The following is a 144,179-nucleotide window of genomic DNA, read 5'->3' on the forward strand; positions in this document are numbered from 1 at the left end:
AGCACTGTAGAGAGCATCCTGACTGGCTGCATCACCGCCTGGTACGGCAATAGCACCGCCCACAACCGCAAAGACCTGCAAAGGGTGGTGCGAACTGCCAGGAACATCATCGGAGGTGAGCTTCCCTCCCTCCAGGATATCTATAACAGGCGGTGTGTGAAAAAAGCTCGGAGGATCATCAGAGACTCCAGCCACCCGAGTCATGTGCTGCTCTCACTGCTACCATCAGGCAGGCGGTATCGTAGCATCAGGACCTGCACCAGCCGACTACATGACAGTTTCTTCCCCCAAGCAATCAGACTTTTGAACACTTGATCTCTCATGATCAACAATCAGCACTGCACTTTATTAATCATCATCTTGTACCACACACTGGACTGTCAATATATTCTCCCCAATTCAACGACTGACTGTATATATATTTTCATATACCCTTACCCATATTTTGTTTTTATTGTATGTGTATTCTATATTGTGTGTATTGTTTACTGTACATTGTATATTGTGTTGTGTAAGTATGTGTACATTTGTTATGTAAATTGTGTTGTGTAAATATGTTGTTTATTGTAATTGGTACTGCTATGTTATTCGGAACTGCACACAAGACTTTCACCTACTGTTGCACTTGTGTACACAGTAGTGTGACAATACATTTCTATGATTTGATTTGATTGCGGTCGTAGGCTTTCTTTTGTCATGAGAGAAAGCCACTTCAGCCGCCCCCCGCGCCTCGCCTCTTTCCCATGGGATTGAGGCAGGAGGCGCGTGCGATGGAGGTGATTTGGGGACAATGACGGGCTGTGTTCGCCGGGTAAATCCCTGCGAACCACCCGCCTCCCCGGCACGCATGCTGGCATCCATCCGAGCTCGGGATGAGCGATTTCTCTCCAATGGGTTATGTTCTCAGTGCGAGAACATAGCCATAACAGCATTGCGGTCATAGGCTTTCTTTTGTCATGAGAGAAAGCCACTTCAGCCGCCCCCTGCACCTCGCCTCCTTCCCACGGGATTGAGGCAGGCGCTGCGGGCAATGGAGGCGATTTGGGGAAAATGACGGGCTGTGTTCGCCGGGTAAATCCCCGCGAACCACCCGCCTCCCCGGCACGCTTGCTGGCTCCCATCTGAGCTCGGGATTAGACGCCTGCAAACGGACCTCCTCCTCCAGTCACGAACCCGACCCCTGCCGGGTGCGGAACAAGGTAAGTGCTTTGAGTTTGTTCTCAGCACCAAAGCCTCGGGACGCACCCTTGTCTCCCGACGCCACACTACCTGCTTCGCCCCTTTGCGAAGCCCCCGCCGGGTATGTCCAAAATACTCGTCCCCTTGGTACCCCCAGCACGGAGTTTGGAGGCGTGGCTTTCACTGCCCAACCCGGCACGCTGGCTGTACCAGACCATTCGAATCGGTTACACATCGGTTTTCCAGGCCCCGCCCCACCCTTCGCGGGCGCCCGTTTCCGCAGTAGATGAAAAACATGCCAAATCCCTGTGCAAAGACGTGATAGGGCCTGTCCCCCCAACCGAAATGGAGAAGGGTCTCTACAGCCCTTACTTCATTGTACAAGAAAGGCGGCGGCTTACGACCAATCTTGGACTTGCGAGTTTTTAAACCGAGCACTGCTCAAACTCCCGTTCAAAATGCTTACGCAAAAGTGTATCTTAACATGCGTCCGGCACCTAGATTGGTTCGCAGCGGTAGACCTGAAGGACGCGTACATCCACGTCTCAATTCTACCGCAACACCAACCCTTCCTACGGTTCGCGTTCGACGGCCAGGCGTGGCCAAGTCCTCCCCTTCAGCATGTCTCTGTCCCCTCGCGTCTTCACGAAAGTCGCAGAGGCAGCCATTGCCCCACTCCGAGAAGCTCCGAGTTACTATGCGCTCACAGAGACCAGGTGCTTAAACACCTCAGCCGCTTGGGGCTTCAGGTCAACCGAGTGAGCAAGCTCACTCCGGTTCAGAGCATCTCCTTTCTCGGCATGGAGTTAGACTCAGTCTCAATGTCTGCACGTCTCACCAACAAGCGTGCACGGTCGGTGCTGAAATGCCTCGTAAAGTTCAAGCCAGGCACAAAGGTCCCTCTAAAACTCTTCCAGAGGCTCCTGGGGCATATAGCATCCTCCGGCGCAGTCACGCCGCTGGGGTTGATGCATATGATACCGCTTCAGCACTGGCTTCAGACTCGAGTCCCGAGACGAGCATGGCGCCACGGCACGCACCGTGTGATAATCACCCCCGCATGCCGCCAAACACTCAAACCCTGGACAGACCTCTGCTTTCTACGGGCAGAAGTGCCCCTGCAGCAGGTGTCCCGACGTGTCATGGTCACTACCGACGCCTCCAAATCGGGTTGGTGCGCCGTTTGCAATGGGCACGCAGCTGCGGGCCTTTGGAGAGGGGCCCCGCTGCGCTGGCATATCAATTGCCTAGAGTTGTTGACTGTTTTCTTTGCCCTGCGACAGTTTCTCCCGTTAATTCTTTGACAAACATGTCCTAATTAGGTCAGACAGCACCACTGCGGTAGCGTACATAAATCGCCATGGCGGCGTACGCTCCCACCACATGTCACGACTTGCCCATCGCCTCCTCCTTTGGAGCCAGCAGCGACTCTGGTCGCTGCGTGTCACTCACATCCCCGGCAAACTCAATGTGGTAGCGGACGCGCTGTCACGACAACGCTTGCCCAGTGGAGAGTGGAGGCTTCACCCCCAGTCAGTCCAGCTGATTTGGGAACGATTCAGCAAGGCCCAGGTAGACCTGCTTGCCTCCCGAGAGACCTCCCACTGCCCGCTCTGGTATGGCTGAACAGAGACTCCCCTCGGGGCAGACGTGCTGGCACACAGCTGGCCCATGGGGCTGCGTAAGTACGCATTTCCACCAGTGAGCCTTCTTGCACAGGTGCTGTGCAAGGTCAGGGAGGACAAGAAGCAAGTCACACTAGTGGCTCCATACTGGACCACTGGGGCCTGGTTCTCGGACCTCGTACTCCTCGCGACAGCCCCTCCCTGGCGAATTCAGGCAGGGCACGCTCTGGCATCCGCATCCAGACCTCTGGAAACTCCACGTCTGGTCCCTGGACGGGACGCGGAAGATCTAGCTGGCCTACCAACTACTGTCGTAGACACGCTCAACCAAGCCAGAGCCCCTTCCACCAGGCAGCTCTACACCCTGATGTGGCGCTTGTTCGCAAATTGGTGTTCTTCCCGGGCTGAAGACACACAGAGGTGCCCAGTTAATGTTGGAGGGGAGGCTGTCCCCATCCACCTTGAAGGTGTATGTTGCTGCTATCGCGGCCCACCACGACGCAGTAGACAGCAAGTCCCTTGGTTAGCATGACTTAATCATCAGGTTCCTAAGAGGTGCCCGGATGTTAAATCCCTCCCGGCCAAGCCTGTTCCCCTCCTGGGACCTCTCGGTAATCCTCACGGGCTTCCAGAGACCTCCCTTCGAGCCACTAGAATCAGTTGGACTCAGGGCCCTCTCTCTTAGGACTGCCCTGCTGATCGTGCTCGCCTCCATCAGAGGGCCAGGGACCTGCAAGCGTTCTCTGTCAGCGACACTTGCCTGGAGTTTGGTCCGGCAGACACTCATGTGATCCTAAGACCACGACCGGGCTACGTGCACAAGGTTCCTACCACTCCCTTTAGAGACCAGGTAGTGAACCTGCAAGCGCTGTCCCGGGAGGAGGCAGACCCAGCCCCGTCATTGCTGTGTCCGGTACATGCTTTGCGTACCTCTTTGGACCGCACGCAGAGCTTTAGACACTCTGAGCAGCTCTTTGTATGCTTTGGGGGACAGTGGAAAGGAAACCCTGTCTCCAAACAGAGGCCGTCCCACTAGGTAGTAGATGCCATTTCATTGGCTTATCATACTCAGGCCGTGCCCCCCCCCCTTGCGGGTCAGAGCTCACTCGACAAGGAGTGTTGCGTCCTCGTGGGCACAGGCCAGGGGTACCTCTGGCAGACATTTGTAGAGCAGCGGGTTGGGCGACACCCAACACCTTACGAGATACTAAATCTCAGGGTTGAGTCAGTTTCATCCCGTGTTTTCTCAGGTCCGAGCCAGTAGAACTCGGTAACACGCTGATGGGCTGGCCAGGTGAATCGCTTGCATATAGCGCCCTTTCCCTCGCTTGAGGTAAAACTGTGCGTCTTTTTTCCCAGGAGATTCCACTCAACTCGAATCCCTGGTTGTTTCCTCCCTAGCCCTCATGGGTCCGCAGTTCGGCAGAGGAACTTGCCGACCCAATCCACTGCGGGTACTCAAATCTACCCTGTACTGGAATAGGTGCTCCACAGGGTGAGGACTCCTATGCGGACTCCCCCTGTGTGTATTTTCCATGATATGGTCCCCTTACGAGTGGACCGTGTTTTCCTTGGTTAAGTTTCGGCTGCCCACCGGTCGCCGTGTGTAGCAACTCCCCCCTCGCTGAGGCTGGATCTACCACCTACATGTGATGTATTCACCACCTTACCTCCCCAGCTGGGTAGGGGTGGTCTCCGCAGTGTCTTTTCCCCTGAAAGAATAGGAAATTGGGTAAGACCCCCTTCCCTCAGTGCATGTAAGGGCCCCGGCTGTCTATTGCTCTATGCGAGAAACATAGAGAGAAAAGAGACCCAGCCAGGCTTGGCCCATTCCCAGGTTGGCAAGCGTTGCCTTGTTCCCCTTTCAGGGTAACTAAAAGGATTCCGACGACTTTTGTGGGGCATTGGGGAAGGGTACGTGTAGTCTGATACAGCTGGTCATCTGGCACGTAAAAAAACACCTGCCCGCTCCTGTGTCAGACCACGTACACGGCTCAGCGCATGGCGTGATTTAAATTGGAACCCTAGTGTCGCTTCTCTGACACAACGTGGAGAGAGCGACAGAAGGGGAACGTCTAGGTTATGAATGTAACCTCCATTCCCCGATGGAGGGAACGAGACGTTGTGTCCTTCCCGGCCACGTCACTGAGCCGAGCCGCTGCAGTGGCCGGACCATTTCCGGCTCCTCAGAAAAATCCTGAATGAAATCTAGTATTTGCCTCGCCTTTGTACCCATATTTTCGGGGGCTGGGTATGCAAATACTAGCTGCCAACTTCTCATTGGCCTTTTTTCATAGATCAGAGGTATATTCGGTGCTCAAGAGAGACCCCTAGTGTCGCTTCTCCGACACAACGTCTCGTTCCCTCCATTGGGGAACGGAGGTTACATTCGTAACCTAGACGTTTTACTATTGACAACTAACCGTAGATATTATAAATATAATAAGTAAGCATGTTAAGACACAACCTGCTTTGCAGTGTTGATTCCATACACCACAGCAGGAACGTGGAGATCCCAGTCATTATGGTTGTCATTCACATACTTCCTGAGAGTATGCTTGATTTTCTGATTGTTTCTTTCATCCTGTACATATCAATGCATTTATAAAGTTGACGAATAACCACAAGACAACAATAGATCTTACAGAACAGATATCCAAAGAGTTACCTGTCCGTTGGTCTGGGGATGGTAAGCACTGGAGAGAGCATGTTTGATTTTCAGCATACTGAAAATGCTGTTGTTGAGCTGTAGAGGGATTATCAGTTAAATTTGCAAGACTGGAGTAATTGTAGACAACAACACATATGTTGAGACTAGAGTAGGGGGAGAAAACATAATGAAACATTTAAAAAACTCACCTTGTTGACAAACTCCTTCCATTGGTCTGTAATGATTTTCCTAACCATGCCGAACAAGTACAACTTTGTGGTTATTATTGCAGACACCTCAGCTGCTGTCTTAGATTGCTTTGGTTCTGCAATCACCCACTTGGTGTACAGGTCTGTCATGGTAAGGACATGTTGTTGCGTGCTGTTTCTGGCAGTGGTCCAATCAAATCCAAACCAAGCACTTCCCAAGATTATTTTACCTGCATGGCACAAAATTAGCATCAGCCAAATGCTGGGAAAACTGTCCACAAGCTTGAGACTAGCTTGTCAGTCTCATCAGTATGCAAAATTATTGTAAGCAGTACCTTAATGGAATGCAAGACTGGCACAACAGTCTTGATGGGGTCATTCAACTGGCAGCAGTGACAAGATCTGACCTAAAAAGCAAAAACATTTTTTTTAACAAAATCTCTAGAAAAATATCCAGTTGATACAAGTTTGTGATGACAATAAACATAACTTCTAAATCAAGGAGGTATCGAACAATCAGAGGTGGCAAAAATAGACACATTCTTAAGTATAGATACTTGTAAAGAAAAAAACTGGAAAAAGTAGAAGTAAAAGAAAAAGAAGAAAGTAAAAGTAAAGTACCACCAATGTAGTACATTACCCATTCTTTCACATCCTGGATAATTGAAGGCCAATAGTAGCCAGCAATAACTCTGTTTTGAATGCCTCTGACACCACTGTGATTGTCAGTCCCAGGGTTATTGTGGCACTCCATAAGAACAGACCTCTTCTCTTCCTCTGACAGGACAACTAGCCGCATGTACTGCCTATTGGGACCGATGTAGAAGAGCCTGTCCTCTGTTTTTATAATACCCATTTATTAATATCCAGATACGTGAGCTGAACAAGTACAGTTAATGTAGCTTAATATATTAGCTGAATAAGATATTTTAAACACAATTTGTGAATTAAGCACATGACCCTGGTTGTTCCAGACAGTCAGTTCTCTTTTTCATTTTTAAAATCTCTAGGTACTTATAGTTACCTTTGATAGTAAAATTTGTAGACGCCCGTTTCACCTTCCGATGCTCTATGGGATTGTCAGGAATTTCTCCTTTTGAGAGAAATTCTTGAATTTGCACATAAAACACAAAATAATCCATATTTAAATCAGTCAATCTCCACCGTGACTCTATAAATCAAGCACATGTGCAGTACAAATCGTGACAGTAAAGTCGTCCCTGTAGAGCAGACTGTCGTAAAAACGTTGGCGATGACAGGAAGTGACATCAAATATGAGTTTTCGCACATGCGCAGTACCAATCGTGTTTCCGGTACGGATCGAGTAGTGACAGGTATAGCTGCAGCCAGGAGAAAACGGCCGCGTGGATCTTCTTCTTCTTCTTTAGGTTTTATGGCGGGTTGCGAACCAACTTTATAGGTGCATACCGCCACCTTCTGTGATGGAGTGTGAAGATGATGAAATCTACATTTCTCCCTAGTCCCTATATCCTGTATTTTAATCCACTGCTCCTAATTCTGAATTCTTAACTTCCCAAGGTGTGTAATTCTTCCTTAAGATTCCTCCTATCTCTTTCATAAGCAGGACATACAATCAACACATGCTCTACTGTCTCCTCTATTGCACAAACCTCACGTAAACCTGTATTGTTTCCCTATGATGTGTAATGTATAGTTAACATTTGAATGTCCTGTTCTTAGATGTGTGAATATAACTTGTTCCAATCTACTTATGTATGAATGACTGTACTTTTTAATGTTCCTTTGTACCTTATGATAATGTCTTCCTGTTTGACATGAATCCCAATAAGTCTGCCATTTCCTATTACATGTTTCCGATACCAAATGTTTCTCTTCTGAACTGCTTAGTGAAATATTTATACTTGGTTCATCCATCCTTAACGATTCTTTAGCCATTTTGTCTGCTTCTTCACTGCATTTGAATTCCCACATGTGCTGGAACCCACATGAAATGAATTATTATTCCTATCTGGTTTAGACTGTATAATGTAGTCATGATTTCTATTAAAATGTCACTTCTATTTGTTTGATTTGATTGTAAACTCATAAGAACCGACACTGAGTCAGAACATATTATTACTTTATCTGCTCTTACTTCATAAATCCACCCTAGTGCCATTAAGATTGCTGTCATCTCTGCAGTGTATACAGATGTACCATCTGTTATTCTTCCAATCTTCTCTACTTCAAACTCTGGGACATAAAAAGCTGCCCCTGTCCTTCCGGTTTGTTGGTTCTTTGAGCCATCTTTTAAGAAATTAATAATGCATACTTTTGATATATTCTTTAACATATGTTTTTGTATAAACTCCATCCCTTTTTTCCTTAATTCTTTCATGTAGCTTTAAATCAATTTCAGGTTGTGTGAATAACCAAGGTGGTATCGGAGGTATTGCAACTATTGGAGCAAATTACTTTGTATCTAGACCATTTTCATTAGCCCATTTCTTTATTTTCGATGCAAAGCCTTTACCTGGTGTATTTATTGTTCCCTTTACAAAAAGCTTCATTTTGATGCTGCGCTGCTAAGCGCTACGGGGAACAACTCTAGCTGTGAACCGAGCTTAAATAGTGTGTGTAACACGTCAATGAACATTGACTGGAATTTATAGCCTCGGCTGATGTAATCATTAGATGCACCTGTAGCCAGGCTATAAATGGATACGTCACCAGGTGTCGTCAGAAACTCTTTTTTCAGAGCGATTCTGATCTGTGTGTTTCACAAACCCTGTCAAAACTTTCTTTCCTCTGTTAGAAGTTAGAATCAGTTAGGCAGTGTGCAGTGAACGTTGTTCTCTTTTCTCTTCTGTTTAGAAAATATTATATATATATATTTCTAAAAAAGAAAGAAAAAAAAGAGAGAATGACTGAAAGCCGCAAACGGTGCATTTTCCCATCTTCTCGCTCTATAGCTGAAGACGACACACATCAGTTTTTGCTGTTTGTTTGGGGGTAAGAGCACGCTGCTCTCGCGTTGCAGCAGGGAGGGTGCGAGCACTGCGATTTGCTTTAACAGGCAGAATGCTTCGTGCTCGCCTCGCTTGCTTCTGGGAGTCAGCACTCACGAAAAAAAAAAAAAGATCGTTCGTGGGGCTCTTGCATGGATTTGGATGAGGAGCAAGAGACGGGTTGTTCCCTTTCTCTCACTTTCTCCCCAAACCCAGCTGGTCCTTCAAATGATCTCGAAGCGCGTTCCGACGCTTCTTCGGATCATGAGGTGGATCGCGATTCTCTTCCCGCCTCCGAGCTTTCCGTCCGCGATAGAAAATCTACGGAGGCATTGCTCGATGTTGTTACTCGTGCGGTTGCCAGATTGGACTGGCCACGCGAAAAAGAGACCCCCAAACGCTCCAAATTAGGGGATAGATTTTATCTTCCAGTCTAAGAAAGGGAACGCCTCATGGGTCCCTTCCCTTCTTTGATAACCTCCATGAAGAGCTTTTTCGCTCATGGAGAACCACTAAAAAAATATATATATTTTTTCTTCCTGTGTTCACATACCCTCGACGTCATTATATTCGACTATCGTGTGTGCTGAGGCACGGGGGTATTCAGTGATGCCGCCGGTCGAAGAGACGCTTGCGGGCTATCTCTCGTCGGGCTCAGCATCGTCACTTAAGAAGCCTTCTCTCCCCTCAAAGCCTTGTAGGACAACCTCCACTTTAGTGGGAAGGGCTTATCAAGCAGCAGGTCAGGCTGGTGCTGCTCTGCACACTATGCTGTTTTACAGGCGTACCAGGCTGACCTCCTGGACGACCTGAGTGTGGGTTCTGCGCTTGACGAGCAAGCCTCAGACCTGCCTCGGTCCTGACTGAAGGGAGGCTCAAAAGCAAAGCGTGGCGAGTCGTGCTCCTCCTCCCAGGGATTGGGGACAGTCTCGCCGCCCTCGCCAGCCCCCGACGCAAGACCCAAGAGAAAACCATGATGGTCTTGCACCTAGATTACGGGGTAGCTCCCCTCGGGACGGGGCACGTGCTTCACTTCACCCCTCCTGGTACCCCCTCGAAGCCCCTCCATTCCCGCCACCTCTTGGTGTTTCGGGTTGCAGAGGCTTCCGTCAAAATTGGGTGTTTTCGCTGTTCCTGCATTTTATTCAGGACGCGAAACACCCGACAACCCCTCAACAGGAAGTGTTAAAATATAATACCCATCTCAGAGATCCTGGCAGCGTGGAAACTTCTGCCGGATATATTCTTTTCTGTGGGTCTTATAAGGGCATCAGGATTTAATTCACTCGCCACTTTTCCGTGTTTCAACGGCGTGTTCTCACTACCGTAAACCGGATTTCTTTTTATGTAAAAACAAAAAACTCAATCTCCTGGTTAAAGGGGCCATGGTATGTGTTCCCCTTCCAGAGAGAGAGTTAGGTTATTACACTAAATACTTCCCGTTTCCCATGGAGGGTGAGGGGTGGCGTCTGGCTTAGATCTTAAAGCTTGAACTACCCGTGGGTGTTCAAGTCCAAGATGATGCCTGTCATGACGATCGTGTCTCAAGCCCTACAACTCGTTTGGCTGGTCACCATCGATCTTATGACGCACTTCTATACTTCATTTAGAAGATCTGCCACAACATGGAAAGTTCCTGAGGTTCGCTTCCGGGGGCGAAGTCTTCCAGGGTCAGGTTCTTTCACTCAGCCTAGCCCTTTTTACCCGCACATTCACAATGCATGATGTAGTGCTGGCTCCTTGCGACTCCTGGGCATCTGCATTCTGAATTATGTAGACGACTGGCTGATCCTAGCGCAGTTCCAGGAACTGGCAGTTCAGCACAGGGACATCGTCTTAGCTCATCTGTTTCTCTGGGGTTGAGGCTCAATGCCAAGAAAAGCGTCCTCTCTCCCACTCAGAACACTGTCTATCGGGTCATCGTATGGAGTTCAATCACAATGTGGGCACAACTGTCTCCCACTAGGATTGAGTCCATTCAGATCACCCTGAGCAAAGTCAGGCTAGGTCAAGGTTGCACTGTTATCAGTATCAACGATTTCCAGGTCTCAGGGCAACCGCTTCCACGGTGATCCCTCTGGACCTTCTGCTCATGAGACCGTTTTTGTTGTGACCAAAATTTCTTCCAAGGGCCAAAACCCCTAGGCTAAATAAGGTGACGCGCCTCAGGCTTCGTTCCCTTTCTATGTGGTTCAGACCCCGGTTTTCTGCCTTGGGTCCCACTCTAAGTATCCTGATGATTTCATCGGCACCCATATTCACATAAGCCAGAAGGTGAAACCGGGGCATCGAGGAGGAAAACTTTGTCCTTGTCTCTGATGCCTGACAGGTTGAGCCATAAGTGTCTCTCCGTGCTGACCAAAGCATCCATAGACCGGCCAATGGTGCAAGCCGTCTGTTTGGTAGCGCGGAGAGACCGATCCGTGGCTCGATGAAGCTCTGAGAAAGCCTCTTCGTCGACCGTGTTGCCCGCACTCAGGTCCTTCAACAGGTCAACCTGGTACACCTGTAACACTGCAATAGTGTGCAGGGCAGTACCAGCCTGTCCTTTTGCCTGATAAGCTTTCCCCACAAGCGTAGAGGTGGTCCTGCACGGCTTTGTGGGGATAGTGGGTCTCTTTAGTGATGATGCCGAACCAGACGAGATAACCCACAATTGTCTCTTCTACCGGTGGCATCACGGAATACTCCATGCCTCAGCACCCACGATAGTCAAATATGTCAATGTCAATGGCAAGAAGACACGGGAAGTATAAGGTTTCCTCCATGAACGAGAAAGCTCATCATGGAGGTCATCAAAGAAAGGAAGGGACTGATGTGGCGTTCCCTTCCCTTGGCCACCAGACAGAAATCTGTCCTCCAGTTTGTAGCACTTGGGGGTCTCTTGTTCACGTGGCCAGTCTAATTGAAGCCTGGCCAGCGCCTGAGTAACCACCTCAAGTAATTCCTCAGCCGCTTTATCATGCGAGGAATGCTCAGAGGTGGGTAGCTCGAAGTCCACAGACTCAAGAGATTCAAGGTCCCCTTCATGAACCGAAGAGGTGCCAGAGCATGCTTCAGGATCATGAGAAGGACCGGGTGGATCTAGGGAGAGAGCGAGCGATAGGGACAGACCCGTTTCTCGCTCATCAGCCAGATCCATATGATAGCCCCATGATGGAAGAGTGGGCGCTGACTCTCGGAAGTAAGCAAGACGAGTGCAAAGCATTTTGACTGAGAACAGATCGCAATGCTCGCACCCGCCCCAACACAAGAGCAGCACGCTCTTCCCCCAAACACACAATACAAAACTGGTGTTTTGCTTTGTTTATCAGTCATTCTTTTTTTTTTAAGAGAAAGGTTTCTGCACACTGCCTAACAAATTCTAACTCCTAACAGAGGAAAGTAGAAAGTTCTGACAGGTCAAGAAGCACAACACACACAGAGTGATCTGAAGACAAAAGATCTGATGATGCACCTATGGCGCATCTATTTATAGCCTCTGTACCGGCGCATCCTGATGATTTCACCGGCACCCATATTCACAGCTGGTCACTCCTAAAGACGTTCCCAAAGCCCTAAATCAGCGCAGCAGCAAAGTGCAGCTTTTTGATAGGTAACATTGGAGTGAGTAAGCCATTTGGTGTTTCTCATTTGAATGGATTGACTTGCTGTACTTACTCTGAAGCTGGGCGCTTTCACTTGCTTTCACTTGCTTTCATAGCACACATCGTTTCAAAGCAGCTTTACAGAAGATCATGCGTTAACAGAAGATAAAACTGTAATATCTATAATGTCTTAGAGTCATCATTGTGTAGTTTATATAGCGCTTTTTTTAACCTTAATGGTTTTCAAAGCGCTTTACACTTTACACAAATACGATTGTGAATTCTGTTTAAAAATATGTAATTAAATAATAATTGTATTTATAACCCCAGTAGGCAAGCAGAAGGCGACTGTGGCAAGGAACACGTAAAATTCATAACAAACTCTTGTACTGTATAAGTCTCAGCATTTACTGGTCTCAGTCTCGACTCAGACAGACTTGGCCCTTTCCGGTCTTGATCTTGACTCATACAAAACGCTCTTCTGGTCTCAGTCTTGACTCGTTCTCGAGCCTCTTCTTGTCTTGGTCTTGACTCAACCTAGACCAAGCTATGGAGTATCGGAGAACGGCTGGTAAGTGTTTTTTCTCTCTCTCTCTCTCTCCTCTCTCTCTTCCACTGCCACTCCGTGTTGGCCTTTCCCTCTCTTTTTAAAATGTTTTGTTAATTTGGCATGATCGCCGTTACGGTGTGTAGGTGCCACCCTTTTTTTTGTTTCCTTCCCCTTGTCCCCTCCCTCATCTAGGTAGACAGGGATGACCTGCCGCCAGTCAGAAATTCAAAATTCCTACAGCAATTTCAGTTTCAAGCTATTTCTATATTTCTCCAGTTTTTACAGTCTGTTGATTACAAGACCAAATTGTTCACTTTGACAATTCCTACAGACTCCCAAGATGATTGGCTCATGCCTAAATTGAACTGTTCACTTTATGAGCTCCTACGATCACTAGATGACCAATTTTTTTAACAATTCCTACAGATTTCAAAGAAGCTATAAATTAACAGTGATGCGCTGTAAATTGTGACTACATTACATAAATGTACTGGTCTGCTGTTAAGTTTCGGTCAACAAATTAGGATCTTTGTGACAGAGTTATGGTGTTACAAATATATTGTGTCCACAGATACAGTTCTGATGATTTCTGTTGGAAAAAAATAATACTGCATGATATTAACAATGCACTATCACTTTTAATTTTAACATTTTTAAAGAAAGAAAAATCTAGAAATGATATTAACAATGCACTATCACTTTTTATTTTAAAATTTTTAAAGAAAGAAAAATCTAGAAATAATTAATGTAATAAGCCACACCCACAGAGGATACTGAGGACCAGTTGGTCTCAATATAAACATTGATTTCAGTTTTTAACATTTGTTGGAATTCAGGATTTTGCAAAATGGATACATTAAAGCACCAACTATATGATTTATTTTTATTTGTATGTGGCAGCATCTCTAAACTCGTGAGGGTGTGAAGATGTTTCCAATTGAGCAATCAATATAAAAAAATAATGACTCTTTATCTTTAGTCTGTTTGAGACATTTAAATTGTAGATGCTTACTTAACAATGTAATGACTCCCCTATTCTTACTTGAGCCAGCACTAAAGAAAACATGTCCACCCCATATCTTCTAAAAATGTTCAGCTTCCCATGGGGAAAGATGCATTTCTTGAAGAAACACTATATCATATTTCTTACGTTTAAGAAAAGAAATAATATTTCTTTGTGGTTCCTCAACCCATTCACATTCCACATGGAGAGAGACAATCCACTCATATTAACATTTAACATTTTGATATATTAGAAAAAAAAAGATTGCGTGTCAAGGTATAAAAGTGAGTGAACCATAGTGGCTGAGACTGTTTTTCTGTGGTGCGACTACAAGAGGTTCTCGACAGACACTGAGTTCTCGCAAAAATTGTTTAATTAGGATAGCTGAAATACTGAGCGCTGGAACGTACTCCAGAGAAAGATTTTGAGCAAACCGTAATTAGCAACCCTTAACTGATCTTGGGTTAAGAAATCAGATCTGTTGGAGAACCCTGACCTCGACTGCTATCCGCCCAGAAGACAAGCACCACAAGCAGCTTCTCCCAACTCGGACAGAGAAGGAGACCTGAATGAACTTTTTTTTTCCTGAGACCTGAGATCGCACAAGCAGTGAAAGCAAGTTACATTGAATGGAGCGGGCGATTGACCTCCACCCAGGCACATGCTGTACACGCAGAGGAACAGCTGCTGACAAAGAAAGACAAAGTCAAGGCGAAGGGAGAGAGAGATCTTCAGCTGGCGACTACGATCTAATGTCAGTACATCGAAACCACAGCAGAAGTGGGCCTACAGAAAGAAGAAAGTCTACAGAAACCAGCAGAAGTGGAATTGCGGCTTGTGTGAGACTGTCAGGAGAAGAAAAGGGCAGACAGAGGAGGATAGGAGAGCAGCGAAGGTGGGGGCCGGACACAGGGTGATCAGCGAGCTGCTACAGAACAGGGAAGTGAACATTTTAATCACACACACATACAACACGCACACATACACTGATTACATACTGCTCTCTGCAATGAAGACGATGCTTGCAAATCTTTCAGTGTGACTGATGAAGTTTTATGTGATAATGTTTCGGATGAATGTTTGAGAATGTACTGATGAAGTTTTATGTGATAATGTTTCGGATGAATGTTTGAGAATGTTCAGGGTTTTTACAAATGCCTAGATATCAAATGTTAGATAATGGGACATTAGTAAACTTTTTGGTAGATTCTGGGGCTGGCCATACTACGATACGTCTATGTGACTTGCCATGTGTCCCAGAATTGACAGGTTCAGTGCATAAAGAGCACTTTGGCCTAGGGCCATTTGATTTCTGAAAAATTCACAGTGCCCTTAGAATATGAGTCAAAGGAGAAGGGGAGAACATTTAAATATGCGTTTTTGTGTTCACCAGCTTTTAATGGCCAGAGATTTAATGTGTGAATTAAATTTGACCCTTACTTCCTTTGGAATTAGCATTGAGGAAGAACCATATATATGTTGTTCTAAATTTGAACCGCAGTGGGCTTTTGAATGGTGTGTGAAAAATGATGATTGGGAAAAAATTATCTTGAAATTGGCAAAAGATCGAACAATGTCATTTAACAGAAAATATGATGCCTGACAAGTTGCATTGCATGTCACATGTCGTAATTGAACGTGAACCATAATCTGAGGAGGGGTGGTTTAACTGGGCAGAAAATGTGTGCGTGTGCTCTCAGCTTGCCTGACAGAAAAACAAATGTAGTTCTATTTTGATAGCAGGGAACACTGAGGCACCCTAATCAGCGATCAATGCCAAGGAGCAGCTGTGTGCAGATTTGGGCCCCTTTGTGAGAGAATGCATAAAAGCAACAGATTAGTACAGGAGTGAAACACAGCAGAAGTGTAGGAACATTTATATCAAAATTTGATTTTGAGATTGAAGTTCAGATGGTTGATGAGACAGTAAATCCATCTGTGACAAACGTGTACATTCCACAAAAGATGTGCCAAAACCAATTACGAAAAAACAATTTTTGTCATTTTTAGGAATGTGTGCTTATTGTCGTACAATTTATTCCTAATTATGCCATTCTTGAACAGCCTTTGTGAGCCCTGATGACAGGGAAAGGGCTGAGGTCATGTGACAAGCTTGTTTGGACAAGCGAAGCTGAAGAGGCATTTGCAAACATGGCTCTGGCTCCCACTTTGGGCCTGCCAGATGTAAACAAACCATTTGTTCAGATGGTTAATGAGAAAAATGGGTTTATAACTTCTGTTGTTTTGCAGACTCATGGAGACAGACTGCGACCTGTGGCATATTTTTCAACCAAACTTTATGCAGTAGCAGCAGGGCAACCACACTATTTGAGGTCTGTGGCAGCTGCTGAACTGGCAGTACTGGCATCCAGGGAATTGTGGCGTATTCTGATTTAACTTTGATGGTTCCACACGCAGTTTCCATGATTTTGCAAGAGCAGAGAACGTCACATTTATCTACAGCCCGATGGCTGAGGTACCACACAATTTTATTGGAAATGCCAAACATAACTGTTAAAAGATGCACAACTGTGAATCCCTGCCACTCTTCTCCCCACAGAGGAGGATGGCGAGGGACCTCACTGTTGTCTGTCAGCGCTTCAACAGGTGTGCACACCACATCCAGATCTATTAGACATGCCATTAGACAAGTGTGACAATATCCTCTTTGTGGATGGGTGGGCTTCCAAAGATCCACAAACAGGAAAGAATAAAGGTTGGTTACGCGATAACCACTGAATTTGAGGTTGTGACATCTGGCAAAGTGCCATCAAATTATTCAGCTCAGGCAGCTGAACTGGTTGCTTTAACAGAAGCATGTAAACTTAGGGCAGACAAATGTGTGACAATTTACACAGATTCGCGTTATGCCTTTGGGGTAACACACGATTTTGGTGCTCTATGGAAGTACAGAAAATTTTTGAAGTCAGATGGTTGTCCAATATAAAATGCATCTCTTGTGTCTGAGCTTTTGGAGGCCATTCTTTTACCAGACAAGGTCGCGATTTGCAAGTGCGCAGCGCACACTAATGATAACAGTTCAGTCTCAACAGGAAACGCATGAGCAGACGCGGCAGCAAAGGCAGAGGCAGCGATGGAGACAAAAGAGACTACGTGTGCTTTGATATCTGACAATAACCTCAACGTTTGTTCTTGTTTACAGAGCATGCAAACTTTTTCCACAGGCAAGGAGAAAACCCGATGGAAGGCAGCTGGCTGTAGCTCTAAGGAGAATGTGTGGATGAGCTGTGATGGCATGCTTTGTTTACCCAGACACTTCTTTCCCCATTATGGAAAGTTGATGGGTTAGACCATGTATCAAAAGAGGGGATGGTTGCGCAAATGAAAGAATTGTGGTTTGCTGAATCTTTTTGCAAAAGATGTGTCATTTGTAACACACATAACGTGGCAAGAGGGATAAAAACACCTATAGTATCTCAACCACCACCAGGGGGGCCTTTTGAGTATCTGATGATGGATTTCATCGAGTTAACCCCGTGTGGGAAACAGAAATACTGCCTGGTGATGGTTGACATGTGGTCCAAATGGGTTGAGGCCTTCCCAACCTCAAAACAAGACTCGGCAGCAGTAGCGAAGTCTCTTTTAACCGAGATTGTTCCGAGATGGGGAATTCCAAGGAAAATCAGCTCGGACAATGGGACACACTTTGCCAATGAAGCAATAAAGCAGGTGGGTTAGTTTTTGGGAATTGACATGAGAACACACTGCAGTTATTGAGAGGGAGAATCAAACAATCAAGAAAAATTGGCTAAGTGCTGTGAGGAAACTGGGCTCACATGGGTTAAAGCACTCCCAATTGTGTTGATGTACACCAGAATGAGAAAAAGAGTCAAAACAATTTAAGTCCATTTGAAATACTCTTTGGTAGACCACCATTCATGAGAATAGAAAGGGGTAGACAAGGGCTGCCATCAACAGATCTGTGTGAGAATGACATGTTGAATTATTGCAAAGAAATGTCTTCTCTGTTGTCCAATGTTTGTGTTCAGGTGAAAAGCTGCATAAGATCAGGCCTGGTGATTTTGTTGTGATTCGTGACCTGAGGAGAAAGAGCTGGAAGGCGAAAGGTTGGCTGGCACCATTCCAAGTGCTACTAATGACTCACACGTCAGTGAAGGTCGTAGAGAGAGCTACGTGGGTTCATGCCAACCATTGCAGGAAAATTCCACGCACATCGCAGGAGAATCAGGAACAGGAAGAGATTGTTCCGAGTGAATGTCAATGATCAAGTTTGAACACCAAGTACCACTATCAGTGGAAGAGCAAGGCCAACCACAGAGAATAACATGGCCTGTGTGCAGAGTGGACCCCAATCAACGTGAAGGACAGAACAGCGGACAACTGCACAGCCGTCATCAATGACAAAGAAGTCAACTTCACATGCCCATTCAGCAAGCCACATGAAACTTCACCTGCAGCAGTGTGGATGTGTGGCAACAAGGCATTTCATCGGATGCCAAAGAAATAGTCAGGGTGTTATTATCCAGCTTTGATGAATGTGGGTACATCTGTGTATTTGCCAAACAAGGCACCTGGGGTGGTCATTGTTCTTAGGGGTGGGTACAACGGTAACAATTAATAAGATAAATGGGATAGCATGGACAGTATTAGCAATAGCTAATAGCACAGAAAATGCTTTAACAATGATGAAATGAAATAGTTAAGAGATTCAAAACAGGTTGGTTCTTAATATGTTAACTGCAGAGAAAGGGGGATTTTGCAAAATGTTGGGAATGTCTTGTTGTTTCAATATTCCAGATTACAGCGACAACATCACGAATGTAATTGAACACATGAGAAAAGCCGTACAGGAGCCAGAACATATTGAAAGTACATGGGTTACTTGGTTTATGAATCTCTGGGGAGGATGGGGGTATTGGCTGATTCAAACTGTGTTACCAATTGCGGTGGTAAGACTGTTGATATTGTTATGTTTACCATGCATCATAACGTGTGTTTCCAGCTCAGTACAGAGACTGGTTAAAGCAGGGGTGTCTGTTCAAATGGTAAAAATTACAGTATATCCAGAGGATGATGAAAACAAATATGATGATACAAGTAGCAAGAGCTACTGTGAAATGTGTTAAAATGAGGTATGTCTTTTCTTTCTGAGAATGTTTTGATATGTAAAGAGGGTTATAAGCAGCTATCATCCGTGTTACGAGATGGCGTACAAGGAGAAGGTTTGAAATGAGGGATTTTATTCTACTTTTATTCTTTGTATTTTTATAGCCTGCTGACATAAACAAAATGTTAAATTGATGTGTTTTTCCTACTTAATCTGTACACTATCCCTTGTTTATACTGAGGTGACTGAGGGTCTGATTTTATGTCAGATGTGCAGTAACAGGGTTTACTCATTTAGCCCGGCTTCAGATAAAGTCTTTACTTGCTTGCTAATACTTAGGGGACTATCCCCACAAAAAACAGCCTAAGCTTTTTATTTTTCCAAATGTTATTTCACAAATGTTTAAGAGAGTGATCATTCATGCGAAAATCAGAGATGAAGAGTGTAAGTGTGATGATATGACTTAAAATTTGTCTTATTGTTTATTATTGTGATTGAGTAATCTGAATGATAAAAAGCGGGGAATTGTTGTAGAAATGTTGATACTCTTTGAACAGTAATAGTCATTGCAAGGGAATGCCTCTGTGTCTGAGGGATGCAGAGGGGAGGATCTGCTTTTGTTGAGAAACCTTGGGATAAAAGAGTATAAAATACAAGTCAGCCCTCCCCTCTGGGTCCCACTCACGGCACAGATCAACTCCTGTGTAATGACTGGGTCCTTCTTGCAAGAATAAATAATTTTAAAAGACTGTTTGAGTCAGAGTGTCTCTTACGCAGTGATAATGGTTGGTAGATAATTTAAATTTTTTTGCCACAACACTTCTGAGACAGCCCCTCCTTGGTTTTGTATTGATCAGGAAGTTCTTGCCCCTATCTCGCCATTGCCAAGCCTTTCTATCAAACTAACTGGAGAAGTTAAGTTACACCCTGTTATCTCACATTTGCACTCTGTATGGACAAAAGTGTCCAGAATGTTTAATTCAGACATTTATTTAAATGTTTCTTCAAGCATATGGCTGAACCCAAAATTATGTTTTAATAAGTCCCCTTTCTGCTGGACAGAGTGGATTGTGAGGGAGATTAATGTGCTCGGTGACCTATATGAGAGCGTAGTGTGAAAATATGGTTCAACATTTTAGGATTCCCATGTCAATTCTTTAGATATTTATAACTGTGTCACCAGCTCTGTTCTATTTTTGGGAGTAGCATACACCCCCCTAAAGAGGCAGACACTCTGGAAGTGGTGATTTCTGCCTTTGGAAAAGGTCATGAGGCATCAGTGTATTACTCCCTGCTAATTCAGAGTCTGGGGTTGTAGATTCAACATCTCTCAAGAGATTTTGGGAGAAAAACTTGGTATTGAAGGAGGGAGCGTTGGCTAAGATTCTAAAGAATAAAGTCTACATCTAGATATGGAAGGGCAATATAAGATTTTACATAGATTCTATTGGAACTAGTGTTGTCAAAAAAAGTCGGTACTCAAACAAAAACAATTTATGATACCAGAATTTCTAGGGGTACCGGAGTACCGATTACCGGGTCTACCCGGTTCCCAATCAGAGTCGGGAACTTTCTAACACTCACAACAAGCAAAAGATGACGACAAGCAAAGTAGCTGCTGCTGCGGAGTCTCAACTTAATCTTGTCGAAAAGAAAAATGGAAAAAGCCAGGTTTGGAAATTCTTTGGATTTTAGGCTGATGAAAAGCGAAACATCATAGATCAGATTTCTAAATGCTGCTTTCACAATTTTCTGACGAAAGGAGGAAACACATCAAACTTAATAAAGCACCTGAAAGACATACACCCGTATTAATTCAAGCAACCAAAGCAGGTTGGTTTAAAAGCATATTATAATTTGCATTAGGGCTGAAATGTTTAGTCGACATTATCGACAACGTCGAAAATAAAAAATTGTCGAGAACATTTTTCGTAGTCTAATAGTCATTTGATCTCATTTAATAAAGAATAAAGAATTACACAGATCAGTCCAAATGCACTCTAAACTTTCACAGTTTATTTTATGTAGATCCCAAAGTATTAGGGAATTATAAAAAAAATTAAAAATACATTCAGAAGCACTCTCATTGTGGAATAAGCGGAGCCGGTGCTCTTTAAAGAAAACATGCGTTACATCTTAAATGCAGTTATATTTAATGCGTTATTGCTTTATTAAAGTTCAAATAATACAGAAGCAGATCATGTTAATAACTTTAAACTCAGAAACGTCTAGGTTACGTATGTAACCTCCGTTCCCCGATGGAGGGAACGTGACATTGTGTCAGACAAGCGACACTAGGGGTCTCTCTTGAGCGCCGATATTCACCTCTGAAATATGAAAAAAGGCCAATGAGAGTTGGCAACCAGTATTTGCATGTCCCGCCCCCGGACATACGGGTATTTAAGCGGCGCAAATACGGGAGTTCATTCAGGATTTTTCTGAGGAGCCGGAAATGGTCCGGCCACAACAGGGGCTCGGCTCAGCGACGTGGCAGGGGAGACACAACGTCTCGTTCCCTCCATCGGGGAATGGAGGTTACATACGTAACCTAGACGTTCCCCTTCTGTCACTCTCTCCACGTTGTGTCAGAGAAGCGACACTAGGGGTCCACTTAAAAAGAGCCATGCGCTGAGCCGTGTACGTGATCTGCTGATACAGGAGCGAGCAGGTATTCCTACCCTTCCCCAATGCCCCATTTAAGCCATCAGGATTCCTTATTGTTACCCTGGAGGGGGGAACAAGGTGATGGCCGCCAACATGGGAACGGGCCAGCCTGGCTGGGCCTCTTTTCTCTCTATGTTTCTCGCATAGAGCAACTACGGCCGGGGCCCTTACATGCATTGAGGGAAGGGGGTCTTAGCCCTTATTCAGGGCGGAGAATACCCTGCGGAGGCCACGCCTACCTGAGAGGGGAGGCAAGTTTAAGTGGCAAAACCATCAGAAGCCTGCTTAGGGCCTATGTAGAAAAGTTGGTGCGGTGGGGGATCCAGCCTCATAGAGGGGGGAACATACAGCACGGCAACCGAGGCAGCCATGACTGCCTAAGGGAAACACGGGAGTCCGCTCGCCAGAGGGGACAGAACCATGGTGTTACACACAGGGGGAGTCCGAAGGAGGCCTTACCTGTGGAGCACCTATACCAGTACAGGGTAGCTTGTGGTACCCGTAGTGGCTTGGGTCAGCGAGTTCCTCCACTGAACTGCGACCCACAAGGGCTAGGGAGGAATCAACCAGTGTCCCAAACCTGAGATCTCCTGGGAATGAAGGCGCACTGTTTCCCCTGGTTAGGGGGAAGGGCGCTAGGTGCAAGCGATTCACCCGGTCAGATCATGGGTGTGCCACCGAGTTCTACGGGCTCGGTACCTGAGAAAACACGGGACGATACTGACTCAACTCGAAGATTGTAGAATCTCGCAAAAGTGTTAGGTGTTGCCCAGCCCGCTGCTCTACAAATGTCTGCTAGGGCAGTGCCCCTAGCCGGTGCCCATGAGGACGCAACACTCCTGGTGGAGTGAGCTCGGACCCGCAAGGGGGGGGCACGGCCTGGGTGTGATAAGCCAGGGAAATGGCGTCGACAACCCAGTGGGCGAGTCTCTGCTTGGAGACAGTGTTCCCTTTCTGCTGTCCCCCAAAGCAGACGAAGAGCTGCTCAGAGCGTCTGGTGCTCTGTGTGCGGTCCAGATAAATACGTAAAGCACGTACTGGTCACAGCAGTGAAAGGGCTGGGTCTGCCTCCTCCCGGGGCAGCGCTTGCAGGTTCACCACCTGATCCCTGAAGGGCATGGTAGGAACCTTGGGCACATAGCCCGGTCGCGGTCTTAGGATCACGAAAGTATCTGCCGGACCGAACTCCAGGCAAGCGTCGCTAACAGAGAACGCATGCAGGTCCCCGACCCTCTTGATGGAAGCGAGCGCGATCAGCAGGGCAGTCTTGAGAGAGAGGGCCCTGAGTCCAACTGAGTCAAGCGGCTCGAAGGGGGGTCTCTGGAGTCCCGTAAGGACGACCGAGAGATCCCAGGAGGTGAACAGGTTAGGCCGGGAGGGAGTTATCCTCCGGACACCTTTTAGGAACCTGACGATTAAGTCGTGCTTACCAAGAGACTTGCCGTCTACCGTGTAGTGGTGGGCCGCGATAGCGGCGACATACACCTTGAGGGTGGAGGGAGACAGCCTCCTCTCCAGCCTCTCCTGAAGAAACACGAGCACTGACCTAACTGCGCACTTCTGCGGGTCTTCGGCTCGGGAAGAACACCAGTCCGCGAACAGACGCCACTTTAGAGCGTAGAGATGCCTGGTAGAGGGGGCTCTGGCTTGATTGATTGTATCTATGACAGTCGGTTAGATCTTCCGCATCCCGTCCAAGGGCCAGACGTGGAGGTTCCAGAGGTCTGGGTGCGGGTGCGGGTGCCAGAGCGTGCCCCTCCCTGAGAAAGAAGGTCCTTCCTCAGGGGAATTCGCCAGGGAGGGGCTGTCGTGAGGAGCGTGAGGTCCGAAAACCAAGTCCGGGTGGGCCAGTAAGGGGCTACCAGAATGACTTGCTCCTCGTCCTCCCTGACCTTGCATAGCACCTGTGCAAGAAGGCTCACTGGGGGAAATGCATACTTGCGCAGCCCCACCGGCCAGCTGTGTGCCAACGCGTCTGCCCCGAGGGGAGCCTCTGTCCGGGCATACCAGTGGGAGGTTTCTTGGGACGCAAACAGGTCTACCTGAGCCTTGCCGAACCGGTCCCAAATCAGCTGGACCGACTGGGGGTGGAGCCTCCACTCTCCGCCAGGCAAGCTTTGTCTTGACAGCGCGTCCGCTATCACATTGAGGTTGCCGGGGATGTGAGTGGCGCGCAGTGACTTGAGTCGCTGCTGACTCCAAAGGAGGAGACAACGGGTGAGCTGTGACATGTGGAGGTAGCGTACTCCGCCATGGAGGTTTATGTAGGCTACGACCGTGGTGCTGTCTGTCCTGACTAGGATGTGTTTGTTCCGAATTAACGGGATAAACTTCTGCAGGGCCAGAAAAACAGCCAGAAGCTCTAGGCAGTTGATGTGCTAGCGCAGTTGGCCTCAGTTCCACCGGCCTGCGGCTGCGCGCCCATTGCATACGGCGCCCCAACCCAATTTGTAGGCGTCGGTTGTGACCAGAACGCGTCGGCACACCTGCTGCAAGGGTACTCCTGCCCTTAGAAAGCAGAGGTCTGTCCAGGGTTTGAAGGTTTGGCGGCAGGCAGAGGTAACTTTTACGTTGTGCGTGCCGTGGCGCCATGCTCGTCTTGGGACTCGAGTCCGGAGCCAGTGCTGAAGTGGTCTCATATGCATCAACCCCAGCAATAGAATAGAAGGGAGGCGATTTGTTCGTGCAGGGAATGGACATGTTGGCCGTGTACTGCGTAAAAATTTACGCCCACGAAGGGGGCGGAGACCTGGCAAACTGAATTGCGTAACCGAGTCGAATGGTCCGGTGCAGCCAGCGTGACGGGTTGGGCAGAGAAAGCCACGCCTCTAAACTCCGTGCTAGGGGCACCAAAGGGACGAGTTTTTTGGACGTACCCGGCGGGGCTTCGCAGCGGTGCGGAACAGGTAACGCGGCATCGAGAGGCAATGTGGAGTCCCGAGGCTCTGGTGCTGAGAATAAACTCAAAGCACTTACCTTGCTCCGCCCATCTGGCAGGGGGTGGGTTCGTGACTGAGGAGGAGGTCTTATGCTGGCGTCCTCTGGACTCGTCTGAACCAACCGGCCGGGGAACAGTCGTGGCGCTGAAGGCGGGGACACCGCGTCCATGGAGCCGGATCTGTTGAGGCCTGAAAGCAGAGTGCCGTGAGAACAGCATTTGCGGGCCATGTGCCCCAGAGACAAAGGAAATAGCTCTTTTATTGAGAATTTGGGTACCGCAGCCCTTGTTAGGGGGTGCGGCAAATAAAAAAACAAAGGATTCTCCTCCCGGCCCTCCACCGGGGAAGGATGGAGCGGTCTTACCACCTACGGAGCTAATGTCTTGGGCTCTGGGTGCGTTGTCTCAGGAGCGCCTGGGAGCCTTCCGGGTCCTTGAGGGGGTCCGTGAGACAGGGGCGTGCGCTTCCCGCGGTTTGCTCGACGCTGGGGCTGAGAGCTGGGCCCGGGTTGAGGCGGAGCAGGAGCTTGCCTTCTGGCCGTGGGAGGACGCCCTCGGCGAGCAGACGGGGCATGGGCCATGGCGGCAGGCTTGCGGCGAGGCATGATGTGAGAGATGGCCTCCGTCTGCTTCTTTACCGTGGAGAACTGCTGGGCAAAGTCCTCGACGGTGTCGCCGAAGAGGCCGAACTGGGAGACAGGGGCGTTGAGGAAGCGAGTCTTGTCGGCTTCACGCATCTCGACCATGTTCAGCCACAGTTGACGTTCCTGGACCACTAGCGTGGCCATCGCCTGCCCGAGCGCTTGCGCTGTGACCTTCATCGCTCTCAGGGCGAGGTCGGTCGCTGAGCGCAGTTCCTACAGCGTGTTTGGATCAGGGCCACCCCCGTGCATAGTGCCTTGGCTTGGTGGACCTGCAGGAGAGCCATGGCATGCAGGGCGGAAGCAGCGCATCCGGTGGCGCAGTAGGCCTTTCTCTGTCAGCGAGGAGGTTGCTCTACAGATCCGGGAAGGGAGTACGGGGCGACCTCGCCAGGTGGTAGGGGTTCCGGGGCATAGATGGATCGCAACCGCCCTATCCACCTGGGGAATCACCTCGTACCCATGGTGCGCTCCGCCATCGAGGGTGGCGAGGGCAGATGAGCCTGTGGCGGTGTGACAAGTGGAGAGGGGTGCTCTCCACGAAGACGTCAGCTCGTCATGCACTTCCAGGAAAAACGGGACCGGGGGGGCGAGGCTGTGAGCGGCGCCCAGACCCCAGGAACAAGTCGTCCAGCCGTGATGGTTGTGGGGAGGATGGAGGGTTCCAATCCAAGCCCACGCTGTTGGCTGCCCGGGAAAGCATGTCGGTCATCTGTGCGTCGGCCTCAGCCTGGGCGTGCAGGCCCGAAAGTGGCAGCCCAGGGGAGTCCTCAGCATCAGATAACACGCCCTCCGATGCCGCAGCGAGCTCATCTGCTTCCATCGCAAGAGGGTCGGCAGACTGGCTGTGAGGCGAGTCGCCACTGCCTCGAGCACGGACGGGAATCAACGAGCGTGCTGGGGTGCGGGTGGTCCGAGGTGGCTTACCCGGCGGAGCTGCACCCGCTGCCATCCCCAAATCGCCTCCATCACCAGCCGCATCGTCCTCAATCCCGTAGGAGCAACACGGGGGGCGGCTGGAGTGGCTGGCTCACGGTTGTAAGCAACCGTGCTCACGGTTGTAAGCAAGCCGCGACCGCAACGTTGTCATGGTCATGTTCTCGCAGTAAGAACATGAACTATCCACAAACGCAGCCTTGGTGTGATCGCTACCCAGACACACCAGACAACGCCTGTGGCCGTCGGAAGTGGAGAGCACTCTACCGCATCCAGGAACAACACAGGGGCGGAAAGGCATCTTTATAAAGACACGTCCTTAAAAGGACATTCAACGCCACTGTGTTTTGCTATTTAGTGAAATTCACTCTTTTAATAAAAATCAATCTTTTGTGAAAAAAACTTGTGAGAGCTTTTTTAATCTGCACTGTCGATGCGCCCAGGGGCAGGAATGCACAGCCATGCAAACAGGAGAAAGCCGCTGTTGTGCGCCGTAGAATCCAACAGCATGCAGCAGAGGGATAGCAGGAACTCGGTGTGTACACGCAGCAGTTGCAGACACGACCATCGGCTCCGAAGAAATTTTCTGAATGAACTCCCGTATTTGCGCCGCTTAAATACCCGTATGTCCGGGGGCGAGACATGCAAATACTGGTTGCCAACTCTCATTGGCCTTTTTTCATAGTCCAGAGGTGAATATCGGCGCTCAAGAGAGACCCCTAGTGTTGCTTCTCTGACACAACGTGGAGAGAGCGACAGAAGGGGAAACAATGTTTGCCTGTTTGAACATTCAAACAATTTTACACTATTCAACTCAACAAATGTGAAAACAACTCAAATACATGTTTGCGCGCAGATTGTGTGACACAGCGAGCCGCGGCACGTCTAACACAAGCACTCCGATGAGAGTTCGCTTTCGCTGCTGCTTGCATCTGAACGGACAATTTCATACAACAAACTGTCAAAATATATGATATATTGAGGAGTCTGTTATGTCTCAAGTGAACAAACAGTTGAGAAAGAAATCTGGTATAATTATATTGAATTCTGGCATTATTCCAGGTGACGTCCTGCAATATTTTTCTCTCGAAACAGCGGAAACAACTTAAATAAAATACTGCGTCATTTTTGCCCATACAGAAACATGCGAGACATCATTACGAACTATGAAATGTGTACCTTTATTTGTGTACACTTACAATAAAAACAAAACCTTGTGCTTTTGTAAAATAAAGAAAATAAACCGGGTGCGCCGTCTCTGTCTTAGCGATTATTTTTCTGAAACACGTCACAAAATTCAAGTGAACCAAATCAACCATTCACGCAGTGTGTATTTTATCATCTCACACCCATAATCTCTGAAATGAATACAGATGCAACAAGCACGGCACAGAACAAAAATAATGATACTTCACAGTTCTCAAAAGATTAAACTGAACTGTGCCTTGAATATCGTATCATGCGATAAAACCCTCTTAAAGAGACAGTAACAATTTAGCCTTCGCCCTGAGCATTGACATCCCAAGTAATTGAAAAGTACAAATGGTATTATTTTAAGTTTTTTTTATTTCTCTCTTACGTTGTAAAATGCCACGTTTTTGAATGGCATGTAAAATGTAAAAACAATCACTCAATCTCCACTTTTTTCACTGGATCTGTTGCTATTTTAATGATTTAAAAAACAAAGCACTGACCATTTAAAGTGTGAGCTTGTACATTTTGAAATAGTTATAAACCGTCACAGCTATGCAGTGTTATTATGTGCCTAGATAGTCTTTCAAATAAAATTGCTTGTGATATGCTTATGTAAATCACACAAAAAAAAAACAGAAAAATAACTCTTAAGAGAGAAGAGCGCTTATGAAAGTGAAAGTAGAGATTTTTCAAAGTGATTTTTCATTCAAAGTGATACAATTTTCACGCCATTTGTCCAAATCTTCTGAAACTTGGTGTACATGCCTCATTTCTCATGGGGAACAAAAAAGCCTCAAGGACCCATAACTCCATGATGGATTTTCCCGTACGTTGAAAATTTGCGACAACCTAAAAAACTCTTCTTCTTCTGAACCGTAGCTCCAATTGACTTGAAATTTGGTACACATGTGTAGAATTGACATTCTAGAAAACGTTACTTAGGAAAAATTAATACGATACAAAATGGCTGAAAGGGGCATGTTTATGTAAATGTCCATATTTTAACAATATATACGTGTCAATAAATCAAATGTAATTTTGACTGATGGTTTTTCAAACTTAACATGCTTCAAGATGACATCACTCTGAAGTACTGCGCAAAGAATGGCCAACATTCGCCTTTAGTGGGCGCTACAGGCCACGCAGAAATTCCCATTTTCTGGTCATAAATTTTCAAATTTGGTACATTGATACTACAGGCCAACAGGAACCCACAAACCATGTATGGCCCACATTCACCCTTAGGGGTCACTACAGGCCAATCCTAAAAGTCAAATTTTCTGGTCAAAAATGTTCTAATTTGGTACATTGATACTACTGGCCAGCAGAAACCCACAAACCAAGAATGTCCAACATTCGCCCCTAGGGCGCGCTACAGGTCACGCCAAAATTCCCATTTTCTGGTCAAAAATGTTCTAATTTGGTACATTGATACTACAGGCCAACAGGAACCCACAAACCAAGAATGGCCAACATTCGCCCCTAGGGGGCGCTACAGGCCATGCCGAAATTCACATTTTCTGGTCAAAAATGTTCTAATTTGGTACATTGATACTACATGCCAACAGGAACACACAAACCAAGAACGACCAACATTCGCACCTAGGGGGCGCTACAGGCCATTCCCAAAAGTCCCATTTTCTGGTCAAATATTTTCTAATTTTTTACATTGATACTACAGGCCAACAGGAACCCACAAACTAAGAATGGCCCACATTCGCCCATTGGTGGCGCTACAGGCCACGCCCAAATAAAATATTTTCAAAGTGATACCATTTCCACGCCATTTGTCCAAATCTTCTGAAACTTGGTGTACATAACTCATTTCTCATGGGGAACAAAAAAGCCTCAAGGACCCATAACTTCCGCCATGATGGATTTTCCAGTACGTTGAAAATTTGCGAAAACCTACAAAACTCTTCTTCTCCTGAACCTTACTTCCAATTGACTTGAAATTTGGTACACGTGTAAAATTAAATCTTTGAAAACGTTACTTAGGAAAAATTAATACGATACAAAATGGCTGAAAGGGGCGTGTTTATGTAAATGTCCAAATTTTAACAATATATACGTGTCAAATGTAATTTTGTAATTTTGACTGATGGTTTTTCAAACCTAAGATGACATCACTCTGAAGTACTGCGCAAAGAATGTCCAACATTCGCCCCTAGGGCTAAATAAAGGCCACACCAAAGTTCCCATTTTCTGGTAAAATTTTTTTTAATTTGGTACATTGATACTACAGGCCAACAGGAATCCACAAACCAAGAATGACCAACATTCGCCCTTAGGGGGCGCTTCAGGCCAAGCTGAAATTCCCGTTTTCTGGTCAAAAATTTTCTAATTTGGTATATTGATACTACAGGCAAACAGGAACCCACAAACCAAGAATAGCCCAGATTCGTCATTAGGGGGTGCTACAGGCCATGCCCAAAAGTCTCGTTTTCTGTAAAAAAGTATCTCATTTAGTACATAGATACTACATGCCAACAGGAACCCACAAACCAAGAATGACCCACATTCACCCTTAGGGGGCGCTACAGACCATGCCGAAATTCCCGTTTTCTGGTAAAAAAATTCTAATTTGGTACATTGATACTACAGGCCAACAGGAACCCACAAACCAAGAATGGCCGACATTCGCCCTTAGGGGGCGCTACAGGCCAAGCCGAAATTCACATTTTCTGGTCAAAAATTTTCTAATTTGGTACATTGATACTACATTCAAACAGGAACCCACAAACCAAGAATGGCCCACATTCACCCCTAGGGGGCGCTACAGGCCACTCCAAAATTCCCATTTTATGGTCAAAAATGTTCTAATTTGGTACATTGATCCTACAGGCAAACAGGAAACCACAAACCAAGAATGGCCGACATTCGCCCCTAGGGGGGCGCTACAGGCCACGCCGAAATGTAAATGTTCTGGTCAAAAATGTTCTAATTTGGTACATTGATACTACATGCCAACAGGAACCCACAAACCAAGAATGACCCACATTGACCCTTAGGGGGCGCTACAGACCATGCCGAAATTCCCGTTTTCTGGTAAAAAATTTCTAATTTGGTACATTGATACTACAGGCCAACAGGAACCCACAAACCAAGAATGGCCGACATTCGCCCTTAGGGGGCGCTACAGGCCAAGCCGAAATTCACATTTTCTGGTCAAAAATTTTCTAATTTGGTACATTGATACTACATTCAAACAGGAACCCACAAACCAAGAATGGCCCACATTCACCATTAGGGGGCGCTACAGGCCACTCCAAAATTCCCATTTTAAGGTCAAAAATGTTCTAATTTGGTACATTGATACTACAGGCAAACAGGAAACCACAAACCAAGAATGGCCAACATTCGCCCCTAGGGGGGCACTGCAGGCCACGCCGAAATGTAAATGTTCTGGTCAAAAATGTTCTAATTTGGTACATTGATACTACATGCCAACAGGAACCCACAAACCAAGAATGGCCAACATTCGCCCCTAGGTGGCACTACAGGCCATTCCCAAAAGCCCCATTTTCTTTTCAAATATTTTCTAATTTTTTACATTAATACTACAGGCCAACAGGAACCTACAAACCAAGAATGGCCCACATTCGCCCATAGGGGGTGCTACAGGCCGCGTCAAAATTCCCATTTTCTGGTCAAAAATGTTCTAATTTGGTACATTGATACTACAGGTCAACAGGAACCACAAACCAAGAATGGCCCACATTCGCCTTTAGGGGGCGCTACAGGCCACTCCCAAAAGTCTAATTTTCTGGTCAAAAATGTTCTAATTTGGTACATTGATACTACAGGCCAACAGGAACCAACAAACCAAGAATGGCCCACATTCGCCATTAGGGGGATGTGACATATGACTACAAAATGTTGCTTATGAATAAAAATAGTAAAATAGCAAAACTTCATGGTTGAGGGGTTTTTCTATGATGAGTTTATCTCTTATTTTTTGCTATTGTGTGGACATAATATCTCTTCTTTTACATTTGTCATCAGTGTTTACACATAAATCTGGACACAGGTCCTTCAATTCAGAATGAAATGACAGAGAGCTCAGTCAGATGTTTTATCACTTTGATTTACTTAACCACAGCGTGATGTTATTTGATCTTTTCATAAAGTTCACTTTCACAAAGATATTCAGTCACTTAACGTGGTATCGATCTGCAGGAAAATGAAAATGTACTTTTACACATCTAAAGCACAAGGAAGAGTGAAATACAAGCAGCTACAAATAGTGTGTCAGTACAGCATTTATTTGTGCATGCATGTAGTTAGTAAAGTGTTTGTATGGCGTGATAATCCGATACAACCATTACACACAACTGGACGCTTTTAACAAATACTTATAAAACAACCCTTCTTATGGGTCTTCATGGAAAAACTATAGTGATTACATCAAACATGGGACGTTTAAACAGTCTAGCTGTCAATTCATTCAGAAATTTTCTTCGGAGTAGATGGTTATGGATGCTGTTTGCTACAAGTCACACCTGTTCCTGTATTCCTCTGACGCTCTGCATGCTATTGGATTGACGGTGCATTACAGCAGATATTTCTCCTTTGCACAGCAGTGCAATTTGCCCCTGGGCACTTCGGCAGCGCAGAAAACAAACTCTAAAGAGTTATTTAAAAGAGTGATTTCTCTAAAAGAGCAATACACAGCGGCATTGAACGACCTTTTCACGAGGCGACTTTTTAAAGATGCCTTTCTGCCCTTGTGTATTTCCTGGATGCGGTAGAGTGTTCTCAGCTTCAGACAGCCGCAGGCGTTGTCTCGTGTGTCTGGGCAGCGATCACACCGAGGCTGAGTTTGTGGATGGTTCATGCTCTCACTGCAAGGGCATGACCATGGCAACGTTGCGGTCGCGGCTCGATTTTAATAGAAAGCAAGCCACTCCAGCCGCCCCCCATATTGCTCCTTTTCCCACGGGATTGAGGACAATGCGGCTGGCGCTGGAGGTGATCTGGGGATGGCAGCGGGTGCAGCTCTGCCGGGTACGCCCCCTCGGACCACCCGCCCCCCGGCACGCTCGTTGACTACCGTCCGAGCTCAAGGCAACAGCGGCCCACCTTACAGCCAGCCTGCCTATCCTCCAGAGCTCGAGTTAGATGAGCTCGCCGCTGCATCGGATAGCGCGGTATCTGATGAGGATGACTCCCCTGGGCTGCCGCCTTCGGGCCAGCATGCCCAGGCTGAGGCTGATGCTCACATGATCGACATGCGATCATAATCGGCCGCAGCCAGTGTGGGCTTGGACTGGAACCCTCCATCCTCCCCACAGCCATCACGGTTGGATGACTAGTTCCTGGTGTCTGGGCGCCGCTCACAGACATGCCCCCCCCGGTCCCGTTTTTCCCGGAGGTGCATGATGAGCTGATGTCATCGTGGAGAGCACCCATCTCCACTTGTCACAAAGCCACGCGCTCCGCTCTCGCTACCTTTGATGGCGGAGCGGCCCACAGGTACACAGTGATTCCCCTGGTGGATAGGGCTGTTGCGCTCCACCTGTGTCCCGGAAACCCTAACACCTGGCGGGGTCGCCCTGTGCTCCCTTCCAAGGCCTGTAGGACAACATCCTCGCTGACCGCGAAGGCCTACAGTGCCGCCGGACATGCCGCTTCTGCCCTGCACGCCATGGCCTTCCTGCAAGTCCACCAGGCCAAGGCGCTCAAAGAGCTGCACGTGGGTAGCCCTGATCCTGATGTGCTGCAGGAACTCCCGCCCCCTGCCGGGTGTGCGGAGCAAGGTAAGTGCTTTGAGTCTTTTCTCAGCACTAGAGCCTTGCCTCCCGACACCATATTACCTGCTCCGCCCCGCTACGAAGCCCTGCCGGGTACATCAAAAATACTCGTCCCTTTGGTGCCCCTAGCACGGAGATTGGATGCGTGGCTTTCACTTCCCAACCCGTCACGCTGGCTGGCCCGGACCATCCGACTCGGTTACGCAATTCAGTTTGCCAGGCCCCCGCCCCCCTTCACAGGCGTCCGCTTTACTGCAGTACACAGCAAACATGGCAAATCATTGTGCGTGGAAATCGCTACTCTTTTACTCAAAGATGCGATAGAGCCTGTCCCTCCAACCGAAATTAAGAAGGGTTTCTACAGCCCTTACTTCATTGTACCCAAGAAAGGCGACGGCTTACGACCGATCTTGGACTTGCGAGTTTTCAACCGGGCTTTGCTCAAACTCCCGTTCAAAATGCTCATGCAAAAACACATCTTAACTTGCGTCCGGCATCTAGATTGGATCGTAGCAGTAGACCTGAAGGACGCGTACTTCCACGTCTCAATTCTGCCTCGACACCGACCCTTTCTATGGTTCACATTCGACGGACAGGTCTCTGTCCCCTCGCGTCTTCATGAAAGTCGCAGAGGCAGCTCTTCCCCCGCTCCGAGAAGCCGGCATCCGCATGTTCAATTACCTCAACGACTGGCTCGTACTGGCCCACTCCCGAGAGTTACTATGCGCTCACAGAGACCAGGTGCTCAGGCACCTCAGCCACCTGGGGCTTCAGGTCAACCGAGAAAAGAGCAAGCTCGCCACGGTTGAGATCATCTTTTTCCTCGGTATGGAGTTAGACTCATTCTCAATGTCAGCATGCCTCACCAACGAGCGTGCGCAGTCGGTGCTGAAATGCCTCACCAAGCTCAGGCCAGGGACAACGGTCCCTGGCCTGAGCAAGTACGCATTTCCCCCAGTGAGCCTTCTTGCACAGGTGCTGTGCAAGATCAGGAAGATGAGGAGCAAGTCACCCTAGTGGCTCCTTACTGGCCCACCCGGGCCTGGTTCTTGGACCTCGTACTCCTCGCAACAGCCCCTCCCTGGCAAATTCCTCTGAGGAAGGGCCTTCTTTCTCAGGGACGGGGCACGCTCTGGCACCTACACCAAGACCTCTGGAACCTCCATGTCTGGCCCCTGGACGGGACACGGAAGATCTAGCTCCCCGTCCACCTTGAAGGTGTATGTTGCTGCTATCGCGGCCCACCATGACACAGTAGATGGCAAGTGTTTGGGTAAGCACGACTTAATCATCAGGTTCCTAAGAGGCGCCCGGAGGTTAAAGGCCAAGCCTGTTTCCTTCCTGGGATCTCTCAGTGGTCCTCACGGGCCTTCAGAGACCCCCCTTTGGACTCAAGATCCTCTCTCTAAAAACTGACCTACTAATCGCGCTCGCCTCCATCAAGAGGGTCGGGGACCTGCAAGCGTTCTCTGTTAGCGACACTTGCCTGGAGTTCGGTCCGGCAGATACCCATGTGATCCTAAGACCGCGACCGGGCTACGTGCCCAAGGTTCCTACCACATCCTTCAGAGACCAGGTAGTGAACCTGCAAGCACTGCCCGGGAGGAGGCAGACCCAGCCCCTCCATTGCTATGTCCGGTACGTGCTTTGCGTACCTACTTGGACCGCACGCAGAGCTTTAGACGTTCTGAGCAGCTCTTTGTCTGCTTTGGTGGACAGCGGAAAGGGAACACTGTCTCCAAACAGAGGCTCTCCCACTGGGTGGTGGATGCCATTTCAATGGCCTACCCAGACCCCACCCTTTGCGGGTCCGAGCACACTCAACAAGGAATGTTGCGTCCTCGTGGGCACTGGCCAGGGGCACCTCCCTTGCAGACATATGTAGAGCAGCGGGTTGGGCAACACCTAATATCTTTGCGAGATTTTACAATCTCAGGGTTGAGTCAATATCGTCCCATGTCTTCTCAGGTCCAAGCCGGTAGAAGTCGGTAACACGCTGATGAACTGACCAGGTGGATCGCTTGCACCTAGCGCCCTTTCCCTCAGTCGAGGTAAAACTGCGCTTTCTCTCCCAGGAGATTCCATATATTCGGATCCCTGGACAATTCCTCCCTAGCCCTATGGGTCTGCAGTTCAGCGGAGGAATTCGCTGACCCAATCCACTATGGGTACTCAATCTACCTGTAATGGAATAGGTGCTCCACAGGTCCGGACTCCTGCGTGGACTCCTCCTGTGTGTATAGTCCACGGTATGGTCCCCTTGCGAATGGACCCGCGTCTCCCTTAGGCAGTTCCAGCTGCCCTCCGGTCGCCATGCTGTAGCAACTCCCCCCTCCTTGAGGCTGGATCTACCACCATGCCATTTTTTCCACATGTGACCTGAGGGGCCCATGTGATGTATCTCGCCACTTACCTCCCCGTTCCTGGGCAGGTGTGGTCTCTGCAGGGTCTTTTCCCCCTGAAAGAATAGGAAACTGGGTAAGACCCCCTTCCCACTATGCATGTAACCATGAACAAAACTATACAAGATTGAAAAAGAATCAGACCCAGGATACATAAAGACAGGTTGTTTTATACTAAGGTGGTCGCCAATATGTCCAATGGAAAATCTAGGTCTCTAAGCAAAACCAGTAGAGAACCACTATCTTAGGGGACTCTGAGAAGTGTTCTGGGCCTTGCTTGGTGCTGGAGTAGACTGTTCATAAGGCTCTTTGAAGGACTCAGTGTCTGGGCCACTTTCGTCCATGTCTTATAGGTCAGCTTGGTAGGCCTGTAAGACAGCCATGGTGGGCCTCAACTGGTGGAAACTCAGTATAGCCTCTTAGTGTGGCGCAATCAAGCAATTTGAAGGCTGTGTCTCCCTCCACAAGACAATTTGCCCTGTCAGCTTTCACTATTTATTAATAATATATTTTAAATATATCTTAATATGTTTAACGGCATTAAATAATGTAATACATTTTCTTTAGCAGTACTTATATTGGCTATACACAAAACTGAAATCCACTTTCTATGCAAGAAATATTTTCAGTAACTTTATAGTCATAAAATAAAACTTTACAGCCGTTAGCATTGTCCATTACAGCAAAGAGTTTTAAGACTCTAAATTCATCAAAAAACTTAAATGAAATAATATTTAAATATAGCTGCCTGTATATACTAGACCCATATACAGTATAGGTGGCTAAACACTACTGTTCAGAAGTTTTAGAAAACTAAGACATATTGTTTTTTTTAAATAAATGTATGCTTCTGTTCACCAAGGATGCATTAAATAGATAAAGAAATACTGTAGACTTTTATAATGTTTCAAATGACTTTCTTCTAAAATAAATGCTGTATTCTTCAAACCTACTGTTCTTGCAGCAATGCAAGTGCTTGATGTGTATTGCTTATTGACACAGGACTTGTGAGGAGACCGTTTCTCAAACTAGAGAATCTGAAGAACTTCTAGTTATTGTGCATTTGGACCATCCACTTCTTTTTCAGTCCTGGTTAGATGCAGTTTGATTTCTTTCAAAACAGTAGTGGGTGAAAAAAGGCTTCACCTGCCAAAAAATTTAAGAATGATCTATTTAAAGAGAAATGTGTTTCTTTTTGGTTATTTTTAAAACCAAAATTTTACTTGTATGAAATGCAAGTGTGCACAATACCTCATCAACTTTCAACTGTTCCAATAATACAAATATTAGGATAATATAATTAAAATGGAAATTCTCTCATCATTTACACACCCTCATACCATGCCAGTTGTGTATGGATTTCTTCCTTCTGCTGAACACAAAATATTTTTCTCAGCTCTTTTTGTCCATACAATGCAAGTGAATGTCAAAATTTTGATTTCCAAAAATCACACAAGACAGCATAAAAGTAATCCATAACTCCAGTTGTCTTCAGAAGTGATATGATAGATGTGGGTGAGAAACTGATCAATAATTAAGTCCAGCCAATCTGCACTTTAATTTTCACTTGTCACAATCTTCTTCTTGTGTTTTTGGTGATTCATATTATTCATGCATAATGAATTTATAGCAAAAGATGACTTTAAATTGATTGATGTTTCTCACCCACATCTATAATATCACTTCTGAAGATATGGATTCAAAAACTGGAGTCAAATGAATTACTTTTATGATGCGTTTTATGTGCTTTTTGAGTGTCAACAGTTTGGCACCCTTTCACTTGCATTGTATGGACCTACAGAGCTGAAATATTCTTCTCAAAATATTAATTTGTGTTCAGCAGAAGAAAGAAAGTCATAAACAGATGGGATGGCATGAGGGTGAGAAATGATTAGAGAATTTTCATTTTTGGGTGAACTATTAAGCATTAGTTGTCAGCATATTCTTGTAGACCGTTGAAAATTGGGCTTGGCCATTATGGGTATAATATTTAAATTAAATAGTATAATGTCATATTTTAAACAGTAATCATTTTCAACATTACTAATGTTTTTAACAGTAGTCCACATATGAAGTATAATATAATTTTCATTAAAGTAATTTGTAAATGAATTACTTTATTTACTCTTACTCAAGTCAAATTATTTGTATGTACTTCTACTTGTACTCAAGTGAATTAGCAATAATTTTACTTAAGTAAAGATTTCCAGTATTCATTCCAGCACTTAGTCGGCTCGATACGAATGATTGTTGTAAAGATGGCAGTTGGGAACACCATGTTCTGTGTGACTGAACAACACTCTTTCTGGGCCACACTTTGACATTGAGAGGTTTCTAGAAAAGGTGACTTAAACATTGCTCTAGCAAAAGCACAAATAAATCTGCAGTGACAAATATCTTTGCAGTGGAATATTCAACGGAGTGCTTTGAGAACAATCCTCATTAGTTGTTTAAACAATGTTGGTTCAATCCAATCTATTTTAAATACTCCAAGTGTAATGTCCCAAGATCCTTTCAGCTTCTTTGTCTTTCACTTTATTTATGCAAATAATGATCTTTCAAGGAATGAACAGGCAGCAGTTGATCAGCAGCATTGCATTTAACAAGAGCTCATTCAGTTACCACATCTTTAAGAGTTCTGATCAACCAAACATTACACAGGAAAATTACCAAAAAAAACTAAGTAAACAATTTTTGTTTTCTATAGCATGACTAAGATCATTTTAGCAGAAATGTTCTGGTCCTCACTCAATGGTAATGCTTTGAGTTGTATTTATATTAACATGGTCAATGTAAATATTTGCTTGACTTTAGTATTGAAGTTTGTGTAATGCCTAGGGTTGAAAATCTTGGGGTTCATCTGATGTCAGCGGGTCGGAGTTGTCTTTCTCCTTCAGCCAAGAAGATCTGCATCACCCGGTAAAGCAAGTGAACTCCTAACTCCCGTTTCCTATGGACAGGCCAAGTTGACACCACACCATAGTAGTCTCCTCGCTTCTGGTTTGTGAGCATCTTCAGCCCTATTAAAAGATGTGAAGGCTTTAAGACAGAACTTCATACTGAAAAGAATATTCAAGAACATTCTCCTTACCAATAGCATCCACCATACAGGCCTCACGTGTGTACGCTTCCACAGCGATGACATTCTGGAAACAGTGTAAGGATATGACTCCATGCCCAGCATTCCAGACCTGCAGAATGTGCTGCACTTTTGAGCAAAGCTTCTGCAGAGATGGGACAACACAATTTTATTTAGAAACATAAATAGAAAAAAGTAAGGTAGTGTGCCGTGTTTATGAATAATGATTATAGGTATGTGACCAGCATGCAACTCACAGTGGGTGTGCAAAAGGCTATTTGAGAAGATTAAGAGCGTTGCAGCGCTAAACATTGTTGGGGGCTTTTATTATGAAAGGGCGACGTGCTCGCGAGCTCAGAATAAAACAATTCCTCACAGAGCAAAGCATATCGCCTCAGATGGCAGTTATCCCATCTAAAGGCCCTGGAAAAGACGAATAACATTGGTTATCAGCCTCGGAACAAGTGTATATTGTGCTTCTGTGCGTCATAAGAGTGAGTACTGTTTGCTGATCTGCACTCATTGTGTTATGACACAGTTATCAGCCGTGTGCTGCTATGGTACGATGCTAATTCATCTGAGCTATATCTCATAACTTATATGTCGATCTACAGTAATCTTAGATAATTCATGTTGATAATTAATAACAGTAAAACAATTGAAGATATAATTGTGAGTCACATAAGTAAAATAATGCTTGTAAATATGACGTTATATCTTGTGTTCATGCATTATTATGTTCATGTATGAGGGGAGTAGTCAATAGTTTTTATATTAATGCTATGGTAATGTGGTATATGTAAGAGTTCTAACTTAGTAACGTGTAACAGTGTTGCTGTTATTATAGTGCTGCTCTTGGTCTGTTACAGGGAAACCACACATCAATATACCAGCACAATTCGTATGTTACACTCCCATCAGATCAAGGCTTGGCACCCACTTGTATAAGCAGTGACATTACTCCATTTCTTCGACCACATGTGCCTCTTGTGCTCACATCTCAATGATTGCTTGTTGGTTTGACACTATTCCAAGGACTCACGCCAACTATCATTTCCTCTGAGCTCTTTAAACACCCTGGATTTCGCCAAAGGAGGCCCAAATGACTCACTGTCACCCATAACGCCCTAAAAGACCATTGCAGTCCATAAGACGCCGCCTCAGACCCTGGAAGTTATTGATTAAGGTGTATGTTAGTGGTTGGCTCCCCCCTCCGATGTTCATCTTTACATACTTTCAATAATAAACTAGTTCAAGTTGATTACTTGCATCTCTGTCGTGTTCTGACCGACACACCTGGTACACTGCTTAACACACCTGAAACCAGCCCATGTCATCTTATAAGGTAGCCTTCGCTACAGTGGGACTTCAGCCACATAACCTACCACAGTAAGATGCTATTTGTAAAAGTACAAATAGCATCACCACATTTTTTTTTGTAATGTGCAAAACATCTTTTCTCTGCTCCTTGGCAATTCACATTGAATGAATCTGCTAAAAAGGCAAGTCAAGTTATTCACATGCACACGCATATCCCCAGTTAACATGATCCACACAGGTGGAATTCATTGGCTTGGCATCAACCAATAAAATGACTTAATTGCCCCCTCCCCCACCAAACACTGGTCTTGCTCTCTCGCATCAGTATTTACAAGTGCACAAGTTTTGCTACAGCTTTTTCGCTAATTTAACTGCAAAAGTCCAGGCGTGAAGATTTAAAGATGCAGTGCCAGATTTGAAAGGTTGTAAGAGCGGATTTGTTGTTGTTGTAATGCGAAAAGGAATTAAAGTACAAAAGTTAATATGTAATACTTAATACTAAAAAAAGTTTGTATCTATAGTTGTATTTATGTGAAAGTCATTTTACACATTTGTGACTACTTGTCTACAAATGTGAATTCAGAACACAAGCTATGAATTATTGTCTGTGATTGTAGAAAATAATAATTATTATTTAAAAATGTTATAAAACTGACTGTTTTACACAAAATGTGTCATATATTTATATATATATATATATATATATAATGCAGTACAGTGTTGTTCCTCTTGCATCTCCTTTATTGAAATCAGTTGTGATACAAGTCTCCATGCGCTGCGCATGGGGAGAACTATGTAGAATTTTCATAATAGCATTGTGACAGGGCGGGGCCGGGTTGTGATTCCGCACACCCGGCCCCTAATCGGGCTAATCAAGCCTCAGAGAGGGATAAAGGTCAACTGGAAGCTGCAGTGCGAGAGAGAGATTTACAGACAGCTGTCCGACACCTTTGTTTGTTTGTCTTTTTGGTAACAGTATTATGTGCCTGTTATTTTTTCACTAGCACTAGGGAACAAAGGCTCTATCTGGCTGCCCTGTTGCCTGGAGGACCACCCTGTCACAAGCTTATAATAGTCTTATGAGGCTCCATTTTAGTAAGGATACTGCCATAGTAAGCAGCTGCCTATGTATGCAGGGGACAGTGTGGCAGCTCACTTTGTTTTGGAACACACCCTGTGAACTTTGCAAATGCTTTTTAAAATGGGATTTTTGCTAGATTTTTCTTTTAATACAATGTCATGGATCTAAATATCACATACAAAAGAATAAATGGGGGTGCTTAACTAACCTTTGAGGTCTTATCTCCTTTGAAATATTCCAGTGCTTCATAGAGGTGACTGTATGGTCTAGAGCGCTTGCCCTTTCCAACATAGAACACAGCATTGATGAAGGTTTGAAAACACTCTTTAGGGGTCATGGATTGACTTCGATATGGTAGATTCTTGGTCACACTGTAAAATAGTGGGAACATTTTTTAGTTTAGTTTAGTTTAAAACAACTTGGCAATTCTTCAAAATAAATTAAACAAATGTGATAGAATACATACCGTGGATCAAGCAACAGGTAGTTAAAGTTGGACTTGATGAAACCCTCACGCCATCTTTTATTCTGATCAGGCTGATCAAACTGCTCACACAAAGCAAACTCATCTGCTTGACAGTCTGGAAGTAGAAATCTGTGAAGAGCCTTTTCAAGCTCTGGGCTGTAACCTTTAGCTGAGGAAGAAATACATTTGTTTTATAATAATAACAATAAGTCCTACTCAGTCAAAACAGCCTCTTCAACACTGCATTGGGGGCCCAGAGACAGCCAAAGCAGTGGGGTCTGAGGGATCTTCTACCAAAATCGTAATATATTTTTTTGAGTTTATCGATCGAGTGTAGTTGGATATGAATGTTAAAAGATCTGTTCGTTTTGACGCTTAATGACAGCAGTCCAGAATTTATTTGAATATTTTTACATTCAGATTATATATACATTTATATTTCTTTACATTCAAATACCCAAGTATGGGGCACAGAAGCTCTTATGACTGAGTAATAATATTGTATGGGGATTCAGGGGCATCCACTGAGAGAATGTAAAAGTCTGAATGGACCATTTTTATATTTTCATTAAAGTGAGAAAGACTAGGCTACCAACTAGTAATTTTATTGTCCTTCCTTGTCATCCATTCCAGAGGTGATAAATTTCTGATTGTCACAAAATTAGAACAGTTATCCAATTTGTTTATTATTAGAGGCTCGTAATATCATGAGCGGCGCGAGGGGGTAGCTTGGCGTTGCTATACCAACACCAAGATTTGGCCAGCAACTGCTAAGCAACCCCAAGGCTTTTGTTAAGAAAATATATATATCTTTCAAGAAAACAAAAAAACATACATATACATATTTAAGTAATTTGAAAATCTTAAAGACAGAGTTGATAAATAATTCTATTTATGAACTTTTAGACATTCTCACGAAAGCATGTCAGGGAGGTTCATGTAATAAGGCGGTAAACTTGGCTAATGTAGATAGCGAATGAAAGGTGAGCTCGAAAATGTTTCTTTTAAGTCGTGTAAAGTGTAAAATGCGAAATCTAACAGAGACGGACAACCCTGCCATCTCCAAGGATTTGGTAGACAACATAGAGCAGAGCAACAGTGAGGATCACGATTGGGAGGATTGGGACTATGATGAAGAACAGGTGCCTGCGTCAATTAACCCACCAGCTAGCCCCTACCCCGAGCTGCAGTGGAACTAGAGCTGCCCCCCTCCTCCACGCTATATCCCACATCAGTCGGTCAACCAGTGATGGACCAAGGCGCCCTAGGTTGAGAAAATACCCGGCAAAGAAATACGGTCAACAAATGCGGCCGTTCAATCGCCGATGGTATGAACAGTACCCTTGGCTCGAGTACTCAATGACCATGGACTGTGCGTTTTGTTTTGCCTGCAGCCATTTTGCTCACCAGAGCCACGGGTTCCATAAAGAAACCGTGTATACCCATGACGGGTTTAGCACATGGGATAAAGCTACACAGTCATTCCATACACATGATGTGAGGGCTGGACATAAACACGCCATGGATGCATGGTCGGAGTTTAAAATACGGAAAGAGAGCGGGGGACATTCAAAGACAGTACGTGACAACAGGGTATATATATGCAGATTGTTGTGGAGGCATTGCGTTACACTTAGTCTCAAACCATCGCCCAAAGAGTACATAGAGAGGTGGAGGGTACATCAAACGGGCAACTTAATAAAATGTTTACACTTACTTGGCAAGTTTGACAAAACTGTTGCAAACAAAATATCCAACAATCCCAGAAATGCCCAGTACACACACCACGACATTCAAGATGAGCTAATCGAACTAATGGCAAATATGGTAAGGGACCAAATCAGTGGGGAAGTACAGGAGGCTGGAGTTTTTGCACTAATGGTGGATGAGAGCAAAGACATGATTAAAAAGGAGCAGGTGTCTGTGGTGGTGCGGTACTTGCATAACAATGACATGCGGGAGGAGTTCCTACACTTCACTCCAGCTGATGGCCTAAACGGCGATTCACTTTTGACCACTATCGAACAAACACTAAGTAAATGCAACATCGATTACAACATGTGTATTGGCCAATGCTATGACGGCGCCGCCGTAATGACAGGGTGTAATAACGGTGTGCAGGAGAGGTTTTGGAGAGAAGTACCGCATGCTCTGTTTGTACATTGCCATGCCCATCGTTTATATTTAGTGTCAATACTGTAGGAGACTTTTTTGAAGTTTTTTCTGGCTCTCTAATACACAACGTTTTCCTCAAGAAGCAAAAGGAACTCGAACCAACAGAAAACCACAGTACTGTGGGCCATTCAGAAAACACTGCCAGCAATCTGTGCTACACTTGATTATGTAATCAAACAGTCGATGGCTAGAAGAAAAACAGAAGCTAGAGCAGTAAAGGCACTGATAGACGGACAGTTTGTTTTGCAGCTCACTCTATTTGAGGATCTGTTTCGCACCACCAAATTCTTGTCTGACCATTTGCAGTCCCCAGATCTGCAACTAGCATCTGATCTGGATCTTGTTGAGTCCGTAATTGCATCCCTGTCCGAAAAGCGAAACGGAGCACAGGCCCTGTGCACCAAGACAGGGATCATCATTCAGTTCAGACAAGAGCGACGACAAGGTCAGCCTGCATGCCACATGGAGGGATTGTAGTTGACGCCCACACAGGAAAACGTCCACCACTCACCTCCATCCATGACATCCGAAAGCACTGCTCCTACCCTGTCATTGATAGACTTGTCAATGAAATGAAAAGGCGGTTTTCTCCTGAATCTTGTGGTGTTCTACAGGGCACATCTGCCTTAACCCTCTGGGGTTGACGGTTTATCGTAAAATAAATTTGCCCTGAAGCCGTTTTCATTCAGAAATGTGTGTTTATCGCCTCCCAGATGTCCCTAATTTTTTTCCTCCGAAGTTTTGGTAAAATGGGGAGAGTATTGAGACAATTCAATAAAATTAGCCAGCTTACAATAATTTTAATTTCACAAATAAAAACAATCAGAAGAGGAGGAATTGCAATCAAAAGGGAACAGTTGCCCTTCTGATAGGACTGTAATATTGGTCCTGATGTTGCACCTATCGCAGGTTGGCATCGGTTCCGACCCGAAAGCGGATCGTCATGGCCCTGTTCAAGCTGGCAACCTGCTGGCAAAAGTAGTGGGAAAAAATTCTGTCTCAGTATATGGACCATCAATCGATGTGTATATGCGGTGTGCACAGCTATTAAAGAAAAAACAATTATGCAGTGTTATATCAGGGTTTACACATATGATACATTCCTGATATTCAATATTTTGAACAATCATCTAATCAAAAGCATCGCCATCACAGCATTATGTCCCGCATATTTCTCCAGCAACCTTTAACGACCAACTGATCTTGATTATCATCTAAAATTAATTTTAGCTTCATAATGCAAATTTATATTTTCTGAAGAAGCAAACGTGATCAGAGGTAAAGAGGGTTAGGATTTAAAATATTTAAACGTTTTAAAATGTTCAAAAGCTCGTTTTCTGAAAGTGAACTCAGCATTGGACAAATAGTTCTGATAGTTTATAGTCTTGTAAAAAGTGCAGAACATTCTGAGAACGTCATTCAGCCGACTTTATTAATCTACAGAACAGGGTAAAGCTAATTTAAGTTTGAGAAAAAGTTAGCTTTTTTCGTTTGGTAATTTATTTAAATTTAATACAGGGAATTTTGCAGGCGTTTTTTCAAAAGTAGACTAAACAATAATTTAATAGAATTGGGCTGTAAGCCTACTGAAGAAAAAAAAAGCATACTGAAGCTTTTCACCTAGTATTGTGTATTTATTCTCAATTTAAAACATCTTTGTGCACAAAAATGATGTTTTGTGGGCTAATTCTGTGACTGCGGTCTATTATTTTGAATGGTATGGAAAATAAACTTTAATAAATAAACGGATATATACCACAATTAAATTAAATCGCAAGCAGTGGCCATTCATTTGTTCAATGTGCATGAGATATTGGTGTTGGTACTCCTGGAAGTTTCACGTTTGCAGATCGCCTCTATATGCCATAAAGATCAATCCATAATCAAGCACAATAAATTGGATTTCAATACTGTTGTCATGATTAACACAGGCTAACAATTGGGGCAAACTCTGAAATGTGACAACAATTTTATCGACAAGTGTTTCGTGACATTTGACATATCGACAGAGTTTAACGGAAAAATATTATGTCAACATTTGTGACATTTTAGCGCTAATGTGCATTTCCATCAGCTTTATTCTGATGCGACAAAACATTTTTCGAAAAAAATCCTTGGATGGAAACATAGTGTCCCAATGCTCAGTGAATCAACACTTTTGCCACTGCCCAAATTAGTGTTCACAATATACTGATTCAGGACATAAGGATGACACATCCTATAAAAAGGTTCTTCAAAAATGTTTCTTCTGTGGCATTGCTATGAAAACCCCTGTTTTTAGAACTTTATTTTTAAGAATACAACATTAGAAGTGTTCTGCCTAATCATCACAACCTTTGAGGGCAAATAATGGTTAAATAACCATACATTCAGCCATTTCAGAGGCCACAAAATAAAGACTGATGAGTTAGATAAAGTGTACCTTGGCTAAATGCTATTCTTTACACTTAATTTCGTTGTACATACCAGTGAAATTATTGGGGCTCAGATGAACAGATTTCTGGGTGTGAGGTGTATTCTGAAGGGATCTCTTCAATTTCTGTACGTACAATGGCCGGGTTTGGCTGTTTATGGGTCCTGGATCCTCTCCCAGTTCAATTAATTTATTTCTGAGTTCCCTGTCAGTTAATCCACTGATTCCAACATCCTCCTCCTTTTCAGGCTGACAGCATTCTTTGCTATGATCTGGACTTGCAGTCCCGAGCTGAACAGAGCGCCAATCATAAAGAACCGTCTCTTCAGAGGTATTGGTGCTCATGCTAGAGCTGAGAGAGGTGCTGGCTGTTGGTGGAACAAGGGTCTCAATGAGTTTATGGCCCTCTTCAGTGTCAGTATACAGGTATTCCACAGGTGCATCCATATCAACGAAAGGTTGTCCACCTGGTATGCAAGAAAGGTTTGCTAGCGTGTGTTGCCGTGAGTGGCCCGACAGTCGATTCATGCTATATCTAGGCGTGCATCCAGTGCGCCCTGGATTCCCATGGGGATTCTGTGCTCTGGGAGATTCGTAGCTCAAACTTGAAGCACATTCTAAGCTTACCTGATATGACTCCTGTTGAGAATCAAATCCATGTTTAACCCAGGACTCTTTGTCTCCTGCAACAACTGAGTTTATCCTTGGCATTTCTGTTGAGCTTTCCTTTACTTCTTGCATATGAAAAGTCAAAAGTTCATCAAGCGTATCCTCTTTGAGACAAAAAGGAGTGGCAACCTTATTACAAGTTTCAAATGTTTCCAGCTGTAATTCAACATTACTTCCAGAAATTAATACTGTGTCAGCCATGCTCTCTAATAACAGTAGAGTGTCAGCTTGGCTTTGACCATCTGAGCTTGTAGATAACTTGAGAGTGCTCATCTGAGAGTCAAGATTTTCCACTTTACTTCCTCCACTGATACTGTCTTCATCAAGACTGTACTTTGATAAACTGTACGGTGACTTACTCGTATTGCGGCGTGAACGTGTAGCGGTGGGTAGAGTCTGTTCAAAAAGAGAAGAACAGGACTGAAAGGAAGCAGAATTTTGGCTTATTCTCTCTGAGCAACGACTAAGTCTTGAGCGTGTTCTCCCAGTCACGAATGGACTTGGAATAAAATCAATTTCTACATTACCAATATCTCTGGCTATTGTGGATAAACATGATTCTGTACTATGACCACTATTTCCTTCTAAAACCAGTTTTTTTCCATCTCTAAGGGAGGTAAGGCCTTCATTTCTAGCACTGGAGGCACAAAATCTAATGGTCAAATCTGCTTTATAAGCAGAGGGTTCGGTCAAAGTTGGATGTCCATTGTTTTCATTATTAGACAACCTTCCAATTCCCAATGAACCTTCAGTTGGACTTCTGCAGGGGTCACTGCTACAGCTACTATACTCACTAGATCCACTACTGACTGGGGGTTGAATAGTGCTCTTAAATGCATCATCATTGTCGTCATCATCACTATTGGTGTTATCAAATGCTTCCGACCCAACAACAGTCTTTTCAAACTCATTCTCCAGTGTATCAACTTCTTTGGAAAAAACAAACACATCGTCATCATCAGTGACATCGATTCCCTGATTTTGTAACACAGTAGCTATGCGTTTAGTGTCTATGAAATCAGGATATTGAGAAAAATCTAATGTAATATCACTAGACTGATCAAGAAAGAGATGCAGATGATGATCTGGGCTGGTGCTTGGGAAATATTCATTACTTTCTTTGAAGGTGACACTTTTTCTATTGTCACGTTGAGATAGAACAGGGTGCTGTATATGTGGCAGCCAGCTATTCTTAAATTGCAATACATCAGGTTCACAATCTACAGCTTGATGTTGAAGTCCTGGATTGTTTTTATTGTCCAAGACAGAGAGAGATGTACTAGACATTATGGGTAATTCCTTACAGATCTCATCTTTACTCCAAACATGAGAATCATGTGACTCAAGATCTGACACGTCTGACAACCAGAAGGCCTGACTTTCTCTGGTCAAAGGTCTTCCACTGACTCTACACATATTGGAAAAAGAGGACAGCCGTGTGCTGCTCAGTGGTCCCATTCCAGGGTGATCATGAATTAAGATGCTTTCTGAACCAGGACTGGAAGAATCTAGACTAAACGTGCTGTCACTCAAGGACTGGCCAGACAGGATTGCTACAAACAAAACAAAAAAAGATGGATTTTCATTATTTATTCTGCCTGACAGGAGAGAAATAACACTAGGTTAACTCATCTTTGATGTTGATGTGAAACTATTTCTGGAAGATCAAAAGACCTGCTTCACCTAAATGGCTGTTATCAACATTCTAATAGTCTACAATCTTACAATATTGGAATTTGGGCACATCGTGTTCCTCCTGTGATGTGTGGGATTCATACTCTTGAAGAAGACTGGCACATTTACTGTTCTCTTCCTGTTTGGCCAAATCAGACGGTTTATTTCCATCCTAAAAACAAAGTGGTACAGTAGTTTAAACACAAATGAACAAAATCTCTGGGAAAAACAAAACAGCAGCAATTAGCTCTCAAGTTATCCACTGCACAAAAGTATTCAAAATAAATGTCAAGATTAATGCTGGAATGCTATATGTTAAGAGGTTAACATGGGAGGCAATAATGCACTGAATGTTGTACTTGATCTTTGAGATTTGGGTTTCCACCGTTGCGTAAAAGTAATCGCAGATTCTGATAACAACCCCAAGATGCAGCGATATGTAATGGAGTAAGGTCTTCACTAGTCCTAAAAAGAGAGAAAACAGCTTTGAACAGATAATGGTCACAGTATTGTATTAAGCTCTTTAAACCTTGTAGAGATGAAACTGTTGATACTGGAGCATTCAAACACACTGTTTATGTCAAAGTTGGAATGTCAGTCTTTCTAATAATAATAATAATTTACATGTTTCAGTTCAAGTGAGATAAACTGAAAAATGATGCTTCACAAGAAAACTACAGATTATGGTACAAATTCCAGTGAACATATTGTGCATAGGTTGTCTAATGCAAGTATGGTGTAACTAACCTGAGGTTCGGGTCAGCTCCGTGCTGTAGAATGAGTTTAAGGCACCGCAATCCTCTCTCAGATTCTTTACCTGCAGCTAAATGAACCGCTGCCACACCATCCCGGACGATAACATTTGGGTTCGCACCCTGAGACAGCAGAGACTCCGCACACCTTTATACACAACATTTTTGTACTCATACATCCATATATATATAGTAAAGACTGGGCTAGTTGTCACAAGTTTTAACTCTAGTAAATATTTTTGAGGGTAGGTTTATTTTTGAAAGTCATTCTACATCGAAGTCGATAAAAGTTGTGGTCACACAACATTGAGTAGGTTGACACAATGGCAATCTGCTGTTTATTGATATATGAAATACTATCTAAAGTAATGTAAAAAGGCATCTTCCACGACATATTGCTATTGAAATTACATTACCTTGTATGGAAATAGGTTTTGAAATGGGTTTTCAGCTATATATAAACAATTAAATTACAAAACGTCAAAAGGTGACAGAAAACTACAATTGTTTTGTAATTTTCCCAGGAATCAATTTGAGTGTAATGAAAAAAAAAAACATTTGTGTTAGTCCTTTGACTCAAAATAGAGATGACTTGAGATATAGCCCTTTTGACTTTCCTGTGTGACAACTAGCCCCGGTATTAACTACGTTGAAAACTCAAATTATACTTTTTATATTGTTAATTCTTGCATATCTTGCCGTAAAAAGCATAAGCATGTGTTGCAAATCAACGCAGTTGTTCTGATTCTTCTGATGAATTTTGAGTTTTAAGGCAGTCATTACCTGGAATCTGCTTCACTGACTGCTTCGATTAGTAACGTGTCCATCTGCGCAGAGCTGCCTCTCAGAGTCATTCTGTCTGCGGTTTCAACTGCTAGCACATGTTTCTCTTACATGGGGATTTAGCAGCAAGGTTTGGCTTTAAAAAGTTCTTTGTTATGTTGAAGTCCCATCCTGAAACAACGCTGATTGCAGTCTACAACAATGAAATTTCCCTCCATTCGCCGTTTTCCGCTTCTATCGAACGGAACACCGCCATCTGCTGTCGCGGAGTCATAAACTACTTCAAATTGTGTGTGTGTGTGTGTGTGTGTGTGTGTGTGTGTGTGAGCGTGTATTTATCACTTTGTGGGTACCAAATGTCCCCATAAGGATAGTAAAACCTGAAATTTTTGACCTTGTGGGGACATTTTGTCGGTCCCCATGAGGAAAACAGCTTATAAATCATACTAAATTATGTTTTTTGAAAATGTAAAATTGCAGAATGTTTTCTGTGAGGGTTAGGTTTAGGGGTAGGGTTAGGTTTAGGGGATAGAATATAAAGTTTGTACAGTATAAAAACCATTATGTCTATGGAAAGTCCCCATAAAACATGGAAACACAACATGTGTGTGTGTGTGTGTGTGTGTGTGTGTGTGTGTGTGTGTGTGTGTGTGTGTGTGTGTGTGTGTGTGTGTGTGTGTGAGCGTGTATTTATCACTTTGTGGGGACCAAATGTCCCCATAAGGATAGTAAAACCCGAAATGTTTGACCTTGTGGGGACATTTTGTCGGTCCCCATGAGGAAATCAGCTTATAAATCATACTAAATTATGTTTTTTGAAAATGTAAAAATGCAGAAAGTTTTCTGTGAGGGTTAGGTTTAGGGGTAGAGTTAGGTTTAGGGGATAGAATATAAAGTTTGTACAGTATAAAAACCATTATGTCTATAGAAAGTCCCCATAAAACATGGAAACACAACGTGTGTGTGTGTGTGTGTGTGTGTGTGTGTGTGTGTGTGTGTGTGTGTGTGTGTGTGTGTGTGTGTGTGTGTGTGTGTGTGTGTGTATGTACGCACTACCGTTCAAATGTTTGGGGTCACTTGAAATGTTTCTCATTATATTTTATGTAAAACCTTTTTGATCTGAAGGTGTATGCTTAGATGTTTGAAATTAGTTCTGTAGACAAAAATATAATTGTGCCAACATTATAAATTGCATTAAATAAAAAATAAAAAAATTTAAATTGATGACTTGGACCATATAATAAAGAAAAGCAGCCAATAAGTGCCCAACATAGATGGGAACTCCTTCAACACTGTTTAAAAGCATCCCAGGGTGAAACCTCAAGAAGTTGGTTGAGAAAATGTCAAGAGTACATTTCTGCAAAATCTAGTGTGGCCACTTTGAAGATGCAAAATTATAACATAGTTTTGATTTATTTTTGATTTTTTTTTTAGTCACAACATAATTCCCATATTTCCATTTCTACTATTCTATAATTGTGATGACTTTACTATTATTCTAAAATGTGGAAAAAAAATAAAAAGGTATGAGTAAGTGACCCTATACTTATGAACGTGGCCACCAGGGGGGAAGAGCACATGAAATGACAGTTTGATTTTTTTTTTTTTTTTTTTTTTATTATACTGTCAATGGACAATGGTAATTATACAAAAACGCAATATTAAATGCAATATTATGTTAACGGGCTGCAGGATGCAAGCACATTCAGACAGCAAAACAGCAATGTCACAAAAAAGGACATATCCTCTGGTGCAGAGAAAAGGAAAAAGAAGAAAACAGAGGAAGATAAAAAAACAGCATGATAAAGGTATGTTAAGTAGCTAGGCCAAGTTACGAGCTAACATTAGCTGGCTAGTTAGTTAACATAGCCTATGTAGCATATCTTCTTTTTTTAGGAAAGTTTGATTAAACATCCGTAAATATCTTGACATCTTAATATATTATTAGTACAACATATTACTTAGCAAGTTTTAGATTAAAGTTTTTGTCTTCTGTGTAAAAATAACTTTCCTGGGTGTATATTTTTGTAATAAAAATAAGCTTCTGTTCCATAAACTTGGTACTGATAGCAACTTAACATTATTTACATTAGTCTACCATTTTGGGGTCTTTGCTATTATATTCCAATATCATTATGCCTCAGTTAGCAAGTTATAGATTAAGAGTTGTTGTTTTAGGAGTACAGATGACTTGCTGCTGTGTATAATAATTTGTGTTGAGAAAATACCATATTTTGTCAAATATTCTGTCAAATATGTACTCTTATGAAACTTCCCTAGGAGCACTGTTGAAATATTTTGGACATGGGGCACAACCAACGCCACCTGCCCCAAGTTCCAGTGCTACAGCTGATGATGATTTTTCAACAATCCCAGATCAATATATTTATATGGATAAACCATGCCTTTGTTTTTGACAGACAGTTGCATTACCTTCTAATATGACATCTAACATGGCTATCTTTTATTATTATTATTTTCATCTTTCATCAGGTCCATCCTCGGCAGGCGAGGAGCACTTCCCAGCACGTGCATCCACTGATGTGGTCATCTATCCTGTCTGACTCAGAAAGGACTGATCTGGTAAGCAGAGGGCCACTGCCTATAAACGAAAACTTCACATTCCCTGAAAAACCTGATGGCCGAAGCTTCCACTACACCTACAGAAAGTCAATTAATGGGGAAAAAAATGTAAGTGGAGCTGCTCACTTATTCAAAAAGAAATTATGCAGTCTACAGCTTCTGCTGCAAATTGTTCTCTAGGAAGTCCACAAAACTGGTAACAGAGGATCAACAGGATTGGGTAAATATAGGTGTGCTACTGTTACATTTAAAACCGTAGAAGGGTAAAATCATGCCAGGCAGACATTGGTATGTTGTAAGCAACACAGCTACAACTAATAAAATTGATAAGGGGTGTGTTAGATTTATAGTGTGCGAATAATCAAGCATTGACAATATTCAATCATATTGGTGGCACCGAAGGGCCCCCAAATCAAATTCTGCTTAGGGCCCCATAAAGGCTTGGGCCGGCCCTGATTTGCAGACATGTACTCTTGACATTTTCTCAACCAACTTCTTGAGGTTTCACCCTGGGATGCTTTTAAACAGTGTTGAAGGAGTTCCCATCTATGTTGGGCACTTATTGGCTGCTTTTCTTTATTGTTTGGTCCAAGTCATCGGTTTCTAAAACCTTTTCTTTTAATTACATTTTAGTTTTTTAATGAAATAAATAAAAATGGTGGCACAATTATATTTTTTCTACAAAACGAATTCAAATCATTTAAGCATACACATTTAGATGAAAAGATTTTTAAGATCATGAGAAACATTTCAGTCAAGTGTTTCAAAACTTTTGAATGATAGTGTGTATATATATGAGATGCAGATAATTATAGTTATGGATATAAATAAAAGGGTTATTGATGATCAATAAAGCACGCTATTTAAAAAAAAGAAATTGTTTTACATTGCAAGCGAATAAAATACTAACTCTGGCGCTTCTGCCTTGAAACTGCTGGTGCTGCGATGCAGCGCAGATCCCCTGCTGCTGGATATGTGTGGAATGGTCAGTAGATGGTAGTACTGCACCTCGCGTCTTTCATATCAACATTTAAACAAAAGAGAGAAGAATAGAATGGCCCACAATTCATTGCTTCGAGTGAGAATTGCCAGTCATCTTCAGTGTTGATCGTGAGTGGCGTGATCTGAAACAGTGCACGAGCGTTTTGTTTAAATTCTGTATATTCGTTTATACAAGCGTTTCAGAATGAAAGAATTAACGGCGAAGAAGCCACGAGCGGATAAAGAGACGAAGAGCGGCAGCGGGCTTGAGCCACAGGATGTGGAAATGAACGAGGACGAGCAGAAAGCGCCCAAAGAACAAGATCAACTCACACTTGAAGGTCTGATTATTTATTATGTCTAATGGACCACACTGCATGAGGAGAATCTCTTCATAAAAAATTTAAATAAAATGACGAGTCCTTCTGTCGTATTTCTTTGTTTAAGTGGCGTCAAAAGGCTGAATGGGCAAAAATAGTTTCAAACCTCCCAAAGAAAATTAAATAAAGTAAGCGTGTAGTTGCTATGCTTTTTTTTTTTTAAATTATTATTTCTATTGACAAACTATGGTGTCTGTAGTAAAACCGTGGTTAATTTTCGTTATAGCACGTTTGTGTTTCTCCTTCACAGCGGTTGTAATGTCAGATGTGACAACTGTTATGTACTAACCTAGCTACAGTTGAAGTCAGAAATTTACAGTCACTTCGGTTGAAGTCATGTGGTTACTCCACAGATTTCATATTAGCAAACTATTGTTTTGGCATATCGTTTTGGACATCTACTTTGTGCATGATACCTAACAATTTTCTGACAATTGTTTACAGACAGTGTACAGATGTATTTTAAGGCCTACCTTCAAACTCAGTGCCTCTTTGCTTAACATCATGGAAAATGTTGGTTTTTTTTTTACCTCCACAAGTCCTTGGGAGCAATTTCCAAAGCCTGAAGGTACCACGTTCATCTGTTCAAACAATAGTACACAAGTATAAACACCATGGGACCACACAGCCATCATACCACTCAGGAATGAGACTCATTATGACTCCTAGAGATTAACATATTTTGGTGCGAAAAGTTCGAATCAATCCTAGAATAACAATTACCTTGTGAAGATGCTGGAGGAAACAGGTATTCAAGTATCTATATCCATAGTAAAATTATACCTATATTGACATAACCTGAAAGGCTGCACAGCAAGGAAGAAGCCACTGCTGCAAAACTGCCATAAAATGGGACCAAGTGCACATGGGGACAAAGATCTTACATTTAAGAGAAATGTCCTCTGGTCTGATGATACACAAATTGAACTGTTTGGCCATAATAACCATCGTTATGTTTGGAGGAAAACTGGTGAGGCTTGCAAGCCGAAGAACACCATCCCAACCTGAAGCATGGGGATGGCAGAAACATGTTGTGGGGGTGCTTTGCTTCAATAGAGTAGTGCACTTCACAAAATAGATGGCATCATGAGGGGAAGGGAAATTGTGTATATATTGAAGCAACATCAAGACAACAGCTAGGAAGTTAAAGTTTGGTCCCAAATGAACAATGACCCCAAGCATACCTCAAGTTGTGGCAAAAAAGCCCTGACCTCAGTCCGATAGAAAATTTGGGGGCAGAACTGAAAAAGCGTGTGCGAGCAAGGAGGCCTACAAACCTGACTCGGTTACACCAGTTCTGTTTGGAGGAATGGGTAAAAATCCCAGCAACTTATTGTGAGAAGTTTGTGGAAGGATACCCAAAATGTTTGACCCAAGTTAAACAATTTAAAGGCAATGCTACCAAATACTAATAAAGTGTATGTAAACTTCTGACCCACTGGGAATGTGATGAAATAAATAAAAGCTGAAATAAATAATTCTCTCTACTATTATTCTGATTTCACAGTCTTAAAATAAAGTAGTGATCCTCACTGACCTAAGACAGGGGATGTTTTCTATGATTAAATGTCAGGAATTGTGAAAAACTGAGTTTAAATGTATTTGGCTAAGGTGTATGTAAATTCTGACTTCAACTGTACTTTAGACTTATGTCCAAATAAAATAAATATATATATATATATATATATATTACAGTGAGGAAAATAAGTATTTGAACACCCTGCTATTTTGCAAGTTCTCCCACTTGGAAATCATGGAGGGGTCTGAAATTGTCATCGTAGGTGCATGTCCACTGTGAGAGACATAATCTAAAAAAAAATCCAGAAATCACAATGTATGATTTTTTTAACTATTTATTTGTATGATACAGCTGCAAATAAGTATTTGAACACCTGTCTATCAGCTAGAATTTTGACCCTCAAAGACCTGTTAGTCTGCCTTTAAAATGTCCACCTCCACTCCATTTATTATCCTAAATTAGATGCACCTGTTTGAGGTCATTAGCTGCATAAAGACACCTGTCCACCCCATACAATCAGTAAGAATCCAACTACTAACATGGCCAAGACCAAAGAGCTGTCCAAAGACACTAGAGACAAAATTGTACACCTCCAGAAGGCTGGAAAGGGCTACGGGAAATTGCCAAGCAGCTTGGTGAAAAAGGTCCACTGTTGGAGCAATCATTAGAAAATGGAAGAAGCTAAACATGACTGTCAATCTCCCTCGGACTGGGGCTCCATGCAAGATCTCACCTCGTGGGGTCTCAATGATCCTAAGAAAGGTGAGAAATCAGCCCAGAACTACACGGAAGGAGCTGGTCAATGACCTGAAAAGAGCTGGGACCACCGTTTCCAAGGTTACTGTTGGTAATACACTAAGACGTCATGGTTTGAAATCATGCATGGCACGGAAGGTTCCCCTGCTTAAACCAGCACATGTCAAGGCCTGTCTTAAGTTTGCCAATGACCATTTGGATGATCCAGAGGAGTCCTGGGAGAAAGTCATGTGGTCAGATGAGACCAAAATAGAACTTTTTGGTCATAATTCCACTAACTGTGTTTGGAGGAAGAAGAATGATGAGTACCATCCCAAGAACACCATCCCTACTGTGAAGCATGGGGGTGGTAGCATCATGCTTTGGGGGTGTTTTTCTGCACATGGGACAGGGCGACTGCACTGTATTAAGGAGAGGATGACCGGGGCCATGTATTGCGAGATTTTGGGGAACAACCTCCTTCCCTCAGTTAGAGCATTGAAGATGTGTGAAGATGAGGCTGGGTCTTCCAACATGACAATGACCCGAAGCACACAGCCAGGATAACCAAGGAGTGGCTCTGTAAGAAGCATATCAAGGTTCTGGCGTGGCCTAGCCAGTCTCCAGACCTAAACCCAATAGAGAATCTTTGGAGGGAGCTCAAACTCTGTGTTTCTCAGCGACAGCCCAGAAACCTTATTGATCTAGAGAAGATCTGTGTGGAGGAGTGGGCCAAAATCCCTCCTGCAGTGTGTGCAAACCTGGTGAAAAACTAGAGGAAACGTTTGACCTCTGTAATTGCAAACAAAGGCTACTGTACCAAATATTAACATTGATTTTCTCAGGTGTTCAAATACTTATTTGCAGCTGTATCATACAAATAAATAGTTAAAAAAAAAATCATACATTGTGATTTCTGGATTATTTTTTAGATTATGTCTCTCACAGTGGACATGCACCTACGATGACAATTTCAGACCCCTCCATGATTTCTAAGTGGGAGAACTTGCAAAATAGCAGGGTGTTCAAATACTTATTTTCCTCACTGTATATATATAGATAGCCAAAAGTTTGGAATAATGTACAGATTTTGAGGTTTCGGAAGGAAATTGGTACTTTGTGATTGAATTAAAGTACCAATTTCTTTCCATAAGAGCAAAATCTGTACATTATTCCAAACTATTGTGTGTGTATATATATATATATATATATATTAATGTCTCTCCCAATTTTTTTATGGTAAATAAATGTAAATGTATCCAATATGTTATTCACACATTGTGTCTCCTGATTTTATAGTATTTTGACTGAATATGGATACAGACATTTAATAGGAGTCAGTCAAATAAACTTATGAGTCTACATGTAAACATACCGGCTGTGTCTTAAAACCTTATAAACTCCCTACTTAGACAGCCGTTTTTGCCATTATTATAGCCACATACCAAACTCACAAGGTTTTGAAACAGCCAGTGGCCAGTGTGTAAGTTTTTCTAAAAGGCAACACTACATCCTGAATTTGAGGAAATTTAATAACGATAGGAGTGCAGCACTGTAATTTATGGCTAACCGTGCTGGATAGTGACAGATTACATGTAATCCAAATTATGTAATTGGATCACAAAAATTAAGTATTTGTGATTTAGATAACTTATTACAATATTTAGAATAATCAAAACAGACAGATTTTGATTATAATATGGAATATGAATGACATGTTTACATATCAGGCAAAGGCTGTAAATTGTTCATAATATATTGATCCTTTTATTTCTGCAGTAGTGCTGTAAAATTTAGTTCCATTTCGCAGATTAATTTCTTTTAGAGATTTAGACTTTTTTTTTTTTTTTTGTGTGATGTTGATTCTTAACTATAACTGGTCTGATCTGTTAGCACACATTGATGGTGTCTGTAATTCCAAAATCATCTGAGTAAGAATATTTTAAGTACCTTTTTTTATTTCAATCAATGAGAAAAATAGCGAGTAAAACACAAAAAATCTAGGGCTGTCAATCGATTAAAAATTGTAATCGAATTAATTACATGGTGTCCCGATGAAATCGCATAATCAAATATTTGCTGAGAAAGCCCCTCATATAACAATAATTAAATATATAATGATGAAGTAATTATACAGTTATCTTTAAATATTAAAAAATTATCTATATATAAAAAAAATATTCAGATAATTAAAATGCATTCCATTCTTGTGGCAGAAGAGTTAATCATTGATTAGACCATACAAAAAGTGTTTTTAGAATACAATGTATTGTTTATTACCATATTATTGATCATAAGGCAATCATTGGCATACAGTTCACAGCAATCCATTTCACAAGTGAATTTGTCAATCAGTTGGAGATTTATGATGAGGGCTTGTTTAAGAGCCAATTTAAGTACACCTGCGTCAGACATATTTTTTTTTATATATATATTTTTAGAAACAAACCAGGGGTATACATAGTACACAACACTACAGATCTATTTTACAATAATACATAGTGCAATGGTTTTCAATGCTTTGGAGTTGTTGGAGGTTAAGAGTCTTTATATAAAAAAGTGCAAATAGGGGCTTTATAGATATAAATTTACACTTATGTATAAAAAAAAATCTTGGCAAGAAAAATAAACAGATTAATCAGAACATATTAACTTTAATTATCAAAACTGTGAAAACCAAATAAAATGTGTTTATAAAGCAAAGAAAAACAGCATTACAGAAGGAGCAAAGTGGATCTATTTCAGGGAGCATGTTTCTTAAATAAAGATTGATTGGATAAAAACGGTGTAACGGTTTAAAGGACACCTCCTTAAACCTTGTTGGTAATTAAATAGTTGTGAGGTAAAGACCATACGATCTGCGTCGCGTCTCGGGTGTGTTGCGTCATAAAAATAAAATGTTTAGGTCACCTAAAAATGTAGTTTAATACTCCATCTTTAAGCACATCTTGAGATCCCTTAGTTCGCATTTGCGCTCCAAGGGTTTTGAACGCAAGAACGTAACTCATGTTTTTGTTGTGTGTCCGCTGAAGGGCTTAAATCGACAGCCCTAAAAAAAATCATATCAGTTCTCATTTTGATCCAATAAGTTTTTCTTCTTTCTTACTGCACATTTTAAGCAACATTATTTAAAAATCGAACAAGCTTTTTGTACTCAAATGCATGTGACATCAAATAAACAATAATTAGGTCAGAAGTTATCCAAAAGCAATCATATTTAATTACTTTACAAATGTAATCCAAGAGATTACATTTCTGATTTCAGTTTTAGTGATATCATTTGTAATCAGGACCTGATTATAATTCATATGTAATTTTCCCAGCACTGATGGCTAATATGTCATTTTGTTGCAGACATTAGGGAGCACGTGAAGCAGATTGAGAAAGCGGTGTTGGGGAAGGAGCCACGGTTTGTTCTTCGTGCACTGCGTGCGCTGCCCTCCACTAGCCGTCGGCTCAATTATAATGTCCTACACAAGGCTGTGTCTGGTTTCTTCACCTCCAATGCTGCCGGAAAAGAATTCCTGCTTAGCTTCCTGGAGAAGGTATCAAAAATATTGTGACCTTTTATTAATACATGTGTTTTTGTTTTGTTTGAGTTAGAGTGAGTTGCCCATTTATTTCAGTGTTCAAACAGACTGAAATCCTGTATTTAGAGATCATTTACAAAAAGTAGTCAGTATCGTAGTGGTTTTTGGTTCTTGAACGGTTCTCTGAAAGGTAATGGGTTTTATGGGCTTTCATGATGAGAATGGTCTTATAGATTCATCGAATTGTGTATATGGGGATGTTTATCCCAAAAAATTTGTGTTTAATTGAAATGTTTAATTCAGTGGTGGTCATTGTTTACTAAGGTTTACCCAGCATCTGGTTTATCATAACACCTCAGCACCCCCACCAACAGACCGACTGTTATGACTGCTGAGGTCTTTATAAAAGCCTCTTTTATACCCCCATTCTTGTTGGATGTAGTTCTTTAAGCAGATATTCACAGTGTTTGTGTCTTTCTGTCCTTCAGCCAGTGGATAGTGAGGGAGACATGCAGTTCAGGCCTCGGACAGGTAAAGCTGCTTCTATTCCACTGATTCCAGAGGTAGAGGCCTATCTACAGCTTCTGCTAGTGGTCCATCTCACCAACAACAAACGCTACACTGAGGTAAACACAAGTCTGTAATTTAGTTATATGGGGCCCTATGATGTCCGTGATGTGGAAAACACAGACAAAATCATGGAATCCAGTCAAACAAATGAGAACCACTTATGTAATTATTGTACACGTTGTCCTGTATTGTACTCAGTTGTGCTGAGAAGAAATAAACTGGTTTAATTCATAATAATCTGAACGACTGCTTACTTGCCCAGGCTCAGAAAGTGTCTGATAACCTGCTACAGAAGATCAGCTCACAGAACCGTCGGGCTCTGGATTTAGTCGCTGCCAAGTGTTACTACTACCATTCTCGTGTGTACGAGTTCCTAAACCAGTTGGATGTGGTCCGCAGGTCAGCATCACATGTACAGTTAACAATTAGACATGGTTCAGCTGAAACTATTTCATTTTACAATGTAAATGGACAAAACAGAATGTCTTGTTGCTTTCTGAATTAAGGGTTGTGGTCATATCTGTTCTATAATTTCTGCAGTTTCCTGCACACACGCTTAAGGACGGCTACATTACGTCACGATGCTGATGGTCAGGCTGCGCTGCTCAACCTCCTACTGCGGAACTACCTGCAGTATAATTTATATGACCAGGCAGAGAAACTTGTCTCCAAATCAGTTTTCCCTGAACTCGCCAATAACAATGAGTGGGCTCGCTATCTTTACTACACTGGTGAGTGAAGAAATGTTGCCAATCCACAATGATATCTAAAAGTTGTTAACTATTGATTAAGGGTTAAGATTAAGTTTAAAAGTGAACATCTCTTTAAAGAGAGTTTGTACGGGTGCTGCGAATCCTTGAAAATGCTTGAATTTTAATGTGGGGTTTTCAAGGTTTGAAAAGTGCTTTGAAATTTGAAGTGCTTGAAATTGTAATTTCATTGCTTTCGAATAGTTCACTTTTAGATAAAATAAGTCGGGTACTTGCTTTTGCCTTTTTTTTTTTTCAACAATGTTTATTTGTCTTTTTTTTATATTAATAACATACAACAGAACCCCCTCGCAGACACAAAATAGTGTTACATATATAAAATATTATATCCTTAATGTCCTTTGACACAAACTAACAGAGACCAACCACCTCCCAACAAGCAGATCTCTGACTTTATTCATGAGCGTCGTCCTCCTCTTGATCTTCTGTTTAGTCAGTGCCTTCTGCAAAAAGCATGAAAGGTCTCCAAATACTTTCAAACAAGTCCTTTTTTCCTTTTAACAAGTGAGTGATGCGTTCCAGTGGAAGAATAGCCAACATCTGCTTAACCCACTGTCCAATACTTGGTCCTCTTATGATTTTCCAGTGTAGTGCAATTAGGGCTGTGCAATATGAACAAAATAATCACATTGCGATTTTTTTATGAATATTGCAATTGCGATTTTATTTGCGATTTTGGCAATTGTTTATGCTTTTTCAAACATGCTACATTCTAAATGTATTCAGTGCACAAGAAGTGCATAACAAAACATTTCACAATGAAATAACATTAGTATTAACAGTTTGATAAACAAAACTGTAATATTTAAAACAGACAACAAAATAATGTTAACTAACCTAAATTCCAATCATAAAAATAAAGTTAAATAAAATATTTTTCAGTGCACACATTTCACAATGAAAAACATACTGTGTACAGTAGTATTAACTGCTTGATAAACAAAATTGTCTTAAATTGTGTCAGACTGTTACTCCTTTGTGTTATCTTAATGGCATATCTCGCCAAAAGGGGGTACTGTTGTGGGAGCAGGGTGGAAGTAGCGCCCCTCTTCGGGTGAGAGAGGAAGAGTTATTGGAGGTGGTTTTGGTTATTCCTGGTTTTGGGGAAAGTGGCAATAAAAAAAGTGTTTGATCTAAACGTGGAGTTATCTTTTGAACTATCATTGGTAGCAGAGGATGGCTGCTAACTACAGGGTTCCACCAACGTTTGAAGAAGGAAAACCCTACGAAAGCTGGAAGAATGAAGTCAACATTTGGACCAGAGTTACCGATTTGGAAAAAAAAAAACAAGCTCTTGCCATCGCCCTGGCGCTATCAGGAAGGGCGCGGGATACAGCGATGGAAATTCCGGTAGATGATCTAAATAAAGACACTGGAATGACCACTTTGTTAGTGAAACTGGATGCTTTGTTCCTTAAAGAGGAAAAGGACAGGATCTACGATGCTTACTCAGATTTCGACCGGATTATGAAAGAAGCGAACATGTCCATGGCGGACTATATTATTGATTTCGAACAGCGCTATTCTCGGATGAAAAAGTACTGGAGCTAACCGACGCAGTTTTAGCTTTTAAGCTTTTGGATACTGCGTGTTTGGATACGACGGATAGACAGTTGGCTCTAACTGCATGCACTGACTTATCTTATGCCTCGATGAAATCCGCTCTGAAGAGAATATTTGGCGGAAAAACGAGCGCGGCAGCACAAAGTATCAGCCAGGAGTCCGTGTTTGTGACAGAGCAGCGACGGCAGAAAAGTAAGTCCTGGCAGCAAAGCGCTCACCAGAAAACTCCACAGCCCGGTACTAACCCGCTAGATAAGTACGGACGGCGATGGAAATGTGCAGTGTGCCAAAGTACATATCACTGGGTCAAAGATTGTCCACATAAAGGTGAGAGTGTTAAGATTACAGAAGATAAAACTGACATGGAAGAGTGTAATATTACTCTGTACACCAAAGAATCACCGACAGATGCAGAAATATTCATGACCGAATGTTATGGCTCAGCAATAATAGACACTGCTTGTACTAGGACAGTCTGTGGACAAGAGTGGCTTGACAACTACAGTACTGTATTACAGAAGAAAAGTGTAAAGATGATGAAAGAAACAGAAGCAGAAAGTCATAGGCCTTTCAAGTTTGGAGATGGAAAAGTAGTTTACTCAGGAAAAAGAGTCAAGATTCCTGCAAAGATTGGCAACATGAACTGTAATATTGAAACAGAAGTGGTACCTGTAAACATCCCCCTGCTTTTGAGTAAGACATCATTAAAAAGGGCAGGGACCGTTCTGGACATGGAAAATGACAGCGCAGTAATGTTCAACCAGCCAGTCAAACTAGACTTTACAAGCTCTGGACATTATTGTGTGAACATTGTGGACAATGAAAATAAAAATCCTGCTCACTCTGATCAGATATTAACTGTTGAAGATGAAATATTGTCAATCACAGACAAGATGAACACAAGTGAGAAGATGAAAGTTTTGGAAAAGCTTCATAAACATTTTGGGCATGCCTCTGCAGACAAACTACTAAGACTGATGGATAATTCTGGCAACAAGGACGCAGAATGCCCCAGCCTGTTGCAAAAGATCATAAACCAATGTGAAGCATGTCAGAAATACTGTAGAACCAAACCAAAACCTGCTGTCGGATTACCACTGGCATCTACATATAATGAAACAGTTGCTATAGATTTGCACGAGCTTGAGCCAGGGGTCTGGTACTTACACATTATTGACCAGTTTACTCGTTTTAGTGCTGGTAGTGTCCTCACCACCAAGAGGGCTTCTGAAATTGTCAAGCATTTTATCCACGATTGGATTAGTGTACATGGCCCACCGCAAAAGCTATTCAGTGACAATGGTGGCGAGTTTAATAATGAAGAAGTGAGAGACATGGCCGAGAACTTTAATATTGAAGTTAAGACAACACCTGCCTACAGCCCCTGGAGCAATGGACTGTTGGAGCGTCATAATCAAACCCTAACTGAGATCATTATGAAAGTGAAAGCTAGTACTGAATGTGACTGGAGCACTGCAATGGACTGGGCCTTGATGGCAAAGAACTGTATGCAAAGTGTCCATGGGTACAGTCCACATCAGCTGGTGTTCGGGCAGAATCCTAATCTGCCCTCAGTGTTAATAGACAAAGCACCGGCTCTTAAGGGGACTACCAAGAGTGAATGGGTTGCTAAGCACATTTCAGCCCTGCATGCTGCAAGAAAGGCTTTTACAGAAGCTGAATGTTCGGAGAGGATACGGAGAGCTCTAAAGAAACAGTTACGGCCCACTGACGAGCGATACGAACCTGGAGATAAGGTTTATTACAAACGAGTGGACTGTCCAGAATGGAAAGGGCCTGGAGTGGTCATTTGACAGGATAGTGCAGTTGTTTTTGTCAGACATGGAGGCACCTGTGTCAGAGTGCACCAACTAAGGTTAAGAAAAGTTACTCATGAAAATGAAGAGCCTCAGATTGTCTCTGAGGGGAATAACCAAGGACAACGTACAGTGGACATCATTGAAGAAGAGACAAATGTAGAAAACGCAGAGAATGATCCTTTACCTGCTGTTGAAAATGCAGAAGCAGAGAGACCAGACATTGGAAACATTAACATAAAGACTGGACAAATTGTGACATTTAGAAATCAAGCAAGTGGTGTTTCACAAACAGCAAAGGTGCTAGGACGTGCTGGAAAAGCCAATGGAAAATATAAGAAGTGGTATAACAGAGTTAAAAGCATTATGACTGAAGCAGGAGGTATTGTGTCTAAGGTTGACCCTGCAGTTTTCTACTGGCTTGATGAGGACACGAAGTTAACTGGTGTACTTGCTTGTCACGTTGATGATTTCATATGGGGAGGTTCACAGCTGTTTTCAGAGAGTGTCATACCTTACCTTAGGTCAAAGTTCAATGTAGGTCGTGAAGCTCACAATAACTTTTCCTATGTGGGTGTGGATTTTGTGACTTTGGGTAAGAAGGTACAAATACACCAAATGACATACATTCAGCACCTACAGCCCATACATATCACACCTTCACGAGCAGCAGAGTCCGCTTCACCTCTCACAGAAGAGGAGAGAGAACAACTTAGGTCAAAGATAGGTCAACTTCTGTGGGTTGCTAGACAGAGCAGGCCTGATGTCATGTTTGATGCAAGTAATTTGGCATCTTGTCTCAAACAAGCTACAGTTCAGAACATTAATGAAGCTAACAGGGTAGTCTGTAAACTCAAGACCAAGTCAGTTCAGTTGAATTTTCAACAGCTTGGGAAAGACAGTAACTTAAAAATGGTTACATTCACTGATGCATCGTTTGCAAATCTTTCAGATGGGGGTACTCAAGGTGGGTACTTCATTGTTTTGATGGGTGAAAATGGGCAGTTCTCTCCAATTTCATGGCAATCTAAGAGAATTAAGAGAGTTGTCAGAAGCACTCTTGCAGGTGAAACGCTTGCTATGTCTGAGGGATTGATAATGCAATTTTTTGTCAACTCTGTTTTCTGAACTGAATGCTGGTTGTACTGTTTCTCCTGTACCCATAATCTGTGTCACCGATAATTTCTCTCTTGTAGATGCACTGAAGTCTACTAAGTTTGTTGCTGAGAAAAGACTGCGTTTGGAAATCAGTTCGATAAAAGAACTGATCCAAACTAAGAGGGTTGGTCAAGTGTTATGGTCTGAAACAAAAGATCAACTTGCAGACTGTCTTACAAAAAGGGAGCTTCCTCAACCTCACTTCTTAAGGCTCTCTATGAAGGATGCTGGACTGTTAAATGAACTCAAGCATGAGTTTCCCCTCCCTTTACTAATAACCTTTTATGTTATATTGTTGTTCTTATTTAATACACCATGACAGGTTAGCTGGTCGTTTTTTGTTTGTTTTTTTTCTCTTTAAAGAGAGGGAGAGTGTTACTCCTGTGTGTTATCTTAATGGCATATCTCGCCAAAAGGGGGTACTGTTGTGGGAGCAGGGTGGAAGTAGCACCCCTTTTCGGGTGAGAGAGGAAGAGTTATTGGAGGTGGTTTTGGTTATTCCTGGTTTTGGGGAAAGTGGCAATAAAAAAAGTGTTTGATCTAAACGTGGAGTTATCTTTTGAACTATCAAGACAACAGACAATTAAGATGAACTAACCTAAACTCCTGTCATAACAATAAATAAAAACTAACAGAATTCAAAACCAAAATCTCTTAAAGGTTTTTTGCAAGGAAAACCAGCATGTCCACCATTTCTGGTTTTAAGCATGAACGGTGACATGTCACCACATTTCCCCCAGTACTAAACACTCTCTCTGAAGGTGAGCTGGTGGCAGGAATACAAAGATACTTTTGTGCAACCCTGCTCATTCTTGGGAAATTTATCTGATGGAGTCTCCACCATTTCAGAGGATCTTCCTCACTGTCAATGGATGGAGAAAGCAGGTAGCTATTTAGCTCAGAGGCTATGGCTTCTTCAAGTTGCAGAGCTGCTGGCATGGCTGATGTCGTTTTAAAGAAGCTTCCTAAGGACTTCCTTGCTTTTTTGCCTGGTGGAGGTAGATCGATGTCAGGATTCTCTCTGCTTGTGCTACTCCCAGATTCAGATGTATCCTTGACATACAGAGCAGAAATAATATTACAGGTAAATATTAAAAAGTCATAAAAAGAGTGTTTATCTTAAGAGATGACAGTTTCATCCAGTTTACATAAATTAACTCATCTTGTGGGAACTCGTATCCATATCAGACATGACCCTGGCCTTAATGTTTGGAAGTTTATCCTCATCAGTGTAGCTGGTTTTGAATCTTGGATCCAAAAATGTTGCTATGTCCAGAAGCTCTTGGGTAGTTTCATCCTCATAATGTTTGTTGATGTAGTTAAGAATTTTTGATTTTATAGTCTTTGTCAGGTCAGTATCTTCATCCCTCAATGCAAGTATCTTGCTGTTCAACAGATGAAGAACTGGTTTAACGTAGGATACACTGATGTAGTTTTCACTGGAAAGGGCATCCGTGAACTCCTGAAGTGGACCCAGTGCCTTACTTACAGATTCTAGAACATCTGTGTCTTGCCATTGTGGTACTAGGTGTCTTGTTTTACGGTCAGCTGAAAGGACCTGAGACAATGCCTTCTGTTGCTCCAAAACCCTGTCTATCATTTGTTGCATTGAGCCCCATCTTGTCGGGCATGATGTTATGAGGGCATGTTGGGGAAGCTGAAGTTCTTCCTGGGCTTCGGCTAACATCATCTTTTTTTTCCAACTGTGGGAAAAATGTCCCACAATCTTTTTGCACAAGCCGTTGGCTCGGAAATCGCGAGGTTCATCCTTGATTGCATTTTCTAAAAAGAAATAATTGCAAAACATGATGAAAATGTGTAATATTGTAAGTATTGCATGCATTTAAATATAACTATTGGGTAATACTTTACAATAAGGTGCTATTTGTCAACAATTAGTTAAAGGTGCAATGTGTATTATTTCTGAGGATCTATTGACAGAAATGCAATATAAGATCCATAACTATGTTTTCAGTGGTGTATAAAGACCTTACTTAATGAACCGTTATGTTTTTATTACCTTAGAATGAGTCATTTATATCTACATAAGCGGGCACCCCTTAAATGAAGGTCGACATATTGTGACGTCATGTTTCTACCGTAGCCGACAGCGAACACACAGCGCTACAGAGTTTGCTATGTGGGGAGATATGTGCTGCTGGTTACGTCGGCCACCGTAGCTTCTCCTTAGATTTTGAGAAGGGAGGGATAGGCCGTAAGTGGCTTTCTGTTTGCAATTCGCAAATCTCACCACTAGATAGATGCCGCTAAAAATCACACACTGCACCTTTAACGCATTAGCTAAAATGAACTAACAATGAACAATACTAATACAACATTTATTAATGTTAATTCATGTTAATTTTAGGATTTACTAATACATTATTAAAATCAAGCGTCGTCACTGTTAACATTAGTTAATGCACCATGAACTAACATGAATAACTAGTTTGATTTTGTATTTAATGTATTAGTATGCTACAATGAACATGAACTAACATTAATAAATGCTGTATTAGTTGTTACATACTATTGACACGAACTAACATTAACAATAATTAATAAATGCTGAAAAACTAAATTGTTCATTGTTAGCTAATGTATTTAATTACTACTGTTAACAAATATCACCTTATTGTAAAGTTTTCCCAACTATTGTCAAGTTAAAAATACTAAAGTACATAACATTATAATACATTTTTATATTAAACATCTTTGCACAATTTGTTTCTTAATAAAAAATATGCCCTACAAAGTAATATTCTTAATATGTAAAGTATAAATATATAATGTACAATAAACTCTAACTTACCAATTGCCAAATGTAGTCTGTGTCCGAAGCACTGCAATCGTGTCCAGTTGTTCAAAGTGACAGCCTTCACTATATTAGATCCATTGTCTGTGGTGATAGACACTTGTTGATTTCACAAAGTCCCCATGATGCTAAAGCTTCTTTTAAACCATGAGAGATATTTTCTCCAGTGTGATTTTCTGGAAAGTATGCTGTTTGCAAGCATCGACTTTTTATTTCATAGTTGTCATTGATATAATGGACCGTTAAACTCATATCACGGCGCCATCGTTCTGCTGGACCACATATCTGTGGTGCGTGGCGTAGAATTTCACCTTTTTAAGCTCGTATTCAACGCCCACCTTACATTTCTCATACATTTGGGAATAGCAACCCGTGTGAAATGAGTGCTGAGACGGCAGCTGGTATCTTTTGTCCAGTGTTTGATTTAGTCTTCGGAAGCCGTCTTTACTGACGATGTACGCGAGGCACCATGTCTTTGCATATATGATTTGTGATTGCGTCTGTGATTTCTTTGTGCCGTTTTGATCCTTTCTCATAAGGCGTGACGCTTGCAAATGCCTGAACGATGGATACTTGTTCAGTTGGCTGGCTTTGAGGTGTGCTTTTGTCAGTTTCAGCTGGACTTTGTCGACATGCATTGATCATAGAGCTTTTTATGGCGCTGTTTTAAGTGTTGAAACAGGTTTGTAGTATTGCCCGTTTCGTCGCAATAATCGTTTCACAGGTCTTGCAAATTACCTTGCTCTGTGACACATCCTCTCTCCTGAATCCAAAATACTCCCAAACGATTGATGTTGAATTTCTCTTTGGCACCAAATCATTCTGACCCACATCCATATTTTACATTCTTTTCTCCCGCTCGCCTATTCTGCAACTTCTCCCGCTCAGCTCAGTCGTAATTTGAGCGGTGCGCTGAGTGGGCTCTGATTGGTTAACATCTTGCGCACAAGAATGTAAATATAAATTAATTAATAAAATCGCAGCCTTATGCGGTTTAGAAATCGCATGTGCTCAAATCGCGATTGCGATTAATTGCACAGCCCTAAGTGCAATCAACATTTTAGCTTGTAATAAACATATATCTATGAACAGCTTCTCGCTTTTTGTATATCCTGTGTGCTTGGGATATAAGCCTAAAATTATAAAAGAAGGTTCAAGAGGAAGGTCTTTAGAAATAATATCCTTCACAGTTTGTTTTATTGTACCCCAAAATGTCCTAATTTCTCTGCATTCCCACATACAATGAAATAATGTTCCCTTTTCTTCTCCACACTTTGTACATGTATCTGGGATATTTGGATTGTATTGGTTTAATTTCGCAGGTGTGACAAACACGCATAAGCCACTTGTATTGTAATAATCTCAACCTAGAATTTATCATTTGCTTATGTGCTTTACTACAAGCCAATTCCCACTCATTTGGTGATATATTTATTTGCAGATCTTTCTTCCAGGCTTCTAATTTTAAGGTTGAGTTATCTGGGGAGTGTGATACCAGTAGCTTATAAAGTTGTGAGATTGCTCCCTTTTTAAAGTTATTTTCACTTATCGTTTCTTCTAACTTAGATTTGGGTGGTTTCCATAAATTGCTTTGTTTTGTTCCTATATAACTTCTAAGTTGGAGATACTTGAAAAAATATTTCCTTTGAATGTTGAATTTATGACTAAGCATGTCAAATGACATCATGTTGTCTGAGTCTGTTGGATATAGATCTTGAATTTTCTCCAGTCCATTTAAGGCCCATTGCTTAAACACTGCGTCGGCTCTTCCCGGGGAGAAGTACTGATTTCCCCAAATTGGGGTTAGCCGTGATAAAATAACTGGTTCTTTAATATATCTTTTAACATTATACCACACCTTAACCATGTTTTTAACTATTGGATTTTTAGTTTTCTTCCTCAAATTAGCTTCTGTATCAGAAAAAAGGTACAAAGGCAACCGAGGACTCAAATTGTTACTTTCCATTTCTGTCCATTGGGGGTGTCATCTCTGCCAAAATAGTACGCTATAGATCTAAGCTGAGCTGCCCAGTAGTACCATACTACATTTGGGCACATCAAGCCTCCTTCATGGTAAGGCAAATAGAGTAACGACAGTCTTATTCTAGCACGTTTGTTTGACCATATAAAATCAAGAAGCAGTTTCTTAAATGTTTTAAACCAGTCAGCAGGGGGCGGCATGGGAATATTCTGAAAAACATACAGAAGTTTTGGAAGTATATTCATTTTGTAAATATTAATTCGACCAATAAGAGACATGGGTAGCAGAATCCACCTGTTGACACAATCTCTAATTTCGTTAGTAATCGATTCATAATTATGTTGAACAATTAAATCTAAATTTGGAAGGATATGTATTCCTAAGTAAATTTAGAAACTGATTTGAATTGTGAAACAATTATAGGTGGATTTTTTCTCTCTCCTATATCTAGCAACAAGATTGATGATTTTAATCTGTTAATTACATATCCTGAGAAAAGACCAAACTCCTCATTTATTTTTAACAAAGCAGGAATAGATGAATTTAGTTGTGAAAGGAATACAATAATATCATCTGCATACAACGACAGTCTGTGTTCTACCTGACCAATTGTAATCCCGGTTATTTGTAAGTGTGACCGTACTGCTAAAGCCAAGGGCTCAATTGCTAAGGTGAAGAGCAACGGAGATAACGGACACCCCTGCCGACATCCCCGTTTAATCAAAATTGGTTTAGACACGTTTTTATTTGTTAAAATCTCTGCAGTTGGATGTAAATATAACAATTGTATACATTTTCGAATTTTTGGTCCAAATCCAAAGCGTCTTAACACGTCAAATAGATAGGCCCACTCTACCCTATCGAATGCTTTTTCGGCATCCAGGGAGAGAAGGCCGTATCCTTAGTTTCGACTAATGCCTGAATGACATTGAGAACCCTCCTAACATTGTGCAGACCTTGCCGACCCAAAACAAAGCCGTTTTGATCTCTGTGGATGATCAATGGAAGGGTTTCCTGTAAACGAGTTGCTAGTAATTTGCTGATTATCTTAAGATCTGAGTTAAGCAGTCTCATTGGCCTCATATTCTCGCATTTATCCCTAGGTTTACCAGGCTTAGGTAATAGGATAATTAATGCATTGACCATTGAGTTAGGGAGGTCCCCATCTATAAAAGTTTCCTGTAACATTTCCAATAATGGCTTTACCAACTTTCCCTTAAACTTTTTATAAAAGTCGATTGGAAACCCATCGGGTCCAGCTTTTTTACCTGTGCTCATATCAATTATTTTGACTATTTCATCTACACAAATGTCGCGGTCTAATTGTTGGCTAAGGTCTTCTGCAATAGTTGGTATGTTTAACTTGTCTAAGAATATTTTTTGTGTGTTTAGTTCTGTATGGCCCTGAGAATCAAAGATTTTCATAATAATTTCTAAATTCTTTATTTATCTCTAATGGATCCACAATTGTCTCGCCTTTTGTATTTATTATTGTAGTTATATTTTTTTGTGCTTCCAATTGTTTAATTTGCCATGCTAAAATCTTACCAGGCTTCTCCCCCTGATCATAAAAGGACTGGTTTAACCTTAGTATGTTGGAGGCTGCCCTATCCGCTGTAGCTTTATTATACTGTGCTTTTAACAGCAACAGCTCTTTTTCTGCTTGTGAGTTCTTATCTCTAAACACCTGCTTCTCCAAATTCTTAATTTTTTCTTCTAATTGTTGTATTTTCTTACGCAGTTCTTTAGATTTTGAAGACTTATAAGAAATTATATAACCCCTTATACAGACCTTAAAGGCATCCCATTTGACCCGAGCAGTGGTTTGTGTTGTGTTTATACTAAAATATTCATCAATTTTATTCCCAACATATTCTACAAAAGATTCATCCTTGAGGCATTTTTGATGTAAGCACCATCTAGGAGGGTCTATCAATAAATCTTTGAGTATATTTGATGTTACATGAAGCATGGTCTGATATTGTAATACTATCATAGGAACATTCTCCCATATTAGGCAACAAGTCTGCCGAAATCAGAAAGTAATCTAAGCGAGAATATGTATTAAATGTTTTAGAGTGACAAGAGTATGTAATATCGATTGGATTAAGATGTCGCCAAATATCTACCATCTGCAACTCCTTCATAAAGTTTTGAATGATTTCTCTGCTTTTCTGATGAGTCTGGTCAGTTCCAGTGGATCTGTCTAATATTGGATTTAAAACACAGTTCCAATCTCCACCGATAATATTTTTTCCTGAGAGAGAAGAAATGGTTAGAAATAAATTTATAAAGAATTGATCATCATCTATATTAGGTCCATATACATTCACTAAGTTGAAATTTTCATGTAAAATTGATCCTTGAATAATCAAGTATCTTCCGAATTTATCTCTTATAACATTTGTGACATGTAATGGTACCGATTTATGAATTAGTGTAATTACACCTCGAGCTCTAGATGTAAATGAGGATGCATACAGCGATCCCTGCCACCTCCTGCTTAATCTGATATTTTCCTCAAGAGTGTGGGTCTCCTGCAGGAAAACTATTTTAGAGCCTAGATCTTTTATTTTATTCATAACCTGATTGATCTTTTTAGGTCTATTTAAGCCTCTGCAATTCCAGGAGGTATATTTAATTTCAAATTTTTGTGTCATCTAAGCAAACATACAGAAGCATTAATTTTACACTATATAAATGTGTCTGAGAGTTAACACACACTAGATTCCTGCTCCATGAACTAAAAGCAGCGAACAACACAAACATCACAAAGATAAACCCCCCCCCCTTCCCAGCTAACTGGGTAAACCCCTAAAGTACACTACTTCCAACCGCTAACACCGTCAGATTCCTGAGATCTGAACTGTTGTCAATATAGAAACAACTCAACGTTCACCTGCCACTATATTCAAATAATGTATCCTTTTTGAACAATACTTTCCTTTTACAGCTTCAAAAATGCCTCATCAAAAATACCTACAATATGTGGTTGCTACGGCAGTGGCAGTACTTATAGACTCAAGTCATTCTGTTTCTCCTGTATCCATTTGGATCTTCTGGACAAAGACCTTGGCCTCCGCTGGGGAAGTAAACTTGTGGAATTTCTCCTTATATGTCAGTACCAACGTGGATGGGGAAAGAATGCCATGCCGCACCCCTAGTTTACGCAGCTGGTCTCGAACGACATCGAACAGTTTACGCTGCCTATGCACCTCCGTAGCGATATCAGCAAACAGCTTCACACGTTGGTTCTTGTAGAAGATATCCTTCTTTGTTTTGGTGGCTCTTAGTACAGATTCTTTCTGCTTGTAGTTAAGAAATCTCATGATTACCGTTCTCGGCGAGGCATCGGTGTCTTTCTTTGGGCCGACGCGGTGAGCCCTTTCCAGGACTAAAGGGTGCCGCATTGGGTTTAACTCCAGCACGTCAGGCAGCCAGCTCTCCAGGAACCCGCACATGTCGGAGCCCACACAATTTTCGGGGAGACCCACCAGCCTAAGATTGTTCACACGTGATCTTGTTTCCATATCGACCATTTTGTCCTCAGGATGTTTATTTCTTTTCTGTAAGCTCTCGACTACCGCTTTCAAGTCAACCTGCTCGTCTTCCACGTTAGACAGACGCACCTCTGCCTCGGTCATCCGCTCTGTACATTCAGACATATCCTTTCTTGTTTCTTCTATAGCTTTCAGTACTCCATCAAATCTTCCCGCGAACTCTGTTTTCAAACTTCGTATCTCTCCCAGTATCTCATCTTTAGCCATATTAAGCAGCTGTTGGTCTTTGCCGGGTGGAATCATCGCGTTATCGTTCACGTCACCTTCGTTAGTTTCTTTGCTAGCTTCATTAGCATCATTGGTAACATTAGCTTCCTTGCTGGCTGGCTGCTCTATGCCATGCAATCCAAAGCCTGTTAATTTGGACTGCGTTGTTGAATTAGGCTTATTTCTACTCCCTCTTCTGATGCCGGGCATTTCTGCGCGAGTTTCAGAGTTTTTTTTTTTTTTTTTGGCGCAATTTAAAGGATTAGTTAGGATTGTAGTAGAGAGCAGGCTCGAACGTGTTCTTCTAGCTTGCGGCCATAACCGGAAGTCTGCTTTTGCCTTTCGCTTAAAATGAAGATGTCTCCATCTTCTTGCCACTCTGAGTCTGCACGTTTGGCTGTAGTGTGATCTGCCAGTCTTTATGTGTGCACTCTAATGGAACAGAGTGGGAGATGACAACATGCCGGGAGATTGCCGCTTCGATGAGCATTGGCTTGAAAACCAAAAATGTCATGGTTGAAACGAGAACCAAATCCTCGAATAGCCTCCTGTGAAGTCATGCAGCGGGAGGTCACGTGGTGCCATGCAAGGGTCAGACGTGTGAACGGCAAGCTCTGCACACTTTGCTAGTTTTATTACTATTTGTGTCATAAACCGGTGAGAATCGATACTTTGATTCTTAACTATACTATGAAGACAATATGTCAAAGAATTCAGAATCATCGGGCGCTGGAGACATTAAGAGACACTTTCGTGCTCAAGCTGACAAACCTGACAGGGCAAGTCAGATTTGCAGTGTGTCTGGGAAAACTTGGAAGACCTTGAGAATCGTAATCAGTGAAACAATATCTGAATTGTTGGAATTCGTAAGAACGAAGAAGGCCGAGATATGATGAAATTCCTCGACTAGCTCTTCCTGAGTCTGGTCGATATAACTGGCCATAAGTTGGAAATCGAGCGAGCTTACAGACTCCCAGCTCAGAGATCCGCGGAAGAGACAGGCCCCTATCAATTCTGTACACATTTCTGAGATCATCTGATAAACATCTTGTTACACGAGGAGTAAAGGAAGGCTTTCTCGGAAGAACCACAACATTTTCTTGTGCCCTGACTTTTCAAATTAGTCGAGAAACGTGATCGTTTTATGGAATGCAAGAAAATCTTACATCAACAGAAGGTCGCTTTTTCTCTGTTTCTGGCCAAACTGAGAATAGATAACTAAGGATGGATATAAAGAATTGACATGCCCACAGCTAGCACTAAACCGACTTACTGGACATGCACTCGACTGCCCAAGGAAGCTTAGCACCTTTTTCATTTTTTTTTTTGTGCTGGTTCCGCGTAGCGGCTGGAGTTTGTTTTGTGTAATATAATTTATTCTGGACAGCTTGTGGATAAATCTTCATGTTTTTGGCTCTTATGCCTCCTGTGGCCTGGAGTTTGTTTTGTGGAATATCTTTTGCAGGACACATACCGGCCCTGTCCAGATCTGAGTTTCACACTGAAAGTGACCATATACACTGGACTGTGGACACAGCCAGAAACATGCTCCAGCACTGGCTTCAACATTTAAAATAAATATCCCCACAAGCCTGCATGCGCAGGAGGGGCATTGAAACGTTGTAATCCTATCTAAAAAATTCCATATCACTCCCCCACAACTTTGCCTGCTCAACAGGGGTTTGACTTTTATTCCATCGGGTAGAACGAGCAGAAAACGCCTCGAAATGCAGACACGATACGACCTGCAACAATACCACAGGAGACTTAAATTGGCAGCCTATTTCCAAAATGAGACGGACTCAAATCCCCCTCCGTTCACACCCAAATCGGACTGGGTCCCACCCGCAGACAAACTACCCGCAGATCTCCGCACGTTATTCGAAAAGGATCTGGAATATCTTAAAAAAACATTTAGACCGTCCCAGGAAGAGCTTAACCTCACTCTGGAGGAAACGAACGCTCTAAAACAGTTAAAGGGCAATAAACAGATCGTCATTAAACCTGCAGACAAGGGCAGTGCGATAGTCATATGGGACCTAGAACAATATTTATGGGAGGGATATAGACAATTGAATGACCCAAAATATTACCAAAAATTGGATAGACCCATTTTTTTAGACACTGTACCTATGGTCAAAAATATAGCCCAAACCCTATATCAGAAAAAACACATCAACGCAAAACATGAATAGGCCGGCTCACTGAACATTTGTTTGTTTTTTTCATTTATTTTATTTATTTTTTCTGGTTCTGCTAGGATGAATCTACATGTTTTTTTTTTGTGTTTATTCAGTATATGGGCTGGAGTTGGTTTTATAGAATATTTTTGCTGTGTAATTCTGTCTCGGACAACTTGTATAGAAACACCGGACTTGAGCAATCCGATGGCAAAGTTGTCGCAGGGATTCTCCAGGGATCAACGCTAAGGATATTTTTGTACTGGCCCAGTTGGGCCAGTGCTTAAGATTTTTACTGGGCCTGCCAAAGTTTTCACTGGCACAACACAAAAATTATAAATAGTGGTTTTTACTATCATGGCTTTAAAAATGTGTCCGAAGATAATAATTTTTTACATGTTATGTTTTTAAGATTATGTCCGCCCCCAAACTGAATCACGTTTATAATTTGCATGATATGATTTATGCCTCATGTAATCTTATATAAGTTCATATATTATATTCAAGATATAAATTCATAAATGCATCATATTAACCTCAGCCTGCCATTTACATGTGTTTTTAAGCAAAGAGTTCTGTTGTGCAGATGATGGATTTTCGGAAATCCGTTTAGTCATGCATCTTTTGGCCATGTGTAGTTTATTCACACACAGGATCATAGATTTAATCACTGAGTTAAAGTTGTGATTATTGGCTGAATGTAAAACATATGAATCCCTGAGAAGAGACTTCCAAATAGTGTGTATGACGTGTAATACAATTTAGGGGGATATTAGGCCTAATCTGTGAATTAAGAATGTGTATAAAACATGAAATCAGACGACCTAAAGACCGACAAAGCCTGACTCACAAAAACAAAAATACCTGCATGGTCCAGAAATGAGAAATGTAACTGGTCTTTCATGAGGATGATATGACGTAGACTGTTTTGAATATTCATCTTCACCCTGCAGCTAAACAGCTCTGATATTAATAATCCTAATAGCCATAGTGATCTTGATTTTTTTTTTTTTTTTTTTTTAAATTTCATATCAAACACCATTATCATGTTGAATTAATGATTACATTTTGAAACTAACCTAATTAAATGTATACTTACATTTTGGATACTGAGCAGCTTGTAATTTCCAGGCACATGTATAACTGGGGTTTAACACATTTATTACGTTTCATTCAGCACTTTATCTCTAAAGGCGAATTAATTCAGTATAGCCCCCATGGAATTGCATACACTTGAATTTAACTTAACGTTTTCTTCAGTAGAGGTCACGGCCACTATTACAGATGTACGTTGACCAACATAACTTCTCTTGTAATAGCTTTGGATTGGCCATGCGTGGTTTCCCATGTACACTTATCTGGAGAAACATCAAAATAAAACAGAGGTAAGACACACCCGAATTTAGATTGGTCAAGCAACGTTTGCTGTTCTAAACGGAAATTCCCTTTTTGTCTTTGCAAACCAAGTACACTTGAATTGATGCCAAATATTAGTCGTCACTAATCTGACGCAGACTTGCGGTAACATACGAATCGTTTAATCTGTTTGGGGAAAACAATGTCCGAGTCAGTCAGAATAAAATCAAATGTTTACAATTTATTGACCAGGTAACATAATCAATTCATCAATTCCAATTAGAAAGTGATAATCAAATTTAGACTTTTTATCAAAACCAAAGAAATTCGAATTGCAATCACCTGATATAAATTACACACAGTAAATTGTGTGGGATCGTCTGACTACAGAGAACCTTGAACAATGTTTCACATCTCCTTAAATACCCAGATAATTCAATATGCTTACCAAATGGTGGTGTCTGTCATTATAATTAGATTTTGGTCCCCTATTGAGGGGGTTCCTGTAGATTTACATACAGGAAGTATGGAGGATCTGAGGGAGGGCACACCACATTTCTCATATTTTATTACTTATTTTTGCTTTTCATTATGGCTGGGAGACCAGTTTACCAGGCCCACTGAGACACTTTAAATGATACCAAACATGTTATAGTTACTTTTTTGTACACACTTCACATTGCATAGGTTTTTAGTGAGCATTAAGTGAGAAGGAGTGAGATGAAGAGACTTTAGAAGGGAGGTATGAGCTGCACAGTTTGTTGTATCTCGGACGTTGCTGTTGCAAGAGAGAGTTCAGATGTTAATTCTCATGAGAGCCTTTTGTTTTCTCGAGGAGTAGCCCAGACTCGCTGGCACTCACCTTAGAGTTTTCCCCGTTTGGCACCATGAAACCCACAGGGTTTCCTGCGGTGTCACTTCAGTCTTTGTAAGGTGGGCAGCTGTAAGGGGCAATGCAAGTGCCATGTCTCTTGATGGACCTGATGAGGCATCTGAAGTCGCAACACTGTGTCTGGTTGAGGTTAGCACATGTGTTCAGTTCATAGAGTCCATCAAGGCTTTTGTGGCTTGTTCAGTGGACATGTCATTCCATCATGGAGAAACATCTGCTTCTGGTTGCACCTTCCCTGTAATGATGATCTGACTCTTTGAAGAATTCTCTGCCACCTCCAGTGGTGGTCTTCTGGGCAGACCTCAATTAGGTGAAGGAGTTCTCACTGGGAATGCATAAACACCTGAACAGCATCTTAAATGACCATGTAAAGATGAAACTCGGGTGGCAAGTTTGCTTGCAATTTGTAATTAAATCATCGATGTGTGACTGTAGCCATGCACATGTCCCATGTATATTACAGTATTTAAAGGAAAGTTGTAAATAGTGCCTGTTTTATGGAAACAGGTTTGTAATGTCCTATGTGTGAGAGGCTATGTGTATGTGAGAGGCGGGCCAGATCTTCAGTGGATTAGTATCTTCAGAATCTTGGCCATTATTTTGTTCCATGATGTGTAGTAATAAAAGTGGGTGCTCTGTATGTTTAGGAGATGGGTGGAACCTGATCTAGAGCAATTGGTGTTGCATAATTTTTGGTTCCGGTGCTAAACCGGGAGGCCATACAGCTGTTTTTGTTTTTGTGGAGCTGTGAGGTGTGAATGGCCTGTTAGATTTGCTTTTGCACCCATCTCCAGCATGGCCAAATTGATGTCCTGGCTTGAGGCAGGGGGATCAGAAACCTTTTGGCATCTGTCCCTCACGAGATTGCAACCTGAAATATGAACAACTACAGAAAGAGAAAACAGTTAATGTTGAACCTTTTAATTTGCATTTAGACATGTGGTACTTTATTTACCTCTGATGGTCAAAGCCAAACTGTTACTGTCTTGGAATATCGCGATGAATCTCTCTAAGTTGTAAGAAAACTCTCGGAGTCTTGAGTTCCAGATGCCAAAATTGTAGTTTATTGAACACCAACAAACATGAGACCGGCCAGCTGTCCGTTCTGACTCTATCCTCCTGAGTTCTCAGTTATATACCTTTTTGTTATCTTCTTGCCCATTATCTCTGACCAATAGAATAATTACTCTTGTCTCTTTCCTTCGCCACCAATATGTTCTATTTTCCTCACTAATTAAATATTGGTGGAAAATCCCCCATCTAATTATTTTTTAAAAAACATACATCAACTGGTAACTCCACTTATTTTTGACATAAGTCATAGTTCATGGTAAAAGTGCATCAATTTTAGAAACACCTGTGTATGAGACAAACAGCCATGTCCCCATCACATACCTTTTACCTTTGCCCTACATTTCAGTGTACCCTCATAATGAGGCGGCCTTGTTTGTTCATACACAGTATCATTTGATTAATGAAAGAAAATACAAGCTCCAAAGATATTTAACTCATCAAGGTAAAACACCATGCCAGAAACATATCATATAAGAGATATCTAACTTATTAAAAGTGTTTTCGTAAGAAGTGCATCCTGTATTTTAATGAGACCCACCATATATTTTAGAGATACGTGTCAGCATAAAGGAAATACACCAAAGATATATGTCAGAATACTACTAATTAACAGAAACAGCAAAACACCAGCTGCAAAAATACAAGACACCATTCATATAATAACTGATTAAAGAAGTACATCCTGTATTTCAAGGTTGTATACCATTCTTTGTGTTCTCTGCAGCATCAACACTTTTAGTAACCTCATATGCTCTCTCCTGGCTCACACAAAGGCCTAGAAACTCATATAAGTATTTTGATATCTAAGAATGATTATTATACCATCTAAAAAATGATTATTCTACAATATTACAGACAGCTTTAGTCTCATAATGTATGGTTTGTGCCTTCAGGGGGAAGAAACATGTAACATTACAATGTCTAATGCAAATTTTATTTCAGAGATCAAATTAGACTGAGCATCTTTGGTGAGATCTGAATTACTGCTGATATTTTGGTGCAGTTTGAAGTGTGAAGCACCTTAAGCTGTTCTCACAGTTGAGTCTGCACAGTCTGCTGTTGTGAGCAATATAAGCCCCAGTTCTGCTGGGGAACTTTCTGAGCTTTGTTTTATTGCTCCCAACACAGCTCTGTGGTCAAAGAATCAATTCACATTTTTGGTGATGTGTCTTCTGCTTAGCATTTTTTAAGGGTGCTATTCACACGTTTGATCATCTATGACCTATGATCTCGGTGGTCTGTTAGGGTTATGACATTTTTGCCTGATGTTTAGCATTTTACATACACATTTTTTCATTGTCTATCCAGTGGAATGGTTCCCCTGGTCAGATTTTAAATTCAATTGGTGCTTCTCAGCGAGAGATGATTTGGTTCATTATCATGTGCCACTGTTTTTACAGCATTGGTGCACAGCAAACAATATACCCCTCCCTCTTGGCACTGATAAGAGAACCAATGAAATTCAAATCACAAGAATTTTCAGGGCCGGTAAGGTTGTTCGGTTGGCAGTGTCACTACAAATATACATGTCTATTATAAATCTGCAATGCCATGCATAACCTTTCCCCGTCTGTGGCCATGCATGGCCATTATAATATAATGCATATTATAATGTGATTATAATACAACTATATTATATAAAAATAGTATAAATTAAAATAATTTAATACTGGTCTCTGGAGGGCTTCTGGAACAATGTATTTATCGTCTCTTAAAATCATGCCTTCAGTGACCTTGACTAGTTGGTCCTGCTGCAGGTGCGGTGTCAGCTCTCCATCAGAACTCCACAGTTCTTGTTGGTACTGTTTTGAGTTAATAGGAATAGTCTGAACCGCACTCACAGCAGGAACAATCAGCCTGTCAGGCTGCCATTCATCTCCCTATGGGGATGGAGGCCACATATCCCTATTGGTGATGGTATTTTCCGTTATTCCGTTCGCGTTGTGGGCCATGCCCTTTTGGCAGATTTGTTTTTTAAAATCAGTGATGAAATTTGTGAATAGTTTCAACAGGTTGCTATAGGGCATTTTTTGGCAATGTTTTGCTTGTTTTCTCAAATCTCTTTCTCTTTTTTTGGCAATCTCTTATGAGATGGTTAAACTTTTTGCAATAATGGCATTGCATTTTGCTTTGAGATCTTTGGTTAAATTTATCTGGGCCGTTCCCTTCTGTTAACCATTTTGCGGACGCAACACTACAGGGTTTTGATCTCCACCTGCTTTCTATTCTTGAACCCCAGTCAACTATTGATCAGCAGAATATCAGAGAACCATGAACAATGTGTCACATCTCCTTAAATACCCAGATAATTCAATATGCTTACCAAATGGTGGTGTCTGTCATTATAATTATATTTTGGTCCCCTATTGAGGGGGTTCCTGTAGATTTACATACAGGAGGTATGAAGGATCTGGGGGAGGGCACACCTTTAATGGGCACACCACAGTTCTCGTATTTTATTACCGTAATTTCCGGACTATTGAGCGCACCTGAATATAAGCCGCACCCACTGATTTTTAAATAAAATATTATTTTGAACATAAATAAGCCGCACCTTTCTATAAGCCGCAGGTGCCACCGGTACATTGAAACAAATGAACTTTACTCAGGCTTTAACGAAACACGGCTTGTAACAAAAATAAATAGGCTTTAACGAAACACGTGTGGCAGCGGGCGTGGTCAAGCGCCCGTCCGGAGAGAAAAGCGGTAAGGCGCTTACACCTGAGCTAAATTATGTCTAACACCAGTGTCTAATTTGTCACCGTGTGACAGTTTTCCCAAGAAGGACACGTGAAGCAGGGCACTTGAAATTAGACACCGGTGTTAGACATAATTTAGCGCAGGTGTAAGCGCTTACAGCTTTTCTCCCGACGGGCGCTTGACCACTCGCTGCCACACACGGCTTGTAATAAAACATTTGCAGTAAACAAACAGTAGCCTACCAAGAAAGTCATTGGTCACTATCTTCCTCGGCCCTGTGCACTGAAACCACTGAAGTCATCTCCTTCGTGTCGGAGTTGAATAGCCTCAGATTAGTTGTCTTTTGCACTGAGTCAATTCCTCACGCTGCCGTTTCCAACGTCTTATCATCGACTCATTAAGACCAAGCTCCCGTGCAGCAGCTCTATTTCCTTTTCAACAGCCAGATCAATCGCCTTCAACTTGAAAGCTGCATCATATGCATTTCTCCGTGTCTTGAGGGTGACAAAATGACTACCGTAATCAGAATGATGGGAAGTTTGAGCGCGCTCGATTTAATCTAAACAGTAAACAAAAAAAGTTGTTTTGACCTTAACCCGTTCGGCAATTTCATTGGTCTAATGAAAGCTTCACGCCGCCAAAAAACTGAGCACTTCACAGAATGTTTTTTTTTTTTAATAAAATTTGAAAGCGGGAAAAATCCATATATTAGCCGCGTCATTGTATAAGCCGCGAGGTTCAAAGCGTGGGAAAAAAGTTGCGGCTTATAGTCTGGAAATTACGGTACTTATTTTTGCTTTTCATTATGGCTGGGGGGAGGAGACCAGTTTACCAGGCGCACTGAGAGATTTTAAATGATACCAAACATGTTATAGTTACTTTTTTGTACACACTTCACATTGCATAGGTTTTTAGTGAGCTTTAAGTGAGGAGGAGGAGTGAGATGAAGAGACTTCAGAAGGGAGGTGTGAGCTGCACTGTTTGTGGCATCTCGGATGTTGCTGTTACATATGCAAGAGAGAGTTCAGATGTTAATTCTCATGAGAGCGTTTTGTTTTCTCGAGGAGTAGCCCAGACTCACTGGCACTCACCTTACAGAGGTGTTGCCACATACGGAGAAAAATAAATCATATAGTTGTTGCTTTAATGCAGTGGTGGACGAAGTACACATACCATGTACTTGAGTTAAAGTAAAGATACTCAAGGTAAAATATTACTCAAGTAAAAGTAGAAGTGCTGCCTTTAAACATTCACTTGAGTAAAAGTACAAAAGTATTTGCCTTCAAATGTACTTAAGTATCCAAGTACTATGATTTTTTTATGGCCATAATGTCCTATTATAATTTGTCACAAGACTCTTGCTTAACTCAGTCTACATGAAGACTAATGTCACTCTTGGCACACCAATCTATTAATAAAATGACATTAATTAGTCAGATGTGTGTGTATGTGTGTGTGTGTGTGTGTATATATATATATATATTTGAATTGAGTACATTTTTTGTGTGTTTAATTTTGGAGGGAAGGGTACTGTTCCCATAAGGTATAATACATTTACAGTATTTACTGTATATATTTTTCTCGAGTGTCTATGGTCATAATTATTAACATCCTAATGTTATGATACATTCACATAAACCTGCACAACGCCATTAAATATACATACACACACACACACACACACACACACACACACACATATATATATATTCTATGTTATGGGAGCAATCGATTTCCCACCAAAATTAAATACAAAAATTTATTAATGCAGTGTTTCTGCTACTCCCCAGAAAAAAAATGCTATTATATGCAAGTCATTTTAGTGTCAACATAATAACCAATGTACATTATGCGTCAATATTTACCGATAATTGCTGCAATAATAGCTGCTGCTCTCTGCCCCGCTTAAAATCATTGGCAACACAATTTGTTTGGAACTATTGAGAGCTACACGAATCACGTGACCGTGGCGGCGAGATCACTGTCGCAACCGTCTATGTTCGCAACTCTCATATTTAACGGCTCTGGGGTGCATTTCCCGTACAACGACGTAACTTGCTGCTCCACTACCGTAGTACGATGCACTGTTGAAGAAATCAACTTGCTAGTCACGACTGTTTCCCGAAACCGTATTGTCGCAAATTGGTTGTTCAACCACGTTGGTTAATGATGTCACACATATGGTGGAGTAAAAACTACTTTTAATGAATCTGTTTGCGATCGAATTAATGCTAGATGTTTTGCTATAAATTACGGACATGTCATCTGAGGACTATCTCATATTTTTCTCAGTTATTTGCTTTATTTCCAGATTCAATCATAGGCTCGTTCTTATGCACTAGAGCACGTTCACACATGCGCGCACTTCAAAAACGGTGCTTTAAATCTATTGACAAACTAAAAGACATAAAGGACATTTTGTATGTCTTCTAAATAAAAGATACTGATTGTACTGAATGTCATCTTGCTTATTTGGCTCAAGATAATAATTTATTAAGCCCACATGTTATACTAACAAGAAACTCTGCTTCTAACCACAGGTCGAGAGCTGTCGTTCCAACCACACAACTCTGCGATGCTGTTTGCGAATGTTCGTTGGAACGATGGTTTCGGGAAACACAGACTCGTTGAACTATGATGATAACGACGGAACTTGCGACCATAGTTGGCTAACGATGCTTTTGGGAAACGCACCCCTGGTTCGCGCTTAGTAGATGCCGCGCGCTGTACTGTGATTGGTGGCTCGTTTGACCAATTACGTTTTTATCCACTCATAAATAAAAAGGAACGACTGATTTTGAAAATGTAGTAGAGTAAAAAGTAAGATATTTGACTTTGAAATGTAGTGGAGTTAAAGTAAAAGTCTCCCCAAATTTAAATACTTCAGTAAAGTACAGATACACAAAAAAACTACTTAAGTACAGTAACGAATTACATTTACTTCATTACTGTCCACCACTGCTTTAATGTATCCCTTTTGCAAAATCCTGAATTTCAACAAATGTTAAAGGCAGAAATCAATGTTTATATGGAGACCAACTGGTTCTCAGTATCCTCTTTGGGAGGCTCTTAAGGCAGTTATTAGGGGCCGGATCATACAGTATGCATCATTCATCAAGAAATTCAAAGCACGAGAACTCGTGGAGTTGTAAGGGAATATTAAAAATGCAGAGCCAGAGCTGAAGCGCCGAATATTGTCTGATGGCCCGATTGAAATACAGATATAATACTATTTTGTTGCGGAAGGTGGAGTTTTGGATATTCAGGCCAAGACAGTCATATGATGAGTCGGCGGACAAAGCTGGGAAGCTTTTGGCTAGATATACAGTGAGGAAAATAAGTATTTGAACACCCTGCTATTTTGCAAGTTCTCCCACTTGGAAATCATGGAGGGGTCTGAAATTGTCATCGTAGGTGCATGTCCACTGTGAGAGACATAATCAAAAAAAAAAAATCCAGAAATCACAATATATGATTTTTTAACTATTTATTTGTATGATACAGCTGCAAATAAGTATTTGAACACCTGTCTATCAGCTAGAATTCTGACCCTCAAAGACCTGTTAGTCTGCCTTTAAAATGTCCACCTCCACTCCATTTATTATCCTAAATTAGATGCACCTGTTTGAGGTCGTTAGCTGCATAAAGACACCTGTCCACCCCATAAAATCAGTAAGAATCCAACTACTAACATGGCCAAGACCAAAGAGCTGTCCAAAGACACTAGAGACAAAATTGTACACCTCCACAAGGCTGGAAAGGGCTACGGGAAATTGCCAAGCAGCTTGGTGAAAAAAGGTCCACTGTTGGAGCAATCATTAGAAAATGGAAGAAGTTTGACATGACTTTCAATCTCCCTCAGACTGGGGCTCCATGCAAGATCTCACCTCGTGGGGTCTCAATGATCCTAAGAAAGGTGAGAAATCAGCCCAGAACTACACGGGAGGAGCTGGTCAATGACCTGAAAAGAGCTGGGACCACCGCTTCCAAGGTTACTGTTGGTAATACACCAAGACGCCATGGTTTGAAATCATGCATGGCACGGAAGGTTCCCCTGCTTAAACCAGCACATGTCAAGGCCCGTCTTAAGTTTGCCAATGACCATTTTGATGATCCAGAGGAGTCATGGGAGAAAGTCATGTGGTCAGATGAGACCAAAATAGAACTTTTTGGTCATAATTCCACTAACTGTGTTTGGAGGAAGAAGAATGATGAGTACCATCCCAAGAACACCATCCCTACTGTGAAGCATGGGGGTGGTAGCATCATGCTTTGGGGGTGTTTTTCTGCACATGGGACAGGGCGACTGCACTGTATTACGGAGAGGATGACCGGGGCCATGTATTGCGAGATTTTGGGGAACAACCTCCTTCCCTCAGTTAGAGCATTGAAGATGGGTCGAGGCTGGGTCTTCCAACATGACAATGACCCAAGCACACAGCCAGGATAACCAAGGAGTGGCTCTGTAAGAAGCATATCAAGGTTCTGGCGTGGCCTAGCCAGTCTCCAGACCTAAACCCAATAGAGAATCTTTGGAGGGAGCTCAAACTCCGTGTTTCTCAGCAACAGCCCAGAAACCTGACTGATCTAGAGAAGATCTGTGTGGAGGAGTGGGCCAAAATCCCTCCTGCAGTGTGTGCAAACCTGGTGAAAAACTACAGGAAACGCTTGACCTCTGTAATTGCAAACAAAGGCTACTGTACCAAATATTAACATTGATTTTCTCAGGTGTTCAAATACTTATTTGCAGCTGTATCATACAAATAAATAGTTAAAAAATCATACATTGTGATTTCTGGATTTTTTTTTTTTAGATTATGTCTCTCACAGTGGACATGCACCTACGATAACAATTTCAGACCCCTTCATGATTTCTAAGTGGGAGAACTTGCAAAATAGCAGGGTGTTCAAATACTTATTTTCCTCACTGTATAAAGCAGAGAGTCTTTTTCCACCATTCCCTCAGTGCAATCTGATGGTGGTGAAATATTTACCTCGGCCATTAATATTAATAATGCTTTTAAAGAATTCTATCTTGATCTCTACAGTTCCACATCTTCGTCTACTGATGATGTTAGAAAATGTGTGGAACCATTGACGACTCCCTAAATTCCCTAACTCCCTAAATTGACGGCGATGAAATTTTGATTCTGAGATAACCTTGGAGGAGCTTAAAGAGGTAATTAAGGCCTTCCCTACAGGCAAGGCTCCGGGGCCAGATGGCTTTGCCGCAGAATTTTTTAGAGCTTCCGCCAACCATGACACAAGCCCGGGTCTGTCTTTCTTAAAAAGGACAAAGATCCAAGTGAGTGTAAGAGTTACTGTCCAAGTTATGACATCTCTTACACATATAAATCACAGGTGGGGTTTATTCGGGGCCATAGCTCTTCTGATAACATTATGCGTTTCATCAATTTCATGTGGTCAGTGGCGAATGATCAGACTCCGGTCGCTGCCATCTCGCTTGACGCCGAAAAGGCATTTGATATGGTAGAATGGGATTATCTTTTTGAGATTTTGTAAACAGAGGTTCAGGAATACTTTTATTGGATGGATTAAGGTACTTTATAAACACCTGGTAGTGGCGGTACAAACACATTGATTCATTTCAAATTATTTTACTCTGGTTGCCCTCGTTCCCCATTATTGATGTCTTGCCCTGGAACCATTAGCAGCCGTGATAAGAAAGGAAGATGGTTTTCCAGGGGTGGTTGCAGGAGGTATGGCACATAAACTTTTGCTTTTCGCAGATTATATTTTATTATTCATCTCCGATCCCATTAGATCTGTATGCCTTGCCTCCACAGAATTATTAATTCCATTTCTAAGTTGTCAGGATACAGAGTCAATTGGTCTAAATCCGAAGCTTTTGCTCTGACAGCGTATTGCCCCAGTAACTGCTTTTGAGTCGGGCATCTTAGTATTTGGGCATTTTATTCCCAGCAAAATTATTATTATTTTATTTTTTTTTTAATTTTTACCCTTTTAATAAAACGTTTTGTGCGATGTGGACAGGTGGGCTTCATTATGTTTATCTATGATTGGGAAAGTTAATGTTATTAAAATGAATTTCATTCCAAAATTCATTATTCATTTATGTCTGTCATGCTTCAAGGGCATGTGTGATTCCCCGTGTGCTGCAAAAAAGATCGGCCCTGATTCTAGGTACGATTGGCCAATCGCGATCACTGATTTAGGACTAATATCGGCCGATTTCGTTCGGTGTGCAAATGTGGAGGTGGTGGAACGTGCTCTACAGATTTTGCCTTCTCTGAAAATGTACATCACTGCTGCTAAAGTGAAAACTGTAACAGAACAATCTAATAAGTCTCAAGACTGCTCAGATGATTGTTCAAGATAACCCACTTTCTAATGGTGGCTAGGGAAACCACACTATTTTTTAAGTTATACCAGACCGACAAACCCATGCTGCCGTTTATGAGTGGGGATATCACCAATATGCTGAGGAGTCTAATGGAGAAGTTTATCTAGCCCAGCGTCATGAAGAATGCAACTACCACAGTAAAGCTTCTGCAAGTTGACTATGCTGACCCAGTCAACAGACCCACATGGATGTTACCAAACTGAGAGTGAGATTTGTCACCGAGCGAGCCCTGGAGGAGCACATTAAGAAGAACTCAGATGCTGAGATGCTAAGGCGGAATGTTGCAGCTGCTGCTAGGCAGAAGTATCACATGTATCTTGATGAACAAAGATGAAAAGCAAAATGAGCAGAAGGCACAGAAGAGGACTAATGGCAGAGATAACCAAAAAGAAGCGAATGAAGGAGGATATGAGGGTCCTCCTGAAGTCTGCTGATCACAATGCAGAAAAAGCAGAGTCACAAGGAAAACTGAGCTTCATCTCCAAGTTCAATGGCCTTTTTAAGAGCTGCAAAAGAAAAGGAAAACAATCTGGAGACTTTGGAGAAATGGCTAACCGCCAAACTGAAAGGCACTCTTTAATAGGACCTACCTTGTTAGGCCTTACCTGCAATGGGCCAATTATCATTTTTTTCACTATTTTGTGTTCATTTTAACTTTTATTTATACATTTATTTTGCATTGTTTTTATTTTGTATTTGTGTAAATTTAATTTATTTTCATTTATTCCATATTTATATATTCCCATATATATTTATACATGTATTTATTTTTACTTTTCTGTGTGCAACATGGAAATGGAGGCATTCCTTTTGTAGCTCCAGTGCATCATTGGTTGAGAGCTCAGTAGTACTTATCAGAAATAAATAAGATGGGCGTCCCACCTTAGCACCCTCTGACTCGCACAGATTTTGAATATGCAGCTCTCCTAAAACATTAAGCACCTCAGCTCTAAATGAAACAGTCATTTGATGTGTGATTGACTTCTTTGCTAAGTTGCGCTACTCTCTAGATATATGTGAAGCGTCAGCTATAGGTATTTTGTTTTGCATTCGCTATAGTTTACACGAGATATGGCTATGATCTGATGTCAAGAGTAATCGAGCACACGCTTCAATCTAGGATTAACCAATGGTAAGCAGGACCAGCCCATATAATTATCATACAAGAGAATAAATGCAAAAATAAATAAATGAATGCATAAATACATTTATAAACATTTATTAAAAAAATATATATATATATATATATATATATATATATATATATATATATATATATATATATATATACACATATATATACATATACACAAATACATGCAGGAATGAATTGAATTAAAAATAATTATATTTGTTTTATCAAGACATTTATTCCTTTATTTATTTTCTTATTATATTTATTATTTTTGCAGGTTTGTCCTCCATAAAGAAGTATGTATATGTATGTAAATATTTAATTTACCACAGCTGTGAGGTCCTGGAAAAGCTTAAAAATGCTAGAAAAGTGCTTGAATTTTACATTGGAAAAAGTGTAAGAACCCTGTTAAAATAATACAATTTAGTGTTTAGGACATATTTAATTGCCTGAAAGACAATTTAAAGTCCTTTTTTAGAATATTTACTTATTACAGTAAAAACCTGCATGTATTTTAAACTACATGTTGTCAAATAAGCAATCAGCCATTATCTGATTTTAGTCTCATTTTATTTAGAGTGGATCAGTCATTCAGTCAATGCTCCGACTGATTCTTTGATTCACTTATAAGAGCCACACAAAACCCTGTTCGTTGTCCTGCTTATGCAAAGGCTACTTGCCAAATGAATAAATGGGATGGTCAGTCATAAAGTTTAAAGCAACTACAAGTCAGAGGTTAATATTCTTGAAAACTGTAAACACTTTCAGTGTTTCCCACAAGATTTTGTGAGACTATGGGGGTGGACATCCGACCTTCTAGGGCAGGGGTGCCCAATTTGTCGATCTACCAGTCGATCGCAAAGGCAATGCTGGTAGATCGCACAAAATTTAAATGTACTTTCGTTAAATTTTAATAAAAATAAATATAATGTCTTTCCTTCTTTTTAGTTTCTGTTTGACTTGCACTTGACGAGTAAATATTGACCAGGCGAGGTTTTGTTTATTCAGTCCTTGGAGGCGTGTATGCGCAAACCTAGTTGTCATGGCAACTGAATAAACAAAACCTCGCCTGGTCAATATTTACTCGTCATCAGAATAAGGTAAATGCCCTGGCTATTGTAATCTATTGTGCTGTAGGTGTTTTGGGTTTTGTTTTAAAACTGAATGATATCAACATTGAACATTATTATATTTTTTTTAGTCCCAACAAGCATTTTCTTATTTTAAATGAAACTGTGTTTTTTTAGTTGGTAGATCTTATTGAGTTGGTCAAAAAAGTGTGGGCACCCCAGTTCTAGGTGGTCCCCGTAACACATTTCTTACATTTTAAAGTTAAATACTTCCATCTGATGCACTTTGAGAGCAAAATTTAGAGGCTAGTGCTCTTGTAAACGGTGCTCTTAAAGCTGCAGTAGGCATTCCACCCTGATTTCCTGTGTTTGCCTGTGGTTCCTTGGATGGCATTAACAAAATAAATATTTCCTACTTACACGAACAACTACTGCCCCTTTCTCTGCTTTCAAACACACCTGCTTTTTTACACTTTCTAAAATGTACACTTTCATTTGGGCTTTGTTTACACTCAGCTGTCATTTGCTGCTACTGTCAAGCTCTCAGGAATTTGGCCAATAGTTGCTGCAAGCCTCTTATAAGCGACCAATTGGTGTGCGAGAAGGCGGGACTTACAAAGAGGCATTAAAGCAATGCAAATATGCACAATGAAGATGCACATCATAATGCAACTAAAGCCGAATCCTTGACATTTTCAAAATTTAGAAATCCCAGCCGGACTATTTTTTAAGGTACAAAAAAAGAGGACGTATGGTCACCCTAATTGTCGTTAATCATCATGATTCTAACTTCAGGAGTAATTTGATCTGTTTTCTCTTGTACACTGATGATGATAACTTGTGTGTAGTGTATAAATGCAGGGATGCATTTAATGTTAGGTAACGTTACTTCTAAGGTTTGTCGTCATCCTCAACCAAATAATGTTAGACGGATCCAGGAATACTCCAGTGCAATGTTTCCCAAAATATTATTATTATTTTTTTATACAATTAAACAAATCCCATGGCACACCTCTATCCTACTGTCCCACATAACCATTGTTGATCATTTTCCTTTTCAAGAACGTCCATGATTTCTGTTAATTTTAGTTGCCTTTGTAAAGTGGTGGTGGTGTAGTGGGCTAAAGCAAATAACTGGTAATCAGGAGGTTGCTGGTTAGATCCCCACAGCCACTACCATTGTGTCCTTGAGCAAGGCATTAACTCCAGGTTGCTCCGGGGATTTGTCCCTGTAATAAGTGCACTTTAAGTCGCTTTGGATAAAAGCGTCTGCCAAATGAATATAAATGCATGTTTACTTGTAATGTTTGAAATTCGGCTTTGCAAAAAATGTAAGTAGCGTAGGTACGGTAATGAGATAACAGGCGGCGAGTGCTAATTGGGTAATGAATAAATTATGGTAGTTTTCATGAGAAACATGAAATAGTGTTCTCTCGCTACTATATTGGCATGTTCATTTGTAAATGTTTTTTTAATATCTGTGATGTGTGGATTCAAACGATCTGTTCATTGTGCAGATTTCTCCTTTATTCCTTTTCAATGCTGTTTAGAATATTGGGGCCGTTTAATACAATTTTAAATGGGTTTAATCATAGACACATTATGGGTTCTCATAGAGGTTTAAACAAATAATCAATGGCGAATTCGTGACCCAGCCCGCTCTTCTCGCAGCTCTGTTTATGATGATCTGCGCTGCTGAGCGCTCGAGACTGGTCCACGTGTAAATGCACCTCTCTGCGCTGATCTGTCGATTGAACCTCGCCGACTGATCCAGGTAAAGCGGTTTCCTTTTGCATTTGGAACATTTGCCGTTTGATATACGGAACAGAAAACGACAGAGCACAATCAGAGTCAGCCAACTTTACAGTCGCACCAATGCGACCTCTGTGAGGAAAAATGGTTGGAAAAAGTCCGGAGCCCTGATATATTTTGTGGAATCTGATAATTTTCCACAGCACACCTGACAATCTTTCACGGCACAGTGGTTGGGAAACACTGCTCCAGTGCAGATATTAGTTTAGAGCAGTGGTTCTCAACCTTTTTTGAACAAACGCCCCCCTGACCTCTTCATGATCCTCTTAACGCCCCCAAAAAAAAAAAAAAACACTTCAGAAATACTATTACAGCCAGACAATTGCAACACTGATATCTGAAGCCTGAGTTTTTGGTAAAAAAAAAAAAAACTCAAACAGAAGTTTCTTATTGTATTTAAACTACATGTAAAAGCCTCAAGTTGAGTAATATTGTGTTTGGAAAAAAATGCAAAAACACATGGATTGTTTGAAAGGTATTGCAAATGTATTTAGAAATTCAAACAAATTCAGGCTCACACACAAATTTTTTTAAGATGAACCAATCACGTGAACAATAACGTAACTAACCTAAATGGCCAATGAAAAAGCAGCGGTCGTTCGCACACTCAATTAGGCAATATATACTAGGCTTCAAATTTGAATAGCCTACAAACGGTCATTTGATTTCAAATGACGAACAAAGACGACAACAGCTCGGCCACCTGAACTGAACTGAAGAAAAAAACGACGTCAAAAACAGCCACTTTTTTTGTAATTAATGACGGTCATTAGTGTGAGCCTTGAGCACTAATTATGCGCCTATTATGTATTCCGTGTTATGTACAGAAAAAGCCGGTGAAAGCGCGCCTCTATTTTGCGCTGAAAGTTCTCCGCCTCTTAAAAGCATGTGTAACTTAGGAAGCGGCTCTCCTGGCATATCCTCCTGGTGAAGTGGCAGCAGTAATCCGAGCAAGACGAAGACATAGGCTAAGGAGAAGAGCTGAAAAGATTTTTGCGCAGGCCGCCTGTTGAGTACCTCTGAGTAACGCCCCCATTTGTGCCTGAGCCCCCTCTCTGCTGCCTCGTTCACACCGCCCCCCAACAATGTCCAAACGCCCCCTAGGGGGCGGTACCGCCCCCGTTGAGAAACGCTGGTTTAGAGCAACAGGTGAAGACCTAACTGGAGCTGACTTGCGCGCACAAGAGAGTGCAAAACACAAGCTTTTATTTTGTTATTATGAGACTGAGAAGTGCAAAAAAAAAAATTCAGTTCATTATGAGACCGTGGCGGGGCAAAGTAGACTGGCGGGCCGCCGGAGACTAGTCAATTAATGGGAAACACTGACATTGTCTCTGTGGCACTTTACATTTCTTGTTTGTTTAGAGCGACCTGCTTGGACTCTCCCCAACAAGGTTACTCAACCAATGGCATGAGTTGGGGGCGGGAATATTTGACTGTTCAAACAACAGCAGATGGAAGAGCTGTCAAAAGTATACTGGGAGCTGGCCCGAGAGCTAATTTCTGAATATTTCTAAGCTGCGCACTGACACAAGATTTACTGTGATTTACTGAACAACAAAATAGACAAGAAAACCTAAAAACCACTCTGTGCTCTTGGCTGGATAACATAGACTGTCAGTTATTATCCAATTGGAATCTGATCATATTTAGCAACAATACAAATGTTGTCATAGAAAGTCTAAAATATATGAAATTATACAACAAAAGTCTTAATTATTTAAAAGGTCTTAAATTTGGGGGCAGAAAAACAGGAATCGTGATATGACCTAATGTGATTATCAAACTTCAAAAGAATAAATGTAAATAAATAATTGCATGCACTGCATCCTTCAAAGTGAAAATGCAGTACAGTTGTATTTTCTCCAAGCACGCAAGGGCTTGTGTGTGTTTTCAGCTGTTGCAGAGCAGTTCACAATCATGAAGCCATATTTCGAAAATTTGACAAACTATCACTAAAGATTAACTGTTGATGATAATGATATAGTGTTGATGAAATATAACAATGTTTACATTTAATTGTTTATATTGTAATATGCTGTAGATCGTTGTAGGAGTGCACATTTTCTTTCCCCTTATCTGTTTGAATAAGCAACTGGAAGCAGTGAAGTGTAAACATTTCAAAATAAGAGTCCCTGGTGTATTTCAGCCTTTAAACTGAAAAGGTCCACACTATGAAACAAATGTTTTTTCTCTGGTTATTGGTATTTTGGTTGCACCATAAACTGTATCTGGAATTTAATTAAATGTAGCCTCTGTTTGGCCCTCCCCATTACAACATGGAAAGACTAAGAACATTTAATATAGGCTTCCAGTTTTAAAAACTATTGGCAGATTAATTGACTGACTTTCAACACATTATCGAATCTGCAAAATCCAGCATCGGTTGACCTCTAATTTGTATTTCGTTAAATTATGGTACATAAACCAATGTTAATGTGATATATAGGGCCTACAGTATGTGGAAAATCATGCCTAGGGTATTTTAAACTTGCATATTATCATACCCTGACCCAACAATGTCATGGTACACTACAGAGGCCTGGATACTATACGTATTGCGATGCAGGTTAAATCTGAAACTGAATTTCTCCTGAACATAATTCATTAATATAACAGCTGTTAATAGATTACTATTCACAAACAAGCGCTCCGCTCCGGCACTTCACAGTTCTATTTTTTTCAGCAGTGTTAAGTACTACTTGGCGATTCCAAGGGACACCGTGTCCTAACCCGACGCGATCCCGCGACATGCAAAAAAGGTGTCTTTTCCATGTTAAACTGTGTGTTTTTCCTAACACGCGACGAGCGAAAGGGCTTAATATTTTTAATATGGTTTACATTTTTGTAATGGTTTCTGTTATGTTGCACCGGCCAGCACAGTCAACAAATGTGTCTAAAATTATTCTTATTGCAATATATTAAGGTTGGCACAGGGTGTCACAGCATCTTGATTTTGGCCGAGGGTGTCACACACCTACCGAATGTTGTGCTTGAGGTCTCACTTTCTTCAGCCAGTGTCCTGAAAATATATGCTACCCATCAGGATGTGCTACCAATGCACTGTCGTTAATCTGCACTATTTTACTATCTAAACTATTTTGATAATCAATTAGTCGGGTTGAGTAACATCATTTTGTGGTAGGATTAGGGCTTATTGCAGCCTCACGTGAAGATTGGCAAAATAAATACAGGAGTACTTGAACAAAAACCATCGTACCCAGGGATGTAGTGGAGGCTAAACGCACGTAAACGCCATTTACGCACCTCCCAGAATTCGGAAATAGCGTTTACCCACCTCCAAAGTGGGTTTATCCACCTCTAAATTGCGTTTATCCACCTCTAAATAGATAGTGCCTAAGCCATTTTAAATTAAGCTTATGTCGTTTTAGTTTCATATTGTTCATTATTAGTTTCATAGGTTGTTAAACCTAAGACGAAGTCTTTCATAATGCGCTGCTGCCAGTGTTTCCCATGCGCGATACACGCTGAGGTACAGCGTGCTGACCTCAAAAATCCAGCTGTATTCTAACAATAACTTAGCTCTACTTATTAGCTAGGCGCCTTGCATGCTGGCTAATAAGTAATAACTGACAGTGCTGTGTTGGACAGATTTATGCAGCGGTGTTCCATGACGGAGAGAGAGCGCGAGAGGTACGGGTGAGAGAGAGAGGGACGAGCGAGAGGTAGCCTATGCTGCGCGAATGCGCTACGGCTCTCTGCAATCAAATACGATTTTAAATAGGCTTAGTAAAAAATAAAAAATAAATCGAAAATCAATGTGTGGCGGTCAGCGTTGATATTGTGGCGGGCCGCCACAAATAAATGAACGTATGGGAAACCCTGGCTGCATTACTGTCAGTGTTGACCAATCAGCAGGAAGCAGCAGACTGCATCAAGATTCATCCGTCACTCACTAGCCCAAACTTCTCATGTAAAAATGGATATCCGGCAATTTTTTTAAAAAATATGTGGCACCAGATTCATTCTTCTGTCGTTAATCTGCACTATTTTACTATCTAAACTATTTTGATAATCAATTAGTCGGGTTGAGTCATTTTTTAAGACAAAAGTAAAAAATTCTTTGATTCCAGCTTGTTAAATGTGAATATGTTCTAGTGTCTTCTCTCCTCTGTGACAGTAAACTGAATATCTTTGAGTTGTGGACAAAACGAGACATTTGAGGACGTCATCCTCCTGGGCTTTTGGGAAACACTGATCCACATTGTTCTGACATATTATAGACCAAACAAATAATTAAGCGAGAAAATATTCAACAGATTAATCGACTATGAAAATAATCCCAAATCCCTAATCATTATGTACAAGTGCATTGCATTGGAAGCCCTGGATATAAGCCTCCCTCTCTCTCTCTTAAATATTTTTGTTCTCTCTGTTTTGTCATTTAGTAAACTTTATAGATTTCAACCATATTATTCCTTCTTGGGTCTCTTTAACAAGAACTTAGATTAATGTATGAATTGAATAGTGATTGTGTGACCTATGATGAGGGAACAACCAGTGATACCCTTGGTAGTACCATAAAATGATAGCCTATAGCGATGTCATCAGGATACACATACAACCGGTAGGCACCTTACCGGGTGACCACATTGTGGTCCACCAGAATTTATAGTTTACCCACCTCTTTTTTTTACCACTACACCTCTGATCGTACCAGACTAAAAAAGGATGCGATTTGGTAACTTTGCACTGCGTATGTGTTTGTGTATTTTTACCCTCGGGGTTTGCCGTAGAAAGCGAAAGCCCATATGGAGGTTCAGTGTGAAAATGATTTGCGTACAATTAACCGACTGTTTCGTCTGAGAATGGTCTGTTTTCAATATTTTATTGTCAGTTATACTGATTTTACTGTATTCATATAGTGGTGTCGCTGCGCCTGGTGTGGACCGGCAGATTGCGTGTCGCTGGAATCTTAACACTGTGCATCTGCTTAGAACTAGGTGTGATGCGAGAGATATATATTTATATATATATATATATATATTTGAGATCTAATATGCAGTAGCAATTTTGCTTAGTTTTTTTAAAAAGCTGTATAAACTAATTGGTTTTGGGGGGTTGGTGACATCACCCGCTTTTAGGGTTCCCCCACTTCCGAAATCCAAATTTAACCCCTAGGTGCTTCACTCAAATTGAGCTGAAATTACCCAAAAAGTGTTTGTGGGGTTGAAACATTCTGGCAATTTGGGCTTCTTTACATTTCCATCAGGATAAACTCCGGTTTTGACCATTTATTTTAATTAATGGATCACTGTCATTTTATTGCCTCTGCTTTATTATGACCCACTTACTGCTGCTGTTGGTAGATTTGAACTCTTCATGAAGGAATGGCACAAACTCTGATTGCTAACTGCTGTTTTTAATTCCAAAGTGTAATCGCTCTGACAGATATGAGGCCAAATATGACATAACGATGATCGTATAAACATGCAAGGAAACTTACTTTAATAATAATTCAGAAAGAACCTACATCATTTCTTCACTGTAAACCATAGAAATCCCTTTATAATAACTTTTATTAACATCAACAAACATTACTACATTATATGATGCTTAAAAGTTTATTCAAATGTCAGCGCTGCACATTTCCACTATTTAAAGCTGCTGCTCAAAAGAACCCAGGAGAGTTATGTTAGAGTAATTTTTTTTTCTTTTGTAAACTGAATAATAATATAGGGAAAAACCCTACATTTTACACCATTCAAAACACAATAAGGTCCATAAAGATAAATAACGCTGTTCCAAAATGTAAATGACTTATTATTGCCTTTTCTTTCTGCTTTTGCGTTTAAAGTTTTGCACTGCCCTTATGTAGTTTAAAATATTCTGGTTAAAAAAATACATTTATTAACAGTAAGACAAAGCCTCAGATTAAAATCAACCACAATATATTTCTAAACACTGCTCTTGTATTGATAAAGCAAGAAGAGTTTTATACTAAGCATAATATGAAACTGTAATTAGTAAATGCAATGGAACTCATAAAGCTATAAATTTTGGCTTCTTTGTAAAATACAGGACGTTAAAAAATGCTGTGCTGAGATTAAGTGAAAAGATATAGCCTGCAATATTTGCGTTTCTTAATATAGTTGGTCTAGCTCGCCATCGCACATGAAATCGGCCATGCCTCCACTGCAAATCTTTTGCATGTTCCACACCTCTGTTTTTGAAGGACTTAATCTTGACATATGTAGATGGTTTATAATGTTACGCATAACATACACTTTAGTTTTATTGGATTTGCATTCTGCCTTCCGACTGTTGTATTTTGGCAAAAAGCCTAAATGAACCCATGCTTTTAGATTTTCCATGTTTTAGAGTCTCTCATCCATTTGTAATGTGGTGGTGTTCTACTGCTCAAGTGATTTTAAACAGCCAATTGAGTCACGCGATAGACATGGCTTCTCTCAAACTTTCAAAGTGCTACCTAATCGACACCGAAGCAGCAGCTTCGATACGCACATCGGCAAGGAGATTTTGATGATGTACCATTGTATAAATATTTTATCATCTCCCCACCCCTCTTCCCACCCTCTACCCTTTCTGCTTTCCACAGTCAAATCTTGAGTCGTCTTCAAATCTGAGGCGTTGAACTAGTGGGGCTGAAATAGGGGGGTGTTATGACCCTTTGCAATGTGTGATCTCAAATGGAAGTCAGGTGTCGGTAAAAATGGATCATTTGATTGTGATGTTCACTGTTTTCAGGGCGTATCAAGGCCATTCAGCTGGAGTATTCAGAAGCGAGAAGGACTCTGACAAACGCCCTGCGCAAAGCCCCTCAGCACACTGCCGTGGGCTTCAAACAGACGGTAAATTTTATCTTTTCAACTCCAGTATCAGAATACACTGGAATCTCGTTTGTTTGCGTATGTTGTATTTGTGTGTCCGTCAGGTGCATAAGCTGTTGATCGTAGTGGAGTTGTTGTTGGGTGAGATTCCAGACCGTCTGCAGTTCCGTCAGCCATCTCTCAAGAGGTCGCTCATGCCATACTTCCTGCTCACACAGGGTAATTGAACACTTCTGATGAGCTATCCTCCTGTCCATATTTACATCCCATAATCCCACCATCATCATTTTATTATATAACCTGTTAAATCTCATAGTGGCCACAAATGTTCTTTCATCCTGTATTGTTGCAAATGCTTCCGCACTTTGCACTTTCATTAAAAATGCATTGTCATTTCATACTTGTTATGCAGATTTGAACAAAAATTCACACAAAACAAAAAAATTGGATGTAGATATTTCTTTGTGGTATTTTTGCATTCTGAGCTGATGTGGTTTTTTGTCTAGCGGTGAGAACTGGAAATCTTTCCAAGTTTAACCAGGCATTGGATCAGTTTGGAGAGAAGTTCCAGGCCGACGGCACCTACACACTGATCATCCGTCTGAGACACAATGTCATCAAAACTGGTCAGTTCTGGAGTTCATAGTGCAAGTTATCTGTCTTCATCTTAATTTTTTACCAAGACTTACACAGAATCTTTGCAAATGTTGGGTAACATTTTACTTTGCTGGGTAGTATTATGTTTTATTATGCTGAATTAGAATAACTGGTGTTAAACAATTTCATTTCAGTGTTTTTAGCTTGAATACTAGCTAGCAGTTCAGCGGTTTGTGAAACAAATTGAATATTTAAATTCTTATTAGTTATACATCACGTATGAGTCCTGTTGGCACCAGATATTAAAATGTGTTTCGGGTGGTCTGATCACAAGTGTTCAGTGAAAACGCAGGTGTAAATGAGGTGCAAAACTTCACATGAGGTGGTCAAAAAAAATGTTTTTCTTTTTTCCGCGGTTTGTCATCATACCGTAACACACTTACGTAGAAAGTCATGAAATTCAGAGACCCTCGACATGAAATTTGTGTGGCCACATGTGATCGGATCACCTGAGATGCATTTTAATACCAGGTGTAAACGGGGCCTATGTTTTAAGATTGTATAGTTCTTTTGTTGGTGTTGATGTCACAGTAAAGAGAACTCTTGTAAAGCTGATGTTTTTAATGTGTTTGTGTAGGTGTGAGAATGATCAGTTTGTCGTACTCGCGGATCTCTCTTGCTGATATTGCTCAAAAACTGCAGCTGGACAGTCCTGAAGACGCGGAGTTCATCGTTGCCAAGGTCACTGTCACACCGATCTGTTGCACAAAGATGCAGTGATAAAACATGGATAATCACACTGTTTTCCTTCTGTTTTGAATTTGATGTATTTATGGAATGATTTTCAACTAGGGGTGTAATAAAATTGTACCGTACGATGCAACGCTCATCGTACGGTACAATTTTGTACAATACACACAATACCGTGTGTATTGTACGATACATAAACACATTATAGTGTAATTTTAAAACCAAGCAGCACAACATTGAGAGCCGCGGAACAGTCTCCTCCATGGAGAGGTAGCGTTGATCACTCGCAGGACAACAGAGCAGCCACACCTACAGTACATAGTACTTACACACACTGCAAGTAGATTTTACTGTAGCGATAAAGCTTGTCGATTTTCCAAACAATGGTGTCAGGTCCCAATGCTACAGTACATCAAACATGTCATTTTATTTACACCAACATCACCTTGCAAATTGGTGGATTTGCGAGGCAGAAACAGCAGCAGCAAGTTTAACAGCCGCCTCTCCCAACCGACACTTGAGCGTGTTACGCACAGGAAGACGCTCAAAAAACAAAAACACACATTTTCATCAGAGAAAATGGCTTATTCTTTTATTTTTCTCCTTTTTCTTCCCAATTTGGAATGCCCGATTCCCATAGCGCTCTCAAGTCCTCTTGGTGGCGTAGTGACTCGCCTCAATCCGGGAGGCAGAGGATGAATCTCAGTTGCCTCCGTTTCTGAGACCATCAATCCACGCATCTTGTCATGTGGCTTATTGACCGCGTGTAAAGGCTTCATGCTATTCTCCATGGTATCCATGCCCAACTCGCCACGTGCCCCACCGAGAGCGAACCACATTACGACCACGAGGAGGTTATACCATGTGACTGTACCCTCCCCATCCAATTTGGTTGCTTAGGAGACCGGGCTGGGAAGACAACAAAAGAAACCTGTGATTACATGAGGCTTATAATTCTCTGCTTCTGACTTTTAAATGCAAACCGCTTTGATATCAACACTTGCATGCATTGGATAAGCTGAAAATAACACCAGTAAATTTGACATGCAAAGTGAAACCGGGGGAAGAGTGCAAAAGAAATTGTGCTTGAAAGACATGTGCTGATCGGTTTTTGCTCAAACGGCTAAATAATATTGGACTGTGTGTATATACACACAAACCGATCAGCCACCACATTAAAACCACCTGACAGAAATTCTCAAACCAGCTGGCACAAACAATCAACCATATGATTATCTAATCAGCCAATCATATGGCAGCAGTGCATAAAATCATGCAGATACAGGTCAGGAGCTTCAGTTAATATTCACATCAACCGTCAGAATGTGGAAAAAACATTTCATCTCAGTTATTTGGAGCGTGGCATGATTGTTGGTGCCAGATGGGCTAGTTTGAGTATTTCTGTAACTACTGATCTCCTGGGATTTTCACGCAAAACAGTCTCTTGAATTTACTCCAAATGGTGCCAAAAACAAAAAACATCCAGAGAGCTGCAGTTCTGTGGACTGAATGAGAGAGTGGTTCGAACTGACAAACTCTACTGTAACTGAGATAACCGCACTGTACAATTGTGGTGAGAACAGCATCTCAGAACGCTATCCTGAGATGCAGGTTGTGGCTGATCTGTGTATATAGTTAAGGTCAGGTTACTCTTCTTTTTTGTTTTCTTCCCACCACTAAATAACATTTAAAAAAGTAATTTCCTTCCCACAGTTAACTTCAGCTTGCTCTCTAGGGGCTTTTAGACAACAAGGCATTATGTTCTACAAAGCTGCTTTGAAACAGTGTATTGTGAAAAGTGCTATTTTCTCATGAAAATTGTGAGTTCATATGAGTTTCTCATAACAATCAAACTAAATAAATTCAGTGCTGTTTTTAAGTTACTTTATTATAGAGCTCAACTTTTTGTTGCCAATGTCAGACACTGTTGTGTCATTTATGATTTAAAAGATATTTATGTTGAATCCTTGAATAAGTTTGAGTAAAACATTTGTGGGTGCTCATATCATGAGGCTGTATAATTTTCATCCATTTCCCAGGCGATCCGTGACGGTGTCATCGAGGCGAGCATAAACCATGAGAAGGGTTACGTTCAGTCTAAAGAGACCATGGATATCTACAGCACTCGAGAGCCACAGCTTGCTTTCCACCAGCGCATTTCGTTCTGTCTGGACATACACAACATGTCTGTCAAGGTACAAGGAATGTCTTTAGCTGGAATGAGTGTTAACTCAATCACAGGTCCCCAACTCTGTTTTTGATTTTTTTTTTACTGGTAAAAGACATGCATAAATGATGATGAAAGGCAAAATTGAAATGTCACGGATCAATATTTTGTTCAGCGTGCAAACTAGCTTCATAAACATTTTCTTTTCTACCATTGGATGTATATAATTTAACAATTTACACTTGAAACAACAATGAGAGCCGCATATAGGGCTTCAAATAGAAGGTACCAAAGGGAAAGTTTTTTCAGAACCACAATCAAAAATGATATTAAGATATTTTTAATGCATTTATAAGTTTTGGGTTTTTTTTATTTCTTTTTTTAAAGCAAACTGCAAAAAAATAGTTTACTCCGTTAACATTGATCCATTGCATTTTATATTTTGACTTTCATCACTTGTTTCTTTCATCAGAAAAGGTATTAACAAAATAAAAATTAAAAAAATTGTTTTTGGAAATTAGGGTTATTCCATATATCAATTCAATCATTATTGACTGCTAAAGTTGGCAGACTTTATACTGTTGTCTTCATATAACCCATGTCTCTGTGCAGGCAATGAGGTTTCCACCAAAGGCATACAACAAGGATCTTGAGTCAGCAGAGGTAAGAGAGATGTCTCTTCCCCACCTGTTCACTTTGGATAAAGCGAAGACATTCATGTGTTATCTGTATGTGTCCACAGGAGAGACGAGAGAGAGAGCAGCAGGATCTGGAATTTGCTAAAGAGATGGCAGAGGATGATGATGACAGTTTCCCATGAGTCTGAAGAACATCACCTTTATTTCATTTGTCTCATTCTGTTTTGCTCCCCACATCTGTAGAAATGACACGTCTGCTCTTCACATGAACTTCCGTTCAACTGCGTTCTTCTCATGACCATGAACAAGCTGTGTGATGTGACATCATGAATGCATCATCGTTTTTGTTCTCCAGTTGTATACTGTCATGCATGGTTGTTTTTTCCACTCCCAAATCTTTACATGCATCCCTGTTTTATATAGGTGCATTCATATAAATAATGAATGTTCTTTAACATTTGGTTTGCAACAATAAATAGTCACAAAATGTTAAACTTTGCCTGGCTTCCCCAAATTAACCACAATTCAAAATTGTAAGAGATAGATGGAATTGGTGATGAGTAGTGCTTTACTGACTGGGAAAATTTGTCTCGTGGCTCTGCGATGATGTAGGATTTTCTGGGGTGAACTGATTGTTGGTGTTTAATGTTTGATAGTTTGTTTTTCTTCAATTAAAATTAAGCACAGCTTCAGATACATGTGTGTTTGGTTTGAGGATTGAATGTGAAGGAATTATTTGATACATTTAGACATAGATTAAGAAACCGTAGGCAAATTAAGCCACACTTTAGAACAGCTTCTGTTTGTGGATGGAATGCTTCCATACTGAGAACTGATTTTCTCTCAGTTTGAAGAATTCTAATGTTCTCTACAGTTTCAAAATTAGAATGAGAATATTAGACAGGACTGAGTTTGTAGAGATCCCAGCAGTGCAACAAATTCAGCAGACCTCAATTTTAAGAACTGATCCAAAAGAGCATCACAGCCATGAATTTTTAAAGGAATTTTACGATTCCTATTTACAATTCTGGTTCCTTAAAGGTTCCAGTAATTCTTCTAGTACTTCTTTTAAAAGAATTATTTGGAAATGACAAATGCAATTTTTATTGTATTTACTACCCTGTGCTGCATGTTACCCAAAAATGAGATTTCAGATTTATACAAAGCAGATATAAACTATCTAGAAATTTAAAAGGTGTATTTGCAGAATTTTAGAGACATAAATACAATCCAATAATTGAGCCTAACTATATTTTAAATAAATCTAAACCAAAAAGAAATGTGATGGTATATTTAATTATTTTATAAAATTCCACTTATTACAAAAAAACTCATGGATCATTAATTAAACTTGTCGTAGGAACAATCAGTCAGTATTAGGGTTGCAACGGTATGAGATTTTCATGGTATGATAACCGTCTCAGAAAATGTCACGGTATATGGTATTACACAATTACTATGCTAAAAAATAAATAAATAAAATGACCCTTCTGTTTTCACTGATAAAACACTATTATAATTTAAACTTGAAACAATTTATTTTATTGAAGTATGTGAAAAAAAGTCTACCTTTTGAAAATAGAAAAAAATAAAGCTAACAGAAATATAAACATGATAAAAAAACATAATGTAACTAACATGTTATATAACTAAAGCATGTTAGTTTACATGTTAAATGAACTATTAAATGAAAGATAACATCAGCTGTGTGAGCTTTTAAGGTAATGTCCTATGATTATTAACAGTTAACATATACTGCTCCTGTCTGTACCTTTAACTCAGTGCTTCTCAACTGGTGTTGCTTCAGGACAGATTTTACATTGGAAATCAAGCGTCGACCTTGCCATAGATCAAACATAACCTGTATTTAATGTATCCTGGGTCGCATTTCCTTTTATGTTGCATAGTTTTGTTCAACGATTTCCAGTACAAGGACATGCATCAAGTGACATTATTTTTGTTGTTGATGTCAACAACAAAATCTACAGTTGTCTCTCCCCTTTCAAAAATTGAAGAGCATATTTACTTATATGAGCCCATTATTATCCCATTTGTTACCTAATATTACATATTTATACACATATTACACAGAAGGAAAGGCTCCTCATTACAATGGTCAGTGTGCTAGTCTTAAATAATAGTAATAATAATAATAAATTAATGTATTTATAAAAAATAAATACTAGCTGAAACACATCTTGAAACTTTAACTAAAACTGCCACTGTTGATATAAAATGAGGTCTAATAGATTCTACCTTTAGATTATTTAAAATGAAACATTTTGTCAAAATATAACAGTTTCTTTTACTCATGTGGAATCCTGAAACAAATTTGTAAAGGTGATGTGTGTAATTATTCATATTTTTAACTATTTTTGTAAAGGGGCCCACATCGGGCTTTAAGTAGTGCATGGGGGCACATTGTATTACTTTTGAGATCCAATGTTCTGCATTGATTTGGTTTCTGTATCTTTTAAGCCCAGAAATAGTTGTGTACTCAATTTTCTGAAGTGTATCTGTGACTAATAGGACTATTCTGCAATTGCCTAAAGTATTGTATTGCTCTACAAAGATAGATACTTTTTTATCAGGCATTAAAAAACTGAATATAGGCGGAGATTATAAATTCCCGATTAATTTATTATTCAGTTTTAATAATAATAATAATAAACTTTTAATGTTTGTCGCAAAGCGGGCGAGTTTATTGGTTTTTTTTTTCTAAAACTTTAACCGTTTACATGCTAAAAGAGTCATGGTTGCCAGATTGCACAAAATACCTATAACACTAGGTGGAATATTTCCAATTTGCGCAAGTATAAATCTCAAACTGGGGGTGTTTCGTCTCTTATCCGGCAATCCCGAGAATGTTAAAATGAGTCGCGGGCCACATTAAACCACGTGGTGGGCCTGATCCAGCCCAACTTGGGCGGCTGCCGAAATATCTTCAATTGGAGAACCATGGCATTGTTCTTTCCCTGCTGTCTGCGATCCGAATAGACCAGTTGAGAAACACAGCTTTAACTCACACACAAACTCATGTCAGACCCCCTCGCCTCACTTCTCTCAGACATTTTCTCCGCTGCGTGCACGGGTGCGTGTGTGTCGCAAGCTGACTAGTCTGACAGACAGACAAGGAATAAAGGAGATGCGCACGTGAGATTCTCCGTCCGGTTGCATTTTTTTCTCAATACTGTAGATAAGCAAATGTACATGGTATGATAACCGTCAATTTTCAAACCGTGGTATACCGTGAAACCGGTATACCGCTGCAACCCTAGTCAGTAACACTGCTTGATTGAATAGAGACACAGCAGGTCATCATTAAATAAACAGTATGTAGCGTAATGTTGTTCTACACGCTTGTGAGACTTAAACAGTTCTTATTGCATTTTGAGTTTGACATTCATAAGAGTAAACAGAAACGCTGTATATTAAAAAGTACTGGCGCATTGGAATGGTCCTTTCGGGATCGAACTATTCCGGAAGCACCGGATGTTTTGCTCTGTAGATTAAAAAGAACTGGCTCGTTTGAGATGAGAACATTCTGCGCAGAACCGATTACCTAGAAATCTGTCCAACTTGCTGTGATATCATGAGACATGTATTGTTGTGTCCTGTGTTAAACAGTTCTCCTGGGGAGAAAAGAAGAGAAGCAGAGAACTGATTAGGGTTAGTGAGTGAGCGTTATGAATTGTTGTTGTTACAGAAAATAATGATGTCGTGATTATACACACCCGGTCCCTTAGCAGGCTAATTAAGCCTCCAAGAGTGATAAAGGCAGACTGCAGAAGGTGGTGTGACGAGAGAGAGAGAGAGAGAGAGAGAGAGAGATTGTTTGCGGTCAGCTGACCGTCATGTGTGTGTTTGTGTCTTTTGTTTAAGTTTCTCATTAAACTATTATTTATATTGTCAAGCCGGTTCTCGCCTCCTCCTTTCCCTTATATTCCCTTTACACCGACCAGCTTTACCAACATTCCTTAGAGCATGTGCCTCAGACAAGTCACTTACATGCCTGGCAGATCTCAAACGTTTTGTTCCCTGAACATCTGCCGACATGACATTTTTTTCCTTTTGGCAGGCGGGAAAGGGGTTAGAGGAAAAAGTCGCTTCTGTGCTACTACACCTACTGCATTTTTTGATGCGCACAAAGCTCCTTTACCAGCTCAAGAATAAATTGCTTTCTGCTGATGGTTACGCTAATGCACTGTTTGTACAGAATGTGTGCATTAATTGCAGCCAGGTCCAAGATGTTGTAAAACACAGCTACAGGCCAGCAACGGGATCCACCCTTTACCAAGTACAGTCATGCCATCTGGTCCATTACATCAACGCCAACTTTAGTGCTATTATAGTGGGAAATTGTATTGGGCAGTTTCTTTGCACCATTATCAGTTGAAACCGTCTGATGCATTGAACTCTGGATGCATTTTTCTTTGGCTTTGCCTGATAAATTGTGAGTGTGACTTCTGTGAGTATGAAAATCTTTCAGACTGTGCCTGTGTACATGGGGGCGTCTCTCGTCTGATTTTATTCATTGTGCCAACAATGGTGGTTTTGTTCGTCAAAAGATTGTTTGCCAGTTGCAACAAGGTGAAGAAATTGTCTGTCGTTACATTTCTTCCCTTTCCTGGGGAAGGCTCAACCAGACGCATGACAGCATGACCGATAACCGCTGACCAGACAGCCTACTGTCATCTTTGTGCATTCAACATTTATTTTGTTTCAACATTAGAGGCCACACAGAATTTTATGCCAAATTTGTCCGGTTTATTGGCCATGTACTGTGTGAAATGACAGCACACCTTGGTAGGGAACATGGTATTAACAACTGTTATATTTTCATCGGGCGTTTATGAAGCAATGCTGTTTTTCACAAATTTGTGAAATATCTCAGATATCATGGCAAATCTATCTATCACAAGGCGGGCAGCTCTCATGTTCTTGTCATCAAAGCGCAGATAGCGCATTTCTGTTGCGACATTGTCTCTTTGAAAAAAGAGTGTCCAAATTAATTAGATCTAAAGACATTCAATCTCATGCTTTTGCCTCCCGTAACACCTCTCAAATAAATGAGACCAACAAATGCTTTTAGTTCGTCATCTGTCAGTTTGAACTTTTAAGCATTATTCTTTATATACTATACATATATACTTTTTTTTTTTTTTTATGCCTTGTTGATGCTAGAGGTCAGAGGAGAATGGGCCGACTGATTAAAACTGATAGAAGAGCAACTTTGCCTGAAATAACCACTCGTTACAACCGAGGTATGCAGCAAAGCATTTGTGAAGCCACAACATGCACAACCTTGAGGCGGATGGGCTACAACAGCAGAAGACCCCACCGGGTACCACTCATCTCCACTACAAATAGGAAAAAGAGGCTACAATTTGCAAGAGCTCACCAAAATTGGACAGTTGAAGACTGGAAAAATGTTGCCTGGTCTGATGAGTCTCGATTTCTGTTGAGACATTCAGATGGTAGAGTCAGAATTTGGCGTAAACAGAATGAGAACATGGATCCATCATGCCTTGTTATCACTATGCAGGCTGGTGGTGGTGGTGTAATGGTGTGGGGGATGTTTTCTTGGGCCCCTTAGTGCCAATTGGGTATCGTTTAAATGCCACGGTCTACCTGAGCATTGAGCATCCCTTTATGGCCACCATGTACCCATCCTCTGATGGCTACTTCCAGCAGGATAATGCACCATGTCACAAAGCTCGAATCATTTCAAATTGGTTTCTTGAACATGACAATGAGTTCACTGTACTAAAATGGCCCCCACAGTCACCAGATCTCAACCCAATAGAGCATCTTTGGGATGTGGTGGAACGGGAGCTTCGTGCCCTGGATGTGCATCCCACAAATCTCCATCAACTGCAAGATGCTATCCTATCAATATGGGCCAACATTTCTAAAGAATGCTTTCAGCACCTTGTTGAATCAATGCCACGTAGAATTAAGGCAGTTCTGAAGGCGAAAGGGGTCAAACACAGTATTAGTATGTGTTCCTAATAATCCTTTAGGTGAGTGTATATATATATATATATATATATATATATATATATATATATATATATATATATATATATATATATATATATATATATATATATATATGCTACACACATGCATACAAAATTATTGTAGGACAATATACTACAAGTGAGCCCTTGCGCCATCTGCTGGGAGAAAGGGGAATTGCAGCATTCAACAGCAAAAATAAATATGACGTGAGCGCTAGGCGGCCGTCAATTCACAGAATTAGAAGTAAAATACCTTAAAACTAGCTTTTCCTGGTGCGATTTTGAAAATGTAGCAATAAAACTCAAATATCTAGGAAAAGTCAAGAAAGTATAGGGTCCTGGAATTTGATCGAGTGCAAAGATTGATTTTTTTCTTAAAGCACGACGGTCAGATGAGCGCATAGGCTACTCGGCTGTTCTAGTGTTAAATGACAAAACTGCTCCTACCACTTTGCAACCTATAGACTTACCTGACGGTCCTTGGCAGAAACTTGGACTTGACATTGTCAGACCTTTTTCAGAATTTTGCACCTGGATGTCGCTTTGCTATCTGCTTAGTGGACTAGGCTACTATGTACCGGCAAGTGGCCTGAAGTGGCATTTGCTTCTCAAGTCATTTCTGTGCTGCGTTCTATTTTTGCTCTTGAAGGTAACCCCTTGTTTATTGTTACAGAAAATAAATTTCTTTCAATTTCTTTCATCTGCCTTTGCTGAATTCCTGTCGGAAAGAGGCATCAAATAGTTGCGCACGAGCGTGAACCACCCCCAGTGCAACTGTGCAGTTGAGCGTTGAAATCGGCGCTTTTGTCAGCTGATAGTGAGGGAAAAACATGGAAACCTGCAGTTACTGAGTTTTTGCAGAGCTGCTGCATTACAACACGCTTCACAACTGGTGTTTCACCATCTGAACTCCTGGAAAATGAGAACAAATGTGGACCTTTTTTCCTGTGCAGGAGAAGAGTGACAAATGTGCTGACGTAAAAACAAACAGTTGAAAAGCCAAAACTACTGACACCAGAAGAACAGTTAAACATATATTCTACAATGAGGGAGATCTGGTGAGAGTCAGGAAACTGTAACATGTACCTAAGGGTAGTCCCAAATATACACAACCCTTGTCTGTTCGTCAACAAATAGGATAAAACACTGCTGAGTGATGTACAAAAATTGAATGGAATGAGGCTTACTAAGTTCCCTCCTCAACATAAAGGGAGTTTCCATTGTGTAGCCTACTATGCTGCTGACGTAAGGGTACTCAGAATTTCATATGTCTGTAATTTTAATACTCTGATTCACATAGCTCAAAGTACTTATATGCTAAATGTGTATTAATGTTACTGTTCTGTAATATTGTTTACAAAATAAGTACTTAGTATATGGTGGTCGATGTAGAACAGGCACTTAGTAACTTTAACTAAGGGGGGGATTTTGTGTCTTGTGTTAAACAGTAGAAGTCGCTCCTGGGGAGTCCTCCGGAGGTCGCATTTGTCGGCCGCATACCTTTCGTTTAATTCTTACATTTTTTATATATTGTAAATGCCTTTTATGTATATGCATTTACATTTACACAATTTTTAACCTTTTTGCATTCCCAATAAAACAATCAAATAAAAAATTAAACGAGACGTATGCGGCAGACAAATGCGACCTCCGGAGGATGCATCCTTCCAAACGAGACTGGAACTGCAGACATAAGATCGGAGGCGACGTCACGGAGAGTGCACGGAAGGAACATTCACCAGCGGCGACATTACAGCGGCATATATCAGAAATGTATAAACAATTTTAGGTACGTCAGTAGTAGGTATTATATATGGTATGACAAAAATGATTTATGACCTATGATTTACAACCTTACAGGTGTACATTTGACCTTTGCTTCCTCTCCCTCCCTCCGGCAGGTGTACAGGATGTGGTATGACGTGTTTGGTCAGCTCTTCTGATATCCCCATGCTGTAGCCAAGCCCATCTGTGTATTTAAAAGAGTAAAAATGATTAATCTTTAATGATGTACAATGTTTAATGGAAAACTGAGATGACAAAATAATGTAGGCCTATGATATAAGACTAAAAATAGTGATTGATTAAATAATTCATTGATGTAATCACTGAGATGTTTTTTCAAAAACATATTAAAGTAATGTGTGTGGGTCATAAAAAGTAGTATTACATTTAAAATGTGTTTAAATGATGTGTCTTTAATGGGGTGTAATGCTTGGTGACAAAACTAAGATGTTAAAATAACGTTTGGTGACAAAACTGAGATGTTAAAATAATGCTTGGTATAAGACTTCTTTTTTTTTACTTTTAACAAAGCGGTGATATTGTGTTTCTAAACAGTGGATATTGACTGAAGCAAACTCATTCAGATGTTCACTTTAAAATGAGGAAAAAATGGTTAACAAATTTGACTCTGTTAATTTTACTTTTAACAGAGGAGAAAAGGTGTTTTTTAAACAAAATGTATCAAGTTTCAAGCACAACAAATTTACTTTAAAAATGATTAAAAAAAACTTGAACATAAATGTGTTTAACAGTTTTATTTCCACAAAAAACATTTGAAATGAAATAGTATGCATTACATTTAAAAATGTATCTTTAGCACAAATAATCTTACATTTTCTGTTCAAAGTCCTTTCACAAGAGCATTCAAAATGACTAAAGGGGGCAAGAGCTCCCGGTGGGTGGAGTTTAAACCCGCTGTTAAGACATATAGGATCTTTATTTCACAACATCCTTTCTCTTAGGAAGCTTGTGTTTTTTAAAAGTAATTATTTGACCAGAATGATGTCACCTGTTTGCAGTCAGATGCTGGAACAGGAAGTTTTTGTTTTTTATTCCCCAGTTTTAAAAGTGTCATCTCTCTTAGGATTTTTTTTTTTTTTTAAACTGTTAAGGCATTTGGTGCGAGTCAGGATAAAGGGGGAGTTTGTGTCTGTATTCCCATGGGAAAATGTTTCAGACAAATATCTTGCGGGGTTTGTTAAGATTTCGAAGTGTCATTTTAAATCTTTGATCTCTGAATATTTCACAACAAAAATGGGGGTGGTATATTTACAGTCCTTTTAAATTACATAAAGCATAGATTAAACTATCAATCCACTAGGCATCCAAAATGACTTAATAATTTATATGACAGGGGTGGGTGAGAAACAGATCAATATTTAAGTCAATTTTTGCTAGAAATTCTTCTCTCTGCCCAGTAGCTGGCGATATGCATGAAGAAAGTGAAAGTTAAAGTGGAGATTGACTGAGCAGGGAGGAGAATTAATTGTAAAAAAAAAATAATTATATATTGATCTGTTTCTCACCACATCTATCATATCACTTCTGAAGACATGGATTAAACTACTTTTATGCTGATTTATGTGATTTGTGGAACTTAAATATTTTAGCACTGATTCACTTTCATTGTATGGACAAAAGAGTGGAGATATTCTTCTAAAAATCTTAATTTGTGTTCTGCAGAAGAATGAAAGTCATACACATCCAGGATGGCATGAGGGTGAGTAAATGATGGGAGAATTGTCATTTTAGGGTGAATTATTCCTTTTTAAGCGTGATGTAGCTCCTGTACCAAACAACTTTTTCCATTCCCGCTCCACCTCCTCTATTGTGCATGACATGACATGCCAAGTGATCCTGCTTATTTAGCATTTTTTTGCATTCCTTGCTTTGTTTTGAACATATTTAACAACAATAACGCTCTGTCAGCATTAAGGGAAATTTAGACCCTACACATAAACTGATTTTAATGTAATTGTTTAATACATTATGATTTAAAATGGTGATCAGTGTATTGAAAATAACTTTTTAATATTTTCATTTCTGTTATCATGTCTCCCATTTATTTTTTGGAATCAGATTCATGTAGCTTATCATAGATAAGTGTTGTATTTAAAAAATTGGCATACAGTGTTCATTATAATGGGGCATAGGTTTTGCAACTCAGTACTCAATACTCACGATTACTTTAAATGAGCTTCTCATTTACTCTTACTTGAGTAGTTTTTGGACAACTACTTTTACTCTACTCACAATAAATGTTTTGGGAAGTAACAGTACTTCTATTTGAATATAATGTTTTCAGTACTCTTTCCACCCTTGGTCAACATCAGACAGGGTGCACATAGACTGGGTTTGAATATGACACTTCATTCAATGTTATTGTAAGATGTTTCTGCAAACGTAATATAATATGTCTTTTGAGCTACACCCACCCAAAAATGCTGATCCAACTTAGATATATTTGCTCTTCCAAAATGTTATGTTTTTTTACAGTGTATGCAACTAGGGACGTGCACTGACATTTTGGGGGGTAGGCGCTCAATAGGAAAAAAAGGGCACTTCTCATAATTATTTATTATTTATTTTATTTTATTTTTTAAACAAAACATTAAATATATTAACACAACTCTGACTTCCTTACCAATTTATTTTAATTCCCTCACACTCACGCAATTGTTTCATACTCAACAGATTTCTACTAAATAATCACACAAAGACCATGATCTTCTTTAGTATCACTAGGTTTATCACAAGAGCAGGCAACAACAAAGGAAACTATGCCACAATGTGCATGTTTTCTATGCTACTAGTTTCAAGTATATATTTAGAATAAATGACTGCACCAAGGAGAGACACATAGTTTCACTAATAATTTGTTTATTTTGCACAAGGCAATAAATTGTTTATATTATTTTGGTGTTCCTGGAATACATAACACTTCAATGTATGCAAATTAGCACATTTTAATTAGTTAATGCCTAATTTGCCTATCAATGTGGCAATTGTGATGATGTAATTAGACCATTTTTACTGTATTCATCCATTAAGTACATTACATTAGCCTGTATGGCCATGATATATTGCCTTCGCTAATCTAACTTGTTACATTAGCTTACTAGCTAATGTAACAAGTTAGCTTAGCGAAGGCAATGTATCATGGCCATACAGGGCATGAGCTCATGAGTCAGGCATGATAGCAAGACACAATGATAGCAAGACACAAGTTAAATATATTTGTCTTTTGGCTTATTAGCGTAAAGGCAATATATCATGGCCATACAGGGCATGAGCTCATGAGTCATGCATGATAGCAAGACACAATGATAGCAAGACACAAGTTAAAAATATTTGTCTTTTGACTTATTAGCGTAAAGTCAAGGCACTGGTAGCTTAGTCTTTTGTTCATCACCACCTCCACACAAGCCAAGAAAAACACAACTGGGATAGGAGCTGGGAGGGGCTGCTGCCTACCTGTCTGTGTGTCTGATGTGCTGAGGTGTGCTGCGCTGAGGGAGGGAGGGAGGGAGGTCATCTTCCGACCTCATATTTAGATTTTTTTATTCAATAAATATATTTATTTGATAGGGAAGCTGTGTGCAAACAGGAATATATATATTCATTTATATAAAAAAAGAAAAAATAGCACCCCTGAAAAAAGGGCACTTTCTCTCGAGGAAGAAAAAGTGCAGGTCCTCAAGCCCCTTTTTTGGGAACAGCTTTAGGTGTGACTAGCTGTGAATATGTGTGCAACATGTCAATGAACCATTGGATGCATCTGCGGCAGGGCTATAAATAGATGCGTCACAGGTGTCAGGTATTTTGTCTGAAGAGCAGTCCTGGGGCATCCCAGTGCGGCAATGAAGCGCAGCATCTATTTCTCTTTTAAAAAAGATACACTTCTGATGCTGCGCTGAAAAGCGCCTTGGGAACAAGAATACCCACGCCGCCGCACTGTGGCTGTCCGGACCCCCTACGATTGTGTAGTGTGCTCACAAGTGCGTGAGAGGTCTCAGACATGAGCTTGAGATGTCGACTCAAGGACATATGAGCCCGGAGTAGCAGGAACATCCAAATTATAAAACTGATGAATGTGTGCGGAGAGGACCAACCTGCCGCATCACAAACATGCTGCAGAGGGAGACCTCTAGCCAAGGCTTTAGAGGAGGCGAGCCCTCTGGTAGAGTGAGTCCTGATACCTACTGGCGAAGCTTAACCGCGCACCTCGTAGGCCAGGGGAGTAGCGTCCCTCACCCAATGCGACATAGTCTGCTTGGTGGTGGCCGCCCCCCTGTTGTGGCCCCCATGGCAAAGAATTGTTGCCCTGACTTACGCCACTGGCTAGTGTGGTGGACATAAGACTGAAGGGCACAGACTGGACAAAGTCCATCAAGGTGCGGCAAGCCGAAATGGCAGCCACATAGACCCTGAGAGTAGCGGGGCATATGCCTGCTGACAGTCTTTCCTGCAGAAAGTCCAGTACTGAAGCAATCTGGCAGTTAACTGGATCTGCATTACTACATATTACGGCAGTTATATGCACTGCACCATCTTTCAAAGACACCCCTAACTTCTAGTAGAGGGAAATGAATACAGGCACATTCTGGGCCATGTATGCACCGGGGGGCTGGGTGACTCAGAGAGAGGTAGGGGAGACATTGTGCTGTTTGTTGAGGCAAAGAGGTCCACTTCTGCCCTGTAAAATCTCACAGAGATTTGTTCCAAGTAGAGGGAGCCTTAGCACTTAAAATGGTCTCGATGGGGGGCCAAGATGGCGGCATGAGAGGTGGATGCTTTTGCTGATGCTCCTGCCTCACTCAATATAGAATTCATAATTTGTTCAGTTGAGTACGTAATTTAATCAATTTTGGCAATGCAACCTGAGGTACTATGTCATTAGAAACATTTTGGCCTGATTCTTTTGTGAAAATGCCGAAACCAGTGAAGAAACTCGAGAAAAAGGATCTACCTGTGGACGCAGCTAGCGAGGATTCCCACACGAGCGACGATGTTGGCCAGCTTGATCCAGCGTTATCCAGGGCGCTACAGGAGATGACTGAGAAAATCACAAAGGTGATTGACGATAAGCTGAGGTCGCTTGCACAGACTATCCAAGCCCATTTGCAACAACTTGAGCAAACGACGGGCAGACTTAATGAAGCCGAGAACAGAATTGCTGAGGCCGAGTCGTCAGTCGATTCAGCGAACGTGCGGCTTCAGTCTCTCGCGCGTCAAGTTTCGTCACTCGCCGAACACCTGGATGATATAGAAAATCGAGGTCGGAGGAAAAATCTACGCATCATTGGCCTTCCTGAAAATGCTGAAGGAACTAATCCGACCGCATTTCTTCAGTCTTGGATCCCAGAGTTCCTCGGCATCGAAACAAAGTCGGGGATGCTTAAACTGGAGAGAGCTCATCGCATCTCTATGCCGAAAGCTGACGCCAGGGGTAGGCCTCGTCCGCTTATTGTTCGCTTCCACAACTTTCAGAATAAACAGCAGGTTGTGGATGCCAGCAGATGTGAGGCACAAAAAAGAGATCTGATATACAACGGCTGTAAAATATCGTTCTATCAGGATTTTTCCGCTGCTGTTCAACGCGGCTTACACAGTTTTATGGACCGTTTCGTTTACCGCCTGCCTCAGTGGTATGTTGAAAAAGTAATGTTAACTTAGTCCTGTTTGATTTCGTACTCTCTAAATTGTCAATGAGTGAGACAGGTTGCGTTAAAGTGCATGGTTACTTGAGTTGTTTAGTGTGTCCTTATCAGCCATACTCTCTTTGAGGTCTGCACAGCAAGAGCCTATTGCGCTGAACAGCCCTTTATTGTTGCGCATCGTTCCCCTTGTTATAGGGGAAATACCCCTCGTAAATGTATTGTTCATTGTTTTTTTTTTTTGTTTTTTGTTTTTTTATATATTTGTTATAATGTTCACTGTTGAAGTTTGGGCAGGCTCTTTTTCATTTGAGTACTTAATTTGTTACTTTATAAAAAGGGAAGAGCAGTTCCATATCTTTGTATTTGCTCTATTCATTAATATTTGCTCTATACATTAATGTTGGGTAGTAAACTAAGAATATGCACTTGGAATGTTAGGGGTTTGCATGGAACACTGAAATTGAGGAGGGTAATGTCTATTCTTGTTAAGGAAAAGGTAGATATTACTCTACTACAGGAAACACATCTGGATGATGAGCCACATTTAAAGTTAAAACACAGTTGGATTGGCCAAATATTTTTTTCATCATTCACAACTAGTAGTAGAGGGGTTGCTATACTTATTAATAAGAACATCCCCTTTAATATTGTGAAGAGTGACAAAGACCGATTTGGTAGATATGTTTATCTTAATGGGGTTCTGTATGGGGAAGAGGTGTCGTTGCTAAATGTGTATTTTCCTCCAAACTTTTCCCCTGAATTTCTCACGTCAACCCTTGCTAAATTCTCTGTATATCTCTCTGAAACACTTATAACTGGAGGGGATTTTAATTTCCTGATGAACCCTTTGATGGACAAATGGCCTGTTAGAAATCCCTCTCATACTAAGCAGTCAAAGACATTAGTAGCTATCTGTGAAGAACTAGACTATTTGGATATTTGGTGAACTTTAAACCCCACAAAAAGGGACTTTACCTTCTATTCTGCCCCACACAAATTTCACACAAGAATTGACTATTTTTTCATTAATAAGCTGTTTTTGCAATCGATCGGCTTTGAGTTGGGTAACATTTTAGTATCAGATCATGCCGCTATATATTTAGATATATTAGTTCAGGGAGTCCCACAACAAACAAAAAGATGCCGTTTTAACACTAGCTTACTTAAGGATATGGCTTTTCTCTCTTTTTTTTTGTACAGAACTCAAAATATTTCTTTCAATTAACTCCACTGACTCAGTTAGCCCATCTTTAGTATGGGAAACTTGCAAAGCATATATTAGAGGGCTGACTATTTCATACTCATCTAGCAAGCGACACAGACAATTGGCAAAGCAGAAACTTCTTGAAACTGAACTTGATAATGCTAAAAAGGAATTTAATGCAACATCAGACTCTAAAATACTTGAAAGAATATCTAACCTTAGGACCTCTTTGGATTTGTTGTTAACACAAAAAGCTAATACAAATTTTTTATTTTCTAAGCAGAAATTGTATGAGCATGGTAACAAACCCAGTAAATATCGAAAAATAAATAGTAAATATTGCTCAGTTGACTAAGATTAGGGTAAAACAACAATTAATTACATCTGGCAAACAACATTTTGATAATCCTTCAATTAATGATGTGTTCAGGGAATTTTATTCGGATTTATACAAATCTGAGCAATGTGTTGACGGTGCAGAACGAATATATTCCTTTTTTAACAATTTACCCTTGAAAACACTCCCACAAGCTTATAGGGACCTTCTTGATGCCCCAGTTAGTAGAGAAGAGGCTATGCAAGCACTTCAGAGTCTCCAGGCCGGTAAAGCACCGGGCCCAGATGGCATAGGTTCTGAATTATATAAGGAATTCCATTATGTCCTGCTGGATCCCCTTCTTGAGATGTTGAACCACTCTTTTGAATTAGGATTGTTGCCCGATTCACTAAGAGATGCTGACATCTCATTGATTTAAAAAAAAGGGAAAGATCCAAAGGAATGTGGATCTTATAGGCCGATAGCGCTCCTCAATTCTGATTTGAAACTGTTATCCAAAATACTTGCACTCAGATTAGAGCAAGTATTGCCAATATTAGTCTGTGAGGACCAGACTGGTTTCATTAAAGGAAGGAGTTCTAGCCACAACGTCAGAAGGATTTTAAACATAATTAATATCTCACAGAATCAAAAACTTGACACTTTAGTTATTTCATTAGATGCCGAAAAGGCATTTGATCGTGTTGAGTGGCCCTACTTATTTTATACTTTGCAGAAATTTGGGTTTGGGGACAAGTTCTTGAGGTGGGTGCAGCTGCTCTATAATAAACCCTCATCTGCCATCATCACTAATGGCATCAGATCTAAAACATTTCTTCTGGGTAGGGGTACCAGGCAGGGCTGCCCACTTTCGCCATTATTGTTTGCCCTTGCCGTTGAACCCTTGGCAGAAGCCATAAGATATGATTCATTGATTAGAGGGGTTACATTAAGTGACAGATAACACAAGATTTCACTTTATGCAGACGATATTCTGCTATTTTTGTCGGATGCAAATACATCAGTTCCACGACTGGTTGATGTTATACACTTCTTTGGAGAATTTTCTGGTTATAAGATTAATTTGACAAAATCTGTTGCTTTACCATTGGGTAGCCTCACCTCAGAAACACAAATGCTCTCCTCTTTCCCTGTTAAATATTCCATGTCAGGTTTTACTTACCTAGGTCTTCATATAACCCCAACATTCCAACTTTTATTTAAAAGTAACTTTGCTCCTCTTTTAAAAAAAATTCATAATGATTTGCAGAGGTGGAATGCTCTTCCCGTATCTTTTTTGGGAAGAATTGCTATAATAAAAATGAACATTTTACCTCGTTTAATATACCCTTTAATGATGCTGCCTATTTTACTGTCTAGCAAGGTTATTAAGGAGCTTAATGGATGGATTTCTTGTTTTATATGGAGTAAAAGGAAACCAAAACTGAAGATGAGCAAACTACAGCTCCCTAGTCATAAGGGTGGTCTAGATGTTCCCAATATCAGATTGTATCAGCTGGCATGTCAGCTTCGTTTTGTGGCGGACTGGTTGAAGAATGATCCAGGTCATTATTTGGCTTGATCTTGAAGCCTCACAATCTCTGTGCCCTCTTCAGAATCTTTTGTTTGTTGTCAATCCTAAAAAGTTAAAAGTTCTATATGATAGCCCAATCATACGGAACACTCTTAAAGCTTGGGCACAGTCGCACAAGCTAGAGGGTAGGCTGAAATATATATTTGAGGGTTCGTCACCTCTGTCTTTTGAACAGCTGTCTGCTAAATGTAATCTGCCAAGACATCATTTCTTTAGGTACTTGCAGCTAAGGGACTTCATTGGAAAAAAGACCACTTTGAATACTGATAATTTTAGGACTGAAATTGAGAAAATACTACAAGACGACACGAGACGAAAAAAATATCTCATAATTATGTTACACTGAGTTTGACTCTCCCAGGGGACACAGATAATCTTAGACAGATGTGGGAAAGTGATTTTGCAGTAAATATCTCCAGAGAGGATTGGGATTTAGTCTGGGATCATGCTAAAAGAATATCAGTGTGTTGAATAGCACGTGCTATTCAATTCAAAATAATACGTCGACTACATATCACCCCTTATATTAGAAATAAAATGGACCCCAAACTTTCCCCCAATTGCTCAAAATGCAAAATATCAGTTGGTAATTATATTCACTGTATTTGGCCTTGTCACAAAATTCAGTTGTTTTGGAAGAAAATAGCAGACCACATTGGCAATATTCTGGGAATGATAATTGATGTTGATCCTTGTTTATTTATTCTAGGTCTGCCGGCTGGTATTATTTTGAATAAATATCATGAAAGACTTTTTAGTATTTTAACTTTTGCTGCAAGAAAGAACATTTTGATGTTTTGGATAAGTGGAAAAACTCCTTCAATTAAAAAATGGCATAACCTTGTGAAAGAGCTCATCCCAATGGAATTTTTTACATGTACATTACATTATTCAACAGACGTATTCAAACGGATATGGACACCCTATTTGGACTATGTTTCTCTCACTTTGGACGATTGCTTACATTTTTCTTGAAAACTGTTGTGTTGGCTCAAAACGGGAAGCCTATTCCTGTGAATGTTTATGTATCTTCCCTTGTAACCTATCTTTTTATTTTATTGAGAAGGTTCCACAATTCGGGCCGGGGATGAAATATTGTCCCCTGTGCCTGAGACAGAAGGTCCCTCCTGTCCGGAATCGCACAAGGCGAGCCGTCGAGGAGAGATATTATCTCCGAGAACCATACCCTGTTCGGCCAGCGCAGCGCTATCAGTAAGAGGCAAGACCCCTGCTGGCGAACTCTGGCCAAGACTCCCGGGAGCAAAGAAACCGGGGGGAAATCATACAGGTGCATTCTGGTCCATGTATGTCCCATCGTGTCCAGACCATGGGGGGGGGGATGGTGACTCAGAGAGAAGTACAGGGGACATTGCGCTGTCTGTTTGGAGACGAAGAGGTCCACATCTGCTCTTGTAAAATCTCAACCAGCCTCTGGAGGAAGTATTTCAGGGCCAGAAATACAGCCATCAACTCGAGACAGTTAATGTGACAATCAAGCTGACGACCCTCCCATTCCCCTTGAGCTGAACGACCATTTAAGACCACTACCCAGCCCGTCAGGGAGGCATCTGTCCTTAGCAACCTGTGACGACAAGACGCACCTAGAGTAGGACCCAAGGTAAGAAACCGGGGTCTGAACCACATAGAAAGGGAACGAAGCGTGCAGCGCGTAACCCTTATTTGCCTTAGGGGCTGGCCCTTGGATGAAATCCCTTGGCTTTTAGCCACAGCTGAAACGGTCTCATTTGCAGAAGGCCCAAAGGGTTCACCGTGGACGCAGACGCCTTGAGACCTAGCATTCGTTGATACTGACAAACAGTGCAACCTTGACCTAGCCTGACTTTGCTCAGGGTGTTCTGAATGGACATGATTCGAGCGGGAGACAATTGTGCCCCATCGTGATCGAATTCCATAGAACCCCCAGATAGGTGATTTCCTGAGTGGGAGAGAGAATGCTCTTTTTGACGTTGAGTCTCAGACCCAGAGAAACCAGATGAGCTAAGACAATATCCCTGTGCTGAACTGCCAGTTCTTGAGACTGTGCTAGTACCAGCCAGTCATCTATGTAATTCAGAATGCGGATGCCCCGGAGTGGCAAAGGAGCCAGTGCTGCATCAATGCATTTCGTGAATGGGGCTAGGCCGAATGGAAGGACCAGCTACTGCAAGGCTTTGCCCCCAAAAGCGAACCTCAGGAACTTCCTGTGCTGTGGCAGTATTCCTATATGGAAATATGCATCCATGAGATCGATCGTGACCAGCCTATCTTGATGTTGGATTTGAGACACGACCGCCTTGATAGTTAGCATCTTGAACTTGAACACCCTGACTGAGTGATTCAAGCCTTGAAGATCTAAGATCGGACGCAACCCCCCACCCTTCTTGGAAATCAGGAAGTATTTGCTGTAATAACCTGACTCTCTCTCTGGAAGGGGAACACGTTCTATGGCCCCTTTGACCAAGAGATTTTGCAGTTCTATCCACAGTAGACATGCCTGCTCCTGTTTTACAGTAGTGGAGACCACGCCGTTGAAACACGGAGGGCGGCGAGCAAATTGTATTCTGTAGCCTTCTTCTACTGTTCTTAGGACCCACATAGAAATACCTGGCAGAAGTTTCCATTCTGGAAGTTTCCACGAATGGAGAGGTTTCGTGGAGGTACTGGGAGGGCCGAAGTGGATGATACACGCGCCCCGTCCCGAGGGGGGCTACCCCCACAAGGCTGGGCGCAAGACCGTCAGGGTTTCTTCCTCTTAGAAATTACTCCCCTGAGGTCTTGCTTTGGGGGCCTGAGGTCGACGAGCCTGTCCCCAGTCTTTACGAGGAGGAGCACAACTCACCAAGCTTTGTTTCTGAGCCTCCCTTCTAGCAGGACTGGGGCGGGTCTGGGTGGCCCCACCCCCTGAGTGCGGCGAGGAATAAACTGCCCAAATGCTTCCTCGTGGCTTTTTGCCTCCTGGACCCTGGAGATAACTGTATTCATAGCATCTCCAAACAGGCCAGAAGGCGAAACAGAGGCATCAAGGAGGAAAACTTTGTCCTTATCTCTGATGCCCGAAAGGTTAAGCCATAGGTGTCTCTCTGTGCTAACTGTCTGCTTGGTCACACGGAGAGATAGATACGTGGCTCGACGAAGCTCAGAGAAAGCTTCATTGTTGAGCGTGGTACCCGCACTCAGGTCCTTCAGCAGATCAGCCTGGTATGCCTGTAACACTGTCATAGTTTGCAGAACAGCACCAGCCTGACCTGCTGCTTGATAAGCCTTCCCCACTAGCATGGAGGTATTCCTGCACGGCTTAGTGGGGAGAGAAGGACTTTTTAGGGATGATGCCGAACCCGGTGAGAGATAACCCGCAAGTGTCTCTTCAACCAGCGGCATCATCAAATCAGTTTCAAAGCAGAATAACATCCTAAGCACCACAGACATTCGAAACAGATACAGATTGAAACAAAGATTTTATGATAAGAACTAATCATTAATTCATTGACTAATAAACAAGGGGGAAAAAATCACATAAATGAATTGATCACATGTTCCACAACACTCGTTAAAATGTCCCTGTCCCTTAGTGTATTTTGGGAAGACATCAAGACCATTGAAAATGCATATGAATGAACAAAAATTGGCAATTAGAATACACAACATTACATTACCAATTGCTGGACATTTCATTGAGTATAATTACGACATAAAACAGTTAACTTGTATTGGAATAAAAAAGAGAGAAAGTTTTCGAAGTGGAGGGAATATAGAGAAAAACATTATTACAACGAGAAGCTTATTGGATGTGTTGTTTGAAGTCCAGGTCTTCTTTAGGCATCAATGAGGATTTCAACCTTTCCCCTTTCCTTTAGGCATTCTTGAATATTTATATTGTTGTATAGCCAGCAGCCATATCACCCTACAGCTCTTGTCTGGTTGCCCACTAAAGCTAAGCAGGGTTTGAGCCTGGCCAATACCTGGATGGGAGTCCTCTTGGGGAAAAAAAGTATCTGCTGGAAGAGGTATTAGAGTAACAAACCAAACTAGCAAGGGGTGCTCACCCTGTGGTCTGTGTGGGTCCTAATGTCCCAGTATAGTTATGCGGTCTCTATAATTTAAAACAACTCTGTCTTTTGGATGAGATATTAAACTGTGGTCTCTCTGTGATCATTATAAATGCCTTGTAAAGAGTAGGGGTATACCCTACTTTTACCCTGTATCCTGGCCAAATTCCTTCCATTGCCCCATATCTATTATGGCCCCCTAATAATCTCCATCCCTGAATTGGCTACATCACTCTACTCTCCTCCCCACCAATAATATGTCCCCTTACTGGTAAAAAAAAAAGAAATATAAACAAGGAGTGTGAATAATTTTTCTCTTGAGATATAAATAAAATAATATGGAAATACTCATATTTAAAGCTAATTTTTGACCCTGTGTATATCAGTTAGCAAGTTAAGACTTGCTAAATCTAACTGAGAGCAATAATACCTCAGAAAACAGTGAACTGACATGTCTCACAGATCTTAGAGAACAAAATATATATATATTTTTTTTTATAAAGTGTCAAAGTTCTAAGCATTTTTTCCCCGTTGTTTTAGTTTTTACTAATTTATTGCTAATAAAAAGATTTTAAAAAAAGTTAGAAAACAAAAAGTTGTGAATTACTTATAAACATTTGAGATGTATCTCATCTACCGGTGTTATATTGTTTATATTTAACCCTTACCGCACGCCTAAAATGTTTAGAGGGCCCTAAAATAGTTCTGTGGATGGGGCTTAACCTTTGGTGCTACACCCCTGCACAGGTGGGGGTTTATAATCACATAGTCAGCGACTGGACAGTTGGGCCTTGAACATCAAAGTGTAAATAGCAAAAGAGACAACAGGCACAATACCTGTTAACCCTAACCCTAACCCTAACCCTAACCCTAACCCTAACCCTCACCCTAACGTAACCCTAACCCTAACCCTAACCTAACCCTAAGTTCAGTTTACACTATATCAAGGCTGTAACCATATCTTGAACAGTGGGAGAGACCAAACCATTTTTGTGGTGGGGGGTCACAGTTGTTGAAGTCTCAAAAACAATGGTCCTATTTTTTCCTTTTATATAGTAACGGCTCTGAATGCAATAATTTTCTGAATAAAGGCATAAAATGTGTTAAAGGCCCAACATTTTTGGTTTTAAAATATATTTTCCACACAGTACAAGATTACTTTTGATTAATTGCATGTTTATTTAGATACATTTCGCATGACACAAACACTCTTAAACTGAGCTGTTTAGCATCTTATACTTGAGTCCCGCCTTCATCAATTTGATTGGCTCAAATTACATTGATGAGGGTCATTTGAGCCATCTGGACATATCGGATTATTGGGGGAGACGTTTCCCGCTTAGAAGTATATTGTGGGTACGGCCCTGCATTATATAATGTAATTATCATTGCAAAAGAGCATTTATTTTGAGGTCTCAAATATCTTTTCAATGTAATGTACTTTTCATATATCAATTTTCTTTGTCTGTTGTTTCCTATGCCCAGTTCAGCCAGAAGGATTGGGATAAGTCAAGTCAAGTCAAGTCAAGTCAAGTCAAGTGGTTTTTATTGTCGTTTCAACCATATACAGTTAGTACAGTACACAGCAAAACGAGACAACGTTCCTCCAGGACCATGGTGCTACATAAAACAACATAGGACAAACCCAGAACCACATGAGACTACACAGACTAATTAACATGCCTACATAAAGTGCACGTGCAAACGTGTGCAAAAAGTACGGGACAGTACAATAAATTACTAAAAATGAACAGGACAATAGGCACAGTATGAGACAGTGCAGCGCCGACCAGTACACAGTAGTGCAAAAAGATGACAGTTTCTAAAATGCTAAATGTAAACATAACATACTATGAGATAGTGTTCTATGGACATAGCAGTTATTGAGGTAGCAGACAGGTATAAAGTGACAATAATTAAAGTGCAACTCAGGACACGTGTGTGTGTGTGTGTGTGTGTGTGTGTGTGTGTGTGTGTGTGTGTGTGTGTGTGTGTGTGTGTGTGTGTGTGTGTGTGTCAGTCCAGTCTCTGAGTATTGAGGAGTCTGATAGCTTGGGGGAAGAAGCTGTTACACAGTCTGGCCGTGAGAGCCCGAAAGCTTCGGTACCTCTTGCCAGACGGCAGGAGGGTGAAGAGTTTGTGTGAGGGGTGTGTGGGGTCATCCACATTGCTGGTTGCTTTGAGGATGCAGTGTTTTTTGTAAATGTCTTTGATGGAGGGAAGAGAGACTCAGATGATCTTCTCAGCTGTCCTCACTATCCTCTGCAGGGCTTTGCGGTCTGAACCGGCGCAAGACCCAAACCAGGCAGTGATGCAGCTGCTCAGGATGCTCTCAATAGTCCCTCTATAGAATGTAGTGAGGATGGGGGGTGGGAGATGTGCTTTCCTCAGCCTTCGAAGAAAGTAGAGACGCTGCTGGGCTTTCTTGGTAATAGACCTAGAGGATAAATACCCCCAAAAATGAGAAAGAAGGTTCAGTGGTTCATGGCAGACTGTAATTTGGTCACAGGTATCTTCTTAAACTGCTCTCTCAGAATAGTCTGTGGGAGGCCTAATTAAGTTCCCCAAAAATGATAGGGGGACACTAGGGATGGTAGTAACACTTTTTGTTTGAGCATCAGTAACGTCTCGGGTTACATGTGTAACCCTTGTTCCCTAAAAAAAGCAGAACAAGATGCTGTGCTTTTGCTATAAGCACTATGGGGAACAATCCTAGTTGTGACCGAGCTGAAATAATGTGTGTAACACACCAATGAACATTGACCGGAATTTATAGCCTTGGCTGATGTAATCATTAGATGCACCTGCGGCCAGGCTATAAATGGATACGTCACCAGGTGTCGTCAGATACTTCTTTTTGAAGAGCAGTCCTGGGACCTCCCAGTGTGGCAAAGAAGCGCAGCATCTCGTTCCGCTTTTTTCAGGGAACAAGGGTTACACATGTAACCCGAGACGTTCCCTTTACAAAAAGCTTCACTATGATGCTGTGCTTTTGCTAAGCGCTATGGGGAACGAAATACCCACGCCGCCGCACTGGGGGCTGTCCGGACCCCTACGGTTGTGCAGTGTACTCACAAAAACGCGAGAGGTCTCAGGCATGAGCTTGAGATGTCGACACAAGGGCATAAGAGCCCGGAGTAGCATAAACATCTAAACCATAACATTTTGATGAATGTGTGCGGAGAGGACCAGCCTGCTGCATCACAAACTTGTTCAGACATGAGCTGAGATGTCGACTCAAGGGCATAAGAGCCCGGAGTGCAGAACATCCAAACTATAAAAGTCCAATGAATTTGTGCTGAGCGGACAACCTGCCGCATCACAAACTTGTTTAGGTATGGGCTGAGATGTTGACTCAAGGACATAAGAGTCTGGAGTAGCAAAGCATCTAACCCATAAAGTTCGATGAATGTGTGCGAAGAGAACCCTATCGCAACACAAAGTTGTCATGAAAACTGATGAATGTGAGCGGAGAGGACCAGCCTGCCGCATCACAAACTTGTTCAGGCATGAGCTGAGATGTCGACTCAAGGGCATAAGAGCCCGGAGTGCAGAACATCCAAACTAAAAAAGTCCAATGAATGTGTGCGGAGAGGACAACCTGCCGCATCACAAACTTGTTTAGGCATGGGCTGAGATGTCGACTCAAGGACATAAGAGTCCGGAGTAGCAGAGCATCTAACCCATAAAGTTCGATGAATGTGTGCGAAGAGAACCCTATCGCAACACAAACTTGTCATAAAAAGCTGATGAATGTGAGCGGAGAGGACCAGCCTGCCGCATCACAAATTGTCCAGACATTTACATTTACATTTATATTTATTCATTTGGCAGACGCTTTTATCCAAAGCGACTTACAAAAGAGGAAGAACATCAGCGAATCATCTTAGGGAGACAGTGGTACAAAAAGTGCCATATTACAAAGTTTCACTATCATCAGAATAGTATACAAAACAGATTTAAGTGCAACAAGAAATGTAAATTTTTTATTTTTTATTTAATTAAATTGTTTTTGTGACCGGTTAAGTGCTTTTGGAAAAGATGTGTTGGTAGCCGTTTTTTGAAGATAGAGAGTGAGTTAGCTTCCCGGATTGAGTTGGGAAGGTCATTCCACCACCGTGGATGAAACTGAAAGTCCGGGAAAGTGTTTTGGTGCCTCTTTGTTTTGGTACGACAAGGCGACGTCCCTTAGCCGACCGCAGGCTTCTGGTGGGAACGTAGCTCTGCATAAATGTTTTTAGGTATGCTGGAGCAGACCCAGTGACTGTTTTATATGCCAGCATCAGGGCTTTGAATTTAATATGTGCATGAACCGGCAGCCAGTGGAGAGAGAGACAAAGAGTGGTGTAACATGTGCTCTCTTAGGTTCATTAAAGACCAGACGTGCTGCTGCATTCTGGATCATTTGCAGGGGTCTAATAGCACATGCAGCAAGGCCTGCAATGAGAGCGTTACAGTAGTCCAGTCTAGTTATGACAAGGGACTGAACGAGCAATTGTGTGGCATGTACAGAGAGGAAGGGTCTTATCTTCCTGATATTGTAGAGTGTAAATCTACATGATCTTGCAGTTTTTGAAATGTGGTCTGTGAAATTTAGCTCATCATCAATGGCTACCCCTAGATTTCTGACCGTTTGGAAGGCGAAACTGTAGTTGGACCCAGCTGCACGGTGATGTTGTGTTCAACAGCCGGCTGGAAAGACAAGGAGTTCGGTCTTGGCAGGGTTGAGTTGAAGGTGGTGTTCCTTCATCCAGGCTGAGATGTCTGCCAGACAGGCAGCAATTCGAGCGGTCACTGTGGTGTCGTTGGGCTGGAAAGACAAGTAGAGTTGCGTGTCATCAGCGTAGCAGTGGTAAGAGAAACCATGTGACTGAATGATGGGTCCCAGTGATGTTGTGTATATGGAGAAGAGAAGTGGCCCAAGCACTGATCCCTGAGGTACCCCAGTAAGTAACTGGTGTGGCTTGGATACTTCCCCTCTCCATGCTACCTCAAAGGACCTTTCTGAGAGATAAGAGTTGAACCAGTCAAGCACAGTTCCAGTGATACCAAGTTTAGAGAGGGTGGAGAGTAGGATCTGATGGTTGACTGTGTCAAAGGCAGCAGAAAGTTCCAGCAGAATCAGAATGGATGATCTGGATTCAGCTTTTGCCTGTCTCAGGGACTCGATGACAGACAGCAGGGCAGTCTCAGTGGAGTGTCCACTTTTGAAGCCTGACTGATTGTCATCCAGCAGCTTATTCTGTGAGATATAGACGGAGATCTGATTGAAAACTGCCCTTTCAAGTGATTTTGCCATGAATGGGATGAGAGAGACTGGTCTGTAGTGTTCTATCTGTGTGGGGTTAAGTGCAGGTTTTTTCAGCAGTGGGGTTACTCGAGCCTGCTTAAATGCAGTGGGAAAAGTGCCTGCAAGAAGGGATGTGTTAATTATTTGTGTAAGTGCCGGTAGGATGGATGGAGAGATGGCCTGGAGAAGGTGTGATGGAATGGGGTCAAGGGAACAGGTTGTGGGGTGGTTGGAGAGGAGGAGTTTAGAGACCTCAGTGTCAGTTAAAGGAGAGAACATAGGGAAAGAAGGGTTGCATACATGAGCCAGGTGTTTGACAGGGTGTGGTGCTGTGAATGTATTGCTGATGGCTGTAACCTTATCAGTAAAAATGTGGCAAATATATCTGCTGTCAGTGATGTGTCAGGTGGTGGAGGGGGAGGGCAGAGAAGTGTGTTAAATGTTCTAAACAAGCTACAAGTGTCTGTGGTGCTGTTGATCTTGGTCTGGTAATATGAAGTTTTTGCAGTTTTAACGTTATTTGAAAAAGTTGCAAGCAGAAGCTGATATTTACCTAGATCAGCTGGATCTTTAGATTTCCGCCATCTCCTCTCAGCTGCCCTGAGATCAGTCCGATGTTCACGAAGGACGTCAGACAGCCAGGGGCTGGGTGGTGTAGTCCGTGCTGGTCTAGAGGAGAGAGGACAGATGTTGTCTAGACAGGTTGTTAAAGTAGAGCTAAGTGTGTCTGTGGCAGTGTTTACATCAAGCATGGAAAATACATTTATTGTGGGAAGAGAGGCAGAGACATCAGTGGAAAGGCGAGAGGGTGAGAGGGAACGGAGGTTACGGCGAAAGGAAACCAAAGGTGGGGTCGGTTTTACAATGGATGGGAGAATCATGTTGAATTGAACAAAGTAGTGATCAGAGACATGTAAAGGTGTAACAAGAATATTAGAGGTGGTACAGTTACGTGTAAAAATGAGGTCCAGCTGGTTGCCCGACCTGTGAGTTGCTGTGGTGTGTAGTCTTTCCAAGTCAAATGAGGCCAGAAGAGTATTCATTTCAATGGCCTGGGGTTTGTCTTGGTGTATGTTGAAATCACCAAGTACCACAAGTGGCCTGCCATCCTCTGGCAAGGAGGACAGCAGGACATCCAATTCCTCAAGAAAGCTTGTCAGCTGACCTGGGGGGGCGATAGATGACAACAACATGTAATTTTGTAGGTTGCATTGTAGTAATGGCATGGAATTCAAAAGATGTATTGTTACATAGTGAAGCCTGTGGTGAAAAAGTCCAGATATTATGAATGAGCAAACCTGTTCCCCCACCCCTACCAGTATGTCGAGGGGTGTGGGAGAAGGAGAAGTTGTTGGAGAGAGCAGCAGGTGTTGCTGTATCCTCAGGACGTATCCATGTCTCTGTCAGTGCCAGGATGCTGAGGGTGGACTGCGTGGCGAAAGCTGGAATGAAGACAGCTTTGTTCACAGCAGACTGGCAGTTCCAGAGTCCCACTGAAAACGAGAGCGGAGCAGGTGTTGAAGTGCAAAGCGGCCGTAGGTTGTGTGGGTTGCGTATTGTCTTGCATCTGTATCTTGTGAATGGTCTACAACAGATAACAGGGATGTGCTTGAAGGCATGTGTTATTAGTGAACTAGACATGTTAGTATGTATGTATAAGTAAAATAATAAAAGAGATAGAATAGAAAAATACTTAAGTGCTTTGGTGAGTGGAGCCTTGTCAGTGTCCTTGCTTGGTGGACTCGCACAGGTAGACTCGCTGGTCTTTACCCAAGTAGGTCTTCACACGAGGAGGGCTTGACACGAGGGCCACCACTTCCGCTGCCGCGTCAGCATTAAGTCAAATAAATAACCACTTTTACGAGCCGTTCAGTGGAAAAAAGCAGCCACACCTTAATGCTACTTATCACAACAAAGCTAGTCACGTGGTCACCCAAAACCGAAACTCAGGGTTGCGCGGGAACAAACGCAACTTCTGTACAGCGCAAATAAATTATGCTGCACTTTAGCAATAAATAATACTCTAAAACAAGTGAAGCACTGTTTGCAGACACTAAATGACGATAGTTTTACACACACACACAGGATAACCAACCCGAAGTCTAAGCAAATCTAGCAACGAATCCTACGTGACAAGTTTAAACAAGTCTAACAATTCTATCAGCGAATACTATGGGACAAGTCAACACAAATATAGCGCACACACACCAAACACACGTGTAAGTGACCCGCGTTCAAGACAGTAAACAAACAGCACCTGATCTAGCAATGAATACCACTATGACAATGTTAAAAACAATGAAATAAACACACTTACATACAACTGCAGACACCTGTAGATAGATCGCTTCTCCTGACATGAGCTTGAGATGTCGACTCAAGGGCATAAGAGCCCGGAGTGGCAGAACATCCAAACTATAAAAATCTAATGAAAAGAAACGCATACAGATGCATTCTGGGTCATGAATGTTTCTTAACGTCCAGACCCAAGGGGGCTGGGTGATTTCAGGGAGAAATAGAGGATACATTGTGCTATTCATAGAGGCGAAGAGGTCCTCTTCTGCCCTAAGATCTCACCCAAACTTATTCCAAGTGGAAAAAGCCGACATTTAAAAAGGTCTCGATAACCTCAGGAGAAAGCCCTGTGTCCCTCAGTTGGTACCCTTGGGGGCCAAACAGGAAAGATTCCACAATTCAGGGCAGGGATGAAATATTGAGATAGAAGATCCTTCCTGTTCGGAATTGCCCAAGACGAGCTGTCAAGGGAAGAAATTAGCTCTGAGAACCAAGCCCTGTTCGGCCAGCGCGGTGCTATCAGTAAGAGGCAAAAACCCTTGCTGGCGAACTGTGGGCAACTACTACCTTAAGGTGGAGTTCTTAACTCCCCCGTTGGTATTTTCTGTCTGGACAGTAATTCTGCTCCCACATACGGGCATCCAGGGATATAACTGACCTGAGTGACAGGAGCTTGCCCTGGGCCCTAAGGAGAATCCGACAAAGCAGAAATACAGCTGACAAGAACGTGGGTCTCCTTGATGATTAATGTAAGAGGCTACCGCTGCATTGTCCACCCGCACCAAGACATGGCAGCCTCAGGAGGAGGTATTTCAGGGCCAGAAATACAGCCGTCAACCCAAGACATTGACCGTGACAACCGAGCTGACGACCCTCCTATCCCCTTAAGCTGGACGACCACTTAAGGTCGCTACCCCGCCCATCAGGGAGGCGTCTGTCGTTAGCAGCCTGCGACAAGAAGATGCACCTAGATTGGGACCCAAGGCAGAAAACCGGGGTCTGAACCACATAGAAAGGGAACGAAGCCTGAGGCGCATAACCCTTATTAGCCTAGGGGTTTTGGCCCTTGGGAGAAATCCCCTGGCTTTGGGCCATAACAAAAACAGTCTCATGAGCAGAAGGTCCAGAGGGATCACCGTGGACGTGGTCACCCTGAGAATTGGAAATCGTTGATACTGATAACAGTGCAACCTTGACCTAGCCTGACTTTTCTCAGGGTGTTCTGAATGGACTCAATCCTAGCGGGAGACAGTTGTGCCCGCATTGTGATTGAACTCCATACGATGCCCCGATAGACAGTGTTCTGAGTGGGAGAGATGACTCTTTTCTTGGCGTTGAGCCTCAACCCCAGAGAAACAGATGAGCTAAGACGATGTCCCTGTGCTGAACTAACAGTTCCTGGAACTGCGCTAGGATCAGCCAGTCGTCTACATAATTCAGAATGCAGATGCCCCGGAGTCGCAAGGAGCCAGCTCTACATCATGCATTGTGAATGTGCGGGTAAAGGGCTAGGCCGAGTGAAAGAACCTGACACTGGAAGACTTCGCCCCCGGAAGCGAACCTCAGGAACTTTCCATGTTGTGGCAGAACTTCTAAATGAAGTATAGAAGTGCGTCATAAGATCGATGGTGACCAGCAAAATGAGTTGTAGGGCTTGAGACACGACCGTCTTGACATGCATCATCTTGATGATCCCTTTTAACCAGGAAATCTTTTTTTTTTTTTTTTTTACATAAATAAGAAATCCGGTTTACGGTAGTGAGAACACGCCGTTGAAACACGGAAAAGCGGCGAGTGAATTAAATTCTGACGCCCTTATAAGACCCACAGAAAAGAATATATCTTGCAGACGTTTCCACAATGCCAGGATCTCTGAGATGGGTATTATATTTTAACACTTCCTGTTGAGGGGTTGTTGAGTGTTTCGCATCCTGAATAAAATGCAGGAACAGCGAAAACACCCAATTTTGACGGAAGCCTCTGCAACCCGAAACACCAAGAGGTGGCGGGAATGGAGGGGCTTCGAGGGGGTACCGGGAGGGGTGAAGTGAAGCACGCGCCCCGTCCCGAGGGGAGCTACCCCCTAATCTAGGCGCAAGACCGTCAGGGTTTTCTCTTACTAGAAATTATAATCCTGAGGTCTTGCTTCGGGGCTGGTGAGGGCGGCGAGACTGTCCCCAATCCCTGGAAGGAGGACTTGCCACGCTTTGCTTTTGAGCCTCCCTTCAGACAGGACTGAGGTGGGTCTGAGGCTTGCTCGTCAAGCACAGAACCCACACTCAGGTCGTCCAGGTCAGCCTGGTACGCCTGTAAAACAGCATAGTGTGCAGAGCAGCACCAGCCTGACCTGCTGCTTGATAAGCCTTTCCCACTAAAGTGGAGGTTGTCCTACAATGCTTTGAGGGGAGAGAGGGCTTCTTAAGTGACGATGCCAAGCCCGCAAGCGTCTCTCCGACCGGCGGCATCACTGAATACCCCCGTGCCTCAGCACCCACGATAGTCGAATATAATGAAGTCAAGGGTATGTGAACACAGGAAGAAAATTATATATATATATATATAATTTTATTTATTTATTTATTTTTTTTTAGGGGTTCCTCCATGAGCGAAAAAGCTCTTCATGGAGGTTTTCAAAGAAGGGAAGGGACTCATGAGGCATTCCCTTTCTTAGACTGGAAGATAAAATCTATCCCCTAATTTGGAGGGTTTGGGGGTCTCTTTTTCACGTGGCCAGTCCAATCTGGCAACCGCACGAGTAACAACATCGAGCAATTCCTCCGTAGATTTTTTATCGCGGACGGAAAGCTCAGAGGCGGGAAGAGAATCGCGATCCTCCTCATGATCCGAAGAAGCGTCAGAACGCGCTTCAAGATCATGTGAAGGACCAGCTGGGTTTGGGGAGAGAGCGAAAGAAAGGGATCAACCTGTCTCTTGCTCCTCAGCCAAATCCATGCAAGAGCCCCACGAACAATCTTTTTTATTTTATTTTTTTCGTGAGTGCTGACTCCCGGAACCAAGCGAGGCGAGCGCGATGCACTTTGCCTGTTACAGCAAATCGCAGTGCTCGCACCCGCCCTGCTTCAACGTGAGAGCAGCGTGCTCTTCCCCCAAACAAACAGAGCAAAAACCGATGCTCTGTTTGAGCATCGTTTGCGGCTTTCAGTCATTTTTTTTTAATATATATATATATAATATTTTCTAAACAGAAGGGAAAAGAGAACAACGTTCACTGCACACTGCCTAACCAATTCTAACTCCTAACAGAGGAAAGAAAGTTTTGACAGGGTTTGTAAAACACACAGAAACAGAATCGCTCGGAAAAAAGAGTTTCTGACGACACCAGGTGAGTATCCGTTTATAGCCTGGCCGCAGGTGCATCTAATGATTACATCAGCAGAGACTATAAATTCTGGTCAATGTTCATTGTTACACACATTATTTCAGCTCGGTCACAACTAGGATTGTTCCCATAGCGCTTAGCAAAAGCGCAGCATCATAGTGAAGCTTTTTGTAAAGGGAACTCAGTGGTTGTTCATGCTAGATGTCTCAAACTTCGATACACGGTACCCATATTTGTCTACTACAAATAAAACTCACTTGGATGTATACTACACAATCATAGATTATGTGAGTTAATGTCAAATACAAAGAGTACAGTTGTTACAACCTACCCCACTTCTGGGGTAAAAAGCAGGGGCTAAATGCCCCTATAAAACACATTGTTTTCCTTAAGTGGGGTGGGATGTGCGACTTTTATGAAATATATTCAAAGAGGGCTCACATTGACTCATCAATCACAATAGAGATTAATTTGTTTCTAGAATACTTGAGATGTAATGAAATGCCAAATCTGATTGAAATTAACAGAAATTAACCACTGGTGGCGTAGTGGCTAAAACACAGGGCTGTTAATCAGAAGGTCGCTGGTTTGAACCCCATGGCCACCACCATTGTGTCCTTGAACAAGGCACTTAACTCCAGGTTGCTCCAGGGGGATTGTCCCTGTCTTTGGATAAAAGTGTCTGCCAAATGCATAAAAATGTAAAAAAAAATTTGCCCTGTGCCTGAGAACAATATCATTATAACCACCTTGGGGCTTTTAGCCCAAATGTGGGGTAACAGGCTCCCTTGAAGGCCACCTTAAAAAATATTAAAAATACTTTTATGTTTCCAATCCTGATACAATGCGTGTCCAGAAAACAAACAAACAACCAAACACACTTTTTTTAAGGTGTGACTTCAGCCCCGTTGTATAGAAAATTGCGTATTGCAAATATGGTGGGAAATAATGAATTGAGTAACATTAGCTATAATATGATATCTCATTCAATCAGTGACGTAGAAAAGAGGATTGTTTTAAATTGTGATCTGGACGGTTTTCCTGCAGTGACGAAACTGAGAAATTCCCGGGAGCGGCTCGTGTTTATATCCGTTAGAGACTCTTGCGACATCTGCTCATTTTGTATGACACTGAAGAAGAAATGTGTGTGTGAATGGGGTAAAAATGTGACATGCACACATTTCAATGAACTTCTGAATGATTCACATGTAAAAAGATGTGGCCACAAAATAAAGGGCGAATTTGTGAAATGGTACTAACAATGACTTTAGTCACCGTGGTTATTTGTGGTTATAGTTGTACTACAAATATATAATATTGTACAGATTCAATTATTCCTATAAATCTATTAAACGCAATGACTATAGATTTAGAATATCTGTATAAAAAGTACTGAATATTAACTCCCAAAAACAAGCCTTGTGCTTTATGAAGAGTACTATTCTGAATGTTTTACAGTTGGTTTATGTCTCTAGGTCAAACAGTCATTGAGATTAATGGAATTACAATATTACAAATAGTTGCACTACTATATTTATTTGAAAACATATATAATTTATATTCCACAAACAGAGTCTTGTGTCATGAAATAATTATTTCTTTTGGGATGCTTTCATTTCAAAGTAAAAAATAAAATAATATAAGCCTATGTTATTGTTGCTTTATAATTACGTCGTTCTGAATACAAATTTCCCACTTTTCGTGAGTGATGTAGGTCCCAACAACAGGAAACATTACCAGCCTTTCCCCTTTTCCTCGTAAGTTTTTTTTTCGCAATAATTTAATACACTGATGTACACATAATACGCTTGAAGTGTAATAGCTAGTAACTCATGGAAGTTTCCCCAATTGAACACTCCCAAAGGGTTTAAATAGACTATAGAAATGCCTTGATAAATGCAGTTGATCCGTTACACTTGCGTTTGAAGCACAATGAAGTCCTACCTCTGTAAGTACTCATTTTAAGTATACTTTCATCTAAACATTAGGAATAGTGATAAAATCAAGAGATTTAAAGTGTGCACACTGATCTTTAAATTGGGAAATGTGCGTTCCTGGTTTATTAGCAGCGGGAAGGATATGGAAATGGATCGTGTTTTCTACTGATTAACAAAACTTTATTTTCACGTCACAGTTCTTGCAGTGCACTGCTGTTTAACGCTTGTGTATTCCGCGCCGCTAAAAGTCGCACACCACTTGAAGCCCGAGATTACGGTTGGCATGAGTTTAGCGAAGAAGATTCTGGACAACATTCCTGCTGTACACGAGACATACCTCAAAAGAACGGTGAGCGTTTTTAATATCTCACGACATTCATAAACACACGTATGGTTGATGATTGCTTCAAGTCCACTGTTAAATAAACAGTTTGATAAACGTTATGATGGCCATCCTATACCTCCATAGGCTATACCTTATAATTACCACACATCCAATGACATTAACGGTTTACTTATATATGGGTATGATAAACCCATCATACTTTAAAGTGAGTTGACAATGCAGAGGCCAGCTTCTGGTGTTTTTTTCAATGCTATAATGGAAACTGTGTTGTTTGCAGGGTCTGACCCTTGAACTGTCCAGTGAAGAACAAAACTTGGAGTATTTAAGTGGCATTAGCATTCCTGAACCACCAGTGCTCAAGACCATATCAGAGGACTTCACCTTGGTAAAAAAAAAAAAACACACAAGCTCTTTTAAATGTTATAGTATATAATATGCAGCAATTTCTAATTGTAAAAGTTCAAGTGTACACAAGTTACATTAATGCACACAAGTATTTGCACATGTTGTCAGCTATTCATGTGCACCTTTGAAAACAAGTCAAAAAACTTTTTTTTAAACACATTAAGTCATAAATAAGTTAAAGTTGATGCCCACCAAAACACAGGTGTTTAGCTGAAGAGAATAATGATAGAGCAGGACTTTAGTAGTTGATTGGTTACCTTGAATCAAATGTGCAAACGTTACATTTTTACATTTGGCTACCATCACCTTGGCAGAACCAAATGTCTTTGAATGCTCTGAACCAAGAGTTGATGCACAGTAATGAAATTGACGATGACATGTAAAGAATGTTACTAAGAGTTCTTTGCCTCTATAATTGTATTATTATTCGTATTATTATATTTACAGGAGATGAGCTTGAGCCGTATTGTAGAGGGTTTGGAATTACACCATGCACTTCTGCAGAGAATCAGTGAATCCTTGACCTCCACAGAAAAACTGAACCTTCTTCTTGCAGATATTAGTGAACTGTCTGCTCAGGTCAAAAAGGTATTATTTTACTTCTGAGCATCCTGACATTTTTGACAGACAGACGACGGACAGACAGACAGATTACTTCCATATATTATCTAATAGTAGTTATGATTTTAATGATCGTTTTGTTTTTGAAGACTAACAACCTAATATTGTGCTATCTTCTTGCTCAGATGCAACAGTTGGCTCAGATATCCAGTAAAGTATCCCAGAAAGCTTTTCCAGATCTCTCTCCAAGCCTTGACAGCAATTATCAAGTCCAAGTGATCACACATCTTTCACTGCAGCAGCTGCGCAGCTTTACACAGGATGTTTTCCGCAGTCTACGCCAAATCGCTGTCTCCAACTAGGTTTATAGAACAGTTATTCCAAGAGTGCAGATATTCAAGAAAACCACTGGGATGTTCACTGTTTGTATCACTCAGATAATAGTATGAGAGCTGTACAAAGTGGAGGCAGGATTTTTAAATTTTTTTATTGTAAGTGCCAATGTTTTCTTTTGCGAGTGGAATCAAAGCAGGGAACAGAGTTATGTGATTTTGCTTGCAGCAGGTTTTTACATGTAAGAGTTTTTGTAGGGATTTTGCAAGGAAGGTCTGGGTTTCTCTCAATTGTGAGCATGGAAGGGAAAATGGAAAACCTGGAGTGGTGCTAGAGACAAGCGATTACATAACACTTTGAATGGAGATGGGAAAAGGAAATCTCTGTCACACATTCCATGTACATGTGCTTTTCCAGCCCGTATGTGTAATTGCAGGCCTATTTTCATGATCCTCAATTTCTCACTAGACCAATTTAGAATGCTTAGCTAAGTTTGCAACACCTCTTTGGACCCTTTTCACAGACTGATGACGCATTTCCGCTTTTTTATATTTGCAATTGTTTTAATTCATGTACATTTATAACATTATACTTTGTATTATATTACCCTGGAATTGGCTTTAAAACCAAGTTAACAGCCGTGATGAGGCTTCTATTTGCAGCTACTGAGAGTGACAGTAAATGTGTCGTCATTCTCTCATCTGACTGCTGTAATGAAGCACTCTATTTTTTATTTGAAAAGCTAAAAAAGCATAATATTGGATTTTTTCTTTTGCTGTTGAAGCAAACACATAAGCAAAAATTATATTTGCTATGGTATCCCATTCACTGCTCTAAGTTTACCCTGCTATTATTTACTTCTGCATTACAAACCCAGATGTGTGAAGAGTCCATTGTTTTAAAGGAATGTATTTATCTATTTATTTATAACTTAATGAATATTTAATATTGTTTGTATTTATTTATTTTGTTATTTATATTGTGTGGTTGTACCCTGTGGGTGCTGTGATGTTTGTGGATTTCTATTAAACATGAATACATTTATATTTATTACTGATTACATATTGTTAAACCATTTTGTGAATTACAATAAAACAAGGGTCTTCAATAGAGGGTTCGCAAATTTGAGTTTGATCCACCATTGGCACTTGTATTAATCACACAAACACGCGAGCGATAACTACAGATAAGTGTGTGAATTTTAATCCATCGACAGGTTCCCCGCACATACATGAATCCTTGCTCACATTCGCGCATCCAGCTGTATTTAGTTATGAACTGATTGGAACGCCAAACTATTAAAGTTTTACGGTGGCCCAGTAGTGCACAACACAACGAAATTCAAAAAGCAAACAAAAGTTCACAACACAACGGAAACAAGCCACAACACAACGCAAAAAAGCCGCAACACAACAGAAACAAGCCACAACACAACGGAATAGCCACAACACAACGGAAATGATCCGGACCACTAGGGGGCAGCGTCGGCACTAAATGACTAAATTTTGACTGTCTGATCAGCCTCACGTTCTGTTCCTGTCAATCATACACAAGGTGTCAACCATTTATACGGCATGAGGGAGGGGCCGAGCCATCACACACTCACACACACACACACACACACACACACACAGCGTCAAACTCGGAGGAGAGGAGAGGAAAAACACATGTGAAAACAAAGCAAAAGCAGGAAAATGAGTCGGAAGAACAGCAGCATTTGGAACCACTTTAATGATGTGGACAATGTTAAAGCACAGTGTAGAATTTGCCAAAAAAAAATATCGCATAAAGCCGGTTCTACGCACAACCTACACCGGCATATGCGAACTGTGCACCCAACTGTGAAGCTAGCGGAGCTTCGAGAAACAGCTTTTTCTTTAATATGGGTTCTATTATGTTCAGATTGTATTTGTTTTGAATGTTGTTTCTATACATTAAAAAGTTCTAATGCAAATGCTTAATAGTATTATTTTTTCATAACAAATCAATGCATTTTTAAAGAAATTGTGAGACATTGCGAGTATAAGTTCATTTAATAATTGAATTAGAATTGTTTTCACACCTATCATAGAGAAAACATTTTTTTTTTAAAGAGCCGTTTGTGAGCCAAAAGAGCCAGCTCTTTTCAGTGAGCTGAGTCAAATGAGCCGACTCACGAAAAAGAGCCGGATTGCCCATCACTAATCCAGACCGCCAGCGATAACGCATGGGAGATTGAGAGCAATTTACCGTTTCCGGAGACCACCTGTCCCCCTAGTGGTCGGGAGCATTTCCGTTGTGTTGTGGCTATTTCGTTGTGTTGTGGCTTGTTTCCGTTGTGTTGCGGCTTTTTTGCGTTGTGTTGTGAACTTATGTTTGCTTTTTGAATTTCGTTGTGTTGTGCACTACTGGGCCACCGTAAAGTTTGACGAAACTTTTTTTTTTTTTTATTAAACAGAAATCGAATACAAACATTTATGGCACAATTCAATAATCATCCATATGTTTTCCGTGTTGATACAGCATATGTAAAAACAAACCACACACAATGAAATAAATAGATTTAAAAAAAAAATAAAAAATTAAGAGTGAGGATCTTAATCTAGTAACAAAAATATGTTCAAGGCAGAAAAAAGTTTAATGGCATTTCTGTCTGTCATCCATTGAAGAGATTTTGCAAATAACTTCAGATCATTCTTCCAACCGTTGAAATGGGGTTTAATCTTTAAATATTTACATCTGTGGATAAAGTGTTTACCTAAAACAATCAGGTTATTAATCAAAAATTCTAAGTTCTTATCTTTTAAAAACACTCCAACTTTAATTGAGATCACATTTAAAGGATGTAGCGATATACCTTTAGATTGAATCCAACTTTGAAATGAAAGCCACAATTCGTGTACAAATTCACAATGAAAGAAAATATGTTCTACCATTTCGATTTCTTTCTCACAAAATCCACAAGAATTGTTCTCCCAATTAAATCTCTCATGTAAAAAAACATTAGATGGATAAATGTCATTCAAGATTTTAAATGTCACTTCTTTAGCCTTAGGAAACATTGGAAAAGATAAATACCGCTTCCTTATTTTTTTTGCCTCTTCATCACTGAAATCTCGAAGAACATATTTTCTTTTCAGTTGACTCGGGTAATACTGTTTGGATAACACATTTCTAATAAACTTATTTGTAAACTGTTTGCTATTTAAATTTATACCTTCAATACCAAGTGGTCTCATTTCTGGTAGAGTGTTAGAGTATATTACAAACTGTTGAATCATCGTTTTCAGGGGTGCTGGAATGGACTTTATCACTTTATTGTATTCTCTAATTTGGCACTGGAAATTATATTTATCACAAAAATCTCCGTAGTACATCAAATTACCAAAATTATCCATCAAATGTGTTACTGCCCATATTCCTTTTTCCATCCAAGTCCCTAGAAACAAGGATTTTCTGTTACTCAAAATATACCTGTTGTTCCACAGGGGTGAATTATGTGGTGTAAAATTATGTTTAAAAATTAGGTTCAGTACAGAATAACTTGTTGATGGAAATCAGATAATTTTACAGGTAATTTGTATAAATCATAATCACAACGCAATAGAAAATCAATTCCACCCATCTTTTGAAAAATTGCATTCGGTATGCTAAACCAAAAGGAGTCATTGTGACCAACAAAGGAATTCAGCCACTTCAGTTTTAGTACACCATTCATCACAGAAAAATCTATGACATTCATGCCCCCCCTTCAATACTCGTAATCATGTCAGCTTTTCTGATGTAATGGCATTTGTCCTTCCAAATAAAGTTGAAGTTTATCTTGTTTAATAATTTGATCATGTTGTCTGAAATTTCTAATGAAAAGGCAGGGTAAATAGCTCTTGATATACTCTCCATCTTGGATAGTATAACCCTGCCGAAAATTGTTATATCCCTTTGTAACCAGGAATTCAATATTACTTTACATTTATTAATATTTCTAAGAATGTTTTCTTTTTCCCTTATTTCTGGTGACTGTGATGCCCAAATATTTGACTTCTGTTTTAACCTGTATGTTTTCAATTAAGTGAGCTGGTTGATCATGCAAAGCAAGAATTTCACATTTATTAGTGTTTAATCTAACACCTGATGCTTTCGAGAATTGACTTATTGAATCTAACGCTGTGGAAATTTGCCTTTTGTCTTTTAGAAATAAAGTTGTGTCGTCAGCAAATTGACTTATTATGATGTGTTTTCCCATAATGTTAAAGCCATCAGAGTTCTTAATTCTAATCATAATAGACAGTAGTTCTGCGACCATTATAAATAATAAAGGAGAACTGTTGCAGCCTTGTCTCTTGACTAAGAATTGTGCGCATGTGCCATGCTCCAGAGATACACAGCTGTTAATATCCTTGTAAAGTAGGCTAATTATATTTGAGAATTTTTGTCCAAAACCAAAGTGATTTAATGCTTCTAATATAAAAGGATGTTCTACCGAATCAAAAGCTTTGTATAAATCTAAAAATACAATGAAACCCTGTTCTACAAATGTATGATTGTAATCAATTAAGTCTAGTACCAGTCGTACGTTATTATGGATATATCTTCCCGCAAGGAAGCCAGATTGAGTTTCATTTATTATTTGGGGCAGGCCTTTTTTCATTTTAGCTGCAATAATTCCGGATAATAATTTATAATCGGTATTAAGAAGTGTAATAGGTCTTAGATTATCTAACAATCTTTTATCTTTGCCATGTTTAGGAATAAGTATTATTAAACCTTGCTTCATGCTTGTCATTAATTCGTTCTTCTCTATGCATTCTTGGATTGCCTTAAATAACACCTGTCTGATATCTTTCCAAAAGAATCTATAGAAGTCGACTGTGAGCCCGTCGGTACCAGGGGATTTATTCAATGCCAATTTCAAGCTCATATCATCCAGTTCTTCTATTTTTATATCCGACTCACAAAATTCTTTAAACGAATCATCAATCTTGGGTATGAAGTCCTTAATTTTATTTAGAAAAGTTGAGGAATCTAATTGAGAATATGCAGATGTGTAGAGATTATTATAAAAAGTGAAAACTTCCTTTTCAATAGTTTTATTATCTTTACACACTACTCCATTTATCAGTAAACTTGATATTGCCGTATTTTCCTGTCTTCTCTTCTCTAAATTGCAGAAATATGAGGTGTTCTTTTCTCCTTCTTCTAACCACTTTGCTCGAGATCTCACAAAAGCACCTTGAGCTCTTTTGCAATACATATCATCTAGTCTGGTTTGCAATATCAATAGTTTTTCTTTCTCTTCACTATTTAATTCTACCTTATCACAGTACTTACTAATTTCCTGGAACAGATTACATTCTTCTCTTCTTTTTTCCATGGCAAACTCCTTACTAAACTTTATGGAACATTGTCTAATTCTATATTTTATAAATTCCCATTTATTGCAAAAACTGTCTATGGTCTCATTATTTTCAGTTTCAATTATTATTTCTTTTATCTTTCTACAATATTCTTTGTTTTTTAACAGACCGGT

At 41.2% G+C, this 144,179-nt stretch overlaps 3 protein-coding genes and 1 long non-coding RNA gene across 4 annotated transcripts; 2 read left to right on the forward strand and 2 right to left on the reverse strand.

Moving 5' to 3' along the window:
- Positions 1–5,839: 5,839 nt before the first annotated feature.
- On the reverse strand, positions 5,840–6,453 carry LOC127650274 (uncharacterized). The gene is made up of 3 exons (XR_007971422.1): positions 6,304–6,453; positions 5,999–6,070; positions 5,840–5,893 (listed from the first exon to the last, which is right to left on the reverse strand). It is a non-coding gene; the product is annotated as an uncharacterized LOC127650274 (long non-coding RNA).
- A 31,457-nt stretch (positions 6,454–37,910) lies between these two features.
- ankle1 (ankyrin repeat and LEM domain containing 1) lies at positions 37,911–49,973 on the reverse strand. The gene is made up of 9 exons (XM_052135524.1): positions 49,802–49,973; positions 49,014–49,166; positions 48,626–48,731; positions 48,318–48,438; positions 45,977–48,145; positions 41,336–41,504; positions 41,078–41,240; positions 38,481–38,613; positions 37,911–38,409 (listed from the first exon to the last, which is right to left on the reverse strand). Exons 1-9 carry the CDS (start codon positions 49,870–49,872, stop codon positions 38,246–38,248), a joined length of 3,249 nt encoding a protein of 1,082 aa, XP_051991484.1. The 5' UTR covers positions 49,873–49,973; the 3' UTR covers positions 37,911–38,245.
- A 3,466-nt stretch (positions 49,974–53,439) lies between these two features.
- Positions 53,440–105,944, forward strand: LOC127650233 (26S proteasome non-ATPase regulatory subunit 3-like). The gene is made up of 12 exons (XM_052135539.1): positions 53,440–53,706; positions 59,354–59,544; positions 60,018–60,155; positions 60,362–60,498; positions 60,640–60,830; positions 99,304–99,407; positions 99,491–99,605; positions 99,893–100,012; positions 100,621–100,724; positions 102,773–102,928; positions 103,513–103,563; positions 103,643–105,944. The coding sequence occupies exons 1-12, from the start codon at positions 53,571–53,573 to the stop codon at positions 103,718–103,720; spliced, it is 1,521 nt and encodes a 506-aa protein (XP_051991499.1). The 5' UTR covers positions 53,440–53,570; the 3' UTR covers positions 103,721–105,944.
- A 31,045-nt stretch (positions 105,945–136,989) lies between these two features.
- csf3b (colony stimulating factor 3 (granulocyte) b) lies at positions 136,990–140,911 on the forward strand. The gene is made up of 5 exons (XM_052135572.1): positions 136,990–137,039; positions 137,226–137,377; positions 137,652–137,759; positions 138,227–138,367; positions 138,526–140,911. Exons 1-5 carry the CDS (start codon positions 137,024–137,026, stop codon positions 138,700–138,702), a joined length of 594 nt encoding a protein of 197 aa, XP_051991532.1. The 5' UTR covers positions 136,990–137,023; the 3' UTR covers positions 138,703–140,911.
- The last annotated feature ends 3,268 nt before the right edge of the window (positions 140,912–144,179 follow it).

The sequence above is a fragment of the Xyrauchen texanus genome, chromosome 10 (genome assembly GCF_025860055.1).
Source record: "Xyrauchen texanus isolate HMW12.3.18 chromosome 10, RBS_HiC_50CHRs, whole genome shotgun sequence".
Classification (NCBI taxonomy): Eukaryota; Metazoa; Chordata; class Actinopteri; order Cypriniformes; family Catostomidae; genus Xyrauchen; species Xyrauchen texanus.

Excerpts from the sequence above, each read along its gene's own strand:
- ankle1 (XM_052135524.1), bottom strand. The coding sequence starts at position 49,872 with ATGACTCTGAGAGGCAGCTCTGCGCAGATGGACACGTTACTAATCGAA. Across the intron at positions 48,732-49,013 it reads GGAGCTGACCCGAACCTCAG|GACTAGTGAAGACCTTACTC; the intron begins GTTAGTTACACC and ends CTCTCTTTTTAG. Across the intron at positions 48,439-48,625 it reads ACCCAAATCTCAAAGATCAA|GATGGAAATAAACCGTCTGA; the intron begins GTACAACATTCA and ends CTTTGTTTTTAG.
- LOC127650233 (XM_052135539.1), top strand. The coding sequence starts at position 53,571 with ATGAAAGAATTAACGGCGAAGAAGCCACGAGCGGATAAAGAGACGAAG. Across the intron at positions 59,545-60,017 it reads TGCTTAGCTTCCTGGAGAAG|CCAGTGGATAGTGAGGGAGA; the intron begins GTATCAAAAATA and ends TCTGTCCTTCAG. Across the intron at positions 60,831-99,303 it reads TCGCTATCTTTACTACACTG|GGCGTATCAAGGCCATTCAG; the intron begins GTGAGTGAAGAA and ends CACTGTTTTCAG.
- csf3b (XM_052135572.1), top strand. Across the intron at positions 137,378-137,651 it reads AGACATACCTCAAAAGAACG|GGTCTGACCCTTGAACTGTC; the intron begins GTGAGCGTTTTT and ends TGTTGTTTGCAG. Across the intron at positions 138,368-138,525 it reads TGTCTGCTCAGGTCAAAAAG|ATGCAACAGTTGGCTCAGAT; the intron begins GTATTATTTTAC and ends CTTCTTGCTCAG.